The sequence below is a fragment of the Bos taurus genome, chromosome 12 (assembly GCF_002263795.3).
Source record: "Bos taurus isolate L1 Dominette 01449 registration number 42190680 breed Hereford chromosome 12, ARS-UCD2.0, whole genome shotgun sequence".
NCBI classification, from domain to species: Eukaryota; Metazoa; Chordata; class Mammalia; order Artiodactyla; family Bovidae; genus Bos; species Bos taurus.
The window spans coordinates 29758727-29902905 of record NC_037339.1 but is presented as its reverse complement, the minus strand read 5'-3'; the positions used below and the strand labels follow the sequence as shown (position 1 = coordinate 29902905).

General features: G+C 44.4%; 1 protein-coding gene and 2 long non-coding RNA genes across 4 annotated transcripts in view; 2 read left to right on the top strand and 1 right to left on the bottom strand.

Moving 5' to 3' along the window:
- LOC132346753 (uncharacterized) overlaps positions 1 to 8186 on the top strand; it is a 16476-nt gene extending 8290 nt beyond the window's left edge. The window contains exon 4 of the long non-coding RNA XR_009496698.1: positions 6286 to 8186. This is a non-coding gene — a long non-coding RNA (uncharacterized lncRNA). The remainder of the gene's footprint in view (positions 1 to 6285) is intronic.
- Positions 8187 to 83274: 75088 nt separating this feature from the next.
- Positions 83275 to 106747, bottom strand: HSPH1 (heat shock protein family H (Hsp110) member 1). 2 transcript variants are annotated; one of them, NM_001075302.1, is made up of 18 exons: positions 106319 to 106747; positions 103876 to 103933; positions 101534 to 101674; positions 100678 to 100800; positions 98109 to 98208; positions 96894 to 97027; positions 96222 to 96466; positions 95464 to 95692; positions 94981 to 95087; positions 94600 to 94733; positions 92568 to 92776; positions 90771 to 90902; positions 88270 to 88407; positions 86878 to 87003; positions 85770 to 85877; positions 85550 to 85669; positions 85163 to 85324; positions 83275 to 84182 (listed from the first exon to the last, which is right to left on the bottom strand). In NM_001075302.1, exons 1-18 carry the CDS (start codon positions 106423 to 106425, stop codon positions 83976 to 83978), a joined length of 2580 nt encoding a protein of 859 aa, NP_001068770.1. In that variant the 5' UTR covers positions 106426 to 106747; the 3' UTR covers positions 83275 to 83975. The 2 variants fall into 2 exon arrangements, with proteins under 2 accessions (NP_001068770.1, XP_005213633.1); XM_005213576.5 differs by lacking the exon at positions 90771 to 90902 and having other exon boundaries at positions 106319 to 106728.
- A 49-nt stretch (positions 106748 to 106796) lies between these two features.
- LOC132346752 (uncharacterized) lies at positions 106797 to 143884 on the top strand. The gene is made up of 4 exons (XR_009496697.1): positions 106797 to 120301; positions 123669 to 123918; positions 140620 to 140721; positions 142689 to 143884. It is a non-coding gene; the product is annotated as an uncharacterized lncRNA (long non-coding RNA).
- The last annotated feature ends 295 nt before the right edge of the window (positions 143885 to 144179 follow it).

Here is a 144179-nt window from a genome sequence, read left to right as displayed (position 1 = left end):
GTTTTTTTAAAGCAAGGACATAATCTCTTTATGTAACTGTTGCCATGGGGTAAGAGAATAAACCCAGAAAAATGCTCTTAAGATAGCTTAGGGTTTGGCTTTGCTTTTTCTTCTTTCTAATTTTCTCTTTCCCACCCCCTACTGTACTCATTTGTCTACTCTTCTCTGACGTTCCCCTCTCATGGATACCACTATGGACCTCTGAAGTGGGGACATTTATTCATTCATTAAGAAATGTTTCCTGAGGATACATCAGATCATTCTGCTGGGTTCAGAGGACAGAGCAGTGAAACCAAAAACTGGTCATGGAAAAAAGTCAGGATGGACATTTCAACGAAACAGAAAATCTTCAGAGAGGATGGCGCCTGCCACCTGGCAGGAGCTCAAGATCTGGCTTCAAGAGAGGAAAGTGGGGTGGTGAGACACACCATCCCAAGCTCTGTCCCCCTGGCTTGGCCATTGCCAGACCCCACGGCTGCCTCAGTGTCTTCCTCCATAAGCCAGATGGTACTGCCTGCACCGTCCTCTCAGAAGGGGTTCTGAGGTTTGAATGAGGTCATTCAGGTATATCCAGAAGGAGAGCAAGGAAAGTTAATCACCAGGCTGATCTGACTGAGGTCACACCTTAGGTTCCTCACAAGGGGGAGGTCACACCCCAGGTCCCTCTCAGTGGGGAGGCGACACCCCAGGTCCTTCTCAGTGGGGAGGCGACACCCCAGGTCCCTCTCACTGGGGAGGCCTCACCCCAGGTCCCTCTCAGCATGGAGGCCACACCACACCCTTAATCCCTCGAGGAAGACATCACTCTAGATCAACTGTGCTGTCACTGTTGGTGGCTGAGGACCTTGAGAAAGTACCTCCGTTCAGCCTGTCACTGTGACACTGGGGGCAGAGAAACTTGGAGGTGAGAATAGTCCTGGCGGAACGTTTAGAGGCCGTCACACTCTCAGGTGTGGTGAATCCAGAGGCAGAGCAGGCACGCAGAGGTCTGCAGACATCCCCAGTCACCAGCAGGCCCTCCACCAACACTGTCCCCCAGACAGACATTCTAGAGGACCCCTGACACATTCCCACAGCTCCCCCAACCCTTCAGAGACACCTTCACGTTCACCCCATAGGTGGTCTGTAGATATCAGTAGTCACACTCACATTTCGCCCCACGTTTCCCGCTGTCACCCCACAGAGACTTTGTAGACACCTGCACATATTCCACAAACACTTCAAAATATACCCCCAAACCCATGTCAACAGCCCTCCACAGGTCTCCCACAGATTTCCCACACAGTCTCTAATTTCATCCCACAATCTCCCAAGTAGACACTCAGGAGTTCCCTAGAAAGCCCCCTGCCCTCTACACTCGACAGGCCCGGCACAATCACCTCTAATACCGCTCACAGGCCAGACCACACCTGGCACCCTGCCCAGACCCCCTGCTCATGGACAGCCACACATCCAGAACCGAGGCACAGGCACACACAGCCTTGTCCACACACACACACACACACACACACACACACACAGGCACAGCTCAGACACACAAGCGTGTCCACCCCTCTCCCTGCACTACCATTCCATCTTCACAGACACACTCTCAGGCTCACCTCACAGAAACACTCCCCCAGACCCGTGAACACGGAAGCTCACAGGCCCAACAAGCACAAAGACACAGACACCCCAGCTATCTTCCAGTTGTCATCTTAAAAAATCAATAACAGTCCTTTAAAAGTTGTTTAACAACTGAGAATATGGTGTGACCCTCTCTGGTGCTGGGGAAGGGGACAGAAATCCCCTGAAATGAGGTCAAATGGTGCCCATGAGAAAGCCAGAGAGGAGACACTTCCCGCTGTGCCCTTCAAGAGTGGCCAGCACTGCCCCGGGGCCCAGGTGTGACTTCTGGGACCTTCTGGTCCCTTTGTCCCCCAGGGGCCTCGTTCAGGAGACAGTCTGTCCTGACCTCTTTCTCACGGGAGACTTCGTCCTGCTCCCAGAGACAGCTTTCCTCCCACACAGCCCTTTAGCTGGCCTCCTCACAATACAAAAGCAGAAGAAAAAAGAGGTGATGCTCTAAAAAAAATCCTCAAATTCTCTTAGAAAAATAGGCGCTTCCACAGAGGAGTAGATTGTGGTGGCTGCTAGCAGGAGGAGGGGAGAGACAAGGAGATCAAAAAGAAAACCAAGAGGACGGATAAAGGGATTAGGATGCAAGAAATAGCTCAGGCCAGCTGGTGGCCATCTGGGGGCTGCAGGGAAAGGGAAGAACAAAGTTGCTGAGTTTCCAGCAAGTGGGTGCAGCTTATCGTGAGAGGAGGTTACTGCTTTGGGGAACAGGAAAGAAGCCAGAGCCATTTAGAAACAGTCGAGTGGTTTCCCTAAGGACTGGATTGCAGGTCTAAAGTAAACTAGTTAAGGGCATCATCATTTAGAGAAAAGTCAGGAGACGTCTGAGGTATGGTGCTATAGAGACCTTGTCTCTGGTTGTCAATGTGAAAATGGACAGTGGAAAATGGGAAAGAAACTTAGATGCACCTCAGATTAGACTTTTTTTTAAACCTCAAATAAGATCCTAAGGATGGTCAACGACTATAGGATAAGTCATAAATTATTGTAATCAATTATTTTGCTTTTGGTAAAAATTTTAGGTAAATTGAATGTATTTTCATAGAGGCTGTATATAGATAGGGCTTCCCAGATGGTAAAAATTTCGCCTGCCAATGTAGGAGACACAGGTTCCATCCCCGGATCAGTAAGGTCCCCTAGAGAAGGAATTGGCAACCCACTCCAGTATTCTTGCCTGGGGAATCCCATGGTCGTCTATAGTCCATGGGGTTGCAAATACATCGGAAAGAAATAAGTTATAAAATCAATATGTACTGGGCAATATAGAAAGACTGGTTCCACAGAGAGCTGAAGGTAAACTCACTGTGTCTTTGTCATCCACCAAAAATTAGCATGTCTTCCCCTTCCTCCTGATCCAATGTTGGTACCACCGAGCTCCCACATCCAAATAATTGGTCACCAAGTCCTGACAACTCTGTTCCCTTAATAACTCTAACAGGGACCCTGCTTTCTTCTCTCCCCACGGTCACTGCCCCATTCAAATTGTCATTGTCATCACAGCAAACCCTTAACTGGCTTCCCGAGCCCTAATATCACACCCCTGTACATCAACCTCCATATTTTCATAGGGCGGTTTTGTAAAAAAAGAAAAAATCTAATTTCTATTCATTCTGTATTCGTTCAAGGTGCTAGGTATACAAAACAAAGACATCTGCCCATAGTTTAACAGGAGGAGAAAGACAATAAACATAACATTTTGTATGATACCTTGGAAAGTAATAAATGCTGTGGAGAAGAGGAAAAAAGAAGCAGCGTACAGAGGGTTGAGAGTACCGAGTGTGTGTGTGTGGTTTTAAGCAGTGTGGCCAGGATAGGCCTTATAGAGAGGTTGGTATTTACTAACAGGGGAGGGGAGGGGATGAGCCCCATGCATATCTGAAGGGAGAGCACTCCCTGCAGACGCAATAGCCAGAGAAGTGCCCCGTGGGGGAATGACCTGGAAACCTTAAGGAGGAGCATGGGCCAGGGTACTGGAAGCAGAGTGGGTGCAGGCTGAGCGGCAGGCATGAGCTCAAAGAGCGAGGGGAGGTTGGTCACATGGGGCTTGGAGCAGGTGGGTCTGCTGCAGGGTTTTGAGCAGTGGGTGACATGCTCTGACTTCCATACTGAACAGTCACTCTGGTGATGATGATGTCAGACCAGGGGCAGCAGCTTGTGAGAGGCCATGTTGTCTCTGTCTTTCTCAGAATCCTTCAGTGACTCCCCTCAATTTCAGATAAAATCAAAACTCTCATCTGTGAGCACTTCAGGATGGGGACCTCACTTCTTTTTCCAGATTTGTCTCTTCCTGGCACTTTCAGCCCCCAAGCCCTGCCATGTTCTGGTGGCAGATGGGCTTCTGGCAAGCAACTCATCTTTCGTGGAACCAGGCACCCGTGTAGGTAGTTTTCCCTGCTTGAAGACGGTGCCCTTCTGGGCCTTCACTGAGCATCTTCTCCTCAGGGGAGCTTTTCTCTCTTCTTGGAACCACACATCCCCAAAGCAGTCTATGTGTACTTCAATGATTGGGATTATAGCCCTGAGTCAGAATGTTCTGTCCCCACTCTGTCTCTCTCACCAGACTGGGAACTTCTACAGGACTGAGAATAGAACTCTTATTTTTGAGTCCCTAGTAGACGTGGAGGGATGGTTGAATGGATGTGTTGGGGGAGTGTGTAATTTCCTCGGTTCTGTCTCGTCACAACAAAAATTGGAAGCAACAGACGGACCAGCGTTACAGCCCTTGGACAGACCAGTGTTACAGCACCATGTTATAGCTCAGCTTTATTTAGGAAGTAAAGGAAAATCCATCCTCGAGGCGTGAGGGGATGCCCACTCAAAAGACGGAAAGAGAAGAGAGGCCCTGGCCCAATTTTGGTTCCTCTTTTCATGTTTCTTCCTCCTCCCCTGGGGCCTGCCCTGTGTAAATTGGACCAGCCAGGAGTGCTGTTTGTTTTACCTGAGGTCCTCGGACCTTCCTTTGTTCTATTTTCGCAGGCTTTTCCCTTCTTTGTCTTTTAACCACCGCCATTTTGGACTCTTTTTTCCTAACCTAACTATCTAACAGATGGATGGGTGGATGGATGCTGGCTCTTTCATCAGATCTTGAATTCTTGGGTTTTGTTTAGAATCAGTTAAGCAATAAAACTTGAAAACTGACTGTAAGACATTAACTCGCTAACTTCTCCGTGGAGGATGTGGCTGAACTTGACAGCGTGTTTGCACATCAGCTACACATGATGACTGATGATGAATGATGGCTGGAAAGTTGCATATAAGAACAGTTTTTATAAATTGCACCTAATTTGCCCATTGACCAATATAATTTCGGACATGCTTTACTTTCTTGTTATGCTATTCAATTAGCAGTAGCTCATGCTGTAACTTTTAAGTTCCTTATCTTTAACTCATCTTTCCCTGCCAGCCACTGTCAGATACATCATTCAGCTGAAAATGATTGACTTCTGTTAGCAAATACGGAGGAGAATCCTTTTAGAACATGAGGGTCTTTCCACATACCTAAGTACCTCTCAGCGCCTGTTGTTTTCTGGTGTTGGCCCTGTCTAGTTTGGGTTGGGCTTTAGGGTCTCCATTTTTATCTTGAGAAACGCTGGAAAATGCTGACTGTATGTGTCAGAGCAGAAGTGGATTTCTTCCCCACCACCTGCTGTTTTAGGGAGGCCCAGGAAGCAGTTGACAGTGACTAGACACTGACTTCTCATCACCTATAATCTTTTGATGACAGAACTAGAAGACAAACTTTCCCCCAGGTGTCACCTCTTCACCAAAACTCTCCCTCCACAAAATACACAGTGGGCTACACTGGAAAATGAAACAATAACGAAAGCACGTTTTCTCAGAGATATCTGGATATGAACATTACTAGATTAAGCACAATGTAATCAGAGTTTTAAATGAGTGGGAAGGTCCCAGGGAGGCACCTTATCTGACTTGTGACCACCCAGAGAAGCAGAAGCCTCTCTGCCACATCCCAGAGAGGCAGACTTCCAAACTGGCCTGGTGGCTCAGTGGTAAAGAACCTGCCTGCAATGCAGGAGACCTGGGTTCCATCCCTGGGTCAGGAAGATCCCCTAGAGAAGGGAATGGCTACCCACTCCAGTATTCTTGCCTGGAGAACCCCATGGACTCAGGAGCCTGGCGGGCTACAGTCCACGGGGTTGCAAAGAGTCATACACGACTGAACAACAAAACTTCCCACTTTTTGACAACAACTTCCAGGAAAGGGGAGCCCCTGCCTCACAAGACAGCCCCTAAAGCTGTGGATTATTTCCAGATATTAGAAAGCAGTCCCTTAGGTGACTCCAAATAGGCCTTCCACACTTCCAGGAAGCAGAGTAGGCTGAATTCATGCACCTACTTTAATTCCCTCCTAAATAACACTGGTCTCAACCATGGAAAAGGGATTTTTTTTTGTCCTGAAGGCACAGTCCCACAAGGATGGGGTGAATGAGAGGAAACGGCAGCAATAAAATTTGCAAGTTGGAAAGCAGATAAAACAAATGGTAAGTGACTTAGGAAGCCCCAAAACACTAAATACTTGAGATCAACTGTGGGAAAAACTGACAGCCAGTTCATTTCATAAGACAGAACCCACATCCTTACCCCCCAGGCCCAAGAATTAGCAGCACTGCCTCCTAGATCGCTGACAGCCGTTCTTTTCCCTTCTAGGTATGAAACAACAATAAAATGCCATTATTATCTTTGGAGAGACAAGATGGAATCCATTAAATAAGAAGATGCCAGTACAGAGGAAAATCCAGAGGGGAAAAAAGAATTCTTGGAAATTAAAATTGTGATTTTAAATACTTAATAAAATGGTTGGAAGATAATATTTTCCCAGGAAGCAGAACAACAACAACAACAACAATAAAAAAACAGAAAAAAGTGAAATAAAGAGAAAAGATTAACAAAAACCATACAACCAGTCTGGGAAGTACAATATTCAAATACTATGCACACAAACAGAGAAAAGAGAGGGAAGAAAATAATCCAATAGTTTAAGAACATTTTCCAAAACATTGAGAGCAAAGAGAAGATTTTAGAAGTGTCCAGAGGAGACAAGTCAGCTCACCAGGCAGAGGATCAGGACTCAGTAATGGATTTGAACTTCACCACAGCAGATCTGGAAGCTAGAAAGCAAAGCAGCAGTTCCTTCAAAAATGGAAGGAAAATTGTCTCCAGTGTGGTATTCTATATCCTGGTAAACTATTACTGAAATTTGAGGGTAGAATAAAGTCATCTGCAAAGATGTAAAGTTTCAAAAAGTACTTCCCATATAGGTATCCTTCTCAGGAAACCAATGAAGGATTTTCTCTGTAAAGTGAAGGGGAAAACTGAAAAGAAGACGTGGGATAGGAAAACAGGAGATGCAATGAAGCAGAATAGCAAATAGCATCCTCAGGATGATGCTGAAGGAAGGACCTGAAGGGCAGCAGAGTACATCACCCCAAATATGCCTTTTTGCCATAAGGATTATTTCAGGCTGATTATTTTTAAGAAACAGCAGGCACAGGAGGAGCTCTGAAAGCCAAGTAGAAGTTACCTTTTTGTAAGAGCATTTTACATTTATAAGGGGAATCTCCATGTGTACGGGTGTCTTCCTGGCATGCTGCAGTCCATGGGGTTGCAAGAGTCAGACATGACTTAGTGACCAGACAACAACAACCTCTCTGTACTGAAGGGGAGGATGACCAAATCTCTAGAAAGTCGTGTGAGTGGAGAAGATGATGACTTAAATCTAATGACCTTACCATTGCTTACTGTGTTTTGCCTGATAATCTCCCATAACGGGCTCCCTCACACACATCTTCTTTACCTTTAGCTGAAGATGGTGTTTAAGGCGATGGCTTAGGCCATTTTGGGGAGTTATTCAGTTTTCCTGACTATCTCCCATATATACATGTTCTTTTACTTGTTTGGTTTTCTCCTGCTATTCTGTCTTCTATTAGAGGGAAGGTCCCAGCCAAGAACCTTGAAGAATTTAAGAAAAATTACATTTCCTCCCCATCCAGACCTGAGATTGCAACTGTGTCCCAGGCATAAGGGTGGCCAGGGCCCCTCAGAAGATGAAACCAATGGAATGACTATCTGATGGAGCCAAGTATCTTGAGAAAAGATTAAGATGGTTGGTAAATACGAATGCTAAGTGCTCAGAAGTCTAAGCAAATGAAAGTCCAGAGTCATAAGATAATATCCCAAACTGAAAAACCAAGAAGAAGCACAGCAAGCATGCTATTTAGAGACAGGGAATAGATACCACATAGTCACCTAAAAGAAAGAAATGTGGAGGTTTTCAGGGATGGAAATGAAGAAAGTGGTCAGGCTTCTTAAACTTGCAGAACTATTTGATTCTTCAAACAACTGCATATAACTTTGTTGTTGAGTTGCTAAGTCACGTCCGACTCTTTTGCAACCCCATGGACTGTAGCCCCCCAGGCTCCTCTTGTCCATGGGATTTCCCAGGCAAAGATACTGGAGTAGGTTGCCGTTTCCTTCTCCAGGGGATCTTTCCAACCCAGAGATCAAACCCTTGGCCCTTACTGCATCTCCTGCATTGCAGGCGGATTCTTTATCACTGAGTATACAACTTAAATAAAAGTAATTTTTTTAAAAAAAAAAAAAAAAGGAAAAGAAAAATAAGCAAAACATAAAAACATAACTTCCCCCCAAAATCCACATTTTCAAATATTGAAAATGACTAGATTTTCCCTTCTCTCGGGTAAACTGTTCTATTTTTCTCAGCCATCCTTTATCTGACTTCACTTCAAGATATCAGGTCATCCTGGCCTCTCTTCTGGAGAAAGGCATCACACAGCCCACCAACACTCTACTCACTGGCATCTTATCTTCCACTTTCAAGCCATGTATTCCTCATCCTTTCTCTCTCTCTCTTTTTTTTTAACATTTATTATTTACTTGGCTGTACCTGGTCTTAGTTGTGGCATACAGACTCTTAGTTTCAGCCTGTGGGGTCTAGTTCCCTGACCAGGGATTAAACTGGGCTCCCTCCATTGGAAACGTGGTGTCTTAGCCACTGGAACATCAGGGAAGACACTCCTCATCCTTTCTTTACAAATTGAGGTTTAAATCTAAACCCAAGGCTTTCATTCTTGCTAAATTTCATTTTATTGATTTTTTTTTTGCCTCCTAATTCTATTTGGTTAAAATAATTTTAAATACTGATAATACCACCCAGTAGATTGGCATTCTCTCTCTCTCAGCTTTGTGTCATCAATAAATTTAACAGTATTTCTCTGAATTTATCCAAGTCTTAGAAAAGATCATTGAACCTGGTACAGTGAGAACAGGGTCCTGAGTCACTAAACCTTCCCCAGGGTGGCATTCACTTGACATTTACCTCGCACTTTGCTTTGAGTAGAGGTATTTATTCATTTGCTCAAAGATGTAATGCAAAGACACTTTTGGGAGAGGCATGGAAAAGAAAAAGTACTGGTAATGATTCCAGGAATTATGCCTTCTAAAAAGGCACAGCAGGACAGTTCATAGTATCCCTCAGTTGCATTTGGATGAAAGGGAATGAATTTGTTGGAGCTTTGCCGTATAATGGATAGAGAGCCCCCCGCCCCGCCGCCCCAGCCACACACACACACGAGTACTGCTAGGAATTAGGGTCCCACATGTCATAAGCCTTCCACAGCCATGGAGCCAGGATACTGTGCCCTTGTGGAGTGTGGAGAGGTGCCACACTTCATCACTTCTCAGGGGACCTGGATTGGGGGCAAGAGTATTGAGGCTCCAGTTGCAATGACAGCCTCCTCCAGGCTTCTTTGGCAATTCATGCTGGTGCTTGGATAAGTGTTAGATTATTTTTTGACAAGCTGAAAGATGAAGTTCAAGGTGAACAATTGACCGATGACACAAATGTACTCAAAACCATAAAGGCAGCACCACACAGAACTGTTACTCTGATCTAACTAAACCAATTTCAGAGTAGATGAAAAACTGATAAAGCAAAGACTATCTAAATCTCCCCCTGTAGATGCCTTCAAAAAGGAACAGCTTGTGTCGTAAGTATCCCAGGATATCTATCTGCTTTATGCTTGGTGGAGATTTTTTAAAAATACGTGATTTTTGTCTAAATTAAGAAAATATTAGTGGGTAATTCTGAAACTATTAACAAAATGAAAAATAAATCACAATCAAGTCCTTGTTTTAAAAACTTTGTCCTCATCAGTTAATTTACCCACAGGAGACTGAGTTCATGTTTCTAAGCAGTAATTCCTAAGCATTTAAAGATTTTTCCTAAAGTTTTATCTCTTGAGGTGTGAATGCATGTTTTAAGTCAGTTACCTTTGATTACTGAGTACCATCACCATCTCCTTAATCTAAGTCTGTGAATTTGGCCGATTTTTCTCTTCTGACCTATTTTCTGTCATGAAAATTCCTCCCCAGAAATAAATGTATCCAGAGAAAGGTAACATTGATGATGAATGGTATTATGGAGCGGTTAATGGAAGTGGGTCAGAAAAGTTCTTATCTGAGGGAAATTTAAGAGAAGATTAATTGACAGTAAAAGCTAGTTGCAGGATTCTCAAGGTACCACAAAGAAACATTCAGGCTGAGGAGACTTATTATTCACTTTACTGTTGGAGAGCAGGCACTTCTTCAAGTAACAATAGCAGACTTTGTTAACTGCTTCTCGAAAGCTGCTTTTTAAAGAGAGAAGTTCCATTAACCAGTGAGATCAGAGTTTGTTATAGAAGCCAAGTGAATCTGAACTGTAACAGAAATCTTAGAAAGACAGTACCATGGGCAAAATGGAGATTATCGAGTACTCAGGATTCGTTTCTGAAGTGCCTGTAATCTGAACGCAAACACAGATGGGCAATGGGTCTTGGGAGTTCTGAAGTGTGGGGACTGAAATCTACTCAGTCTATAGTTCTCTGACTCTTGGCTTAAGAGTGTAGGGGATCAGGGGGCTTGGATGGAAAGTTTGAGAAAACTCAGAAATAAAGAGCTTCATCAGGCCAAGACAGATGAAAAGGTGTGTCCAAGACATGAAGAAGTTCAGAATGAACCCTGACAGAAGTTCATTTGGAGAGGAAGTGAATGTTCATGTAGACTGCCCCTGAGCACTCTACAGCGTGAGGCAGTCCAGCAAGCATGATAACCAAACTGAGAGGGAGTGCTCAGCGATCACCAATTTAGAGGGTCTCCTGTTGCTTTGATAGGACTGCTAATTTGTAAAAAATTCCCAAAAAGTAGCTTTTTAAATTTTTATTTTTGGCTGCACTGGGTCTTCGTTGCTCCCCGTAGGTTTTCTCCAGCAGTGGAGAGGGGGGCTACTCTGTTGCAGTACACAGGCTTCCCATTGCAGTGGATTCTCTTGCTGCGGAGCACAGATTCTAGAGTGTGCAGGCTTCGACTCACAGGCTCTTCAGCACCAGCTCAGTAGTCATGGCACAGGTCTTAGTTGTCCCTTGGCACATGCAATCTTCCCAGACCAGGGATCTGACCGGTGTCCCCTGCACTGGTAGGTGGATTTCTTTACCACGGGACCACCAGGGAAGTCCAAGATATAGCTTTTGAGTATACTGAAATTTTCAAGTTTAATACTTGGAAAATATTCAAAAGTAATGAGCAATTTAAATGAAAAAATGCACTGTCATACTAGCAATTAAAAAGTGCAGAGAGAACTTTACTATGACATAACCTATAATAATAATAAAACACTAGATGAAAAAAACAGTTTTGGGACTGCTTTGGGAAAGCCAATGCACTTCTGTAATTGCTAGCAGTATGTATTAAAACATCTTGCCTACAGTTTTCAGTGATACATAGGTCACCATTCCAGGTTCCATCTACTTTAATATTTTCAAGGTCATCTGAATAACACCTCTGAGCTCTAAATAGTTCCACAATTCTGGGGCTTGTTAAACTGTGAGAACATCAATTGTAGACTGTTGTGTAGAGTTATCTACTAAATATGCTTCAAGCTGCAATCAGGCTGCCTAGGCTTGAATCCTGTTGCTGCCACTTACTAACTTTGGCAAATTATTTAATACCTTTCTGTGCCTCAGTTTCCTCCTTCTGAAAGAATAATAATAGAGCCTTAAAAAGGGAATAGTAATAGTGCCTATCTCATAAAGTTAAGGAGTAAATGAGTTGATATATATAAAGTGCTTAGAACACTGCTTAACACATACTAAGAAGCTGATAAATGCTTGCTATTACAGAAACATAAAAAACAACTAACATGATAAAGGAATTCTCTTTCTTTCATTAAAGAAATATCAGGATATAGATGATTGCTGTACTGGTTTAGCTTATCAATGGTGTCATCACTCACCTCCAATCTCCATCATGTCACTTCACCATCTTTAATACGCTGGCTTTTTGTCCTTCAGCCCATGGCCTCATGGTCTCAGAATGGCTGCCATAGCTCCAAATATCTCACATCTCAACTGTGTTTAAAATCAGGAAGAACAATACCATCCAGGGGAGAGGGAAAAGTGAGAAAGAAAAAGAGACTATTTCACATTATTTTCACATTTTATGAAGGAGCAAAATATCTTCCCAGAGTGCCTCAGTTGATTTCACCTGATCTCATTGGCCAGAACTGAGTCTCAGGACATCCCTGAAATCAAGAGCTCTGTCTTGGCTTTTTTTTTTTTCTTGGCTGTGCTGGGTCTTCATTGCTGTGCAGGCTTTCTCTCGTTGCATCTACTCTTTAGCTGCAGTGCATGAGCTTCTCACTGTGGTGGTTTCTCTTGTGGAGCATGATATCTAGGGTACTTGGGCTTCATTAGTTGCTGCACATGGGCTCAGGAGTTGTGGCTCATGGGCTTAGCTACTCCACGGCATATGGATCTTCCCAGACTAGGGATTGAACCATGTCTCCTGCTTTGGCAGGTGGATTCTTTACCACTGAGCCACCAAGGAAGCCCTCTGCCGTGGTTCTGTTGGCAGAAAAAAGGGGAGAGAGTGTCTGTTAGGGAGACAACCATGGGTCCTCCACAGTTAATCATTCCTGTTATACCAGCTGCTTTGTTCCTGCTTTGGCTGTGGGAAGGATGGTGTGTCCCTCAGAGCATTCGTGTGAATTAATCAATGATCACAGAGCTCTTGTAACATATGAGACCACTGCTACCACTGCTAAGTTCTTCCCATATATGATAGAAAGATGATCAAGGCCCACTTCTTTTGGAGATGGACCTTGACCTCAGTATCTTCTTCTTAAAGGCTCTTCAAATCCTGACTAGAACACACAGAGGTACCCAATTGAGTCCCTGCTCTCTACTGAGCCTCGTGGGGCTCCAAAGGAAGCATCCTGGCCTTTGGGTTGTACATACACGGATGAGAAAATAAGAGCAGCACACATCAAGCATCAGTTCCATGCTCAACTCTCCTGGAGTCCAGAAAATGGAGCAATCAAACGGTCTGGCATAGAGAGAGGTTCCCATGGAGGAGTTATTGAGGTCGCAGTGAATGAGAAGAATTTATGAGCAAGGGAGAGGAGGGTCATTCCTGATCACAAGGCTAGACTGTGAAAAAGCTCCTGGATGGAGTCAGCAGGACATGGGAGGGATATTCATTCTTTTTATATTTTTAAGGATCTAAAATTTATTTATACACACTTTGTTCAACAGTGTAAACTTTGTGTGGAGTATGCTCATGATTCCCATTCTGCATACGAAGAAGCTGAGGCTCTAGGGTGGTCCGTTTGCTTGAAATCATAATAGAAGAATGAGGGGGAACATTCATTCCTATTCTTTTGAGATTTTTTGTTTTCTCCTTAGAACTTGGAAGAAGCTGCCTGAAGTTGAGAACGTGCCAAACATTAACCTTAATAATGCTGTGAACTCTCCAAACGTAAGCTATATCCTCTGGCAAGCGCACGGGGACTCGGTTACTCAGGTAAAAAGAAGAAGCAAAAGTAACTTGCAATGTGCCACACTACGTCTTTCTGCAGGGGTGTCACACAAGCAATCAAATAATAGTGTGTGTATTCTTTAACAAGTCATCACTGGTCCTGAGGTAACTTTATTAACTTAGCTAAACACAAAAACAAATGTCACATGATATACCCAGAATGGCCCAAAGAATGGTTTCTAGAAGTAAGTGAAAATCATTAATCTGAACTTGCTTGCATGTTTGTTCTGGGAGTTTCCACCCGAGATACCCAATGGGTCTGAAGACAGTAGATTGTTCTCCTCCATCTTGTAGGAGTGAGACTCACTCAGATGACTCGTGTCTGAGGACCCACAATGTGACTACAGACTTGAGAGTTGTTCCCTGAGATTTCTACTGGCTCTGAGAACTTAGTATTTCCCTAGTGTGTAAAAAAGCAAGACTTTGTCCTGTATGTTAAGACAGCCCAGTCTAACCAAGAAAAATGAAGAATGTGTCCACATAAGAACTTGTTCCCGAATGAACGTTCATGGCAGCATTATTCACAGTAGTCAAAAAGTAGAAACAATCCAAATGTCCATCAACTGGTGAACAGATAAACAAAATCTGATATGTCTGTACAAGGAAATATTATTTGACAATAAGAGGAATGAAGTCGTGATACAAGCTGTAATGTGAATGACACTCAAACATTACATCAAGTCACAAAAGATCCCAAATTATGTGATTGCATTTATATGGAATGTCGAGAAAAGGAAAATCCATGGGGACAAAAAAGCAGATTAGTGGTTGCCTGCTGCTGCTAAGTTGCTCCAGTCTTGTCCAGCTCTTTGCGACCCCACAGACTATCGCCCACCAGACTCCTCTGTCCGTGGGATTCTCCAGAAGAACAGGGATGAGGAAATAGTGGGAAAATAGGGAGTGACTGTTAATGTTAAGGGTGTTTCTTTTTCTTTTTTTAAAAAATTTTTTTGCCTGGGTCTTCATTGCTGCCCACAGGCTTCCTCTAGTTGCTGCAGACGGGGCTACTCTCCATTGTGGTGCATGGGCTTCTCATTGCGGTGGCTTCTCATTGCAGAGCACGGGCTCGAGGGTGCGGGCTTCAGTAGTTGTGGTACACAGGCTTAGTTGCCCAGCAGGGGTCGAACCCAGGTACCCTGCATTGGCAGGCAGATTGTTAGCCACTTCCCATCAGGGAAGTCCTGGCATTTCTTTTTGAAGCGATGAAAATGTTTTAATATTGAAAATGGTGATGGTGCACAACTCTGAATATACTAACAAAATGTGAAATTATACACTTTAAATTGAAAAACAAAGAAAAAGCCCAGAAGCCAAACAGAGTGGACATGCAGAAGGGAAAGCAGTGGTCCTTCGGGATTGATGGGGATCCTCCCCTGGGGGAGAATAAAGATCCCTCGTCTCTTTATAAACACGTCAGGTTGAAACTAGGTAGTGAAGATGTTTAATAAAGAAGATTAATGTAAGAAAAGAAAGATCGGGAATGTTATTGGGTGAATGGAAAAGAATCAAACATGTGCTAAGTGAAAAGGAAAATTAAAGGGGAAGAAAAATCAGACCGGGAAAATCTTGTCTAAAAGATTAAACCAACAAAGTTTCAAACATAAAGAGAAGAAACTAGAACACCATCCTGCAGTAGAAAGGAAATGTGAATTAAGAAAGCTAGGTACAAAAAAGAAAACAGTAATCTGACTGAACAAGCACACGCAAAGTTGTAGTGTAATTCAATGTATTTCTCGAAAGCAGATGGAACCAGGTTCTTTTTTCCTTCAATTTGTTTGAGGTACAGTTTACCTGAGGGCTTCCCTGGGGGCTCAGTGGTGTAGAATGTTCCTACAATTCAGGGGGCCTGGGTTCGATCCCTGGGTCAGGAAGATCCCCTAAAGAAGGGAATGGCTACCCACTCTAGTATTCTTGCCTGGAGAATTCCATGGACAGAGGAGCCTGGAGGGCTACAGTCCATGGGATGGTAAAGAGTCGAACACAACTGAGTGACTAATACTTTGTCCCTACTAGGACTTCTGCAGGTGGAGAAGGTGGCCTGAGAGGAGAGGAACTCCTCAAATCCCTCCCAACCTGTTTCCTTGCCCCCCCAAGAGTGGCCCTGCCCTCCCCACCCCCAACCCCACCCACCGCCACCCCCATTCAGGGTCCTGCCTGAAAGCTCTGCCTCCCCATCCCCAGAGCACCTGCCACTGAGCCCAGCGCTTCATTTTCAAAGGCTGAGGAAAAGAGGTCATTACCCTTCCCAGTATGACGCAGCATAGCTTCCAACTCAAATCTGATTTACGGCGAAGGACACGCTGCTATCTTTATGAAACCCCTGCGGCTGTGCAGGGAACATTCTGATTTTCTTGGAAATACCTAAACGAGGTAGTAGAAACTTGGGCATAGTCTATCAGACAGGACACCCAGGAATTGCTTGCTCCTGTACTAGTCTTGAGCGAGTATAAAGCCAAGTGAGCCCCCTGTGAGCTTGTCACCCATCACGCCGCCCACACTCAAATGTGGTTCTGTAAAGTCGCACCTGTCCTGTGACCAAGAGGCTCCTTTCTCCCTCTTGAAATGTGTGTTGAAAGAACACCTTAGATATTGTTATAGACTCTTACTTGACCTGGTATGTGATCTTCAAATTAACATTTCTTTTTTTCATTTCTAGCTGAACTACTATGATTCTATCAAAGCTGTCATTTCAAGCTCCAACCACGAGCCCACTGCTCTAGTCATTGGTACTGCTTGCCCTTCTCTTAAGTTTCCCGTGTTCCCTTTTTGTGTGTCAGACCCTTGACTTTCTCCCACCTTTAGAATTTCTACATTGCAGCAGGCATCCCACACTTGGATAATAACTCCCAGTGAAGCTCAAAATGGGACATCCTCCCACTGCTGAGTTTTATAAGCCTCACTCTCAGCTGCCGGGGAGGCAGAGGGAGGGTGGGCAGGCCTATCCCAGCCTTCACTCATACCCAGAGCTCAATCCATATTTGTATTTGTTGGGTTGAAATAAAAGCAAAATCCACTTTAGGCAATCTCAGGCCATACCATTTGATCAGCCCTAAGGTGTTACATGATATTAAATATACGGTGGTATCAACATAAAACAGTGGTCTTGGGGGCATTTGTATCAAGTAGGATTTGGAATATTTTAAGAATTCAAAACGCACACTTGATATAACAACTGTCAGCAATGGCAAGAGGAAGACCCAGAACTTGAAGGCCTTTGGATTTTTCTGGAAGCTGGCCTTTGATTAAGTGAATTCAGAGAAAGGAGAACCCCAGTCCCTATCCACCTGTTCCTTTTCCAGGCCCAGATGCACAGCAGTCTGGGCGTGGACTTGACCAGACTGATCTGGGGTCTTTGGAGTAGGAATCTGACAAGCCTGTGCTCTTCGCATGGGAGTCATTTTGTCTGGGCCAACCAGAGGATGTATATCCTGGTGCTGGATGAACCCCAGGAGATTGGCTGATTTAGGTTTGACCCGGGAGCCAGTCTCTTCACGTGGACCATTCCCTGGAGACCAGCTCATGGTCTGACGTAGATGCAGCCTCTGACTGGTCCTGGGGCCTTCTAACTAGAACAATTACTGCCAGGCCCCGCACTAAGCTCCTTCCATGCTTGCTTTTATTTAATCCCCATCATGTGCTCGCTGCTTAGTGCTCAGATGCTCAGTCATGTCTGACTTTTTTCAACCCCATGGACTGCAGACTGCCAGGCTTCTCTGTCCAAGGGATTCTCCTGGCAAGAATACTGGAGTGGTATGCCATTTCCTCCTCCAGGGTATCTTCCCGAAGAGGGATCGAACCCAAGTTTCTTACATCTCCTGCATTGGCAGGCAGATTCTTTATCGTAACCTTGTGAGTAGATCCCACTACAAGCCTTGTCTCACAGGTGAGTAAGCTACAGCACAGAATAAGTAACTTGTCCTCAGATATTGTTCAGGGATTTTTCTTTTTTTTTGTCTGCCCTTGAAAAGAGCTGCAGGGCACCTGTGTACATGTCAAGTCCAAGAGGTATCCTTTAATCACAATAGTATATTTTTTTACTTAATTTTTTGTTTCTATTTTATTCTATTTGAAATAATTTTTCCTAATAACTTGGCACTTGAAAATCTTCTTAATTCTTCACACTTACTTTGTTAAACTGCATTCTTATTTTGTGAAGCTCTTGAAAGCATGTTGAAAAGCCTTATCCACTAATTCAGTGTCACTGTCATCGTATTTAATTTGTCAAGGTGATACTGGTGATGATTCCTTACACGTGCTTGGCACTTACTAATTTATAAAGAATTTTCACATTCATTTCTCGGTCTTGGCTGCCCTTAGGGGTCTTCTGGGGTACTTCATCAAATCTGATTACTACCTGGGTCTTGCCCTCAGAGATTCTGACTTAACTGGTCCCGGGGTGAAGCCTGGGCATTGGGGCTTTTGTGGCGGGGGTGGATTCTGCTGATCTCAGTTGCAACACGCAGCCTTCTCCAGTCGCAACATGCAGGCTTTAGTTGCCCTGAGGCACGTGGGAATCTTAGTTTTACAACCAGGGATCAAACCTACATCCCCTGCATTGGAAGTGAAGTGAAAGTCACTCAGTCGTGTCCGACTCTTTGTGACCCCATGGACTATACAGTCCATGGAATTCTCCAGGCCAGAATACTGGAGTGTGTAGCCATTCCCTTCTCCAGGGGATCTTCCCAACCCAGCAATCGAACCCTGGTCTCCCACATTGCAGGTGGATTCTTTACCAGCTGAGCCACAAGGGAAGCTCAAGAATACTGGAGTGAGTAGCCTATCCCTTCTCCAGAGGATCTGCCCAACCCAGGATTTGAACCGGGGTCCCCTGCATTGCAGGCGGATTCTTTACCAACTGAGCTATCAGGGAAGCATTGGAAGGTGGATTCTTAGCCACCTGACCACCAGGAAGTTTCTGGGCACTGGGACTTCTAAAAGTTCTCCCAGTGATTCTAATACGTGGCCAAGATTAAAAGCACTGTCCAAGGACTGTGGCTGAGGCACCAGTATTTTTTAGATACTTCCCAGTGACTTTAATTTGCAGCCAAGGTTGAGAACCACTCACATGTATTTATTATTTGATCTTCACAGTAGGAGGTAAGGTATACCTGTGTGCACTCCCATTTTACAATTTGAGGATACATAAGTTCAGAGAAGTTTGCCTATCAGGTCACTTAGCTGGAAGAGGTAGAATTGTGCCTCGACTTCAGTTTTTCTGACCCCAGTGCCAGTATTCCACCTTTCATTCCCTAGACTTGGACTGGTAAGGCCCTGCCCCTCAGGTCCTGGGACTTGTTTGGGGACAGCCTCATTTCAAAAGGACAGGGAAGCCTGGTATGCTGCAGTTCATGGGGTCGCAAAGAGTAGGACACGACTTAGTGACTGAACAAAAACAATGACATTTCCAAAGGAGACTGTGACCCTGGAGCAAAATAAATCTCTGAATCCTCATCATCCACCGTAGGGCGGTGAGAAAGTGTTAGCTGGCAAAGGCTGCCTTTGATCTCTGTGATCCCTGGGTGGGGTCCCTGTACACCTGGGCAGCAGCAGCAGCATTTCTACATGAGATCGTCTTTCATTTGCTGCAATGATCTTCACCTTTCCCTCTTGACCGTCCTAAATGCCCTCTCTCTCTTCCTCCTAGATCCGTCCCTGGCCCCACTCCTGGGTTTTCAGGGCCTGATTTCACCAAGCAATGAATTTGTAATGAATACAGTATTTAACACTGTCTTCAGCGACTCAGAAGTCAGCCACCCACGTCATGATGAGTCTTTCTTTTAAGAAGCCTTTCAGCTGAGCTGTGCCTGAGCATTTCTGAGCTTTGCGAAAACTGAGATCTTAGGGTTTTTTTTTTTTTCCTCCTTTCCTGTAGAATCTTGTTTCAGTGGCCACTGACCATCTTGGAGAATCAGTAATGAGTCATGTCCAAGGTCTCCACCGCCTGTGAAACACCTTCTTTCTTCTTTTTGACAGGAATCTGACAGGAACTCCATCCACCTCTGATTCACAGCCTTGGAACTCATATTATCTTTCAAGGAAAGCTCCCTTTATCAATTTCTGATTCACTGACATTTAAATCACCAAAGTGTTACCAAGAGATGTGCTATAAGAACTTTCTTGGGAATTTTCATTAGACTTTCTGGGAACTAGGAAATTATGATTTTCTAGAACAGTAATGGATATGAATCTTAAAAAACTGAAAGTCAGCCTTCAGAAACTGCTCAGAATTCAGTGTTTGTTATGGCAGAACAAAATTCAATGAAAGAAGGAGGGTCTCTGGGTTCCAGCCCCAGCTCTGCTACTCACAGAGCTGTGGCCTCAGGCCCTGGTTCCCTCTCCAGTTCAATAAGGAAGTTGGATGCGAGGGTCTGTCCCGCTCAGATCTGAAGATCCTCATTCTCCTGTGAGACCCCTGTCCATCCCCTCCTCCTCCTCACATCATGGAAAGCAGGGGCCACTGCAGTTGCTGACAGCTCTAAACCAGTGTGAAGTGTCTCTAGAGACCTAGATAACACTAGTGCAGAAAGAATTACTTCACCTCAATCCCCTGTCCACATTGTCAGAGTTTCTGTGTGTGTTAGGCATTTATGATGTGCCTGGGATGGGACTAGGATGATAATGTGGGCGAACCTTTGGAGTAAAATTCCTGGGAAGGGTTGTTTCTACTTGCCCTCTTTTCCCTGTCCTTCCAGTATTTCTAAAACCCACTCCAGCCTGGCTTTGTCCCTGCCATGCCACCAAAAGCACCTTTGTAAGGGCCACCAAATGCCCCTCTTGTTGCTGAGTCAGTGACCCGTCCTCATCCCACTTGTTCTCTCAACCCTTGAAGCTGCAGGTCACTCAGCTTCCTTCCTGTATGCCTTTAAAAAATATATTTATTTATTTGGCTGCACCAGCTCTTAGTTGCAAGCATGTGGGATTAGTTCCCTGACAGGGGATTGAACCCAGGCCCTCTGCATTGGGAGTGTGGAGTCATAGCCACTGTACCACCAGGGAAATCCCCTGGTGTTTTGGCTTGAGAGATCCAGCCTCTCTTGGTTTCCCTTCCACCCAGCTCTTTGCTGGATGACTTCTCTGACTCCCTTAGTTGCTCCCTCCATGATATAATGTCCAAGACCCAGAATTTGATCCTCAGTTCTCTTCTCTTTCACATCTGCATCACTCTCTTGATGATGTTATCAAATCCCAAATGCACATCCCCCTGAATTTCAGTCTGGTATTTCCCGCTGCCTTGGACCTATGTCTAAAGGATCTCTCCAACTAGGGTATCTCATAGACATCAAAGTTAAGCCCAAACCTGAATCTAGATCATCTCCCTCAGGCTGTCTAGCTCATCTCAGTTGGCTCTAAATTCATCCCTTCAGTTGCTTGGCCAGAATCTAGTAGTCACCCTTGACTCTTCTCTCTCTCTTTCTCTCTCTCTCACACACACACAACCCATCCTGACCTGTTGATCCCACCTTCATTATACACTCGGAATTTGGCTGCTTGTCCCAGCCCAACTACTACCATCTCGTGAAAGTCACTGCCTTCTCTTCCCTGGGCCACTGTTTCCATCCTGCCCCTGCAGACTCCACGCATCAGCCAGAGATATCCTGTAAAACGAGAGGTCTGATCTGTGCAAATCCTGCAGTGGGCGCTCGACTCCCTCAGTCAAAGCCAGGTCCTCCTGAGCCCCGTGTGTCAGCCCAACCCTTACATCTCTGGCTCGGTCTCCTACTTCCTTCCCTCAGTTTCTCTGTGCTAGTCATACAATCTCCTTGAATTTATTTAGGATCTTTTCACTGCTTCTTCTCTGCACCTAGAAAATTCCCCCTCAAATGCCTGCATTGCTCACTCCCTCAGCTCTTCGAGGTCTTTGCTCAAACTTCTCAGTGAGGCCATCTTGTCCACGTTATTTTATAATGGAACAGCCCAGGTGCTGCCCTCAGCATTCCCTATTTTTCTTACCTTGTTCTGCCCTTGATTAATTCCATGCATTTAATCACCTCCTAATATAGTATATGATTTATCTATTATGTTTGTTGCTTGTGGTCTGTCTTCATCAGAAGACAAGAGCCTTGAAGGCAGGAGTTTTGTCTGTGTTAGTCATTGTTTTGTTCACACTTAGAATAGCACATGGCACATAAGTATGTGCTCAATAAATATTTATTTAATGGATTTCTTTGTGAAGTCAGAGTACATAACAAATCCATCTCTCTCCCAAAGCAGTGCTCAAGGCCACACACAGCAGGAAAGCTAAGATTCTGTAGTGACAAGCTTGTCGAGTGTTTCCTCCTGTGCCCTCTCCACCCTCTCCCCACCCACCCACCCCCTACACACCCCCACAGTGTCCTACACCTGTGTCACTGCTCAGTTGGATATGTATGTGTCCCACACACTCACACACACACTCTTCCACTGTGCTATAGGACTCACCCCACCCCACCCCTAAATGGTCCCTAGAGACAGTAATCCCATCAGGAAGAAAGTAGATGGTTCACACCAGCCCACAGTCCCCTTCAAATCAATTCTAGCTTCTATTTCTGGTCTGTCCCCTTCCGCAGCCCCTAAGGGACCGCCCTTTACATACTCCTGAACTTCAAAACTCAGCTTCAGGTCAGCCATCTGTCCCCAGACAGGATCACCTCCAGCAAGAGGGAAAAACCTTAACAGGAGAGACCAACATGGCACAGAGGCTCTGCGTGAGGCAAAGGAAGTGCTTTCAAGTGCGTTTGGTCCCTTGCAGTGAAGGAAGGCAGGAATTGCTTGCTTGTTTTCATCATTCATGAACATGAAAGGGGACATGTCTTGGTCAAGGCCATAGACAGACCAGGCTGGGCCTCGAACCCAAACCTGAGCAGCATTAGGTTCCACCTAGTGACGGCCGATCTGTGGGCTCCTGCCACACTGAAGAAACAGATGGAGTGAAGGGAAGGAAGTACAGGGAGGGATAAGCAGGAGAGGCCACCTCAGAACAGGAAGAATAAGGATCTGAGCTCTGCAGAGGACACACTCACCTCAGTGCTGACCCCCTGGGATGCGCTAAGCCCGTGACCATGAAAGTGGCCTGTGGGTCAGCCCTGACACTAGCAGCTGCAGTGACAGACAGAATTCACCAGGACCCCAGCACCTCAAGACTTAGCTGCTACTTAGTGTGCTGAGATCTGAGCCCTCCTTGAATCTGCTCTCAGTTTCCATGGTGACTGCTTAAACTTTTCATCATCCTTCTTTCAGACCTTGGGGGAGAGCAATGCTCTCTGGTTTCCATGACAACCACTTAAACATGTATCTCTTTCTGGCTTGGTTGGAAAAGAACTGCTAGAGATCATGCAAATGAACTGGCTGCTCTCCCTTCGCTTAAAAAAATTAAAAATAAAGTGATACACCTGCTTAGATGTTTCAGATCTCTGCTTACAACAAGAGGGGTGAAAGTGTTGAACTGGTGTTTGTGGAGGGTTTGCTGCATTGCTTTGACATTTCAAGTGCTCAGATAACGCAGGCTCACGCTGTCATCTGAAGTAATTATGTACACTCAGCACTTGTCCTCCCCTCCCCTCTGCCTGGCAGATGAAAGAGCTGCAAGTTCAAGGCTGTGTACCTTCCCTGCTGCATGCTACAGCAGAAAGGAAGGATGGGGCCAGAGGGACCACCCGACCCAGCCATTGGCCACTGTGGGGAGGAGCCATGGAGGGCAGCGTCTTCACCTCAACTCACTGTCCACAAACCAGCCAGGGCTGACTCTGGACTCGGGTTATATAGCCTCAAATAATGGGGATGTCAGAGACCCCTGTTCAGAAATGACTCTGCTTCCCTGTTGGAATTCAGGGAAAGGAGAACAGCCACGGGACTCTGAAGCAGAGAAGCTCTGAAGTGGAAAGAGGGGGGCTCCCTTCCCCCAACTGTGACACCTGCCCGTCCTCCCTTGCACAACACGCCCTAACCCAGAGGCCCTGAGAAACAGCCACAGACCGAGCTAAAGCGTGTTTTAAAACTGGTCACCACAAGTAAAGTTCTGGCGATATCCAGTGAAAAATGGAGATTTCCCACTTCTGTGGGAAAATGGGCAGGGCTGCCTCACGGGGGTCCTCTGAGCTGCAGTAGCACCACGCCCAGGAGGTGGAAGCCTCCAGTCGCCTTGAGGGAACTTTCCTGAGTAGCATGTTCTCCCTGAATCCTGGAAGAAAGCTGAGTTGTAATTTGTGCTAGCAGGTACAAGACCCAGACCAAACCGATAATCCTTCAGCCAGTTGCTGAAGTCACAGATGATGAAAGAGGATTCTTACTTGGGGGTAGAGGGATCGGGAGGGGGTTGGGGAGATGGGTGAAGACAGTCTCCCACCTTCGTCCTCCAAGGTCCTTCAGGCTCCTTGGACAAGGCAGAGGTCAAGGGGGAAGTCAGGCAGGTGGACGGGAGAGGCACTGGTGAGTGTATTTCGGATTTCCTTCATGATCATCTTCTGGTGAGACTATTTACCCCCTCGGGTAAAAAGACTCTTTAATCAATAGGAATTGATGAGAAGAAGCCAGATGAGGAATACAGGCAAGGCTGTATTGGGATTTGTGCTACAGCAGGAGGAAGCAAAAAGAAGTCACAGGTGCCTTGCTTGCTCCCCAGGAGGGGGCAAGCTGGTTCCTTAAACATGGTGAGGGTGGGGGCAGATGGGCAGGTCGGGCAGGAAGGGTGCCCTAGGTGGCCTGCCCACCCCCCTGGTAGTGCTGTGTGCAAGGATCATGCACAGTACCCTACTTTTGCTCTCCCCACCTCAGAAACAGTGGTTGGTTTGTGGCCTTTTTGTATCTTATAATTCATAATTGCCCCGATTGGGCTTTCACGTAGTTATTTTGGGCTTTCCTGGTGGCTCAGTGGTAAAAAATCCGCCTGCAATGCAGAAGCCGCAGGAGACGTGGATTCAATCCCTGGGTTGGGAAGATCCCTTAGAGGGCATGGCAACCCACTCCAGTATTCTTGCATGGAGAACCCCATGGACATAGGAACCTGGTGGGCTACAGTCCATGGGATCGAAAAGAGTCAGATACAACTGAAGTGACTTAGCACACATGCACTGACTTAGCACACACACACGTAAGTTATTTTTAGCCCCTTATAGTTTCTTGTATTTTTGTTGCCCGAGGAGACTTTTATCTAGATGCAAGAACTCTAGTCAAGTGTCCTAGGTCCCAGCCTGTCTCAAAATCAATGTCTAAAGCCTGCAGGAAGGCCCTTGATCATTTCTGTGTGACACTTCTGTGTGATGCTACTATTTTATTCTATTCTGTGGATTCATAAGCCCAAAAGTCATTTGAGTAATTTGACTCAAATATCTGTCAGAATAGTTGTAAATGAAATTGGCTGATTAGTTAATGAAACCTGGAGGCCCTGATCTAGGAGTCAGATGGTGCTTCCTTGGCTCCAATGTGTTCTTAATGACAAGTGTTTAACCTCTCTATGTGTGAGTTTCCTCACCTGTAAGGCAGCAGTAAAGGTGCTTACCCCACTGAGTTTCTTTGAGGCTCAAACAAGATCATGTATGGGGAGGCTCTGGCCCAATGCCTGGCACTCAGTAGAGATTTGGGGAAACCTTGCGTTTCTTACAATATCATTTTCATTCTTCAGACTATCTATAGTTTAACACCTGGGGTAAAAATGAAGAAAACACTGTCATCACTGAAAATGAGCCTGAGATCTTTCAAAATTAGTAACTTGTCCAAAAATTGACTGATCATGTTGAGAAACTGTTTTGCTTTTCTGTGAATATTTTTAGGGTGCACTATGGGAACAACAAATGTCAAGCAAAAGATGAAAGAAATAAAGGATGTTGGGGGAAATGTCAAAGCAAGAAAAGACCAAGCATTCCTCGGTTTGCCCCAAAGGCGAGCAGAATGTGATCAAACGGTTTTCTGCATCCACAAAGGAGTCAAGGCATTTACATTCTGCAAGGGAAAGAACTTGCTGTTGACAGGTGGAATGGATCGGATAATTAGTCTGGAATCCTTATCTGCCTGGGTAAGTTTTCATTCTCTCTCCAACCAAGGGTGCCCTTGACCTCATAAGTACAGGAGAGCAGGATTGAGGATCACTAAAATTCCCCTTTAATTTAACAGCCCCTGTCCAAAACTGATCTCCCAGACACGCAACCCAGGAAATCTCTGCTTGTGGCTATTACAAAGTCATTTTGGGGGGTTAATAAGCAACTTATTTAAAATGAAAATATCTTGCAAAGACACAGAGATCGTGTAGAACCATCATTCACTCATAACTGGAAGGATTTTCTTTGATCAGATTGCTGTCTTCCCTACAATGAATGATGATCAGTTGTAGAGAACAATTAGGGATTTTGGTCTCCAATCAGTGTCCTTTCTGTGCACCTCACTCAGATGGCCCTAAGCTTACCCTCACTTCTCTGCGGGAGTTGTGTAGCCCCATCTAATTTAAGGACTCCACCACCCCTGAAATATAGCAGAATTGACCTTAAGAAAACAGGGATTCTTCTGGAAAGCCTGGCACTGGGGTAGCCAGGGTAGCAAACTGTTTAATCAGAAGAGCAGCCTGTTGCCATCGCCCCTTCAGTGTGTAATTATCATACTCCTGAGAGTGCCCCTCCAACCTTCATGTGGGTCCCTGCAGAACGAGTCTCAGAAATGCTTTCTTGAAAATAACAGAAACTGTCACTTTACTGAGCACCTACTTGGTACCAGGCACTGTGCCCCATATTCATTCTCTCTAATCCTCACGTCAACTCCATTTACCAAGGAAGAAACTGAAGCTCAGAGGAGCTGAGTAATTTTGGGGTACTAATGGCAGAATCAGGATTCAAATGCAACTTGGTTGCTAAAAGCTATGTCATTTCTGTTGACAAGTGTTGAAGAAGGAAGGAGAGGAGGAAAACGGGAGTTGATATGGGGTTTGGAGTAAGAACCAGTCACCTACAGAAAGCCCAGGTTGTTGCTGAGCCTCTGCACAGACACCAGTGAGGCCTGCCAGGTGACCCCCGCCCCCTCAGCTGCTGGGCAGTGCTCCAAGGCGGTGAGCTCACGGGTCCAGCCTCTGTCCCGCCTCAGTCCCTTTCTGGCTGAATGATCCTGAGCAAGGGCTGCAGCCTCCAGTCCCTATTTGGAAATAACAAGAATATCCACTCCTGGATTAGTAGTAGTAGTATTTGTTGTTCAGTCAGCTAAGTCGTATGGACTGCAATCCCATGGACTGTTGCCCACTAGGCTTCCCTGCCCTACACTGTCTCCCAGAATTTGCTCAAACCCATGTCCATTGAGTTGGTGATGCCATCTAACCATCTCCTCTTTTGTCGTCCCCTTCTGCTCCTGCCCTTTGTCTTTCCCAGCATCAAGGTCTATTTCCAATGAGTCGGCTCTTCACATCAAGTGGCCAAAGTATTGGAGCTTCAGCATCAGTCCTTCCAGTGAATATTCAGGGTTGATTTCCTTTAGGATTGACTGGTTTGATCTCCTTGCTGCCCATGGGACTCTTGGGAGTCTTCTGTAGATTAGCAGTACAGATCGCAAATGAGACCATCCGTATAGAGCACTCAGTGCCATGTCTGATGCCTAATAAGAAGGAAAGAAATGGAAGGAAGGAAGGGAGGAGGAAGGAAGGAAAAAAGAAACATGATTTTTCTACCCACTTCTATTACCTTAGCCTCCTGTTTGTCAGAAGACTGAGAAAAATTTGCTTACTTCCCAGTGACATGGTTATAAAAAGACACTGTTCTCTCCCGTCAACCTCAGCCCAGCATCCCTTCTCCTTACCCCTCACCCTCCCACAGCACACGCAGCCCTGCACCCTTCAGGGCCCTGCGATCCCTCAGAACTCCTTAAAATAAACTCTTATTAGAAAGACATTCACGCCAGATCTGAATACTGCATAAAGCAACAACCTGCGTGGAGTCTCTTCCAACCCCACCCTGCGCTCTTCCAAGCTTATTCCTTTTATAGCGGTATTGTCAGCCCTGGGAGAAACAAAGCCCAGGGCTTCATCTCACACCGAGTTGTGTTGCTGTAACTGCATATTATCTGCTTCACTCCTTTTATCACACAAGATATATACGCACGTCGTTTCAGAGGGAGACATAACCCTCCTCAGGCTGAATAGAGCTGCCAGATCCGGGCCAAGTTTAGTCTTGCATTTTTATTTAGAAGCCTCAGCTAGAACTGCCTGGTGTTCATCTGTTCTTTTTCCATTCTAGAAAACCAACAGGTATGCTGAGAAGCCACACAGCTCCAGTGATTTACATCCATGTGTCTGCTGAGGATAACAAGATATTTTCCATGTCTACTGACAACACTATTAAGGTCTTTGCCCTGTTATGTTTTGATGTGTTATCCAATGCGGTTTCAGACAGAGAAGGTGTTCCTTTCATGTTTTCATTCCTCTCTCTGGAGCCTTTGGGGCCTCTGATTAGAAGATGCTCAGATGGCATTTCCTTCCATGGATCTGCTTTTGAAAGGGAGAATAGGCAAGCAGGGGAAGGGCAGGCTCTCCGAGAACTTTCTATACCTGCTGTTTTGTTGGGATGAGTAAACGTTATAGCACTGAGCCCTCTGCTTACACTCCATTCAGAGATTCCTTGTGAGAATGCAGGTTGGGGATGGAGAGGGGGAGCTGGGGACAGATGGGGACAGAAGGAGTCAGCAGTCCTTTGCCTCTAGAGGTGATCTTCTTGTCTTGCAGGACACATAGAGCAAGTGGGCCCTTTCTGAAATGCTCTCTCTAAGGCTTAGAATTTAAACCTTTCTGGCCCCGGCAGAGGTAGCAACATCCCTACCTTCATTTTGTTTGCCTTCATACCTCTTTTTATACCCAGGGTCCTGTCTGCCTCTAAAGCCCAGTCACTCTGTTATCTCTGGAATACACAGTTTTATAAATTAAAAAAGAAGAAAAACCTCACTGATTTGTTTCATCCATCACCTCATATGCTTTTCCAGTGAATATGACAAGTTTCCATGGCTCATCCACCTTCTTTTCTGGACTGTCACAGGGCCAGAGGATGGGTGTTTGGAGCAATGTGAGTTGCTGGAACCTCAGGACAGAGATCATATTCACTGCAGATACATAAACCAGCTCACTGACCCCTCACATAATAAATGATTGATAGACGCTGAGCTGAATTGTGTCTCTTCAAAATTCATATGTCAAAGTGTTAACCCCCAGTACTTTAGAATATGGTTGTATTTACAGATAGGGCCTATAAAGAAATTGCTGGGTTTTTGCTTAGTCACTAAGTCATGTCCAACTCTTTTGCTAAGTAATGACCAACTCTTTGAAATCCCATGGACTGTAGCCCACCAGGCTCCTCTGTCTACGGGATTTATCAGGCAAGAATACTGGAGTGGGTCACCATTTCCTTCTCCAACCCAGGGATTGAACCCAAGTCTCTTGCATCCCCTGCGTTGGCAGGCAGATTCCTGACCACTGAGGCACCAGGGAAGCCCCTATAAAGAAATACTGAAGGTTAAATGAGGTCATATTGGTGGGCCCTGATCTAGTATGACTGATGTCCTTACAAAAAGAGGAAATCAGGACACTCAGACTGAGAGGCAACCTTACAAGGACACAGCAGGAAGATGGTCTTCTGCAAGCCCAGGAGAAAGATCACTGAAGAATCCATATCTTTCCATGCCTTGATTTTGGACTTAAATCTCTTACTTCACGCTGTACAAAAAGGTTAACTCAAAATGGATCATAGACCTAACTGTAAAAAGAGCTACACCTACCAAATTCTTAGAAGAAAACATGGGAGCAAATCTTCATGACCTCGGTCTAGGCAATGATTTCTTAGATATGGCATCAAAAGCATAAGAGACTAAAGGAAAAAGTGAGTTGATTTCCTCAAAAATAAAAACTCATGCTTTAAAGGACAATATTAAGAGAGTGATTAGACAACCTACAGGATGAGACAAAATACCTGCAAACCATATATCTGATGAGGGACTTGCACCTAGAATACAAAGAACTCAGTGCTCAGCAATAAAAGCACAGATAGCTTATTTTTAAATGGGCAAAGGACTTGGACAGAAAGTCCTTTAAAGAAAATATTCAAACGGCCAGTAAACACAGGACAAGATGCTCAACATCATTAACCACTTTGAAAATTCAAACCACGCCCATTAGGATGGCTAACATTAAAAGATAGATGATAACAAATGTTGGCAAAGAAGTAGAGAAATTGGAACCCTTGTGGGTTGCTGGTGGGAATTTAAATGGTACAGCCACTTTGGAAAACATTTTGGTAGTTCTTTCAATGTTAACCAGAAAGGTAATATATGACCTAGCATTTCCACTCCTGGATTTATACCCAAGAGAATTGAAAACATCTGTTCATAAAAATAATTACATATGGATATTCATAGCAGCATTCATGACAGCCAAAAAGTAGAAATAAACCAAATGTCCATGAACCGAGGAATGGATAAACAAAATCCGATCAGCCATACAATGGAATATTATTCAGCAACAAAAAATGGAAATGAAGCACTATTATAGGGGACAGCACAGAAAACATGAGAAGCCCAAGTGTTACGTGAAAGCCAGTCACAAAGGGCTGTGTACCGTATAATTCCATTTATATGAAATGTCCAGAGTAGGCAAATTCAGACACAGAAATGAGCTTAGTGCTTGTCAGGGGGTGGGGTGAGCTGGGAATAGGGGGTAGCAATTAATGGGCATGGGGTTTCCTTTTGGAGGAAGGAAAATTTTTTGAAAGTAGTGGCGATGGTTGCACAACTCTGTGAATATGCTAAAAACCATTGAACTGTATGCTTTAAAATGCAAATTTTGTAGTATGTGGATTAAATGTCAATAAAGCTGTGTTTTGTTTTGTTTTGTTTTTAAAGAAGAGAGCGAATGAGGAGTCAAGGATGACACCAAGATTTTAGGTCTGTGATAAGGAAGGTGGTGGGTGAGAGGAGTATAATGTCAGGAGCCCTGTTGCAGATGTGCTGGAGAGAGTCGTCCTGAGAGAGGGGAGATGCAAGAGCTGGAGATACAAATTTGGGAATCAGCATTTAGATGGAATTTTAAGCTGTGGAGTAGATGAGATCATAAAGGGAGCATGCTTTCCTGCTTAGTTGCGTCCAACTCTTGGTGACTGTTTGGACTACAGCCTGCCAGGCTCCTCTGTCCATGGGATTTTTCAGGCAAGAGTACTGGAGTGGGTTGCCATTTCCTTCCCCAGAGGATCTTCTGGCCCGGGGATCAAACCCGAATCTCCTGCATCTCCTACACTGCGGGCAAATTTTTTACCTGCTGAACCATCGGGGAAGTCTCATAAAGGGAGCCAAAGTGGGCAAAAGAGAGAAAAGCTCTAAAGACTGAGAACAGGGGCCCTGTGACACTCTGGGATTTTACTGTTTGTGGGGTCCAGCATTGCTCCTGTGTAGTGAGCTTAGAGTCCATCTCATGGCAATGAAGAACATATTTATATAAAATTAGGTGTTGAGATCACAGTCAGGGATACAACCAGGACCCAAACTCAATTCAGTCCTCCAAGAAAAACTGATTAAAATGGTGAGATTTATGGACTTTAGTTTTTTATTTTGAAAATCAAATTCATCCAAAGGCATTCTCCAGGGCCACAAAGTTGGAGATTTCATATTTTTAATTCACTTTTTTTTTTTTTCAAAACTTGCCACCATCAGATAATCATAATTCTGTATGTGAGGACACGTCTTCTATCCTATTTTTTTTCCTAGTGCCTCTCCATTTTCTTCCAATCTAAACTCATGATGACAAGATTAGCATCTTGCCTGTGATGATTCAGGCATATTGAATCACTTCCCAAAGTGTGTTTAAAATATGTTGAAATCCTATCTTGGAAATAGGGTGTGTAATTTATTTCAGAATATATTATTCCTATCAAATAAAAACTAATCAACTAGGAAGCAAACAGCTAAATTTCTAGCATGCCTGATCAGATAGTCTTCATTCTTTGGTTGATTTTTTTTTAGCCCAAATATTTCATGTCTGTAAATCATGGGGACCCACAAAATGTTTCAAGAGTCTGCTAGTTTCTGGCATTCTCTAAAGAAGAGCAAAGTGACTGATTCAGATTTCCATTTTCACTTGTTATTTTTTGTGCATTTAATATTGCACACCACAAACAAAGCTGTTTTATGTCAACAAGAATTAGGGTGGAAAGAAAGCTATTTCTTGGAAGGAAGATAGCATGGTGTGTCAGTTAAGGTAAGGCTTGCCACTGTAACAGATAAACCCCTTTTTTCCATAGGTTGAAACAATGTAAATTAATTTCTGTCTGTTGTAAAAATCCAGCACCAGCGCTTCTGGTGAGGAGCACTTTTTCTCCCTTCAAGAACAGAGCAGTCAGGACCTTGCTGGCAGTCCAGCCATTAAGACTCTGTGTTTCCATTGCAGGAGATGATAGTTCAATCCTTAGTCAGGGAAGCAAGATCCCATGAGTCACACAGTGCAGGCAAAAAAAAAAAATTAGTGATGAACAATAATAGCATTATTCTAGCCATATTATACCATCTTCTAGCACTCCATCTTTTATTAAATGTTTAGATTCCTTAACACAAATCTATAAGGCAAATGCTACTATTATTCTCCCCATTTTACAGATGAAGAAACTGAGGCAAAGAAAATGTAGTTATTTGCCCAACACCACACAGTGATTAGGCAGTACAGCTGGGATTCCAACCCAGGGACGGGGGGTTACGCTCTCCTCCAGTAGTCACCCTGAGGTTTCTTGCCTGTGTCCTCCAGGGATGGGTTTTAAGGATCAATAGGAAGAAATGGGGGCATATCTTGGGGGCAGCAGTAGCTCTGAGCCACAGATCAGACCCATACTGTGAGACCCCACCGAGAAAGCTGTGTCTATGGAAGAGAAGCATCTCCTGGTGGGAAAGTAGAGCAGAACTCTGGGGAGTTTAGCTGCAGTTGCCGGGCAGCTTCATCCTGGCAGAAGGGCTCAGGACTTTGGTCCCCACTTCATGCTTCCTTGTGTGTGTGTGTGTGTGTGTGTGTTAGTCACTCAGTCGTGTCCGACTCTTTGTGACCCCATGGACTGTAGCCCGCCAGGCTCCTCTGTCCATGGGATTCTCCAGGCAAGAATACTGGAGTGGGCTGCCATTTCCTTCTCCTTAGACAACTACTCTTCCTTTGAGGGAGTGAGAGGAGGGACAATGCGTGAACTTTGCATAAGCCTAAGAGATCCCCCCACAGTTGATGGCTTTGGAAACCCAGCAAAACAGGCTAGTCAAGAGCTCTGATCACTTTTTTCTCACTGCCTCCTCAGATCTGGGATCTGGAGACCAACAGCTGCTTGTTCACTGCCTCCTCCAAAGCCAGCAGCATTCGGGGTGAGCCCGGGGCCTGCCTCTGTCTCCCCGGTCCCAGAGCCCTGTATGTGGCCGCTGGTATCCTAGCACTTCTGCACCTGAGGCTGAGGTAGGAGGGTGTCCTCTGGGCCCTGGCAGTCAGCTCTCCAGAAGGTCCTGCAGAGCTCAGGGCAGCTGCCTAGGACCTTCTACCTAACAATTCAGAGCTAAGGACTCTGTGGGAGCCCCCGGCTATACGCCCCACACCCTAGAGCACAGTGTACATCTGGTGAGCTCTCCCTAACATGCCTGCTGGTAACTCTGACACCACCTCCCTATATCATCCTGAAGACTGAGATCCACCCCTTGAGCCTGTTCCACCCACCAGCCCACCCCCATAGGAAACTGTCCTACAAAGCCCGGGGCTGCTTACTCAGTCCTAAGGCATCGGCCTACTTGTAGTCCCACCGTCCAGCAGTGCCCATACCTGAAACCCCTGTCCCTCAAGCAGGGCAGCCTCTCTAGGACACAGCGGGCACTGCCAGGTCATCACTCCAGCCAGGCCTGGAAGGCAGGCTCTTCACTCAAGAGGCCAAAACAACCAGCTGAAAAATGGGAGCATCTCTGAGTCAAACTGCTGTTTGTTCTACATGGTATCACTGTGCAGAACAAACAGCCTGTCGGGTTGATTTTTTTAGAGCAAAGTGTCTGAAATTCCACCTCACGGCAAAAATAGCCTCTTCTCTAGCACCAACACTTGAATGCCAGATACTGTCTGCCAGTCCCCGCTCCATCTCTGGGGAGCTTGTGATGTTGACCAGGTCAGCCAAAAGCCTCCTGCGGTCTCATCTGTGACGTGTGGAGACCCTGCTCCCCAAAGTTCTAATTGTCCTTATGCCAAGCCCTGCTTTGCCCACACTGAGACTCTTCCAGCACTAAATCTGAGGTTGCGGGTCCCCCAAATCTCTGTGAGTGGCCCAGGCTTGGGGCTGACCATCGCAGGGCACTAAGGAGAGTGACGGCTGGTGACCAACGTTCGGTTCTTCAGTGTCCACTGCATGCCAGCCTTTTACCTCCTTCCCCGCTCTTTTTCCTCACAAAGTTTCTATAAAGGATTCCATTTTACAGATGAGGCGATGAGTGTAAAGGGATTGGGTGGCTTAAGAGGCGAAGTCCAAGGACACGGGTGAGCCCTATGCCCCTGGGTGCCAGTGGGAGGCACTCTGCAGGGCCTCCCAGGATCTGGCCTGGCCTTGTCCCTGCTGTGAGGGGAAAGCACTGCCATTCAGGTTTGGGGACTCAGAACGGGATGATACAGTTTGTTTGTTTGCGGGAAGATGTGCGTTAATAGGGAAGGAGGTCCACCTTGCAGTTTCATGAAGTCACACTCCTTGTTGCCCCATCAAGGAGACATGGCATCAGTTCTCACGGTTAGTGGCTGCTCCTCATTGCAGACCCATCAGGTTATGTGAGGTCCTGGGCTAAGGACGTCACGTCGGCCCTCTTTGTCCATGGGTGCTGCATCAGACATTCAACCAACTGGAGATGGAAGAAAAAAATTATTTCAATTCCAGAAGTTTCCAAAAAGCAAAAGGACCCCCAAAGTTGAATTTGCCACATATGGCAACTATATATGTAACATTTAAATTGCATTGGTTTTTATAAGTAATTTGGGGATGTTTTAAAGTATATAAAAGAATGTGCATGGGTTATATGCAAATATTATGCCATTTTACATAAGGGACTCGAGAACCTGTGGATTTTGGTCTTCTTGGGGGTCCTCAAACCAATCCCCCCCCTAAGATACTGAGGGATGACTGTATATATGGCTTCTCATTTAATCCTCAAAACAATGCTTTAAAGTAGATACCATTATTCCTATTTAATAGATCATAAAAGTAGAGTTCTGAGCAGCTAAGTGACTTGCCCAAGGTCACAGACCCATCATTTGAGCTCAGGACCATCCTCTTAATCAAAGTAATCGACGTTTCGTCCCGGGTATGCATGTTGTGCCCTCGGTTCAAGTTTTCATCCTCTTTCTCTCTGTTTTTCATGAACAAGTTCTCCCCATGAGCCTCACCCAGTGGTTTCCCACAAGGAGCCCGTGGTATGCTGCCGGTACAACCCCACATTCAGGCAGGTGGTCAGCTGTTCAGAAGCATCTGTAAGTATCAAGCGTTAGTCTCTTTAGCAATGATGTGCTTGCAAGCGCAGCCCCACTGTCCTCACCTTCACGGGGCAATCTGTCTCTAGAAGTGAAAAATGAGAGGTTCAGGTCTGCTCTGCTGACCACCTGTAGTGTTTGGACACTCTTCTGTGAATGCTCACAGGGATGGAAGAGCCTACAGATTCTGCAGGGCTTGCAGTGTGAGCTATTTGGAAGGACAGTCTGTCTGGTCCTATGGAATGGTTAAGACTTCATGGCAATGCTCTTGTGTGGATGATCAGTGTACCCGTAACCCCCTGCAACTCTAGTCTGGGAATGAGGGTTCACAACTTGCCGTCTACTTCCCTTCTCACCAGGGCTCATGAGGACCCCGCTGGCCCCATCCTGGAGGACCTGAACAGTGGCTGGCCCACAGGAGGGGCCATAATCAGCAATCATTGCTCCTTGAACAAGGAACTAGAGCACGGAAACACGGACATCCCACAACTTATGTTTTTCTGTCCTTGAGGCAATGAGAGGGCACATCCCAAGTACACTGGTGCTGCTGAAATGTTCTGAAATCTTCTAATATTAGTTCAATCACTTACTTTATTACTGACCTAGGCTCTAACATTGCAAGTGAGTGTCCCTGGCAGTGTGGCCGTGACCTCTTCCCTCATTCCTGCCAGAGCCTGGTGCACCCTGTCTTTAGGATTTACAGCATCAGGAGCATCACAGCCCGGACACGTCCTCTTCCTATTCACATTCACTTCAGCTGCACTCCCAGCATCTCTTCTTGATAAGCTTCTGCTCCAGAGATTAATGGTCACCATGGTCTTATTAAGTACCAAAAGAAGTAAATTACCTGATCTCTTGGTCAAAAAATTTTTATGATGACTCAGTCTCAGTTCATCTCAAAGAAATTGGGTTCCTGCATAGTTGGGTTCCTGCATAGTTTGGGTTCAAACTTACAGAGAAGCATTTATCCTTCAGATTTGACTCCAAGGAAGTCAGTCTTATCACCCTTCTCAGCGTTCTGCACATTCCTGCCCCTGGGTCTGTGAAAACTTTTCCCATCCCCACCCTGGAATTTCCTTCTTCCTGCTCTTTTCCTACGCGCACCTAAGCAACCCTTCAAGGTCCAACTCAAGTCCTGTCTCCACCAGGGAAAATTTGCCTTCTCCACCCTGACTTGTGTGGGCACCTCCCTCTTCCTGATCACCCCCTGAGCCTTCTGTACGGTGTTCTGCTCTGTTTCATGTGTGTGAGCCTCACCTCTAAACAATTTCTTCAGGTGTTTGAGGGCAGGAATCAGAGCACCTATGTTTCCCTCTTCTTTCCTTCTTAATCTGTCAAAAACCTTCTTATTCTTTAAGGCACAACTCAGACACCAGCCCCTGTAACAGTCCTAGATCCCCTCCCACATCCAGGCAGAATGAATGGCTCCATTAGTGTTTGGGCTCCTAATTCTACGCTAACGCAGTCTGCCTCCCTCAATGGCATTATATTGATATGCAAGTCTCCCCCAGTGGTGGGTGGTAAGTAGAGGTTAAGTTGAGATATAAATACTCTACAATTATAACTGTATGTATTAGGCATATGCTAATCAATCAATCATGAGAAACGCTGGACTGGAAGAAGCACAAGCTGGAATCAAGATTGCCAGGAGAAATATCAATAACCTCAGATATACAGATGACACCACCCTTATGGCAGAAAGTGAAGAGGAACTAAAAAGCCTCTTGATGAAGGTGAAGGAGGAGAGTGAAAAAGTTGGCTTAAAACTCAACATTCAGAAAACGAAGATCATGGCATCTGGTCCATCACTTAATGGGAAATAGATGGGGAAACAGTGGAAACAGTGTCAGACTTTATTTTTCTGGGCTCCAAAATCACTGCAGATGGTGACTGCAGCCATGAAATTAAAAGACGCTTACTCCTTGGAAGAGAAGTTATGACCAATCTAGATAGCATATTCAAAAGCAGAGACATTACTTTGCCAACAAAGGTCCGTCTAGTCAAGGCTATGGTTTTTCCTGTGGTCATGTATGGATGTGAGAGTTGGACTGTGAAGAAAGCTGAGCGCCGAAGAATTGATGCTTTTGAACTGTGGTGTTGGAGAAGACTCTTGAGAGTCCCTTGGACTGCAAGGAGATCCAACCAGTCCATTCTGAAGGAGATCAGCCCTGGGATTTCTTTGGAAGGAATGATGCTAAAGCCGAAACTCCAGTACCTCATGAGAAGAGTTGATTCATTGGAAAAGACTCTGACGCTGGGAGGGATTGGGGGCAGGAGGAGAAGGGGACGACAGGGGATGAGATGGCTGGATGGCATCACTGACTCGATGGACGTGAGTCTGAGTGAACTCCGGGAGTTGGTGATGGACAGGGAGGCCTGGCGTGCTGCGATTCATGGGGTCCCAAAGAGTCGGACATGACTGAGCTACTGAACTGAACTGAATCAATCAATTAATCAATTCAGTCACTGAGTCGTGTCCGACTCATTGCAACCCCATGAACCACAGCATGCCAGACCTCCCTGTCCATCACCAACTCCCAGAGTCCCAAACTCATGTCCATTGAGTCAGTGATGCCATCCAACCATCCCACCCTCTGTCGTCTCCTTCTCCTCCTGCCCTCAATCTTTCCCAGCATCAGGGTCTTTCCCAGTGAGTCAGCTCTTCGAATCAGGTGGCCAAAGTATTGGAGTTTCAGCTTCAACAAGGGTCCTTCCAATGAACACCCAGGACTGATCTCCTTTAGGACAGACTGGTTGGATCTCCTTGTAGTAATGCTGCTGCTGCTGCTGCTGCTGCTAAGTCACTTCAGTCGTGTCCGACTCTGTGCGACCCCATAGACGGCAGCCCACCAGACTCCTCTGTCCCTGGGATTCTCCAGGCAAGAACACTGGAGTGGGTTGCCATTTCCTTCTCCAATGCATGAAAGTGAAAAGTGAAAGTGAAGTCACTCAGTTGTGTCCGACTCTTAGCGACCCCATGGACTGTAGCCCACCAGGCTCCTCCATCCATGGGATTTTCCAGGCAAGAGTACTGGAGTGGGGTGCCATTGCCTTCTCCGCCTTGCAGTAATAAACACCCCTATACTTACTGAGTTAAATTATTGATTTAAGTATTTGCTCACCTTGCAAATCTGTTGCTGTGTGGTCTTTGTAGCATAGTCATGCCCATCATCACAATCCATGACATCTAGACTCCATTGCCCAAGATCTTGATAAGGCCTGAATTTATGAATACCACTATATCACATTGTATTCATTCATTTGTATAAACTGAGCACTAGGGACCACCAAATTTTGACGCCTTTGAAATGCTTATAAGCTGTACAATGAAGATTAATAGAGTTCAATTAAATGTTTACAATATATTACTTATGAACTGTAACTTAACACATGCATAGTTACATGTAATACCAAAGTTTATCAGAATAACAACTTTGGGGACTTCCTTGGCGGTCCATTGGTTAGGACCCTGTTTCCACTGCAGGGGGCACAGGTTTAATCTGTGGTCTGGGAAATAAGATCCCACTGTGCCATGGCAGTCAAAAAATATTTTTAAAAATTTTAAAGATTATTTTCATTCAAAGAGTGCTCAAGAGATGAGGCAAAAAGAAAGTAACTGCAAGACTGGAACAAGCTGGACTGAGCAAAGCTTTAAAGCTGAGGGTTTATATATCCTTCCCAGAAAATGTGTCATCTTTTCTCTTCAGCTTTGCTTTGGTGGTAAATAAATTTGGCTGCTCAAAATTCAATTCACACCTCTCTTCTCTGAGTTACATGGTCAGGAGATTTTTATCCAATGCTTCTAAATTTTCTGATCTTCTCAGTCAGTACTATGGACTGAATTGTGTTCCCCTCAAATGCATGTGTTGAAGTCCTAATGCTCGGTACCTCAGAATATGGTTGTATTCAGAGACAGTCTTTAGAGAGGTCATCGTGTTAAACTGAGGCTGTGAGGGTGGGCCCTCCCTAATCCAATCTGACTGGTGTTCTTATAACGAGAGGAAATTTGTACACATAAAGAGATACTGGGGTGCAGAGGCACAGAGGAAAGACCACGTGAGGACTCAGTGAGAAGGTGGCCATCCACAAGCCAAGGAGACAGGCCTCGAAAGAGACCAAACCCTGCTGGCAACTTGATCTTGGACTGTGAGAAAATGCGTCTGCTGTTTATAGCCCCAGTCTACAGTATTTTGTTATGGCAGCCCTAGCTAACGAACTGGAGAAGGAAATGGCAACCCACTCCAGTGTTCTTGCCTGGAGAATCCCAGGGATGGGGGAGCCTGGTGGCTGCCATCTATGGGGTCACACAGAGTTGGACACAACTGAAGTGACTTAGCAGCAGCAGCTAACGAACACACTCAGGTGAGCCAACTTGTATTAATAAAAGTACAGAAACCTTCAGAGTAAATGCATATCTTTCATATCTATGACACTAAACCTCTAAATGTAAATTCTCTCTAATTTGATAGCCTGTCTCCAGCTACTTTTTTAAACTTCCTGTTATAGGTGGTGAAAGTATGGGACTTTGAAACGGGAAGACTGTTGTCTGAATTTACTGGGGCTCATGGCAATGCTGGAATCACCTGTCTGACCTTCGACTCCAGTGGAAGAAGGTATGTGCTTTCGTCAGAATCCTCTACTGTTAGGCAGGATGACCCCTGACTTCCGTCCTGATGCAGGGTTCTGCTTTTTAGGCTGGTTACTGGGGGCAGAGACGGCTGTCTGAAAATACGGAACAACAACAGTGGACATTGTCTGCACACTGAAACACGCTGAGTCACCTCCTACCAAGGGTCCCCATGAAATAACGACACACGTTAGGCATTTGGGGCACATACAGGAGAAATCAAATGAGACAGAGTCTAGGATGCATGGAACAATGTTCTATCCTTTCTCTCTGGTATTTCGTTGCCACTGACTCTAAACTACTGGGCAGGAGGGACATACTTCACATATATGTTTGTGTTCCCATCTATAGCCTGTGCATTTGTTCCCTCACTGCCTGGTATAGACCTGAATTCTTTAAAAAGTTTAACCTGGGACTTCCCTGGTCGTCTAGTGGTTAAGAGTTTGCCTTCCATCACAGGGCATGTAGGTTTCAATCACTTGTCAGGGGGCTAAGATCCCACATGCCTCATAACCAAAAACCCAAAATATGAAACAGAAGCAATATTGTAACAAATTCAACAAATGCTTTAAAAACACCAGGCTCCCCTGTCTATGGGATTTCCCAGGGAAGCATACTGGAATGGGTTGTCATTCCCTTCTCCAGGGGATCTTCCCAACCCAGGAATTGAACCCAGGTCTCCTGCATTGCAGGCAGATTCTTTATCCATGAGCTACGAGAAAAGCAACGCCCCTTCCCGCCCCCCCAAAAATCTTTAAAATATTTAATTTTTCTAAACATTTTAAATATCACATAAGTCAAACATCACAAAGTCTAGATGAACTTAGATGAACTAAAAGCAAGTCTTTTTTATGTGTCATTGTGATCTTTTTTTCAAGTTTGCTTATTCCCTTTGTTCACGTGCTAGGTCTATTCCTGGTAAAATTTCCACAATTCTGGCCTGTGAAGCTATGAGAAAGATCAGAGGCAAATGTTCTTCAACATTCGGAGGATATAAACAAAGTCCAAGTAAACAAGATAGAAACTGCTCAGTGCCATGTGTGTGTGGTCCCTAGTTTTGCCTTTGACTTCGTGAATTTGTTGCTGGTTCACTGTCAATAAGTGTCAGGCACTCTGCAGGAGAAGGTGAGCCTCTTCCCACGGCTGAGCCAGGGCTGAATCAACCTTTTAGGGCAGTGAGAGCAGCATCAGCTGTGTTTTGATGGCTTGGAAAGACACCTGCCGAGGTCCAGCCCCGGCTGATCCAGGGAGTTCGAAGGGGAGATGGCGTTGGTGAATACACTGGCTTTAATTAGATATTAATTAGAGATATAAAGAGTAATAGAATAAGGATAGCTCAGTAGGAAAATTCAGTGGAGAAAAGAGGCTGAGTAGCTTGGTTTACGCGGGAAACCAATAAAACTTCAAGACAAGAAGCTTGTACCACTTACGTAGGCCGTAGGCGTCCTTCCATTCTCCCAAAGGAGAGGAGACACTGAGGCCTCCCCGGTCGGATCTTAGAAGCCCAGGCATAATTAGTAAGCATGGCGGGCTCTGCGCTCCAGATGGAAACTCAGCCACAGTTTGAGAGAGAGAACGACATGGGGAGACCAGTATTTCGAGGAACTCATCCCATTCTTTATTTTCCAGGATCTGTTTTTATACACTGAGATGGTATACACAAGTCACGCGGGGACAGCAGTCCTGACTTTTATTAAAGTCAGGTGCTTCATACAGATTTATACAGAGGTCTTAGGGGTGTTACATCATCTTCTGGCCAGAGGGGCCTGCTGACAGTTTATGACCCTCTCCTTGTGACAGCGGTCAGTCAACCAGAACACTTATTTCTCCAGGGGTGATTATTTTTGAAACAGACGCCACCTTCCGAAGGTACCAGATAAAGTTACATTCCTATAGGGTGAGGGTGTAGTGGGTTTTAGTTAAGGAAAGAATTTACTTAGCCTAAGGTCTAACATGATTTATATCAAAGGTTAATACTTATTTCTTCTATATATTCATTAATGTGTATAAGGGCAGGGGATGTGGAGACTTAGCAGTAAACATTGGCTCAACAAATGAAAAACCCTTCACCAATAAAATTTCTAATCAGCCCACTATACTTATACTAATAGTTTTCTAACTTCTCTAAAGAACCTGTTTTTAGAAGGTTTAAAGCATCTCGTGCCTCTCACAGTTGGGAGGCTGTGAGCAATCACATGTGGCTGGACAAGCCTGTCAGGCAGGCTAGAGAACCTTCAGAGGAGTTTATAGGTTGAAACACTCCTATCACGCCCAGGAATTATTATTAACTGGAGCTCTAAGTTAACTCCTTCTCCGAAAGAGGCGGTGGGGGACAGCCCCCCATAAAGTCAGAGGTGTAGGTGAGAGCACAAAGTAGTAAAGTAGGCAGGCTCTGGTTATGGGGGTAGATGCTCGAGAATTTCCAGGGGGACTCCTGAAGCTCGATCCCGCCTTTGCGTATGTCGAGCCTCCTTCCTCATGACCTTTGCCACGGGTGGCGGTCCTCCCGCCGGCTCCCCGCAGACACCTAACTGTGGTCTGAAAACCAGAAAGTAAGTGTTGAAGTTTCCCCAGTCATCAGTTGGATTGAGCCAACATGTGTAAATTGATTCAAGAGCTAATATAGAAAAAAATTTTTATCTTATTTACTTGGACTTCATTTATACTCTTATGTACTTGGATTCTTAGTTGATAATATTATCTTTCTAGATGGAGACCAAGGTAAAGTCTGTGATTGCACCTACTTGGAAGTGAACCAAAATAAGTGAGTTACATTCAGCTTGAATATAAGAGAGACAACTTTGAATATTTGGTTGGGTATCCTTTTTGACACAAACTTTGTCCTAGGGAAGGATACTAAAGATAGTAAAGGGAATTTTCCAGAAGGAAATGTGTCAAAGAATTCCCCAAACTGTGGTTGCTCCCTGATGGCAATTTAGGCAACTCGTCTCTTCCAGAATATTGGAAACAATTCTCTTCACATTTTGATAATAGTCTAGAGGTAGAGATAGGAAACAGTGCGTCTTCCACCAAATGCTTTATCAAGGAATAAATCACAAACTAGAGTAGCTAAATTCAGCAGCCATAAGTCAAAGAATAAAAATCCAATAAATTCCCTCCTGAACATGAAAGTGTTAAAAAGCAGTACTTGATCCATTTCTATTTGCGTCCTTGCCTCCATGGTGCAGCCAGGCTCTCGGGACCGAGTAATCCTCAGAAAGGCAGCTGCTCATGGAACAGAGCTTGGGAACAACAGAGTATCCTGTTTCTGTTCCTAATCCTTTAGGAGCCAGTTAAAAAACTGACCCTCATTTACCAAATCATGTTTTATCTTGCTCTTCATAAAAAAACAGAAGAGGTGACTTTCTTGCTCTCCTCATTTGTCACATGAACATGGCAAAATCAAGCCACAGTGCTGATTCCATGCAAAAATTAAGCAAATGATAAGCTTAAGTATCAAAATATAGCCATCTGTTATTGTTCTAGGTGTATCAGAGCAGTTGGATGGGAGAGAAGAATAGATGTGTACTTTGTAAGTGAAATGTACAGAATTATGATGTTTTCAAAACCCTGCTTCAAACCGATATGCATCTCCCCACCCCCACCCCCTGCTGAATCTTTTCTCTCTAAAAACAGATTTTGGAGAAATTCTTTATACCTCTATCTGGTATAAGCCAAGCAGTGATACAGAAAAAAAGTGTTTCCTCCTTCCTTCTCTCCCCTTTTTCTCCCCATTTTTCCTCCCTTCTTCCCTTTAAAAAACTTGAGTTTTTCTCCTTCGGTTTCTTTAGTTCTTTTTTATGGGAAGAAGTATGACACCACATCCAGTTCTACGTGTGGGGGTTTTCCCAGCAAGCCATTCTCCAACACCAGCTGGGACCCTACAGTTCTGACCCTGTCTGCCTGGGGAGAGCATCGGCTTCCATGGGGCAGAGTTCCCTCTTCCAAGACACAAGACTCCCGCCCCTCCACTTCAGACACCGTCTGCAAGTCCTGTCCAACTGCCTATAGACTAGAAGGTCCAACAACCCTCTCCTTGGATTATTTTCATTTTCTCGAGCATCACACAGAATTTAGAGAAATACTTTGTTTAATGGATTATCATTTTACTACAAACGGATATAACTCTGGGACAGTCAGATGAAAGAGATCAGACAGTGAGGTATGGGAAAGGGCAAGGAGCCTCCCTGGTCTCATCACTCAAGAAACTGCAAGGTTTTAGCAACTCTGTGCCAGAATGTGGACAAAGCCCAAACAGATAGTTCTTATTATAAATCACGATATCACAAAGTCCTGGGTATAAAAGCTCTTGGGAGCAGAGAGGGCATCTCCGGGGATCCAAACCAGGCTAGCCCCCACAGCTGCAGCTCCTCGCACCCTGCGGGTCTCCTCACCCTCTGTGCAGGTGGCTGTGCTCCCCTCTCCCTGCAGGGGCTTCCAGCTTCATCTCTGATACCCTCACCCCTAACTGAAGGTTAACCAGACTGTCAACTCTCTGGCTCTTTAAATTCTTCCTTCTCTCTCCCATCTTGTCTTTATTCCCTGTGAAAGTGTTAGTAAGTCAATCGTGTCTGACTCTTTGCAACCCCATGGACTGTATCCTGCCAGGCTCCTCTGCCCATGGAATTCTCCAGGCAAGAATGCTGGAGGGGGTTATCATTTCTTTCTTTGTGCCCCAGTCCATCTCTAAATGAGAAGAGGAAATAAATGCCATCTCCAAGCATCTCTGTGGGAAAAAAAATTCTTTTTTATGACTTACAGTTGGGAAAGGGAATTAAGAGACAGGGGAAGATGAAAATTCTGACTTAAAACTGCATTTTAAATCTACCTGTGGCATTTTATTTCCCTTGCTTGCTATGTTGATGGTCCTGAATTTCCAAAGTCTTTAAATATTATAAGTTCTTTATTCATTTGAAAGTAGGCTGTATTTCACAGCCTAAGCCCAGCATCCTCAGATGATCTGCAACATGACTACCTGAGAGGTCTTGGCATTGAATTCGCCCTTTGGTATTATAGATTCCTGGGCTGATGGCTTTTGTTTTAGCTCATGCAATAGCTATGGGTCTTATTATGGAGGTGAAGCTATGCAGACCATCCAAGGAGAGCTTGTCAGTTGGCATATGATTGGCTGAAATGCAATCACCCAAACGTCAGGAGTGGATTGCTCTTTATTCCCACTAGCACTAGGGGAATTTGCTTTGACATTTCAAAAATCTACATCACTGGTGGAGTGAGGGGTGGGGTTGTAAAATGTGCCAGCACCTCTCTCTGAAGCTGTGAGTGTGTTGGCAGCTCATTTTATTGCTGGTCGTCTCCTATTTGGCTTTGGATGCAGGACACACCGTGTGGCTTTCATCACTTCCGGAAGCCACAGCCACACTGGCAAGATGACTTGGAGAGCCCTGGTCCACTGTCCGACTCTAAACCCAAACAGTGGCACTTGATGGGGATGTCATTCCCTCCAGAGGCTCACCCTGAGTCCTCTGGGCCTGCCCAGGGTGGTCACAGCATCTCAAGAGCCTCCGGTGTGGTGGGACTCGTGATTGGGTCCAGGTAGAGCCAGGAGCCCTGAGCTCCAAGCAGCTGCTTCTGCTCCACAGGAGGGATGGCCTTTGCTGTTTGGGGCATGAGGCCCAGGAGCAAGTCTGCACAGCTCTACTTGAATTCAGCCTGGAGTCCTATTGTGCAAGAGTGGCAGGCCAGGACCTGCTGGGGATGACTTTCTTCAAGGAAGCATCCACTTCCTGCTTCTGCTCCAGTGCAAAACCACAAGCATTCACCATGCCATCCTTGGGTGGCCAGGGAACCTAAGCAATGACGTTCCTGCTGCCCCATGGCTTGTTAGGGGCCCAGAACCAGGGAACGTCTTATAATTCTTATTAGCACTTAAACTGCCCCCAACCTTCTGCAGCTTCCCAGAGCCAAATGATCTCCCTCAAAACTGTCTGGATTCACATTGTTGTAGTACAGCAAAGATGGATACAACATTGTAAAACAGTTATCCTCCAATCAAAAATAAATTTAACAAAATGTCTGGATGTCAAGCCACTAAGACAAGTATTAAGAAAGGAAGGTCACTGTGCACAAGCACTTCCCATCAGCCAACCCCACCTTATGCCCTGCAAATATTCCAAAAGCCACAAGTCACTAGAATACAAAGTCATGAAGACAGACCTCATCTGCTTTCTCCATTGTATTCCCAGGGTGTAGCTCAGTGCCTAGCTTATATTAATAGGCTTTCATTCAACCAACATGTGTCAAACATGCGCCCAGCCTGTGCTGGTCACTGAGATTGCAATGATGAGCAAAGTGGTCGTCACATGGTCCCTGCCTTTATGAAGTTTGCAGGTGAATGATTATTAAGTGAAAGAACAGAGTTTGCATAAAATGTCCCTAGGAAAGCCACAGCCACTGTAAGGGCAGAAATCATGCAGGAGTCAGGGAAGTATTAGTTCATCCAAATATTTATTCATTCAGTTATCAATTCTTTCAACCCCTACTTATCAAGCACGGATATAGTGCCGTCCTTTGTGGGTAGGCACACAGGATACAAACATGAATTAAGTGTGATTCCCAGCCCAGGGTCTCACAGACTGGAAAGGAGATAAACTAAGGAAGTAATCATTATACGATGTGACAGATGATGTAATAATGTATGAAATACTAGAGAAACCCAGAGATGGGAACTACCAATTTTGCTTTAACATCATGGAGGATATTAAAAGATTACTAGGATTTTTCTGGGAGGCCAAGTAGGAAAAGGCAGTCTGGATGGGGGAGATGAGGAGAGGCCTGTCTGGAAGCAGGAGAAGCATGTTGTCTGGAAGGACTATGAATAGTCTGACGGGCTGGAGATTCAGGTACAGGAGGGAAATGAAGCTGGAAGTTAAACCAGAGTCTGAAAGCCATCCAAGGCATGAAACTGCATTCCACAAGTAGTGGGGACCGTGGAGGGAGAATCTCCAGACACCAGTGCTCACAGACCTGAGAAGGAGGTGAGATTTGGAAGCAGACTGTCGGGAGGAGAAAGTCATTGACTTTCTCTCCATGTGTCCTTCCCATCACCTTCCCAGCTGCTTTCAGGCAGAAGGAACATCTTAGCTGATAACAGACAGGTCCTCAAGGGACACTCTACAGGAAGCACGTGAAGACAAGGGAGAAAGAATATCATTTACAGCCCCAGGAGAAGTTGTCTTCACAGGGGAACTGCACTCCAGGGAGAAAGTTTTAACTTTCAACCTTCAACTGGAGAATAGTCAGGCACTCTTGGAGCTCTGCAGCTCTGGTCTGAAAAACAAAAACATTTTTGTTGTGTTTCTTGTCTTTCTTAAGCACGCAGATACCCAAATCCTCCTTTCAAGGAGAATGGGTAATTCCAGTTCCTAAGGGCACTTGTAGGCCACACTGGGGGGCAGAGGGGAGCCCTGGAGGAACTGAGCTGAGGGACTCCACACCCTGGAATTTAGACCTGGGGCTCATGGGAGGCCAGACCCCCTTGGCCAGTGCTTGGGTTCCATTGTCACGTTTCCATCAACGTCAGCCCCAAAGAGGGCTCCTTGCAAAGAGCCTCCTTGCTAGCACTGGGGGTGGTAAGGAAGCTGATAGATGTAGCACTTCCCCGGGGAAGGTGATGAAACTGACACAGGAGGATGCAGCTCCTCTCTGGCTGATGTGGGCTGGACCACCAGGTTCCAGGGGTAACCGCAGGAGGAGCGCCTCTTCCTCCTCTGTCCAGGCGTCAAATGCAGGCAAGTGAGCTGTGGGTGACTGGGGATTGGGTTTCTCACTTTGTCCCCTTCTCTCTTTCCTAGAACCATGGGCACAAGGAAGGCATCCTCTGTGTGGCTCATTGTCCACCTTCTCTCCTCGCCACCTCCAGTTATGATGGGGGGATTATCATCTGGAATGTCATCTCAGGCCATGTGTTCTGCAAGCTGAATTCCCCCAGCTCCTCTGATGGCACAGAAGATAGGGAAGGTAGGGGTGGCCTCCATGGCCACTCTGCATGGGCCCGGCAGGCTCAGGCTCCTGGCAAGCTGTCTAAAGGGAGCTCATCTTTGGAATGCTTCCCAGTTATAAGGGAGTGGCCTGGTTTCAGGTCTTAACTTGTGAGATGGAGATTTTCAGAGCTGGGGAAGGCAGGAGCGGTGGGGAGGAGCTTGAGAGTTCAGCTAGCTCAGTACACATCCCCGGGCACCTGTCCCTCAGAGCCCATCTCACACACACCTGAAACTAACATAGCACTGTAAGTCAATTACGTGTTTGTGTGCTTCAGTCATGTCCGACTCTTTGTGACCCCGTGGACGGTAGCCCACCAATCACCTCTGTCCATGGGATTCTCCAGGCAAGAATACTGGAGTGGGTTGCCATGCCCTCCTCCAGATCTTCCCAACCCAGGGATCGAATGGGCGTCTCTTATGTCTCCTGCATTGGCAGGTAGGTTCTTTCCCACTAGCGCCATCTGAGAAGCCCCATTACTTTATACTACAAAACTCCCCACTGTCCCACTGCACTCTTCCCAATTCCTCTGCACTGGTCCTAGTTCTTCAAGGCTCTCTCTTTGTTGTCTGCTAATGTGATCACGGGTCCATTCACTCACTTATTCATTCAAAGAATACAGACAAGTTCCTGCTATGTGCCAGGCCTAGTGCTAGGTCTTGGGCTGATAATCGCAACCCTCTCTCCCCAAGAGTCCTGAGCCATGTGGAAAACACACGTGGGGAAATCCACTTATCTATCAGTTCCACTGCTGGTGCTGCTGGACTGTAAAAGTGGCAGGAACCCAGAGCCACACAGGCAGCTTCTTACCACTGCTGTATCCCCATGTCCAGAGTCCAGCTTCGTCCTTCCGAAGTGGCCATCTGCAGATGCTCATCAGCCAACAGCCAGAGGTCCCACTCCTCACACCCATGGGCCCCAGCAGGGGACACACAGACAGAAGTGCTGGGAATTTTTGCATAAAACTGGGGAGTTCCTGCATCTCCAGAAGCCAAACCAGCCCACCCTTAGAGAGCCATGACCTTCAGACTACGATCCCTGCTTTAGACATGTGATGACTTAGTAGCCAAGGAAAATCTCCAGTGACTCCTTGGATCAGAAAATATGTGTGAGCCGCTCCCACGGCTCACAAGGGAGCCCATGGGAGTTGTGTGCCAGAGGCTAGAGAGAGATGTGAGACCTGGTGCTGTACACACCAAGGGACTCACAGTCTAAATTCAGGCACAAGATGTGATGCTCAACAGGTTAAATGAGGATAAAGCGATGCAGTCAGCCTGCTGTGCTTGAGAGGCGCTCCGGAGGGCAGTGGTTAGAAACCGAAACCTTTGGACGCCGTGAGATTAAAAAGAAATTCTTACCTGTAGATTTATGATCCTGTCTATTTCTAGCCCCTTTGCTGCACATAAAAAAAAAAGACCCTTCTGTGAAGCTGTTTCTGAGAGTGCCTAAGAGTTTAAAAAATCTTTGGGGAAAAAGTGGTGGCATTTCCTCCTAAAGGTTTATTTTCATTGCATTAAATTGAGAATTAAGTCACTGGCCAAGAATGCAATGTTGACCTTTCAGCCAGCAGTTCTAATTTAAAACCCTCTTTGCAGCAACATTTATTGCTTCAAGTTATGTGGCCATTGGTTTTTGAAAAACTCCTCTTCTCTCCAAAAATGCAAAAGCCAGCCCTAGTTCCTAATTATTCACATTTCAACAGTGCAAAAAAATGCACAAATTAGGTGGAAGGATGTGAAAGTTCCTGTGGCCTTCCAGAAAAGAGCAGCACTGGCTCGGCCTGAAGGTCAAAACAAAGCACGGTGGTCCTTTTCACATGGGGTTGGTTAAGAGACTGCCGTCTTATTTGGAAAACCATCTGGACAAGTCTTCTGAAGTCATTCTCAGTGGAAAGGGGAGCTAAGAGAGAAAGGCAATTGTGTGAGCAAAGCTGATGAGCTGAAAATACATTCTTTCTGCCAACTTTTCTACATTTTAGCTTCATTCTCCCTTATGCATATTGAGAACTGTTATGTCTTCTCCCACATCAAAGAGAAAGAATTTGAGAGTGAAAGAGAGAGAGCAAGAGATTTCAACCAGGCTAAAATCCAGGAAGTTTGTGAGCTCTCTGGAAGGCTTTTTCTTCTCTTTTTCTTATTGTAGTAGAATACACGTGGGCTTCCTAAGTGGTGTTAGTGGTAAGGAACCTGCCTGCCAATGCAGGAGATTTAAGAGACATGGGTAAGATCCCCTGAAAGAGGGCCTGGCAACCCACTCCAGTATTTTTGCCTGGAGAATCCCTGCCCGACGAGCCTGGCAGGCTATAGTCCATGGGGTCACAAAGAGTTGGACACAACTGAAGTGACTGAGCACACACGAAGAATATACATAATACAATATATACCATCTTAACTATTTTTAAGTGTACAGTTCAATGGTTTTAAATACATGCATATTGTCATGCAATCATACTCTCCATCCTTCCCCGTAAATTTTCTTGAAACTAAAGGTCTTTATCTATCAAATAATGCCTCTCCCTTCTCCCTTCTTTTCAACCCCTGGCAGCTACTGTTATACTTTCTGTCTTTATGATTTTGATTACTCATGGAAATAGAATCATACAGTATTTGTCTTTTTGTTACTGGCTTATTTTCCTTAGCATAATGACCTCAAAGTTCATCCATGTTGTAGCACATTGCTGTTTCCTTGCTTTTTAAGACTAAATAATATTCCACCATTTATATATGCCACAGTTTGCTTGTCCATTCATCCATTGATGGATAGTTGGGTCGCTTCTACATTTTAGCTATTGTGAATAACATTGCTGTGAATATAGTTGTACAAATATCTCTTCAAGATTCTGCTTTCAGTTTTCTGGGGTATATATCCTGAAGTAGAATTGCTGGGGAAAAAGTGAAGTGAAAGTGAAAGATGCTCAGTCATGTCCGACTCTTTGCGACCCCATGAACTATACAATCCATGGAATTCTCCAGACCAGAATACTGTAGCGGGTAGCTAGCTGTTCCCTTTTCCAGGGGATCTTCCCACCCAGGGATCAAACCCAGGTCTCCGGCATTGCAGGCGGAAAACTTGAAACTGAACTGCTGGATCACATGGTAATTCTATTTTGATATTCTGAGGAACCACCACACTGTTTCCCCACACTGGCCCTGCCATTCCACATTCCCACCCACAGTGTACAGGGCTCCAATTTCTCCACATCCTGACCAACACTTGTTTTCTGTTTCTTCGATAATAGTCATCCTAATGGATGTGGGGTGGCATCTCATTGTGGTCTCGTCCTTTCACCTGTTTATGGCTATTTTATATCTTTTTTTGGAAAGATGTCTGTTCAAGTTTTTTTGCCCTTTTTAAAAAATATATATTTAATTTATTTGGCCGCTTTGGGTCTTAGTTTCATCATGCATGATCTTTCATTGCAGCACACAGACTCTCTAGTTGTGGCAGACGGGCTCCAGAGTGCACAGACTTCAGTATTTACAGCGTGTGCTGGCTTAGTTGCTCCAAGGCACGTGGGATCTTAGTTCTCCAACCAGGGCTTGAACCCACGTCCCCTGCATTGCAAGGCAAATTCTTGATCAGCAGACCACCAGGGAAACCACCCCCTGCCCATTTTTGAATCTGATTTTCTTGTCGTTGCTTCTTAGAAGTCTTCTTCTAAGAATATTAGTTCATCACCAGACAAATGATCTGCAGATATTCTCTCCCATTCTGCAGGCTGTCTTTTTACTCTACAGATGGTGTCTTTTGATGCAGAAAAAGATCAGTTTTCATGAAGTCCACTCTGTCTATATTTTTCTTTTGTTACCTATGGTTTTTGGTGTCATATCCAAAAAATTATTGCCATGTTCAATGTCATGAGGCTTTTCTCCTTTGTTTTCTTCTAAGAATTATCTTGTTGTAGGTCTTCCCTTTATGTCCTTCATCCATTTTGAGCTAATTTTCACACAGGGCATTAGATAAGGGTCCAGACTTATTATTTTGCAGGTGGATATCCAGTTTTCTTGGCACCATTAGTGAAAAGACTGTCCTTCCTCCACTGAAAAGGATCTTGACACCCTTGTCAAAAATCATTTGACCAAAAACATGGGGGTTATTTTGGGGCTGTCTGTTCTATTCCATTTTTCTACCATCTGTCTGTATACCAGTACCACCCTGTTTTGATGACTGTACATTTTGTACAGTCAGTTTTGAAATCAGGAAGTATGAGAGCCCCCAGTTTTATTCTTCTTTTTCAAGATCGTTTTGGCTATTTGGAGGTCCCTTGAAATTCCATGTAAATTTTAAAATGAGTTTTTCTATTTCTGCCAAAAACGTCTTTGGGATTTGATAGAAATTGCACTGAATCTGTAGATCATTTGGTGTCGTACTCTCATTTTAACAATATTTTCTTCCAATTTATGAATGTGGGATGTGTCTCCATTTATTTATGTCTTAATTTCTTTCAACAGTGTCTTGTAGTTTTCATTATACAAGTATTTCACCTCCTAGGTAAATTCCTAAGTGTGTTATTCTTAATGCTGTTGAAAATGGAATTTTTTTCCTTATTTACTTTTCAGATTATTCCTTGGTCATGTATACAAATGCAACTGATTTTTTGTGTGTTGACTTTGTATCCTGCTTCTCTGAGGAATTCATTTATTTGTTCTAAGAGACTAAGGTTTCTTACTTAGGGAAACTAATAATATTTACTTCATTTGTAAGTAATAATATTTATTATAATGAAACTACATTTAATGTAATTTTAATAAAATAATATTTAAATAGTGTTTAATAATAGAATTATAATGAACATAATAACAATATGTTAATAATTACATAAATGACATGTTTGATTTTATATGTCATTTTCCTGAGTGCTTTTAATGTTTTATCTCACTTAGTGCTCACATTGATCCAGAGAGATAGGTGTTCTTGGACCCATTTTCACAGATGAGGAAACTGAGGCTAGAGACTTAACTAACAGCCATTATAACCGTTACCATTTGCTGAATGTCCCTGTGTTCTGAGTACCTTAGGTTCAGTATCTCCATTCAGCCTCCACGGCAAAGCCATGGAGCACAATTCCCATAGAGTCTCTAATTTAATCTTCACTGAAACTCTGTGAAACAGGAAGTATTGTCTCCCTATCACAGGTGAAGAAAACAGGTTTAGGGAAGTGAAACGCTCCCCGAGCCCACACATGGTTAAGTGGGGAGGCTGTACATATGCCCATTTCCCAGGACTCTGCAGCCCCCCACCCAAGACGAAGTGGGCAAGTTAGGGGGGTTATCCTTGCTGCCCCTCCCCCTACTCATCATGTTCCCTCCCGCCACCCCGGAAGTCAATTCCCCAAGAGCTGGATAACCTGAGTGTAAGGTGATCCTTAGCCCAATCACTGACTGTGTCCCAGGCAGGGAGGACACCATGTAGGTGGCCCTCCATCTGCCTCTGAGAACCTTTAGCTTCCACAGGGACAACCTTCAGTCCCTCAAGGACATCCCTCAGCCCCCTAAGGACAAACACAGAGCCCAATATCAAGGGCATGGGCTTTGGATACAAACACATCTGGGTTTGAATGTCAGCCCCTCTGCTGTATGACCTCAGGCAATGCGGTTCTTTCTAAACCACACTCACTGCTTGGTAAAATCAAGAGACTACGTCTAACTAGGATTGTTGTGATCGCTGAATACGGTGGTGCTGAGACGTGCTTAGTTCCAGGCCTGGCACAGGATGTGTTCTAGGTGGGTAATCCGACTTGTGACCGTGGTCCACCCGAGGCGGGCCTGAGTCTGCCACGTCCACTGTGGCTTCCCAAATGCACAATGCAGCGCTGAGCTCAGAGTCAGGCCCAAACAAACTCTGTTGAACAATGACTAGCCTGGGTCGTGGGTGTCCTATGGCGCTAGACAAGGGAGCTGCTGCTGCTAAGTCACTTCAGTCGTGTCCAACTCTGTGCGACCCCATAGACGGCAACCCACCAGGCTCCCCCGTCCCTGGGATTCTCCAGGCAAGAACACTGGAGTGGGCTGCCATTTCCTTCTCCAATGCATGAAAGTGAAAAGTGAAAGTGAAAAGTGAAAGTGAAGTCGCTCAGTTGTGTCCGACTCTTAGCGACCCCATGGACTGCAGCCTACCAGGCTCCTCCATCCATGGGATTTTCCAGGCAAGAGTACTGGAGTGGGATGCCATTGCCTTCTCCGAGACAAGGGAGCAGCAGCTCTTTATTTCACTCCAGCACCTACTCCATTGTTTACATGAGAACTTTCCTTTCACCTCCAGTCAAGGCAAGTCACCCCAGAGCCCACAGACGCAAGGAGGGTGAGATGAAGAAGCTCCCTACCCATCTCCTAACACCCAAACAGCTGTGTCTCTTGTGGTTCTTGGAGGTTTGCATCTAAGTAGGTCTGCAGGACTTTTATGCAAGAGCAAATTTTGAGTTCTATGTGCTAAGCTCTTGGAGACATTGGAGATAAGTGGGGAAAAAGACAAATGTGAGCCCTGTGTTGATGGTGCTTCAAGTCCAGCAGGAGGAGTGGATGGTAAGGAAGCAGGGAGGTGGGTTTAGAAGTTATTCCAACACCCTGAGAGACAGTGGAGGACAGAGGAGCCTGGTGTGCTGCAGTCCATGGGGGCCACAAAGAGTCGGACATGATTAAGCGACTGAACAGCAACTAATTCCCATCCAGGAATTCTAGAGAGTGGGAACCTCCTAGGAAATACCCATAGAGCTCCAGGCAAAGCCCCCGACTGCCCTACCATCTCTCTCAGCCCCTCCCTCAAGCCCTAACCAAGTTCCCCATCCTTGACTCTCTAAAAGCCCTAGGGCCCTGGGGCAATGCAGGGTGCCCTGGATTGCCTTCACATCTGACTTTACCCCCCAGCCAGGCTGGGCTGCTTCTCAACCAGCGAGGCCAACTGTGCTCTTGTGTATGCCTCGACCGCTTCAACCCAGGTCCAGGGGCAGATCTGAGACTCTGGGGTCCCGGGGCAATCACCAGAGAGGACGAGAGGAGAGCTGGGAGCTGCGTGAGGAGCACAACCAAAGCCCTCTCCTTGTCTCCAGGCCCAGACAGAAGTGTCTCCTGCCTCGCCTTCCTCAAGACTCGGGCAGCCAACTTGGAATCAGCCTCTGCTTCGCTGATGGCCAACGGTCCCCGAGGTGAGAATGGAGCCCACACTGGCCGTCGACTCGTCTCTAAGAAGCGGCCACTGCAGGCCCGGGTTCCAAGAGGAAGGACCTCCCAGGCATTCAGGACTCGCCAGGCACTCCCTGGCCGACTCAGCCTAGCCTTCCAGCTGGGGGAGGGCAGCTTCCTCCCAGTCGAGTCTCCCTGCCTGCTGCCTCCCCAAAGGCCCCTGGTGATTCCTGCAGGGACATAGGGTTCACAGGATGTCATTTAGTGAGGTTAAATAAACATCAAATGTTTATTTAGCCAGGGAGGGGCAGACTGCCACAGCACCCACCGGAGGCCTGAGAAAAGAGCTGAGAGTCATGTGATGGGGGTCAGCCTGCAGGGATGCAGTCATACCCAGCCTGTTTTGGCGCCAGGGACCAGTTTTGTGGAAGACAGTTTTTCCATAGACTGGGAGGTAGGAGATGGTTTCGGGATGATTTATTGTGCAGTTTACTTCTATTATTGTTACATCAGCTCCATCAGGCATTAGATCCCGGAGGCTGGGGACTCCTGGGGTAGAGGACGTTTCCTGAGGCCACTTCCACCACTAACTAGCTTGGTGATGTCACATAGATGACAGGACCTCTGGCTTCAGTGAACTGTAAGGAGTGAGCCAGTGTCCTGCTCCAAAGCACAGGAATTTTATTTTAAACAGTGAGTTAGAAGCAGCCACCTGTGTTATTCTGATTGCAAGAGCCCAGGTCCCAGGGCATTCGGTTGTTTGTAGTCTCCTCACTAGAGAAGGAGACTGCCTTCCCACTCGGCTGCCACTCTCAAGGGGACCGCCTCCTCCCGATGCCCGACCTTGGCCCAGCCCTGAAGCTTCTGGCCTGTTGGCACCAGGCGCCCTCCACCCTGGGCATCCCTTGCTTCTGCTTTACCTGTCAGCAGCACAGGACCCCCTCCCCTAAGAGAAGAGGAGGATCCCACAGTCTGTGATTTAGGGAGCTCCTGAGACAAAGAGGTATGCACAGGGTTCCCACTTCACAGGCTTGCTGTGAACACCCACCGGCAAAGCACTCAAGAATTGTGACTGTTAGGCCAAAAGAGGTCCCAGAGAATTCCTTCGATTAGGCAAGTCCCACAGTGTGTTTAAAAGATATGCCTACACACACAAGTGCCTGTGTGCACACATATGCACACACATTAATTGTTGCCATAGCACAAATGTCCATATCTCACCTCCACAGCCCAAGGAAGCCTCCTCTGTCAGGAAGGCTGCCTGGAAGAGTGGAGAAGAGAGAGGCTATTGAGACATTTAATCCAAAGCCTCCAAGGGGAGCTCCTTCCCCAGATACACACAGATTGATCATTTAGCTGGTCAGATTAAGCCAAGCAACCCAGGCACCACCCTAGAGTCCTGAGACTGCGGTGCCTCTCAACAGAGACTCCCAGACTCTGACCAGAAGCTCCAGAACTGCAAAGCACCAACACCCAAAGGCCCTCCCTTCTGCTTCCCTACTCCCAGGTTCTGTCACCTTCTGGAGGCTGTTCGGTGGGGCCCGTCCCATTGCAAACTTCACTCCTGTAAGTTGGGTAGTGCGTTGGAAATAAGTTCCATACCTTATGTTTGGGTTGACTTGTTTTTAGACACTTAAGTCGCTTGCTCAGTCATGTCCAACTCTTTGCGACCCCATGGACTGTAGCTCACCAGGCTTCTCCATCCATGGGATTCTCCAGGCAAGAATACTGGCGTGGGTTGCCATTTTTGACATTAGCCTGTGTCAAAAAACTAGTATCTCTCTCATTAAGGAGAATGTATTTCACTTGCCATTGTCTGACAGGTAAGCTTTACCATTGATGGACATGTGTGTCTGTCTGTCTGTGATGGACCCTGTGTGTGTCTGTGTGCATATGTGATGGACTCCGTGCGTGTGCGTGTGTGTGTATGTAATGGGCCCTCTATGTGTGTGTGTGCATGTATCTGTGTGTCTGTCTCTGATGGACCCTGTGTGCGTGTGTGTAATGATCCCTGTGTGTACGTGTCTTCAGTCCAGAGACAAAGCCCGGGTCAGCAGCATGGTGGTGACAGCGGGAGATGCCTGTGCTTACGTGGCTGACCAGCGTGGCTTTGTGCACGTCTATGACATCGAAGAGTACAGCCTGCAGGGACAGGAGCTGCAGCCTTCCACGAGTAGGCATGAGCTCTCCACGTGAGATGTTATGATGAGCATTGCTTCAGTTTTAGTTAAATATTAGATTAAATAAAATTTAATGTTTTTCTAGAGAAAAACATTTTCATGAAAGTATTCAATATTGGCAAGGTGAGAGGAAAATGGCACTCACGCTCTTGGATGGAGGGTGAGTTGGTATATACTGTCCGAAGGGCGCGAAGGGCAAGTTGACAATGTTCATTAAAGCTTTGAACCAGCAATTCTACTTCTAAGGATTTGGCCAAAAAAAAAGAGTAAGAAGCATAAACAAAGACTTAGTTATAAGGTTGTGAATCAGCATATTGTTTATAAGAGAGGCAGAAGAAAATAGAGGAACCAAACTGTCCAGTGTAAGGGGAGTAATTAAATATGTGATGGTACAGAATATAACACATTGAAATATCATTGAGTTATTGTGTAAGGATGCCATATATGAAAATGTATTTATAGGGAGACTATTCGTGACAAAATTGTTCAGTGAAAAATTAGGTCACAAAACAATAATGCAACCCTTGTTAAAACGAAGACATATACGGAAGATTGAAAGTCTGGAAAAATATACATCAAGGATGTAACAAATCCTTACCTCTTTGTACATGAGGTTTTGAAAAGTGAAAGTCACTCAGTCATGTTCAACTCTTTGTGACTCCATGGACTATACAGTCCACAGAATTCTCCAGGCAGGAATACTGGAGTGGGTAGCTTTTCCCTTCTCCAGGGAATATTCCCAACCCAGGGATTGTACCCAGGTCTCCCACAGGCAGATTATTTACCAGCTGAGCCACAAGGGAAGCCCATATTGAGGTTTTAGTTATGCTTTTCTTTTCTATTTTTTTAATATAAATTTATTTATTTTAATTGGAGGCTAATTACTTTACAATATTGTATTGGTTTTGCCATACATTGACATGAATCCACCATGGGTGTACATGTGTTCCCCATCCTGAACCCCCCTCCCACCTCCTTCCCCGTATCATCCCTCTGGGTCATCCCAGTGCACCAGCCCGGAGCACCCTGTATCATGCATTGAACTTGGACTGGTGATTCGTTTCACATATGATAATATACATGTTTCCATGCCATTCTCCCAAATCATCCCCCCCTCCCTCTCCCACAGAGTCCAAAAGACTGTTCTATACATCTGCGTCTCTTTTGCTGTCTTGCATACAGGGTTATCTTCTTTTTAAAAATATGTCTTTTCTAATTTTTCTGGAGATATAATGCTTTGGTAATAACAGAATATGTTTAAAGTGTTAAAAGCCTTTCATACAGTTGTAGAAATGCTCATGTTTAGAAAAAAAATTCAAGAAGCATGATAGAATATAAAATGAAAAGCAGTAGTTGTTTCTCTGACCTCCTCCATCACCCAGCCTGACTTTTCTGCATCCTAGCAACACTATTAATGAATTTCAATTTCCTTCCAGAAAGTTTCTATGCATGTGTATATATATAAAATATATACAGGAGCACATACACACACACCCACGATACATACTTTCAGGACTCATCTTTTCCTTTGTATCTTAGCCAGCTTTACATATAAGCATATTTAGGGGTTTTTCTTAGCATATTTGAATGGCTATATAATATTTCATTAAATATATTCCTGTAAAGCCAATTTAGAGGCAAATATTCACCTACCTCCCCTTATTCACTTTTTCCTGTTCCACCACAGGAGAAGTTTAAATGCTTAAGTGTGAGAAATTGGAATTTAGAAGTAAGAGTGATTGGCCTTGCATTGGTCTTTACTCTGAGTACTGGGAACATAGCTTTCACCAGGCTGTATTAAAAATTATTTTTTATTACTTTCCCACTCCTGCAGGCTTACCAAACCCTAAGTGCTAAAGGAAACTATAGGGTGAGGACCTTGAACAGGCCCCATTTTATATATCTTTGGAGCTGGCATAGGGTCTTGCACATAGTAGATGCTTGATAAACTTGTATCAAATTAATGTAGCAAGACCAGCGACTTGTCACACCAGTACCTCTCTCCTTGCTGGACACTCATCCAGATCCGACCCCAGCCTGCAGTGGCTGTTGCCCAGCATCTAGCATCAGGGTGGGCTTCTCCCTGCTGGACGCTCACCCAGCTCCCACCCCAGCCTGCAGCGACTGTTGCGCAGCATTTAGCATCAGGGTGGGCCTCTCTCCATGCTGGACGTTCACCCAGCTCCGACCCCAGCCTGCAGTGACTGTTGCCCAGCATCTACCATCAGGGTGGACCTCTCCCACCGCACTCAGCTGTGTTCTTTCCTCTGCTTTAGATGTGACATTCTGGCGGGCCCATGTCAGCATGGTGACATCGTGAGTACCATCTATTTTAGAGTTTAAGAATGTATAACAGAGTCAAAATACTTTTCCCAGCTTTGAGTAAATGGATTCTCTCAGAAGCCTTCTGAATTAACCAGAAGACAAGGGCAGTGCTATAATTCTGCTGCTGTGAGAACTGGATGTTTATGTTCCCTACACAGAGTAAAGGAAGAGATCTGAAGTCATTTTTCTTATAAATGATGATTGTTTTCCTTGAATTGATCCACTATTTTAGTGTAAGTGTAGATGCTTAGTATGTTTAAGATTTTTTTCACTGGAGTTAAAAGAAGTCAGTGCTGCCATGGGGCCTGGACCCTGGTCAGAAGTTTCTTCCAACCCGTTAGTGTTCCCACAGACCCATCAGTTCCCACAGTCCATGAAATGCTTCCAGTATATCTTGTCTGCTATCTTGGGACTGGAGTTGGGGCATCTGAAGGGGGTGTGGCATGGTAGGAGGCAGGGAGAGTATGGTACCGAGAATAATCCAGGAGATGAACCTGGCTTCTACATTCCAGCTGTAAATAATGGGGTATTGACGCGTTGAGCGTTTCTTGCTGGGGCAGCCTCAGCGCATCTCCCTTGCCCTTTCATCTCATTACTTTGGAGCTGATAGAAGAAGAAGAGCTTCTGCTCTCATCCTCTCTGGACCACACCGTGCGCCTGTGGAGCAGGGACGGGGCGTTCATCGGTAAGGACCGTCCACCTGGCCACCAGTTCAGTCCCAGTCTGGGGCCTCAGTTGAAGTCTCCATCGGGTCGTGAATTCTCTGAGGTCTAGGGTGTTGGTCAGATTAGGCTAACATGATGAAATAACCGCCATAGACCGGGCCACTTAAGCCACAGAATTTTGTTTATCACATGTGTGCTACCCTGGAGACTGGAAGTCTGAGATCAGGGTCCCAGCATCGTCAGGTGCTGCTTAGGGGGCTTTTCCTGGTTTGCAGATGAGCTCCTTTTATGGACACCTTTTGCTGAGTCTTTTTATGGCCCGGGGGCTTCCCTGATAGCTCAATTGGTAAATAATCCACCTGCAATGCACGAGACCTCACTTCGATTTCTGAGTCAGGAAGATCCGCTGGAGAAGGGATAGGCTACCCACTCCAGTATTCTTGGGCTTCCCTGGTGGCTCAGCTGGTAAAGAAAGAATCCACCTGCAATGCAGGAGACCTGGGTTCGATCCCTGGGTTGGGAAGATCCCCTGGGGAAGGGAAGAGAGTTACACAAGAGTTAAGAGAAGACAGGGTACCTCCCATCTTATGCTTACTGTTTGCCAATTTACTTTTCCAGGGACCTTTGGGCAGAGTAGCCCCTGGGATATTTTCACTCCTGCCTCCTGGAGCCACCCTAGAGTGCCCCATGAAGTCCTGACAGATCCCCAGAGCATGCCTGCTCACCCAGTGCTAGAAGGAGCTGTTCCTGCCACGTGCAGAGGAGAAGAGCAAGACAAGGTGGTGGAGGGCAAGGCCAGTGCTGAGGTTGGTCCTGGCACATACAGTTCACCTGGGCTTGCTCATAGCTCCAGGCAGATTGGCACCGGTTATAAACTGCACCCTGAAAGGGTCAAGGCATGACCCAGAGAACCAAGTCAACTCAGGAATAAAAGCATATCCCAAGATCCTTCTACTGACCAGGGCCAGGGGGCTTACTGGTTCATCTGGGGGCAGTTGGAGCTGATCTCCCAGCATCACTTGACTGTCCCTCTTTCTCACCAGCAAAAAGGTTGTTGTCTGTGGCCTTGGAACACAGACAGACTCAGCACCATGCTCAATCCCCTGTCACATCAGAGAGACAGACGCTGAAACTGCAGCCCGCAGCACACAGTCCCTGTTAGGAAATACATTTTAACACAGGGCTTCCTGAGTGAAAGGAAGGAATAATGGGTTCAGTGCCTGGGTCCATGAAAGTCGATGTCAGAGCAAGAGATGGTGAAAAGACCCTGGTAGATGCAGTCTTGATTTAGAGCTCAGTGAAATACACGAATTTCCAGGAAATGCTTGCCCTTTAATAAACTGAAAAAAAGGTCATTTCATGAACTATTGCTCACTGGTTATGTTACAACTCAAGGCAGAACATCTGCTTTGCCCACAAAATAATGTGTCTAGGATTTTGTATCTGCAGCCTCTTGGAATACTAATCACACAATGGATCCTCGTCACTGACTTCTTCGTAGAGACACACTCAACGTGGGGAATAGAGGGACCAGGCATGCATTGATCAAGAAAGCCTTCTGCCTTGACAAGGGCTCCCTCATTTCCCCATGTTGTTCTCATGAGCTTAACATGGTGCTTTCATAGCTCCAGGGAAGCTCAGAGTGCGTCTACATGGTACTATTGGCCTGTTTAGAAATACAGTCATTTTGCTGTGCATTTGATATAGAGGGAAAAAAATGAGTTCATTAATTTAGATAGGCCCACAATTTGAAAACTAGAAGCGCAGAAAGGGGTGGGAAGAGAGGAAGGAAGAAGCAAATGAGGGAAATATGCTGATCAGCACAAAATCCAGGGTCCATGCTATACAGCACAGCAAACCTGGAGAAAATCAGACTGTGATGCAGGAAGCATCAGGCAGAAGGAGAGAGCGGGGATGGAGGAGGAGGAGGAAGCAGGAGAAGGGGAGGCGGAGGAGAGGAAGGATACTCAGTTCAGCACAATCCAAACGCCCAACTCCTATGATGGGAAAGAGGGTCAAGCAACAGACTTCACGAGTGACCTTGATCTTGTGTAGGGAAAGCTGCTTCGACGTTTGTAGTTCTGTCTAGCTTGACTCCAAATGCCTCAGGAAACACTCTGTAAATTCTCTACAAGAAAAATGAATACACACACACACACACACACACAAAGAACCTGAGGAGCTCTTACATAGTATATCTGGAGGGGACGTCCCGGGCAGTCCAGAGGTTAAGACTCCACACTTCCACTGCAGTGGGCATTGGTTTGATCCCTGGTCTGATCAGGAAACTAAGATCCCCCATGCCTCGAGGCACGGTCAAACAAAAAACAAAGCCCCCCCCCCCAAAAAAAAACCCCAAGAAGCAAAGTGTTTGAAGCGCTGTTTATGAGTTAGGGTTAACTAAGGTCTGCTCTGAAGTTCACCTTCATTAGCTGTGTGAGCTCCAGGAATCACTTCCACTGATTTGTAAAATGAGGAGTGGGGTTGGCTGATTTTCCAGTTTCATTTCAGCCCTAAACACGTGTTTCTCTGCACATCTATTTTTATTGGATTCTGGATGTCTGGAGTGATTTTTCCCAGCATACCAGCCTATTAAACACAACCACAAACTAAAATAAGTTGACTGAATGCAGAAAACAATTTACCTGGAAAACATCACAAATGATTTTGAGAGTCGAGTGAAAGCTCAGGGGAAAATGTTCTTGTTATCTCATGGATTCAGCCAGCCAGGGTCTTGTTCTAACACAGAAACTCCATGTAACTGGAGTTAAACTTGCTCCCCGTCACAGTGTGATCCTGGGTTCCTCTTCCCAAATCTGCTCCGTCTCCTTCTAGCCTGAAAAGACCTCTGATCCTCGCTTTCCAGGAGACTGCGTCCTTGAAGTGAAGGAAGACTCCTGCGGCGGGGATGGATTCGGCAGTGACAGGTGAGCCAGGCTGAAGGTGAAATAAAAGGCAGCCTTTCCTGGCTGAGGGATCCAGGCCACTCTGTCATCATCATGAGTCATCTGTCCCTAAGCCCCACAGCCTGTGAGTACAGCAAGGTCACAACTCAAATCTCACCAGTTTGATGTCCTGCCTGCTCAGCTCAGGACACTCTCAGAAGTCCCTGTGTTGTCTGGCCATCACGTGCAGTCAAGGGCTACCTCACAGGGTTTTGTCTTGAGCTTTGTGGCTATCGTTAACTGCCTACCAGGCTGTGTGAGGCTGGACCATCTCACTGTTCCTTTCTTGGGAGCTCCGTGCAACCCCTGAGAGGGTGGGGGGTCTGGGCCTGGGCTTCCAAAGCTGGGAGAACCTGGGGCACCACCTTCTCCCCAAACTGGAACCTGGTTTCTAAAGAGAAGTAAGGGGAGTGAATAACAACTCACTCCAGTTCCCCAGGCCCCACACCCGGCTTCTTGAGGGCCCATCACCAAGGCAACTATAGAAATGATCCCTTCAGTGTTCCCTGCCACTCCTCTCATCACGGGACTAAGATTAAGGTCGTGCACCTGCATGAGGGATGACCCCTGCCCCCCACCCCAACGTTCCCACTTTCTCGGTGCAGCGGCTCCGTGGTCATGAGCCCAGGCCCCTTCTATATGCTTCTGCCCACTCTCAGCTCTGGCTTCCAGGTTCACAGTGCTGTATGGTCCAGACAGCTGTTGGGGCCTCCTGCTTCCACCCACACTCCAGGCAGCGGGAAGAAATGGCATGCAAATCAGGGGTCCACGACAGAGAGGGTGCATGTTCCAGTCGGATCAACCCCCTTTACTGACTTTTCCGGGATGTCCTGAACACTTCTGCTCATGTCTTGGTGGCCAGAACTTAGTCACGTGGCCACATCTCCCTGCAGGAGAGGCTGGGAGTTCTGTAACTAAGGAGGAAGGCAGGAGAGGATTAGGGTAGACAACTAGAAATCTCTGTTCTGGGAGGTCAAATAGTTAAATGCTCTGGATGCCATCAGAGTCAGAGGGTATCATACATAGAAACATGATTCATCATGCATTTCACAACAGAGTCGTGAATTTAAAGTTTTATTTGGGAAACCACTTGGCTTATCAGAATGTGTCATGGGCTTTGGTTACAGTCACAGGTGTGTCTTTGAAAACAGTGTGACCTCAGGTGAGACTCCCTGATTGTACAATCAACTACCCTGAATGTACATCTGCAGATCTCCCAGTGGGTCTGTGGTCTCATGAGATGGTGAGTGTTGCCGGTGTGGTGGAGTCTGAGACTGGGACGGAAGGGGGACCCTCGGGGGTTTGAGGGTGTGGCATCACCGACAGCATCTTCCTTGATGGTGGCAGCAGGATCATAGACATCCTCTACATACCTCCCCAGGACCTGCTGTGGTCTTAGGGGGCTCAGAGTGTTAGCCTGCCCTGGCTGCTGTGACAAGATACCAGAGACTAGGCGGCTCAAGAAACAGACATTTACTTCTCACAGTCCTGGAAGCTGGAAGGCCAAGTTCATGGTCACCACCAATTCCGTTCAAGGCGCAGGAGGGCCTTCCTCCTAGCTGGCAGGCTGGCACTTTCTCTGTGTCCTCACAAGGTGGAGACAGAGCAACCTCTATCCCCTCCTCCTCCTGTGAAGCCACTAATTCTATCAGAAGGGCCCCAGCCTCATGACCCCATCAACTCTAATTACCTCCCAAAGGCCCCGCACCTCCAAATACCATCTCATTGGGGGATAGGGCTTCAACATGTGAATTCGGGCTGGGACCCAATTCTATCCAAAGCACTGAAAGTGCGGTGGGCTGTCAGGTGGGGAAAGACTCCACAACACCATAGACAAGCAGCTCCCACGCAGCAGGAGGGGCCAGGCACACTCTTACACTCTCCTGCTTCCACCCTCTCCAGGTAGAGACAGCAAGAGAAGTCGGCTCTGAACTCAGAGCTGGTTCTGATTCTCAGTCAATCTTCAGTGAGGGGCTAAATGAGTGGAAGGGAAAGTGGGAGATGTATGCAGTGAGTGAGGCCAGAATGGGGCTGCTTGGAGGGCCCCAAACAGGAGGCTGAACGGCAGAAACCCTCTCACCCAGCTGGATCAATACCAGTGCTTGTCGGGTTAATTTAAAAATACAGATTTTAAAGCAAGGGGCCATTAAAACATGATATGTACATCCTGTAAACATTTTACTTCAATTTGCAAGAGTAGAACGTACAGTCATCCCCAATCTTTTGATGTAGGGCCAAGGCTTTTTCTTCGCATAAGAGGCAAGTTCAGCACAGTCTGCCATAAATGCATTATTTATCGTTTTCAGTTTCTGCTTTTTTTAAAGTAGAGCTAGAACTTAAAGATATTTGCAAAGCAATGAGAGAGCACTAGACTTCTAGTTTTTTATCTTTATAATTTCCCTCAAGCTTTAACAGTTGTCTCATCTATCCTCAATTCAACATGACCCTTCATCTAGTCTTTTCCAAGTATTCATCTTAGTTTTCACAAAGTTCTTTCACACTAATCTCATCAATTTTCATTTTGTTTAAATACGTTTATGATCACAATAAAATGTACAACTGGCATTCACAAGTTTGGGAGCAAACACAGCTGATTCTTGTTAAGTACATGACTCAACCCCCAGCCTTTGGGAGCAGAAGTACCATCTAGCAGACGTGAGTGTCTAGAGCATTCTGTGGGCATTTCGCAGGGTGTTTACAGAGTCAGTCAGGCCATCAGTTCAGTCAGCAGAGTGTCCACCACACGTGATCCCCTGAGCAGCAAGGAGTCCCTAGAAATCAGATGGATGCTTTCCGTGGAGAGCTTGGCCACAGCACGGAGGCCAGGGAGGGAAAACGTGGGAGGAGGCAGGTGGTGTCTTCATGCTTAGTCTCCCAGGTTAGCGTTACCTCACCTGCACCAGCTCCACCTCCATGCAGCCCGACCTCCTCCAACAGCACCGGCCTCCTCCAGGGTCAACCCCTGTCCAGAGTCTTCCACCAGGCCCATACCTGACAGCAAGGTGGGGAACTGCTCCATGACTTGGCTTCATCCTCACAGGCTTCTGGGGACGTACTCCTTTTTATCTTTAATTTTATTTTGTATTGGAGTTTAGCCAATTAACAAACAGTGTTGTGATAGTTTCAAGCAAACAGCAAAGGGACTGGGTCATACAGGTATCCATTCTCCCCTAAACTCCCCTCCCATCCGGAATGCCACATAACATTGAGCAGAGTTCCTTGTGTATACAGTCGATCCTTATTGATTACCCATTTTATTTCACTTCATTTTAGTTTTTAATTTTTATTTATTTTTGGCTGTGCTGGGTCTTTGTTGTTACGCGTGGGCTTTTTTCTAGTTGTGGCGAGTCAGGGCTACTCCCTAATGGTGCGTGGGCTTCTCACTGTGGTGGCTTCTTTTATTGCAGAGCACGGGCTCTAGGGTGTACAGGCTTCAGTAACTGTGACATGTGGGCTCAGGAGTTGCGGCTCCCAGGCTCTAGAGCACCGGCTCAATAGTTGTGGCTCATAGAATTAACTGCTCCATGACATGTGACATCTTCCTAGATCAGGGATTGAACCCATGTCTCCTGCATTGGCAGACAGATGCTTTACACTGAACCACCAAGGAAGCCCCTGGTTATCCATTTTAAACACAGCAGTGTGTACATGTCCATCCCAAACTACCTAACTATCCCTTCCTCCCATCCTTCCCCTCAGTAATCGTAAGATCATTCTCGAAGTCTGTGTGGTACATACTCCTTGTTATCTTCACCTACGATGAGGAAACCAAGCCTTAGGGATGAATTGTGATTTGCCTAAAGTTAAACCACTGGTCAATGGGAAGGCAGGAACATGGCCCCACCGTCTGTCCACTCCCCCACAGTGAAAGGATCAGGCCTTGGAGAAGGGCTTCTGTATGAGCATAGGAAAGAAGGAAGTAGAAGCTGTTGGCAGTGGGCAGATTACTGTGGAATGAGGACTCCTCCCCAGAGGGCAGGCCTGCGTGATGGCGTCAGTGTTACTCGCTGAGACACACCAGGGCCAGGGTTCCTGGAGTGAACAGGGGTAGAGAGGTGGCCAGGAGTAGGCACTTTCCAGGCTGTGCAGGGTGAAGTGAGGCCAGGAGAGACAGACGGGGAGACCACCTCCAAAACACACACCAGGAGGCGAGTGGGTGACGAGGACTGCGCCTGGAACTCAGGGCTGGAGACACCGCTGGGCTCCCCAAGAAGCTGTGGGTGCTAACAGAGCAGGGTGGAGGGAAAGGCCAGAGAATCAGTGATCGGATGGAGAGTTGTGCCTTAGAGACAAACCCTGTGCTGGTTAAGATTCCCCGGGCCCCGATGGGCCAAGTATGTGCTAATTTGGTCTCAAGGTTTGTGAGAAATTGTCACTAGAAACTGTCAGTGAATATTTTAGGAAAAGTGTGTTCAGCATTCACTCTGCACTGTTTGCTGTGCTCCACTCTGCTCTGCCGGGCATGGGCCTGTGATGGGACCCTGGGATATAGCCAGGAAAGCAGAGGAGCCTGTGCTCTGAGGATCTGTGCTCGGGAAGGCAGAGGGGTCTCTGGGCTCTGCCCCTACTCTGCCTGGATCTCCCTGAAGGCGTGTGCAGAGCATTGTGGGAGCACCAGTGGCAGGGGTCGAGGAGGCCTCCTGGAAGAAAGGAGTTCACACTCAGACCCTGAAGACGGGTAGGATGCAGCCATTCCAAAGGAAACCCTAAGAGAAGGAAGAGCTGCTACAACACAGGTGGGCCATGAGGACATTGTGTTCAGGGAGATAAGCCAGTTATAGAAGGACAAATGCTGTGTGATTCCACTTACACAAGGTTTCTAGAGTGGTCAAACTCACAGAAAGTTAAAAAGTGGAATGGTGATTGCCAGGGGCTAGTGGGGAGGAGAAGGGCAAATTCTTTTTTACTGAGTACAGAGTTTCAGTTTTGCAAGATGACAAGTGTTTCAGAGATGGACAGTGGTGATGGTTGCACGACCATGTGAAAGCACTTAACGGCACAGAGCTGTGCACTTAAGGCGGCCAAGATGGTAAATTTTATGTTCTGCGTTGTGTTAGTCGCTCAGTCATGTCCAACTCTGCAACCCCATGGACTGTGGCCCACCAGGCTTCTCTGTCCATGGATTCTCCAGGCAAGAATACTGGAGTGGGTTGCCATTCCCTTCTTCAGGGTATCTTCCCACCCCAGGGATCGGATCCAGGTCTCCTGCATTGGAGGTAGAATTTTTTACTATCTGAACCACCAGGGAAGCATATTTTACCCCAATTAAAAATTAAAGAGAGAGAGAGAAATAAAGGCAGAGCATGGCCCCAGGCAAGGCAGAAAGGGGAGCTTCTGGGAGCTCTGAGCTGGGTTGGCACAGAACTGGGCAAAGGTGACGGTGGTAGAGACCTGGACATGAAAGGAAGGTGTTTGAGAAGTGGAAGTAGATGGCTTTTCAATGTGTTCAGAGATCAACAGGAGGAAAGACCTGGTGATGGGCGGTCAAGTAGAAAGAATCAGTGTTTACATGTCTTTGCAAGTGGACAACATGCTTTGATGATGGGGCCCACAGTGCTCGACCCAGGGCTTACGTGGAAGCAGGGGGCAGCAGTGAGCCCCCAGGTGCCTGAGGAATCTGCACTCACCTGCTTCCTTTCCTCCAGGCCACCCTTGGAGCAGAGCAAGCCTCCCCGGGGCACACCTGCGCCGGGGACCCCCAGCATCTACCAGAGCCTCCGGTGCCACCAGGTCCCCTGCCTATCAGTGCTCCCAGAGAAGCTGGATTTGTCCATCCTTGGCGCAGATACGTTTAACTTAGATTTTCTTACACAAGAAAAAGAAGGAAGTGAAGCTGCCCAGAAAGCGTACTGATCACATAGCAGTTTCCTCATTTGAGTTCTGAAGAAACCAGCCTGCTGTTTTCTTTCCTTGGCAAATTCTTCTTCCCCGGTTAATCAAGAAGTCTGACTGAGATTAAGCTTTGCCCGACAGGGGCCTAAAAAGAACAAAACAAGAAATGATTTCAGCCAACACGGGCCTTTTCCCAAAGCAATTAGAGCTTGGACTTGAGCAAACAAATCAGATTCAAGGTCTTCCTTCCTCAGAAGCCATTATTCCATGGAGTGAAGATTGTCCAGGACAAATGGGTCCTGAAACAGCTCCCCTAGAACCCTGAATATCACAACAGCAGCTGCCCACGGCTGGGCCGAGGACAGCAGGAGAGAGAAGGGAGGTGTTGAAAAGTAAATAACAGCTTTGAAAGCCTGCTTTGTGCCAGGCAAACCTTGGTTAAGATCTTAGATGGATCATCTCGCTCACTCCTAATAGCACCGTCAGGAACGGATGCTGTTATTGTCCCATTATTCCAACAGGGACACTGAGGCTCCAGGAAGCAAAGTGATTTGCCAGTGGTTCACAGTCAAGTAAATGATACAAGGAAATCAGAGCCCAGGCCCCTGACTATCAACAGCAGTGACTCTCGGAGAAGAGGGAATAACATCGGAGGGCCAGTGGGTCTCTCCTTTCCAAGCATGGCCTTAGAGCAGTCACTTCAGAGCTGTGAGCCATCTCAACAATAGTAGGAAAAGAATAACAACACAGCTGCTGTCGGTTACAGAGCGCTGATCTCTTCATGGACATCATTTAATCCTCAAAGCCGCCTGGAGAGGGTATGTCTGCACTTTACAGATGAGAAAATCAGTCCTCAGAGAAATTAAATACTTTGCCCAAAATCACACAGCAAAGGGATAAAAGCCCTCAAAATTCAAACCTAAGTTTGGCCCCAAGCAGTGGATTATTAATCTCTACTCTGACTCAGAGCCATCATTTTACAAAGACCTTGTAGCAAAGAGAGCCCACAACAGCACAGCTGGGTAGCCTCCTGCCCGCCTCCCCCAGTCCAGCATGTTCTAGGACCAACTCACCTGCCTTGGGTCAGCCCATGACCTTACCCTTCTCAGAGGGGCAGGACGGTGCTGTCCTAGCCAGGCCCATTTCACTAGACATGGGCTCTACAGGACCAAGGAGAAGCGTCCCCCCAGAGCTTATACCTACTTTTAGACCATGCTGCAGATCTCGGGAATTTGAGATCTCATGCCCAGGTGACCCCAAGTCCACGTTCGGAGCCTGAGCAGCTTCCCCAGGACCTGTCCATCCACAGAGTACTACTCGGTCCCAGGCTCTCAAGGTGGCTGAGGGACGGTGTTTGCTGGGTGCAGACAGATATTGGACATTCTGGCTGGGGAGTGCCTGCATATTCATGCTGAGGTCCTCACAGTGCAGGGATAAGGAGGGCCAGCCAAGGGCTGGGACCCAGGGGCCGACTGTCCGTGCGTTGCCATATCCGCCATGGAACTATGAGGACCCCAAAAATTCTACGTTCAAACTGGCCTTCTGGGGCATCACAGAATGGCCAAGGTAGAAAGACCGAACACTCACCATGTGTTAAATATTTTATTTAACAGTTTGTTAACTTGACATTTAATGTTTAAAAACTAGGTCTCCATCTGTACTCTTGTCCTGGATCCCCCAAATACTAGGGGCGAGATTGCCCTGACTTCCTGTTCATTTATCGGACTCCTCTAACCCCACACCTCAAAAACTTAGGGACTTCAATCCCCCTTGACAGACCATCCTTGCCAAGACTACTGGATCCTCACTGGGCACTTTTTAGGAATCCCAGCCCTGCCTCCACCCCCACCATGACTGACAGTTCACATGTGTCTGAATTGCCAGCTGCTCTGCTACCAAGTTAAATTGTCTGATTTCCCCCAGGATCTTTCTGACCCAATCAGCCAGGAATCCAGACCTGGGCCCCTGCAGCTCATGCTTATGGAGAACCTTCACATCAGTGAGGACTTACCCACAAGGAAATCCAAGCTAAACAAACTTAGGCCAAAATATATATATATATAGACTCCTAGAACTTCGGGAAAAACTATGACTAGGAATTTAAAAACCCCATCAGGACTGTCCTTTCAGCTCTCGCCCCTGCCGTGCTGCCTGTCTTCTCTCTGCACACCAGTTCCCTCCACGTTGCAGGAAACAGGGCCGCAACAATCTCCAGGTTTAATCTGCAGCCTTAGCTTCATAGAGAGACGGACTTCGAGTTCTCTCAGGTTCCAAGTCCCAGGTTCCTAGCAAAGGCACTCGCTGGCAGATCCCCAGGTCTGCACTTACTTCAGCCTAGCCAACTGAAGTCTGGGGCTGGTTCCTTTAGAATGGCTCTTCTGGGGCTGCCCCGATGGTTCAGCAATTAAGACTTTGAGCTTCCAATGCAGGAGACAAGGGTTTGATCCCTGATCAGGGAATTAAGATCCCACATGCCACTGGGCCAAAAAATTAAAATTAAAAAAAAAAAAAAAATAGAGCCATGGGGATGAAAAGGCCCTGCGGTCACTGTTACCCAGAAAGAAAAGAAGAGGACATTGGGTGCACAGACAGTCCTCTGCATGTCCCTTAAAGTCTATGATCAAGTTGCATTGTCTCGGACTATGAGACTGTTTCTGTCTGCCTACCCCTTCCCTCCCCATCCCCCTCGGTCTGCTTTTCCTTCCTTCCTTCCTAACCTGGGTTTGAATTCTGAGTTTTCTCCTTCACACTGAATCCAGGCTCCAGAGGCACAGAGGGGACCCAGTCCCAGCTCTGGCATCAACTTGCTAATGGGCCAGAGCAAATTATGACTTCATCCTTCTGCCTTAATTTCTTCAGCTGTTAAAAAGGCAGTGGGGGAGCAGACAGGTTTCCCTACTCTGTTTCTAGATCTTTGAGCAATCAGACTAACTTGTCCAGACCTCTTTTTCCACCCTACTTTTCATAAACCTTTAAACTGGATTTCTATTTTAATGAAATATTCATTTTTAATCCTTGATTTTTGAACCAGAGCATTTAGAGTTTAATCCTCAGGGTCCTAGCCTGCCTGCCTGGTACTGTTTTCAACTGAGAGCTCAGCGTTGTTTCGCTGAGGGCTGTGTTGCCTCTGTTAACTAATCCCATGAGGAAATAACACCATTATACAAAGTCAGCGGTGTTCAGAGCGAAACCTATCTTATAAATCAAGCCGAACAGGATTCCAGATGCCGCTTCCAATTGGTCTGGCCTTGTTGGAAGAAAACAGGGCAAAGTCATGAAACAAAGGAGTGAACATCTGACCTTTGTCTGTCCTGGTTCCTGAGTGGGGAATTGCCTCCTCCTCCCCAGATCTGACCCCAAGTTTGTGAGCCTGACAGTCCTGGTGTGAGTGACCTGCCATCAGTGATGAAGGCTAGGCAGGATCCTGGTCGCTAATCAGTGGTACCATAGGATTAGACTGTCTTCTCTCCTCCTGTCTGGACAACCCAAAGGAGCACTTCTTGGCTAAGCCTCAGGACACAAGCTGTTTGTTTTTTCCACCCCTACTTGGTAGAAAATAGGGCCCCATCAGGACTTGCGGGAGGTCAAGTGATTAGCACTTGGAGCTTCCACTGCAGGGGGCGCGGGTTTGATCCCTGGTTGGGAGACTAAAATCCTGCACCGCTGCATGGTGCGGCCAAAAAGAATGAAAACAGGGGCCCATCAAGGAGGGACTGTGGTCTTTTTTCCACTCCAGATGCTCAGGGGGAGCCTGGCTACAGTTCCTGAAAGCGTGGTCTGGTCCCTCTGAGATTCAGGATGGGGCCAGGATCATTCTTCTAGATCCTGGAGGCCACTCTGTGTTTCCTGAAACCTGACTGCTTGGGGGCCCCTTCCAGGGACCATCATCATCTTCCCTCCATCCCTCACACATTACCCCCACCCCCGCCCTTGCTGAGCTCAGGTGAAACCTGGGCCCACCCTCCCCTCGGTTTCAAGAACCCCAAGAGAATATTTTGTAGCTTATCACACCTTCCTGGACCTCCCATCCTAAAACTCACCCATCAGCCTCCCTTCTTCCTTCTACCTCCTATTTGTGGACTCTCACGAAGAATGATGCCATCTGTGTGCATCTTTATGACAATCAGAGATGTTACTAGCTTAATTTTCCTAGACAAAACCAAAGCAAGCACACTGCATCTGGGAGATGTCTCTCTGGTGAAGCACAGGCAGGAAAACATTGCAAGAAAGATACAGGCAATATTTTTTTCTTTCACGGTGGGGCACTGTATGAACTGAATCATGGCCAGCCACAGATAACAAGTTCCAATTCCTGGAAGCTGTGAATGTGACCCTATTGGGAAATAAGTCTGTGCACGTGTGTTTAATTCAGGCTCATGGGATGATTTTACTAAGGATTTTCCAGGTGGGTCCCCAAGGCCATTGCCAGGGTCCTTATGAGAGGCAAAGGGAGATGGCAGGGACACAAAAGGGAAAAGGTGAGGGAGAAACAGAGGAAGAGAGGGAACACAAGCCAGGGAATGCCTGGAGCCACCAGAGGCTGGAGGAGGAAAGGGAAATTCTGCCCTTGGAGGGAACCGGGGCCTACCAACAACTTGATTTGAGACTTCAGGCTTCCAGATCTGTAGGAGAATAAATCTCTATTGTTCTAAGCCACACAGTTTGTGTTTACTGGTTACGCCAGCCTCAGAAATGAATACAGACTCCAAGGTTTCTAGAATGGAACATGGTTTTCCTTCTCAAGAATGTGAGAAGCCCTGGCGGTCCAGTGGCTAAAACTCCATGCTCCCGATGCAGGGAGCTGGGGTTCAATCCTGGTTGGGGAACTAGATCCCACATGCCGTAACTAAAAAACAAACAAACAAAAAATCCTGTGTGCTGCAACTAAGACCTGGCACAGCCAAATAAATATATATTTTTTAATAAAAAAGAAGGCAAAGAATGTGGTATCTGGCCAGCACCTGTTATTTCATTTATTCCTTTAGTTAACATTTCACCTATGCATCAGGCTGTACCCTAAGCTCTGGAGGACATGGATAGTATAAGAAACTCTCTTCCTATCTTAGGAGTCCGTAGTGCACTGGGAGAGAGAAATGTAAAGGGATCACTGTTGTTGCTATTGTTTAGTTGCTCAGTCATGCCTGACTCTTTGTAGCCCCATGGACTGAGCACACCAGCTAGGCTCCTTTGTCCTTCACTATCTCCTGGAGTTTGCTCAGATTCATGCCCATTGAGTCAGGAGCAGACACAAAGGGAGCTCCCCAGGGAGAGTTAAGGGATGTTGGCAGGAGGTTTGGCCAGGATTCCTGGGGAGAGAGAGGTCTAGGGAGGGAGTAAAGGGGTCTGGCTGTGGGAGGTGGGGCCAGTGGGGTGTGTGTGTGTTTCCTCTTCTGGGAGCCGCAGCCCCCTGTTCTGAGAAGTGACCTCCCCTCCACCCCACCCACCACTTGCAGGGCAGTGGCCGAGCTCTTATAGAGCCCACCCCTGAGCATATTTGGTCCCCAGGAGGGTCCCCATCACAAACGTTCTCTGGACTCTTTGAGACAGGGAGGTGTGTCTGTTGGGGGCTTCCCGTCCCACCAAGGAAGCAAGACTTCAGCAAGCACAGTGGGGAAGGGCAGGGGTTTTGTGTTCTGTGTTTTGCAAGCTCTTTAATGATGCACCATAAACCTGGAGGCCTGCTTAGTGTCGTGAAGGCAACGGCCCCTCCAGAGGGCCCAGGGCTGCCGGGCAGAGAGAAATTCCAGGAAGACAAGCACTCCTGGTGAGCGTGACCAGAACACATTAGCTGTTCGTGGGAAGTGTGCAGACCAGTTATGTGCAGGACACACACCTATGTTCCATTAAAACAGTAGCAATTGTCAAGCAGAGATCTTCTATTCTAGTTTTTAAATAATTAAAATTGTTATGTTATATGGAGTATAGTTGGTTAGCAATGTTGTGTCCGTTTCAGGCGTACAGCAGAGGGATTCAGTTATGCATATACAAGTATCTATCCTTTTTCAAATTCTTTTCCCATATAGGTTATTATAGAACACTGAGCAGAGTTCCCTGTGCTATACGATAAGTCCTTGTTGGCCTAGATCTTATTTTTGTGGCTGTTAAGCATTGGGACTGTTTATGCCTGGTCATATATTGCGTCCTAGTGGAAGAAAGTTTATGACCTTATCACTGGATCAACCCAGTGGCTTTTATAAAGATGTAATTTAACAAGTACATTCTACAAATTTTATATGAACCTTTTGGTTGATGAGCCACATGTAATGCTGCTTTTGTCTATTTAAGTGGATACAAGTACTAACAAAAATTATTTGATAAAGACCATCTGCTAGTTCTTCTAATAAAGCTATCCTTTAGGCAAAACGTTTACATCTAGTACTGCTATTTTTGCTGTTGTTTAGTTGCTAAGTCGTGTCCAACTCTTTGCAACCCCTTGGCCTGTACCCTGCAAGGCTCCTCTGTCCACTGGATTTCCCAGGCATGAATACTAGTGCGGGTTGCCATTTCCTCCAAACCTGCATCTTCTGCTCAGCAGGCAGATTCTTTACCACTGAGTCACCTATAGTATTGCTATAAAATGCCCCAAATTCTGAAACAAGACTGGTTTCATTTTTAAAAAGTGTTGAGCAGATTATGACAACCAAATGAAGCATATAATCCTTGATTGTATCTGGAATCCAAAAAAATAGTTGTAGAGGACATTTGGGGGACATTGAACCTGATAATACTATCATGCCCACAAGAGGGTCCTCAGACTTGAAACCAGACTTGCTGGGAAGACGAGGTCCCTATGCTAAGAAGCTTTGTGGTGAAGATGTTGGGTGAGTCTTGCAGTGACTGGTCCTGGGTTCAGTGCACTAAGCTTTCAACTTCTCTAAATTAAAAGGTGGAGCATTAAAAAAAAAAAAGAATGCTACTCTGGGACTGTTATCATTTGAAAGGAAAAGAAGATTATCAAAGCGACTCTTGCAGAGAAGGTTTTTATGTTAATAGACAATCCACCAATTCTGACAATCACCACATCTTTGGAACTGGGAAGATATTGTCCCCTGTTTATGGACTGTCAAGTCGGCGAGATTCCCCAGAGACATCTGTGACCCCCATCTGGCTTTCCGAACATTCCCTGGCCTGGAAGTGGTTAGCAGAGAGGTAGCCCTGGGCAGTGAAAGCAGATGCTGCATTTCCACTAAATCCATAGTGAGTGGCTGGTTGGTTCACCGAGCAGGAAGAAAGGCATGAGCTGACTGCCTGTGTCATTTAAAAAGCCACACTTTCCACAGAAAACATTAAAGGGAAGAATTTTTTTAAAAACTGGTGTGTTTGTGTGTGTGTGCAGTGGTGGGAGGTGAGGAGTAAACAGGATATACACTGACAGTGGAAAAGAAAACTAGCAAGGGCCAGACAGAAGACAGAGCCCTCCGGTCATGGCTATGGTAACCTTCACCGGGTGTCTGCCCTGCGTCAACATCACCAATTAAAAGACGCTGGCTCCTTGGAAGAAAAGTTATGACCAACCTAGACAGCATATTAAAAAGCAGAGACATTACTTGACCTACAACGGTCCGTCTAGTCAAAGCTATGGTTTCTCCAGTAGTCATGTATGGATGTGAGAGTTGGACCATAAAGAAAGCTGAGAGCAGAAGAATTGATGCTTTTGAACTGTGGTGTTGGAGAAGACTCTTGAGAGTCCCTTGGAGAGGAAGGAGATCAAACCAGTCAATCCTAAAGGAAATCAGTCCTGAATATTCATTGGAAGGACTGATGCTGAAGCTGAAACTCCAAGACTTTCGCCACCTGATGCAAAGAGCTGACTCATTGGACAAGACCCTGATGCTGGGAAAGATTGAAGGCAGGAGGAGAAGGGGACAACAGAGGATGAGATGGTTGGATGGCATCATTGACTCAATGGGCATGAGTTTGAGCAAGCTCCAGGAGTTAGTGATGGACAGGGAAGCCTGGCATGCTGCAGTCCATGGGGTCACAAACAGTCAGACACAACTGAGCAATTGAACTGAACTGAACATCACCAAACACTTTTCTCCTTTAATCCTCACAACCACTTCACAGAGAGACAAACCCATCTCACAGAGGAAACTGCCCTGGGAAAACCAACGCCAAGGCCATGCTGAGTGTAAAAAGTGGAGCCAGAACGTAAAGCAATGAGTGCTTGATGAAAAAGCCACACAAACACTTACTTTACCATCCAGTGTGTGTGTACGTTAGTCACTGAGTCGTGTCCAACTCTTTGCGACCCCATGGACTGTAGTCAGTTAGGCTCCTCTGTGCATGGAATGCTCCAGGCAAGAACACTGGAGTGGGTCACCATTTCCTTTTCCAGATCTCCCAGCCTAGGGATCAAACTTGGGTCTCCCGCATCACGGACAGATTTTTTACCATTTGAGCCACTGTTCAGTTCAGTTCAGTAGTGTCCAACTCTTTGCTACCCCATGGACTGCCAGGCTTCCCTGTCCATCACCAACTCCCAGAGCTTGCTCAAACTCATGTTCATCGTGTCAGTGATTCCATCCAACCATCTCATCCTCCATTGTCCCCTTATCCTCCCACCTTCAATCTTTCCCAGCATCAGTATCTTTTCCAATGAGTGGGTTCTTCTCATCAGGTGGCCAAAGTCTTGGAGTTTCAGCTTCAGCATCAGTCCTTCCAATGAATATTCAGGACGGATTTCCTTTAGGACGGACTGGTTTGATCTCCTTGCAGTCCAAGGGACTCTCAAGATTTTTCTCCAACACTACAGTTCAAAGCATCAGTTCTTCGGCGCTCAGCTTCTTTAGGCCAACTCTCACATCCATACATGACCACTGGAAAAACCATAGCTTTGACTAGACAGACCTTTGTCAGTCAAGTAATGTCTCTGCTTTTTAATATGCTGTCTAGGTTGGTCATAGCTTTTCTTCCAAGGAGCAAGAGTCTTTTAATTTCATGGCTGCAGTCACCATCTGCAGTGATTTTTGGAGCCCCAAAAAGTAAAGTTTCCCCATCTATTTGCCATGAAGTGATGGCTGGAGGAAGCACAAGCTGGAATCAAGATTGCTGGGAGAAATATCAATAACCTCAGAGACAGATGACACCACCCTTGTGGCAGAAAGTGAAGAAGAACTGAAGAGCCTCTTGAAAGTGAAAGAGGAGAGTGAAAAAGTTGGCTTAAAGCTCAGCATTCAGAAAACTAAGATCATGGCATCTGGTCCCATCACTTTATGGCAAATAGATGGGGAAACTGTGGAAACAGTGGCTGACTTTATTTTTCTGGGCTCCAAAATCACTGCAGATGGTGATTGCAGCCATGAAATTAAAAGAGGCTTACTCCTTGGAAGGAAAGTTATGACCAACATAGACAGCCTATTAAAAAGCAGAGACATCACTTTGTCAACAAAGGTCTGTCTAGTCAAGGCTATGGTTTTTCCAATGGTCATGTATGGATGTGGGAGTTGGACTATAAAGAACGCTGAGCACCAAAGAATTGGTGCTTTTGAACTATAGTGTTGGAGAAGACTCTAGAGTCCCTTGGACTGCAAAGAGATCCAACCAGTCCATCCTAAAGGAGATCAGTCCTGGGTGTTCATTGGTGGGACTGATGTTGAAGCTGAAACTCCAATCCTTTGGCCACCTGATGCGAAGAGCTGACTCATTTGAAAAGACCCTGATTCTGGGAAAGATTGAGGGCAGGAGGAGAAGGGGACAACAGAGGATGAGATGGTTGGATGGCATCAGCGACTCAATTGACATGGGTTTGGGTGGAGTCCGGCAGTTGGTGATGGAGAGGGAGGCCTGGCGTGCTGTGATTCATGGGGTCACAAAGAGTCGGACATGACTGAGCAACTGAACTGAACTGATGGGACCAGATGCCATGATCTTAGTTTTCTGAATGTTGTTGAGTTTCAAGCCAACTTTTTCACTCACCTCTTTCACCTTCATCAAGAGGCTCCTTAGTTCTTCTTCCCTTTCTGCCATAAGGGTGGTGTCATCTACATATCTGAGGTTATTGATATTTGTCCCAGAAATCTTGATTCCAGCTTGTGCTTCATCCAGCCTGGTATTTCACATGATGTACTCTGCACTAGGGAAGCCCAACTGCCTTCTAACTCAACTGGAGTCAAGACTCAGTACAGAGGGGGTTGTTTCCTGATTCTCTGCACTTTACTGATTTTTAATAACAAAAGACAAAAGCATATTTGTAGGAAATGTCTGGGATGGAGGATATGTTTGTACAGAAGTTGTTGGGGTGAGGGGTGGTAAACATCTATAGCCAGTGAGAAAAGGCTAAGTACAGAAACACATAAATGGATAAGCACATCAGTTTATCCTTCAAATACAGCATCAATGATCATAAATGAAACTTCTCGTTCTTAGGGCTGAGATGTCAGTTATCACATAGGACGGCTCACAGTCCAGTGGTCCTTCAGTTCATACATTACAGTCATCTGGATGCTTCATTCCCATCCAGACCAATTCAGTCAGAATCTCTGAGGGTAGGTTTATATTTTTATAAGCCGCTGAGAAATTCTGAAACACAGCCAGTGTTGTGAATCACTATTTCTAATATAACGCGTCAAAGAAAAGGCAAGCTTGTTTCTTGTTCTTCAAAGGAACAATTGCAATTGTCAAACAAAAGTATTCAATAAATAATTCCTCGCCTCCTTCTGATGCACTGATGTTTTACTTTTTTTTTCCTCTAGGAAAGATTCTGATTTTGATCAGGTTTGAAAACACCAGATTAAGAATATTTATTTAGTAAAGAAAAGCTGTAGTGTTTCATGTAAGTACAGGGTTGGAAAACTGGGTACAGCCTGGTGAAAACACAGCAAATGCTGAACATGATTGACCTTTACGGGTAATTTCAGATAAAAGATTTGGAGAACTTAACATTTAGAGTCTTCAGTGAGGATGAAAGTGTGTGTTGACGGTGCTGATCAACTTCTCAGCCTGGGTAAGTGCATGCTATGGTCACTCTACTACCACATACAGAAGAACGTGGGCTTTGGAGTCTGTCAGAAGTTCTGATTAACCTTTTAACTTGGTCAGATGGCCTTTCACCTCGCTTTCTCACCAATAAAAGAGTTGAGAGAATTATCATGACCCCTGAGGAAGAGCACAGAGCCGGCTCACTAGAATGCATTCAGTAAGTGCCAGTATACTTCCTTCTCTTTCTGTAGGATTTTGATGTCCAAAGCCACTTTCCCTAGAGCTGAAGTCCTCAAGGGACAGGGTCATTTGTGGTTGTCTCAACAAGGGCTTCCAGTGGGTGGAGGGCAGGGATGCTGTTAAACGTGCCTCAGCGTTCAGGGTGGCCCCCACAACAAAGAACTACCCGGCTCATACAATCCACTGTTCATAATAAACAAGCAGAACACATCGTGCAGCACAGGGAATCTAGCCAAAATGTTGCAACCTTAAATGGAGTGTAAGGCGCATGTGTGCTCAGTCATGTCTGACTCTTTGCAACCCCATGGACTGTAGCCTGCCAGGCTCCTCTGTCCATAGGGTTTTTCAGGCACAAATACTGGAGTGAGTTGCCATTTCCTACTCTAGGGCATCTTCCCAACCCAGGGATCAAATCCACGTCTCCTGCATTGGCAGGCGGATTCTTCACCCCTGCATCACCTGGGAAGCCCCAGGGTAAATGGAGCATAATCTATAAACATTTTGAATCACTATGTTGAACACCTGAAACTAATATTGTAAATCAACTATACTTTAAAAATTCAAGTTAAAAAGTCCACGATGAACAAAATATCCCATTTTTACATAAAAACGAGTGTTAAATTTTTTAATAATTACCCAGATTAAAATATCAATAGAGCTGAGGCTGAAAGACCCTGCCTTAGAGGAATCCACATCAGAAACAGACTCAATTTATGTTCTCTAGATTTGGATGAGGAAATGGAGATTCAGAAAAGTTACGTGATCTGCCTAAAAACCACAGTGCTGGAGCCAGTCGGGGTGGGAGCAGAAGTTTAGATTCTCGGACGAAAAAGCAAATCTTTTCCTACCCCCAAAATGTGCTCTTTCCACTATACTACCACTAGTCCTTCAGCAGAAAAATTAAGGGGCCCATGTTATACTACAATTCTAAGAAAGTAAAACCACCAGTGACCAGCAAAGCTAAATTTATCCTAAAGTTTTCAGTTACACTACACATGCTTATATTGTTCAAAGACCACATGCAGACTCAAAAACAATTGCGCTCAGTTGCTTCAGTCGTGTCCGACTCTTTGCGACCCCCCAGAGTGTAGCCCTCCAGGCTCCTCTGTCCATGGGATTCTCCAGGGAAGAATACTGAAGTGGGTTGCCATTTCCTCCTCCAGGGGATCTTCCCGACCCAGGGATCAAACCTGAGTCTCTTATGTCACCTGCATTGGCAGGCAGATTCTTTACCACTAGTTGTCTTTCAGCAAGCACCCAGGGCTAGTAAAAATTAGACCACAACAAAGTCACTGCACATAGCAACAGCATAGGGGAGCTTTCTCATCATCCTGCCCACTAGGAGAAAACGAATCTCTCCAAACATTAAGACTCAGTGTTCCCCATAAAACTATGACATGACTGTCTTGTGCTGATTACATAAAGTAAGATATTCCTCCACAGCAAACACAAGCAAGACAGAAGTCTGCATGTAAATTGGCAAGTGGTTAATATCAAAAAAATTTTCTCAAAAGCTGCTCATAAAAAGTGAGTGGTCATTGATCACGTTAACTGTGAAATTTATTTTTACTTTCAGAAAGTCTAACTGTCCACAGGCTACTTCATAGAGGGGTATATTACATTTCTTTTTGATAAGGAATCAAGGACAATGGAAATCAAATCAGTTTTGGGGACATTACCCAAGAAAGCAAGTTAATTGTGGCTTTACCAGTGTTTAAGATGAACCAGATTCAATGTTCAAAGTTCAACTACTAGAATGACTAGGACTGTTCCAGAAACAGTCCTCAAGTGACAATCTAAAGGAAAATTATAAAATCTACTCCTTTGTTAAACAGAACATTTATCCAAACTGATCTAGGTCCTGGGGATTCTAGGTGATTACTAAGTATGATATTAACAAGTACTCAAAATAGTCAACGTGACAATGTGTTCACCCCACAGCCAAAAATGCGGTTCTGAGGCCTGCAAACTATAGCAAGTTGAGCCATTTTTTTTTTTTGAGATTCTGCTTCGTATTTATAGAAAAGTGACGCTACAGAAAATTTCTGACCATTTACAACTGGGTAGGTACTTTCTCCATTATCACAAGGCGCTATTTGGGTATAGAGAGAAGAAAAAAAGTTTTTCCATTCATACTTTTAAAAATCTTTATGAGCTTCCTTATTGTACAGAGAATTGTATTCACCTCTCAACGGGTAAATGTATACCCACTGAAAGTATGTTAACATGCATTAAGACAACATAAGAAAAACCATGAAAACCCATAGATTAACATATAAATGTAAGGTTCCAGACGGCAAGACTTAAGATATTACAAAGTGGTAAAATGTTTAACTACCTGGAGAATGGTTAAGATCCTTATGAAAGAAAGTGAAAGTGTTAGCTGCTCAGCCGTGTTCAACTCTTTGGGACCCCATGGACTGTAGCCCACCAGGCTCCACTACCCATGGGATTCTGCAGACAAGAGTACTGGAGTGGGTTGCCATACCCCACTTCTCCAGGGGATCTTCCTGACCTAGGGATTGAACCCATGTCTCCTGCATTGCAGGCAGATTCTTTACCATCTGAGCCACAAGGAAGATTAAGAACACTTCATGAAAAAACTGATGTTTAAACATTACAAATGAGAATGAATATTCCATTCATGGAACACTAATGAGCAAATTTAGAGTGTGAAAGTTATCACTGCACAAATGAAGACATGTCACTTAGGGTAGAATGGCTGTCCTGAGTGTAGGCTTTACACTCTGATCAACTTCCTATGTGATCTTGTAAATTTACTTTACCTCATGGGTGGCAGCAGGTAGATGAACTCCACTGCCGGTGAGGGAGGGGACTGCTGCACATTGGTGTGCAGTGTGGTTGTCAGTTATCCACCCTACGTATGCAGGCCTTCTCCCTACCCAACCCTCAACACAGCCTCAGTTTTGTCCTAAGTTTCACTGCAGCAGTGTTTAGCCTACGATAAAGCCCACCCATACTGGAACCAGTTAAAATATTTTTATGTATGTATCTTTTTATAATGGGACTCAGTATTACCAACAGTGAAGTGGTTTACACCTGACCAAAAATTCCCTGGTGGTCCAGAGGTTAATAAAACTCCGTGTTTCCAATGTAGGGGGTGTAGGTTTGATCCCTGGTCAGGGAACTAGCTCCCACATGGCACATGGCCAGTCCAAAAGAGTATATGGAACACCTGACCATTTTTTCCAAATCCTCTGATACACAGAGCTTTAAAAGACACACACCACTTTCAGGAGAGAAAGGCTGGAAGAACCACCATATGAGTTTGTTTTTCTGGGTGGCAGATGAGTTATATTTAACTCTATAGTTTTTGTAATCAATATATGCTACTTTTTGATCAGGGTGGGGATCATTCTTATTTACAAAAGAAATAGCGTATGTAGGAAACAGCAAAGAAGTTGGGTTTTCAGTTTGTATCATGCTGCCCCCATCCCATTTTTAAATTAGTGACAAAACTGTTTAGAAATGACACCGTAAGATGAACTTTATTTTAAAGCTCATAAGAGGCTTCACAATATCAGTTACAAACAGAATCAATGTTTCTTCCACGGCGCACCTCCACATGACAACGCACTGTACAACGAGAGAGACTGTAAAGGTTTTGTTCTGCATGCTGCGAACACATTTCACTAGCTTTTGCTTTTAGTCAATGGATTTTTAATATAATTAATACCAAAGCAAAAGTCATATTCTATTGGACAGAATTAAATTTTAGAAAGCCCTTATGAAATCAGACTTAGTCTTGTTTATAAACATCCACACCCACACACATGCTGCAATGGAGAGCAAAATGCAAGAAAACTACCTTGGCAGGAACAAATGCTTAAAGAGTTTAATCACAGCCCTCTTGAACAAGCAGTACACTTTATTTTCTCCAAAGACAAAAGTCAATTTCATCCTCAGTGATGCAAATGGTAATACTGCACAGAAGCTTAGTATGAATTCACAATTCCACAGGAATCTGAAAGTTACCAAGGCAATTTTCCCTTTTAGGATCATAAAGACTACAGACTTAAGCTTCTTCTTTTTCCATATAATACACAAAATTTCCAAACATCCTTAAAAAAGAAAATATAAATAGTCTCAGTATGTCATGTAGAATCACATACTATGGCAAAAATATTTTATTAATTGAAGGACGAAATTAGTTTCATGTCATCTAGTCCAAGTCCATATTAATGGAACTCTTCTCGTTAGGGTAACATTCTCCATTCTGATGTGGAGGTTCAGCACTGAAATTGTTTTTGCCGTCTAAGTCCTCCTCCTTTTTATCAGTACTCGGGCCATTTGGAGTTCTTTCCAGTTTGGGCGATTCGATTTTTGGTTTGGGTTGTGTTACGACAGGTTCACAATTATTATTCAACTCCTAAGAAAGGAAAACAAAACTAATAATCAGGCTAACTCCAATGTTTTCAATTACTTTCCTACATACTTAAACCAGTATTTTTCAACCAACTCCAATCATACATATCTCAAAGACTTCTACCTGCTCAGTACATTTGCCTAAAACTATAGCTTGAAGCCTGATCTAGATATGTAAATATTCATCTACAATGTGTCAGGGACTTGCTAACTATTCAGTTTATTATTAACCCATTTACTCCTCATAGCAATTATTAAAAGGTATCAATGTTCTTGCCTGGAGAATCCCAGGGACGGGGGAGCCTGCTGGGCTGCCGTCTATGGGGTTGCACAGACTCGGACACGACTGAAGTGACTTAGCATCATCTCCTACAGAGGAGACGTTAAGTAACTTAACCTTAGGAACAGAAAAAGTAGTGAGCAAAGAGCTGGAATTCAAGCTTATAGCCCATGACCTCAAAGGCTCATGTTAACCATCTTTGTGTTTGAGTATTCTTCCAGACAGAGCGCCTTCCTTGGTTTTCTTACCAACTTCCTTCAAGCCTCATGAACTCAGCAAGACGGTCCCTGATAAAATACCAACCTGGGACTCCCCCCATCACCAAGTTTCCTAGTCCCTTTTGACTATTTTTTCCCCTTGGCATTTAACACAGTCTGATACCCTTCCATACTTATTTATCAGCAGGTGACCTCCACAGGAGTAGGGACTTTCCTTGTACACTGACAGTTTAACTCCTAGAACAACAGCTGGGCACATGGTAGAAGCTCAACAAATGTATTTGTTGAACTAAATGAAGAAATAGAAATTGGAAGAAACTTACAAGGCCTTCCCACATTTTGTAATATCAATAACGAACCATTAAGAAATCTGATCTTGGGATGAGGTAAAAAGATTTAGAAAAAATGGCTATTTTTAAGGTTCAAATCACTGCAACCAGAATCCCTAAGAAACCACAGCAGTAAACACTAGACAGTGACACTCACCTTTATTTTTGCTCTAATTTCCTGAGCACATACAACAGGATCTTGATCAAGACTCTTTTTAGCCTGAGCACTCATGACATTATTCATCCACTCCATCATTTCATTAACAGACTTCTCAACCTTTTTCATTTCAGACTCATCAATATGGTTGTATTTCTCATCCTAAATAGAAAAACATGGCCATTCTGTAGAATCAAGTATTTAACAGTAACTAACATCTAACTGGACCCAATTTTCCATGAAGTTCAAATCTATCAATAACTCCTCGTCTCACACACCAAAACCTAATTTCTGACTTAAGACCATTTGTTCACAATGAAGACTCCTCCACTTAAGCAGCAGCTTGTAAATCCAGGGTTCATGTCCTCACTGGGTACAGAGACTTACATTATTTCTAAAGTCAGCTGCTATCTTGGCATAGTGCTGCAGCCTCTGTCCTAGTTCTTCAAATATTTTCGGCCTTTCTTCAGCTTCTTGAAACCGAACTTTAATTGGAGTGCCGATTTTCTAAAACCAAATGTGATAAATTAATATTCGCAGTAATTATATTTTAGAAGTCTACAGTCTGAAACACAAGTACCACTTTCCAGAGGAGAGAAGCGCCTACCATTAATTCTTCCAGCTTGTCAACATACGCCTGCTTAGCCTGGTCCTCCCCTTCTTCATAGAGCCAGTTCTCAGTCTCTGTGAGCAACCTCAGAAACTTCTGATGATCCTACATACGGAACATGAAAATCAGTATTAGTGCCTACATTACTTTAAAAGCTTTCGTGACAGAACAGTCATCCTCAGAAGTATTCAGTATCAAGCTCATCTGATTTCCAGATGGCAAACCTGATTACCTGGATTCTCTTCACTGAAAAACATCAAGGTGCAAAAACATGCCACAGCTTGCTCTAGACAGTGTTTTACACAGAGGAGGGGGCTAGGCTTAGGCTAGTCTCTCTGCACCTAAGGATGTTTGAAAATCTGTGGTAAACTGCTCTTATGGACTTAAAATAAATTTTAGAAGTTCAACTTTGCACAATTTGACTAAAATGTCATCGTAGAAGAGCAATTTTCTTCCTATTCTCCGAAACAATTAGGTTTTGATTAGTAACTTCCTACTCACTTCCACAATCACCAAATACTGAAAGGGAACCAAGCCAAGTTGCTAGTTCAACCACTGCACACAACTGCCATTCCTAATGAACTCAGAAAGTATGTGGTTATACTCTAGCTGTAGGTTGAGTAAAGTTATACAAATCCACTCTGGATTTCTATAACTAGCCCAATTTTTCTCCAAGGCCCATCTTCCACAGACATGCTTCTGCTCTGGGATTTATGGTCCCTGACAAACTCTGGAATGACTGGATGAACAAGTCTTATGGATAAAGCAATGACAGAGCAACCAAGGCTCTGAGGTCTTTGAAAATAAGGATTTTCTCCTATTTATGCTTCTACCTCCCCAATAACTGTGATGTTGCAGACTATGAATAAAAGTGCTGACAAGTTCTTTCTTCAATGGTAGAGAGTAAAGTCACTAGGATAATCCAGTATAAAACTGCACACTGCTAGTTAGCCTCTCTCTCTTTCCATGACTCTGTTTATATGATTTCAAGTTATCTGTTTTCAAAAAGCTCAAGTTACACAATCTAGTAGAGATTTTAAATGTCAAATTTGGTATTAAGCACTTCAAAGTGAGATTATCTGAATAAACACAGCCCTAAACACACCTGTTCGCATATGAACTTTTCGTATGGTCCACACAGCTTGTCCCTGAACTCGTACACATACTCCTCCACCGCATTCTTAGCGTCGTTTCTCTCCTTTTCCAATTTATCCTGCATTATCATCTTACCCTGTCCAGAAACAGAAAAGGTTAATTCCCATCTTCTGCTAAATGCAACTGAATTTTAACTATTTAGATTCTGGAATTAATAAAGTCAACAATTATACACCCCCTCAACCAAAAATCAGTTTTAATAGTTCTAATTTATATCTCATAAGATTCTTCCAACAATTCCTATGAAGTTCTTCATCTTCTAAACACACAGAATGAGGGTTTTTTTGTTTTTAACATTATATAATAAATTTTAGAGGGCTTCCCAGGTGGCACTAGTGGTAAAGAATCCACCTGCCAATGCAGGAGATGCAAGCGATGCAGGTTCGATCCCTGGGTTGGGATGATCCCCTGGACCAGGAAGTGGCAACCCACTCCAGTATTCTTGGGAAATCTCATGGACAGAGAAACCTGGCAGGCTACAGCCCATGGGGCCACAAAGAGTTGGACACAACTGAACGCAATACATTATGTAACTTTCACAATTCAGATTAACATTAAGGGAACAAAAATTATCTACTGTTTTTATACAATTTTGTTTGTTTTATGTAGTTACATGGTTGTTTCCTACTGGGATTAATACTGACCAATGTGTAACGGCCACACAATTTTGCCACCACATTACTGGTGCTAATGGTAAAGAGCCCGCCTGCCAATGTAGGAGACACAAGGAACGCAGGTTCAATCCCTTGGTCGGGAAGATCCCCTGGAGGAGGAAACGGCAACCCACTCCAGTATTCTCTCCTGGAGAACTCCACGGACAGAGGAGCCGGGCGGGCTACAGTCCATGGGGTCGCAAAGACTCAAGACAGGACTGAAGGTACTTAGCATGCACAAACATATTATTTATCAAACGGAAACAGGGGTTTATTATTAAATTTCTAAACACAATAGTCCCATCTCAGTAAAGGAAAACAGAGTTTCAATCATTTCACCTATCCAAACTACAGAGAAGTACAATGTATTTTAACAGAAATATTTAGTGTGGCCTGACATACCAATGGTATTGTGCTCTGTGCTAGAAGATACCAGCACTCAATTGCTTCACAAGAACCTGGGCAATCAATTTTACACCAAGCAGAATGATCTATGATACAGATTTCTTTAATAAAGTTGCAAAAATATTAGGGGGAAAAAAACTTGCTAAAAATATTTAACTAAAAACCATTAGTTTTTGGTTTCATTCTGCCCCTAAAAGTTGTATAAAAGAATTATAGCCATTTACCTAACAGGGCCAAACAAATAAATATATTCCAAAATAAAAATATTTAAGTGAGGTAATTACCTCTGTTTCAATATACATGTTCAGAAGGTCTTTCCCTAACTGCCAGACCAAGTTGGCTTCAATAGGCAACTCAACATTCACCACCTTTATTTTGGGTTTTTTAGCTTCTGGAGGTTGGTCAACTTTCTTCTCATTAGCCTTGGGAAGAGGGGTTAAAAAAAAGAAAAGAAAAGAAAAGAAAAATTCTTAAATAGTTCTTGAATAACAGAAATATCCCTATCATACTTACTGAGGACTCAGGCAAAAGTGAAATCCCTAAAATCATAAAGCTGCAAGAATGTGTAAAATCATCTACCTCCTACCCACCCATCCATTTTAAATCAGGGCTGCAATCACACTTATACCTGCCATACTTCCCCCTTCAGGAATTCACCAGAACATTTTTCATCTCAAATTTAATCTCTCTGGCTAAAGCTTTTCTTCACAGGTCCTTAACTTTCTAATCCCTTTAAGCGATGTTTGCAACTTGGCAAAGTCAAAAATACTATTAAATTACCACTTCTTTAAATTATAGTCTATAATCTAATAGTAACCACAGATAAGACTCTGACCAGCTGCTAAGCATGTCAGGATCAACTCTATTCCTGTAATATATATTTGAATCCCTATATTCCAGCTACAATTATCAGTACACTGATGAGTGCCTTTTAAAATTCCCTGAATTTGGATATTATATACACACACATATATGTGTGTGTATACATCCATCTCCTTATTTCTACTATCTGCCTTTGAGTTGTACCACTTCTCATAAGCAACTCTGCAAGGTCAAAGAAAAGTTTTTACAGTCTTAGAACAGTAAATGGAATGATGTAGCAAACACTATGTTTACTGTTAAGTTTTTCCAAAATACGTAAATACAGGGCTAAAGAAGTAAGTATCTCCTATGGCCTTTAATTTTCCAAGATGTTCTTAGCATTTTCATTTCTGCAGGTTCTTCTAGACACAAATGACAAACAGCACAACTTTAGTGAACTCAGCTGTAGACCAGATGAGGAGAAACCAAGGGGCATGTAACATGCACCCTGACTGGCTGCGATGGTAAAACAGCAACGGACGAGCCCACGAGGCACGACAGGAACTGACACTAGGTAGCGTGGGGGAGTCATGAAGGATGCTAAAATTTCAGACCCTCTATAAAAGAAACTGGGACTTGAAAGAGGCTCAATGGCTTGACAATCACAAGGACAGAGACTGTTTTTCAGACGTGTTTTCCAGGCTTCTGTTTCTGAGTTCCTGAGAGATCACTTGTCTGTGAAGTGCTCAGAGCTGGGTCACGAGGAGGATCCTGTCAGCCAGCCTGCCGCATCCCTGTCTTCTCCCCTCCAGTGAGCACGAGAACTCCCCCACCACCCCCACAGTATACTGTGCATGCTCTGGGGTCACGAAACCCAAGAAAGAGAAGTGACACCTACACCTGGCAGAAACACAGGCGTGCAACAGATACCGAGAGTCAAATGGATGACAGCCACAGGTATGGAGGTTAAGTTGGGATAAGACTCGCAGTACAACATTAAACCAACTGCTGACAAAACCAACGTATCACAAAACGGATCCGACATGGCATGGACAAGGGACACTCCAAGGGGGTGTGTGGTAACGCCCCAACGGGCTTGGCACTAGTGGTCCCACGTACAGCTAGGAACAGGAGACGCCACCCAGGGTCGTGTTCTAACAGGTATGGAGCCCACTGGCAGGAGCCAGTCAGTGCTCAGCACTAGGTGAAGGGGATGAACACTGAAGTTAAGGAGCCATCGCTGCCGGACCATCCACACCCAGCTCTTCAAGAGCAGGCGGCAGCTTCTCTGAGAAATCAGAATCAGGACCCCCGAGGGGATCAGTCAGGGCATGGGAGCTTAAAACCAGATACTTTTACTAAGAGTAACATGTATTTGGACTGCAATGGACCATTCGGTAATTCATTTGAAGGTAAAGAATTCTATCCTCAGAATGAGAGAAAACCAAACTTCTAATGAAAGACTAATTTACATGCAACCTGCACAAAGAACGAAGTTCTGCAAAGCACAGATCTGGAGTAACAATGGAAACTTATTACCAGATCGTTGTAATTAGTTTATATAAATTTGACAGGCAATTTAAGAGGAGAAAAAAGTTGTACTAGACTCCTATAGCCCATGTATTTATCATCGGATGACTTCGAGTGAAAACCCATCAGCAGCACTGACACGTGTCTCTTTCGGACGCTGGCACTGCAGGCACCTGCAGCACTAGACAAGACAGCAAAAGCTGCGCATCCGCCCCTGGGTGCCTGGAGTGGCAGTTACTCAAGAGAAGCTTTCAGGTCCAAAAAGTAGAAGAGTTCAGCTGGAGTACCTCTCACTGGTTTCAGTTGAAAAACACAGAAAATTAACAGGAGAGAAAAAATCCTACATAGAATAAGGTAACTTGGTGCTTGCTCTTGAAACTGCAGATTGAATGATATCATTAACGATCACAGGTTGCAACATTGTCTAATGGAATGAACTAGAAGAGTCACTCACTTTGTCAGCATCTGGGATTTTGTTTTCTTCTGAGGTAAGTTCAGGTGAAGGGGGAGACTGTGAGGTTTGATGACCATCAGTTTGTACCTGGGGCTGTGTTCCAGCTTCATTGTTGTCTTGCTGGATATTTTTCTGAAATGAAAGCCCAGGCACAAAGGATGTAGAAAGCAGGTGTACTTGTATAAACTGAAAGGTTACAGGGCACCAAAGACAGTACACGCAATTTCCGAAGTCTTAACAGGTGGGGGGAAAAGATACTGAATAAAGCATAACGAACAAGTATTTGAAAACTTCTTAGATATTGTAAACCTGTAAGAAATTCTTTGAATGATAACAGTTAGTAGTTAAATAACACAAGTAGTAGGCATTCTGACTGATGTGATGACAACATCTCTCCTTCAAGAAGCTCCCCTCTAGCACTGCAGAGACATTAATTCTCAAAAGCAAATAGGTTTACTCCAGGCCTCTCCCAAAAATAAGCTCCCAAAACCTAACTTCACCAGCGGCCATCACACATCTCAACATATCCGCCTGTCAGTGGACTGAGGAGTTATATAAAATAGCCAACAATCCATCACCTGGGAGCTCATCACTCCAGTTTAGAGACGGAAGACCCTCTCTGTCTCCACTCTCTTTCCGTGACCCAACAGTCTACACCTCAAAAAAATCCCAGGAAAAGAACAAATGCTACATGTTAGTGGATGCCTCAATCCCCCAGTAAATCAGAGCTTGTTATGATCTTATCCCATCTTAGGGAGAAGCCTAAAGCATTCTAACTTTAATGACTGAAGTCTCTCATTAATTTTCTTCCAGATCTCATTAATTTTCTTCCAGAGTCTCAAGATCCTAAGGCAGACACTGAAGTACCAGAAGCAAGGCATTGCTGGTGTATATACATCTAAAAGGTACTAAGAGATTGGATACAACAGGCATTAGAATAATGGTGTCTGTAGCCAGATGAGAAAGCACTGGTGTGTGGCACTGGTCATTTAATTCATTACACTGAAGTTTCTCCTGATGAGAACAAAGCTAAGGCTCAGATGCTCCTGTTCCTTAAATGTTCTAGGAATGGTCACAGTGGTTAACAGTTCTCTGACCACAGGGATGTCACACTTGCTCATAGGAACTAAAACACTGTAACCGCCTACCTTACCTCTTCATTTAAGCTATTTCTGGTTACTGTCTAGAAGTAAACTGTAAGAGCTCATCTATTTTAAAGTTTCTTAAAATTCTTTGGTTGACCATGCAAAACTAGCACTTAGGCTAATAGAAGTCCAGTTAACATCATGAAGAATTAACAACTTTCTAAACTCTAGTCGGATACTGCACTTCCTTCCTCTCACAACCCAGAAAACCATGTAACTACAAACAAGTTAGAAAATACCAAAACTGATTTTTGCCATATGACTAAAAAACAAACCAAACAAAAAAAGTTTTAATATCTGCTATATATTTCAATGAACAGTTCTTTAGTCTTTTATTTCTTAATCATCATCAATCAGCATTTGACTTCTCAATGTGTGGCCTAGGTCTTAAAAAATATAATTCCAAGAAACTTTGCCCACTCTGAATCGAATTGTCACATGCTGGTTCAAATAAAGCTACACAGAATTTAATCACAGTCCACCAAACGCCAGGCTGTACATTACCATCATCTAGTAATCGCTACTGTCATCATTAATGAAAATTTTAATTATCATGAAGAAAAATACACTTTAATCTTTTCCTACCCATCTCTTCAGGCTTAGAATTAAGTCAACTATATATTCAATCTCAAAGGCTTACCTACAAACTTACCTCGGCATCTGGGTTTTCTGGTGGCCTCTGATTCTGACAGTCCATGTCGGCTTCAAGAGAAGACACTTCGTTCTCCTCGGCTGGGATCTTCTCCACCATAGACGCTGTAGAGATGGTGAAAATGCCATGGGTATTGACTCGTACTTTGACTTTCACTCGAGATTTTTCTCCATCCTTCTGTGCTGAAACATTCTGAACAATGAAGCGGCCTACAGCAAAAAGAAATCGACAATTTCAGAACCAAATCTAAATCTATCACGCAGACAAATGCTAAGAAAGACTGCGATTCCAAAATTCCATTTTCTCTACCAAGTGAGTTAGGCTTAAGTCCTTTAGTGTATACCAGAAATATAACCTTTTAAAATAGACTCATAAGTACAGTTTACTTATAATACTTGGGATTAGTCTTAAAATGCCATGAAACCTTCCAAGGCAAGGGCACTCTCACGACTTTCTATTTAACACTTCTGACACAGACACTGTGTGAGACACAGACCAGCCATCCTCGCCTCCCCCTACCCCACTTTACAGGGGAGCACAACCTCAACATGAAAATCCCAAGTATACGGCAAATGGTATCAAGCGCTTGCCTCATTCTGATTCTGTAGGAACTTCAGGGTAGGGTATACTGTTTTCTGACTGATCTAAACATTTTCTTCTGTTTCAAATAGGAGAGGTGAGATAAAACCTGTTACCAAAGCCTAAAATTATGATGCACTACAGAGCAGTTCCAGAGCATGACCGAGTAGAAATCAAGAGTGGTGACTCTGACCCAGACTTCCTGGGCTTGAATCTTGGCCCTGTGATGGCTGTAAGTTACTTCATCTATGCTTCTTTGAGTTCATAAGGGTTTATGGTGAGCACTTACTACGGAACCAAGTGCTACGTGTTAGTTATCACCTCTACCAACAGTATTGTTACTACAAATACCACTGAAAAAAACGAAGTGTTTTGAACCTATTATGTGCAAAGCGCTACATGGGATTTAATAGTCTTGTATTTAAAGTCCTGTTTACACAAACACACAGAAAGTTAGATTTATTTACTAGGTCAGTGAAATAGGTTGGAATAGACCTTCATTAATTATCAAATCACTAGGTTCAGGAAGTAACTGTCGTAAGATCCAGTTAAAGAAACAGCATTAACCAGAGGGTACTCAAGATGACTCACAGGAGAGATATGTAAGATGGCTCTGTAAGTCTGTGCAGGCTTTTCAGTTTTGGTGACAAAACGGCTAAAGAGCTTAGATTTTATCCTCCGTTGAATGAGGACTATAATTCAGCCTGTCAAAATTTTAGTCTAGTCTATATTCAATGATTAAACTCTCTATCAACAAATACAAGAAAAAATTATTTTAAAATATAAAACCCTCCTGTGTCAGAACATTTTCAGTTTTAAGGATTAAGAAAGAAAACATAACTGGCCAGGTCAGACTCCTTCCAACAATTTCACTATGAAACGGTGCTGGGCAAAGGCGAGTCCCAACAGGCCCTAGCAATACTAGCATTTTACTTGGGAAAAGAGATACAAGAAGATGCCTGTAGGTCTCTCACAGATTTTCAGTGTCACTTTGGGCCAAAATAGATGGACAGTGTCAAACTTCTCAAAGAAAAATGTACCCAAAAAATGTATTAAAAAAAAAGATTACAATACAAAGGTAGCTTTCGGAGATAGTTTCAACGGTTTCCAAGCCAGGTTTTAAACTGAAGTAATGTTCTGCAAGTAACATTTCACTCAGAGGAAAGGTTAATACTAAAAGTAGGTGATAATCTTCAAGTACAGATTGTATCAGAAAAGGAAAAATACTCAAGTGTCCACACACACACAAGTCATTTCATCTCTTTAGGCCAGTTTAGTCATGAATAAAAGAAGAGACTTCCCCATCTTCATTATTCCAAATTGAAACCGTCCTCACATTTTCAGTTATGTTCCACTTCACGTTTTCACTGCATTCCACTCAACACTGCTGAGAGCAGAGTGTTTAAGTTGGTACACTAAATCTTCAAAAGCATAAATACAATTAATTGCTTACCTATTTTTGCTTCTGGATATGGAACTCCTTGAGGATCAGAATAGAAAGCTTCCAGCTCAAAAGGCCCACTTCTTAAGAACGTGAGAACTTTGGAGAAAGGAGCAGCGTGGTTTCTACTGAACACTTCATGGACACTAGGAGCAAAGCAAAGGTACTCAGGACTTCCAGGGTTCCAGCTCACCGTGCTACACCAACAGAACACAACCTAAAAGCTGTATCAACCCCATCTCACCAGGCATAACCCAAAGTGAGAGAAGTAGTTTGGTAAGTTTGATTGCTAAAAGACCTCAGTTAATCAAACACTCTACCGTCAATGTCATACGTTCATTTTTTTAATATATATTAAAACCAAGTATCTGAATATTATTTTCTCCTACTTACCCTTCAGCATCTTCTGAATCGTGGCTCCAGACCAGAGATATTGGGAAAGGAACTGCATCAGTGACAGAAAATTCTCTAACTTTAAATGCTGGGGAAAGGATTGCACACTTAAAAAAGAAAAAGAAAAAGAGATTATCATGAGCACATGAAAAATTTCACTCAGCTTCTAACATAAAGATCAATTCAAACAGGATGGGTAGGTTCAAATTCAAAACTGCTCACAGTGTATATATATATGTCTTATTCATAAAGTATCATCCAAACACTAGATCTAAAGATAAATAACAGGGGCATTCACTAGATAAAAGAGAAATAACACAACAAATCATCCAACACTGGAAGATCCTTGTGTCCCCACAGCCTTATTGATTTATTGAAAAGTAACTCCCTGGTGGTGTCTAACTGGGCACAGGACTCTGCCAGGATGAGATCAAGCAGAAGTGGTTTGAGGAATGACTCCCAGAGAAGATGCGAAGATGGTACCTGCAGCGCACACCCTCTGGCCACTGCTTCATCTGCATTGAGCGTTGTGCTGACATCTTTTCCAAAGAATTTGGCGATTTTTTCTTTCACGGCTGGAATTCGTGTAGTGCCTCCAACTATCTCGACAGCACTCACATCCTCTACTTTGAGCTGAGTTTGTTCCATCAACAAATAAAGGGGAACTTCTATCTTCTGCAGTAAGTCAGCACAGAGCTCTTCAAATTGTGCCCTTAGCAGTTAAGAGGAAAACGTTAAGAAAACTGATCTTAAGGCCAATATCCTGTCCTACTTTTTAAATAATTCTTATCAACCCAACAAACTTTTTTCTTCTCAGACACCCTGAATTCCACATGGGCCAGGTTTAGCCATACCATAATTAATAACTTTTTTCCCTAAAAATACACAAAATCCAGATGCAGGAGGGAGAATGAAAAGAAAATGAGTAACTACAGAAGAAATCACTTTTAAGATTTCCATTTTTAGTCCTTAATGTTTTATGTGATCCCATTTTCATTACAAGACATTTTTGGCCCAGAAATAATACTAAAAAGACTTCACTATGAGAACACTTAGCACAGATCTTCTTAAAAACCCTCTTTGCAGAAGCAATTCTAGTTCTAATGATGCTGACAGTCTTTCCGGTAGTACAATCTTGAAATGTGGGCCAAGGCTCAGAAGACCTCAGTTAGAACTGACACCCGGACTAGAGTTTCAGCAAGAAGTTCCTTCTATTTAATTTGTCAGAATTTGAGACACACCTGTTCATCTTTCCAGAAACGTCTTTGTCATTCATGAAGCACTCGATGTTCAGTGGTAGGTCTGTGCTGTTAGAGCTCATCAGCTTTTTCAATTTTTCACACTCCTGATACAGACGAAGGAGTGCTCGAATTTTGGATTTTGCATCCAACTTGTACTTAGTTTTAAATTCTGCACAAAAATATTCCACTAACTTTGCATCGAAGTTTTTTCCTCCTAAGAAAGGATCAAAAGCTGTTCCCAGTACCTAATTTAGTTAAAACAACAAATAATCTGGTTATTTTCAATCATATTTGTAACCAAAAATTTAAATGTTGCTAACTCAATCAAAGACTAATAGGCTCAAAATTTCTATTTAAACTACAACATGAAACCCAAGTCAATTAGGATGTATGTCATTATAAAATCCAAATGAAATGCTACATCTCTATGATATTTTTAATTCTAATGATTACATAGAAGATAATCTTAGAAAGTTTTTCTTTCCTAAGCAAGAAAAATTAAGAGCGTGCTAAGACAACTGCATTGTCTTTATGGAGATCAACCTTAGGAACAATTCTCTGTTAATAGCTTTATCCCAAACTCTTCATTACCCAAGAAGCTCAGTAGCTTAAAGTAACAACAATTGTCACACATTACTATCTGGGTCACTTAGTTCCAATTTATGACCTTACCTTCAATTTTCCCTTGTTAAAGGCACAGGCAGAGACTTGAAAAGCTGAATGCCCCATATCAACAAAAACCACTATTCGAGGTTTCTCATCCAGGCTTGGGAGATCCTGCTTATAAATTCCATAATTCAAAGCAACTAAAAGGAAATTAGTATGTTTCAATACTTTGGTTCACATTCTTTCAGTAATTTCATAGTTACTGATATAATTACACATGCAGGGAACCTGACTATATTTCGACCAGTTCAAGGTGAACACATTTCTTTTATATCTGACTTCATACTTCATCCCTTTTAAATACATGAAGAGATGTGACAGAGAAGACATGTGTAATACAAAAACAATGGCATGTAAACCACAAGAAACCACACACAGACAGTATCAGACTCGTTACACAATACTTACATTTGAACCACAACCTGCTAGGAGACGGCTTATCCAAAAAAATTTAAGAATTTAATGTATAACTATACCAACTACAGTTCCTACCAACTGGATTCAAGGCAAATAACTGATCTACCTTAAACAGTCTATGGTTTGCTTTTTATGAATTTTGAAACCACTGTGGATATTCAAGAACACATCTTTATCAATACTTTAAGAATCCTTAAAATATCTATTAAAAATATGCTAAACAAAGTCTTATTTGCTTTGCTTGAATACACTAGGGTGTAACTGACTTTGAGTCCATCCTTAATCACAATTAACTGACACCGGCGCTAATGAACACTTTGCTCCCCATCGACTCATTCCTAGCAAAGTGCCCAGCAAACGGCACGGCTTAAATCAACATCTGACATAAGAGAAACGACCGACTCCCAACTACCAACAATTGGGAAACATATGAGGGGAAAAAAAGTTTTCCACTAAATCAATAGTTGAGGTAGTTCTAAAACCCCATAATAAGGTTGTGGGAAAACTTGTTTCTCAACTATAAAACCAATGTAAGGAAATAAAAACACTAAACCCAACACAACTAATTCAAAAGATTAAAAACATATATACACAAGTGTTTCCTAATGAAAACAGATTCATCCATTTGACAAAGTTCCAACTTCTGATTAAAACAAGCATCTGAAAGACTAGAACTTTTGCTTTCAAATCTGTTTTTTAATAGGTGGTATTTCTACATGAAGTGTTTGATAACAGGACCACGTGTGTCTTAACTTTAGTTTCAACAGTATGTTAACTTTTATACAAAAACAGTTTTTTTCTTACCAGCTGTCATGTCATTCATGAGTCTTAAGCAGTTTAAGCCAACAATCTGCGCAGCATCTAAGACAGATCGCCTCTCAGCATCTGTGAAGAAAGAAGGGACCTGCAAACAAGAAGGGAAAAAACTTTAACTTACCTAGAAAACCAAAATACATACAAATCCCTCACAACCACCAGCAATCAATTCACAATAGTCCAGCTAAACAGGTGCCTAGCCATGTCATGAAAGAGAAGAAGGACTTTAGATTAAGTTTCTGGCGAGTTCTTTAACTTTAAGAAACAGTAACTACTTTTGAGAAGATTGCCCTAAAATTTTAAGTATCAGGTTTATTATAACCAAATTTTAACCTGAAATAAAAACTAATCAAGATATTCATAAGATATATTACCAATTCTTTAAATCTAACAAAGTTTTACATTTAAGTGGAAGAAATACTACTTCTAAAGTGGTCGTATTTCTACTGACATTTGGAAATTATTCTGCTAAGTCATCATCAAATGTAATTACACTATAAAGACTACAGAAATTTAAAGATAATACAAAGTTAATTCTAGCCACTGCCCTTTGATTTGCTATTCGTTGGATTTAAGCATTAGTAGATGGGGTACCTGTTAATTCAGCAGACCTGAATTAAGGTTACAAAAATGCAACTTTTTTTGTCAAAGCCTATTGATTTTTTTAAGAGGAAGAACAAAAAGCAGCTCAAGGGATAGTTTCTAACGGTGCTGTCTTCTACCTAGATGAACCCTTTTGATCACTTTCTAGGACACCATTTTAACTAGCACATTCTTCCAGAAGAGCATCTAATAATACATTCACATTATCACTTAACTGGAAAGTACCTAAGAAAAAACTTGGTACAGGAGCTTCCACATTTTATCCCTAAGTATCTATAAATGCTTCGGAAAGAGTGCCAAGAGCAAAGGTCTCTGCTCACCTTTCCAATCAGAACCCTACTTTCTGCAGTTTTCCATATGAGGTTATTTAAAGGGAAGTGGGGGAGGAGGAAGGACCACTGACTCAAAACTATAACTTTGTGCTAAGTCACTTCAGTCATGTCTGACTCTGTGGACTGTAGCCCGCCAGGCTCCTCTGTCCATGGGGTTCTCCAGGCAAGAATACTGGAGTGGGTTGCCATGCCCTCCTCCAAGGGATCTTCCTGATCCAGGGATTGAACCCACGTATACTGCAGTAGCTGGTGGGTTCTTTACCACTAGCGCCACCTGGGAAGCCCCTCTCTAACAGCATTTCTCCAAGATATTCCTTTAGTAGAACACTTTCTGTCCTACAAGAGAAACTTCAGCCTTTCTGCCTCTCTTATCTCAGGATTCTCTCATATCCCAAGGTGCATGACCATAAAGGCTCCTGATGGGTCTGGGCAGGTCACCCTGCCAATAAAAGAGGGTTCCTGTCCACTGTAAATCCTCCTGAAAAACTTAATTATCAACTGTCCATTGAAGTAGTGAGTTTACCAATGCTAAAAACCTGGGTTCTGTCACTACTGGTTGGTTACATTTTATTTTTAAAGATATTTTTTATGTGGATCATTTTTATTTTTTATTTTAATAAAATATTCTATTTAACCCAACGTATCCAAAATATTTCATATTCTTTATTTTATATTAACTCTTCAAAAGCTGGTGTGTATTTTATGCATACAGCACATCTCAGTTTTGACTAGCTCCTTCTCAAGTGCTCAGAAGCCATGTGTGGCCACTGGCTACCATACTAGAGAATACAGATTTAGAATCCTAGTAATTTAAGGATATAAGAACCTTAAAGTCATTTAATCTTTACCATAATAAACTTCTGATTTTCACCACATGAAAATTCTAACCCAGAAGAATAAGTAAGTTACTGACTCAGGTCAAATGTTAAGTTCTCTTTTCAGAGTACATTACCCCATAATTTTTCCATTTATTGGACATCTTTAGGGACCATCAGGCATATCACCATTTGTGAAGTATATACTGGAAGACTTGATAAAATTCTGCTAGCAGTTCAAAAACATTTAAGGCATGAAATCTTAATTTTGAGTGATGTAGACCATTTTTAAAGTCTTCACTGAATCTGTTACAATACTGCTTCTGTTTTAGGTTTCGGCTTTCTGGCCTTTAGGCATGTAGGATCTTAGCTCACAGAACCTGCACCCTCTGTGCTGGAAGGTGAAATCCCAACCGCTGACCGCCAGGGGAGTCCCTAGGTAAAAGTACTGCTCACCAAGAACTCACTGGTTCCCATGTGTGGGTGAAATCTCTCATGGATGTATACAATTGTCTCTCAATACGGTGACTAACTTTTCAGAACATCCTCCAACTTGATCGGCCAGTCTATATTTTCAAAAAGCCCAACAGGAGATTTTGATATGCACCACCACACAAAAAACTTTGCAACTTCTGGCTAAAGATAGCATTCAAACCTACTCTGCAATGCTGCTCAACACTGCAGTGATACAGTGCAGCAGAATTCTGATCTCTGGTAGTAGAACAGCTTTCACACGTTTAATACTAAAAAGTAACACGAAGAAGGCAAATTAAAATACAACACATTGCCTTGCTGAATTCTACTTACTGAAATAACACAATCTGTTACTGGCTTCTTGAGGTTGTTTTCAGCAGTTTCTTTTAACTTAGTCAACAGCATGGCTGTGATCTGCTCCACACTGAACAGATGTTCTTCATCCATGTACATCACCTGTGTTGAGGAAAGAAAATGCTCTCATTACTGCAGTCCTCAAAGCTACACGCTACTAATATTAATGTCCAAACATCATTACATATTCTCTTCCAGAAAACCTTTATCGTTTTGGCTGTTTAAAAGGAGGAAAGGGAAAAAGAAAGAGAAAGTGGATAGCAAAGCAAAGCAGAAGGAAAAAAGAAATATTCTTGCCCAGAGATGAAGAGGAGAAACGAAGCTGGGCACGTTTTCCCTACCCAAAGTACTAGACCAAGCACTCTAGACAGCAGTGGAGTCCCAATCTCACCGAAGAGATGAATCACGGAGACAAACATGATTTTGTGTAGATCATAAGACAGGAATGCCTCTGTAGTTTAAAAAAAGGTTTCTGCTTGTATTACACTAGAGCTCTCCAAACAACTGCGAACGAGCTACAGTGAACAGACTGCTTTTGATACGACAACACAATTTAGATTTCTTTAGACACCAGAAATTCTACATTTTTCTAATTGCCAAGATGTTATAAGAAACACAAACTAAGTTTTATAGCAGTATATACCATCCGAGTTAATTCTTCAAGGATGATTTAAACATAGACCCATAGTTTAAGAAAAACCAGATAAAAAATAAAAGACCACCTTGTCCAATTAGAGAAACCGAGTTAAATACTTACTAAGAATTAAGTACTTTTCTCTGTAGATGAACTGAACAGTTTCTTAGTAAGGAATCTAATGTTGTTCAATTAAATTACCTTTATTCCAACTCCACCATTTTTCATTGGAACCAGATCGTAACTTAAGTTTTCCTTCTCCTTTTGAATGAAGGGGTCATTGAATGCTCGGCCATGAAACCTCTTAAAATTAGACACTGTATTGTTTGCATGAGTGATTTGCTGGAAAAGAAAAAAAAAATTAAATTCTAATTTCAACATCTATCACTAGCTATAGCAATTAAAAAGCAAGTCACTTGTTCAACTCAAATCACCAGGATATAAGTAACTTGCCCAAGAGCCCTGAATTTCTCCACCAATGAATACACTTTATTTTCTCTCCTTTTCCTACAGAAATGCCAGGAGGGAAGCAGTGAGAGGAATACACACACAGGCTTCCAAATCTGCAAGATGAACTCAAAGGTAATGAAACTATCAACTAAAACTCTGAACAAGCCCCAAGAACTTTATGTATCACTTTATTTCATTCCTTTTCTCCCACTGAACTTGTTTTATACCTAACGAATAACTGAAAAAGGGTAATTAGAAAGCCCTAGAGTCCAATCACGTTTTTCTAAAAAGGAGTTAAGTGTTATAGTCTATTAAGTCGCTAAGTGGCCAGGATAAGTTATTCTGAGCCACAAAATGTATGGATTGCTACTTTTCCTATCAATAGCATGGAATATTAATAATCTATACCAAAAAGCAGAAAAGGTAATGATAGACAGTGGTTCCATGGTGTAAGGCTGAGCACTCTGGACTCTGAAAAGGTAAGGATAATTCAGTTTCCATATGAGGAAATGCTTTCAACTAACTGTAGGTATTTTTTATGGTTAGGCTCTGGATATACAAAAGTCACACTTGATAGCATACTTCACTCAAAGATGTCAGCAGTGGGAATCTTATTTAAAGCACAAAAATAATTACAATAAAAGATGGAAAACTAAGACTTCTAAAGTGACTAGTTTGCGAACAGCAAAACAGTTCACTGTTTACTTCTGTCTCTGATCTACTTCTTATAAAGGGGAAAAATACAGCTTGGCAACACAAGCTTTCAAATAATATGGAATATTTCAAACAATGGAGATTCTGGAACTGAGATGACAGATGTCTAGTACCCTACAGGCTAGATCGAAGCCTCAGTGGATTCTCCTTGTGTAACAATGCAGTGGCTCTCAGGTCTGGGATGTGAGTCTTCTCTACAGCCAGCCAGGGAGGCTGCTACCTCACCAGTCTCTCCCTTCTGAGTAGGTCACTCTGAGTGGCATGCCCATTTCTCTTCCCTGCTCTTTTCTTTCATTCCTCTCTTCCAACCAGCCGTGACACAGAATTCCAGCGTTTATTAGAGTTTTGTTTCCTTTGTAGCAATACTATTTTTTGTATTTAAAAGAATTTTTCAACCTTTTTTTAATTATGTAAATCTGATGTATAACCTTGTGTAGGTTTAAGGTATACAAAGCATGTTTACTCTGGTATGCTTACATATATAGGACTGCTTTCAGTCCCCTTCTTAGATTTTCATATTTATTTTTTCTCCCTAACCCCCAAAATTCGTTATAATGTGAGCCCTAAATGGGAGTCACATAGGTAAATTGTCAAGTCCTCTTAATAAGTAAAATTAATTCCAATAACTTATTTAGCCTAATATATCTAAAATACTGTCATTTCAACATGTACTCATTGTAGAAAACTGATGAAATGCTTTTTTTATTTCATTTTAAGCCTTCAAAATTGCATATATTTCATACTCTGCATTTTAACCCAGATTTTAGGCACATCTCAAGTGCTCAAGAACCGTATTTAATGGCTACTCTATAGGATACCACAGGCCTAGACAACAAGTTCTCCTTAATTACTAAGTAACTTGAAAATGCTCTTAAACAACAGAACTTCTTAGAAGTTCCTTCTATAAAAGGAATCTTTAACTCTTAAATGAGTATCATGAGAAACTTCACATGAAAGAATTTCATGTACCTCATTTTAAAAAATCAAATGTCTTAGAAAATAGGATACACATTAAAAACTAAGGTTGGAGAATTACAGAGTTAAAGTATATCTTATTCAATAAAACAAAAGGAAGAGAAAAGGAAAATAAGGATGTAAGGGTTCATAAGTGGAGTAGGAAATGGCAACCCACTCCAGTATTCTTGCTTGGAAAATTCCATAGACACAGAAGCCTGACCGGCTACAGTTGATGGGGTTGCAAAGAGTAGGACATGACTGAGCGACTGAACATACATGCAAGGGCTCATGAGAATTACTTGCATTATAGTCCACAAACTCAAAAACAGATAGGCTCAGGTATTTCATATTCTTTTATGTTTCTGAGATTTTATTTTTAAAACGTCTTCTTTTAAAAATGATCAGAATCCTCTTGAACATACCTGACTTTTGGCTGCAACTCCAATTGTTCTGTTTTTTGATCCAAATGATATGACTGATCTAGAAAAGATGAAAAAAGCCCATGTTTCACAAATGTTTCTTAACTGACACGAGGAAAATTCTATATATTTCCATTTTTAGGCAAGGGGGACACAATTTAGCACAAGTTTGGAGTCTAAAGCTTTGGTCAGCTCCTCTATGAGGGCCCAACTTAACTGCTCCTCTGAGAATCCTATTAGTGGCCGCCATACTCCCACTACTCCAACCCCAGCTCCCACTCCAGACTGCTCAAGGCTCAGAGGACATTTTCCAAGAGCACAAGTACCAGCATAATTCTCCAGGCCCCAATGGTTAGGAAGTGGACATTTACTCTGAAAATGATTTGAACAGTTACAGTGTATTATTATTAACTTGGTCCTAGACACCACTGACAAAAATATGGCAGTTACCAACTTCATAGAAATCTAAACATCACTATCCTACCTACTGCTGTTCTAATAAGCCATTTGACTCTTCAGAAAATTTTTATATAACGAGAAACAAGTGGGCCTCAATTATGCTTCCGGAATTTAAAAGCACAAAAGAGGGTCCTATACAGAAGACTCTACTTGAGCAAGTCAAGTAAAAATGATGCAGAGCAAGTACCACAACAGAACCAAGTACAAATGCTGAGCAAAATGACTGAATAATCAGTGACATTTTAAGTCAGCTTTTAAGAGATGAAGTGACTTGTAACTGAAATAGCCTTCAGAGCAGTGGGAACAGAATGGCAGCACAGAGCAGAGACAAGCACAAGAGTCTTGTCAGAAGGATGGAAGTGAATTAGGTTTCAGATTAGAAGGCGGAAAAAGAGTAACTGCCATAGGAGCAAAGTGGGAATACATTGAGGGCATTAAATACCAAGCCGAATCAAATTCAAATTTGCTATAATAGAGACATCTCAGACCTAAATCATCTGAGCAGGTGCTAAATAGCCTCCGAAAAGCCAGAGAACTGTTGGGGCAAAGGCTGGACCTTTAAGATACCTTCTGAAAACAGTCACTCCCAATTCAAAGCAAATATACAGTTGGCCGACTAATTTACTCATTTTCCAAGGGGAGAATAAAATTAATTTCACCAAACAAATTAATAGTAGCCAATGCAGTTGAGTCAAACATCTATTACATAAAATATTAAACTCCAATACTGCCCTCCGCTTGTATTTTTTGAGAGACACATCTGTCATCTTTAGTTTCACAGTGATCTCTATAACCACAAATACAAATTTTTTCCTGCAATAGCTTTGCTTCCTTTTATTGGACGAAAGAGAACAAAGATATAAACTGCCCCTAGGCATGAAAACCTGAGATTCTTTTTCCTTACTATATACTCCAATCAGAGACGTTGGCACAGCTAAAGAAGACTGTAGATTTATAAAAAGGTTGATGCATGAGATGCTTAAGGAATAAGTCTTCCTATTGGTACTGACACTGTCTCTGGGTATTTTCTCATTTCCATTCACTTTTATAAATGTTCATCTGCACTCAAATATTGATAGAAGCCCAGTCATTTCACCTCTAGGCTCAATGCTTCATTCCTTATACATTATATTCAAAAATTAAGACCCTCTCCAAAAAAAGTTGCTTTTTAAAACGTTACCCTTTGCCCACCCCATGCCGCTGTAGAATATACCGTTTAATTCAGTGACAACATCCAGTTCTAGTGCACAAGTGTGCAATTTTTATTTTCTCTTATTTAAGCTGTGCAAAATTAAAAAAAAAAAAAAAAACTAGAACACGATTCCTCTATAATGGCTTTCATAAAACGAGCAAAAAGATCATTTACATCTTTCACTAATGATCCGAGCGTAAGAAGATACACTCATCTATCAGAGCAGTGAGTCTGTGGTCGCTAACAACAATCCACTGGCTCACAGCACAAGCAGCAGCACACAGGCTCTGGAAGCTTCCAGCTCATTTCGAGATTCACAATGCGGAAGAAAAGGCTCGGCAGCCCCAGCTCTGCGGTGCGCAAAGACAGGCTAGGAAAGAGGGGGACGAGCTGGGGGCGGCTCAGCCAGCTCCGAGAAGCCGGGTGGGGAAACGGGGGCGGCCGCGGAAAGAGCTGGCAGAGACTTCTCGCCAAGAAAAGGGAGCCAAGTCTCCGGCTTGGCCCCCGACCGGCTCCCAGGAGGAAGCCCGCCCGAAGTGACCACCCCGGGGAGACTCGATCCTCGGGCTTCCCTTGGCCCCCGCAAATCCCAGACACCCCGTCTCCGATATGCGGCTGCAGGCGCCCTCCCCTACCCGGCGACCAGGCAGCCCGCATCCCGATCCCCACTGAGGGGAGCACCGCTCCCAACACCGCGCTCCGTTTGCCGCCGGCGTTCCGCGGCCAACCACAAGCCTGGGTTCCCCGGGACCCCCAGCACCCGCCGGCTGCCCCCCCTATCAGGCTCCCACTTACGGGGTGCATCGATCGCTGAACTCGTTGGCGATGGTCTCGATGCCCCCTGCCCGGGCCACCGCGATATAGCAGCTCTGCGAGCCCACGTCCAGCCCCACCACCGACATGGCCGGCTCTCGGTCCGCCTCCTCCTCGGCTCTGTATGAGTCTGGGTCTGCGTCCTCCTGGCCGCCGCTTCCTGCCCCGGCCGCGCTCGGCTCCCGTGGGGTCCGCTCCTGTCACGCGAACGGACGGACACACGGACAGTCTGCCGGTCTGGCGCCTCCGGCTTCCCGGGGACAGTGGTGGTTCGCAGAGCAGTAACCACAGGAGAAGGCGGCGCTCGGTGTCCGCGAGTCGCTCCGCAGCTCGGGCTGCCGGCCCGGATATTCCGCCGCTCGCTCACCGGCGCGCCGCTGAACTACCGACCCAGAAGGGGAGGTCCCAGAGCCTCAGCCTTATGTATCTCACTGATCGGAACTTTCCAGAATCTGCGGCATTTACTCACCGGCGCCTCCACCGGCCCCTCCACGTGCTACTTCCGCTTCCTTCTTCTCGAGCCTTCTCGAAAGATTCTACCCAATGAGTGGCTGGTCCCTCTGGGGACGGCCGCCGTTGCCATGGCAGCCAGAAAGCCACTCCTGCGCTATTGGCTCAAGCTGGCCAGGCTGACCCGCCTACGCCCCCGCCCGCCCTAGCTAGAGGCTCTTTGCCGTCCTAATAAAATGGGCAACGAAGAATGACTCGAAAAAAATCGTAATCTTCGTAATGTACAAGTGGGCGATGGTGTCTGACCCTTAGATTGGGAGAGGAGGCTCAGGTGGCGGAGACACACCCCCCAACTTCTGCGGAGACCCGAGACCCCCGTCCACTGGGGAGGCTGGCCAGCTGTCACAGAGCATTTCGGGAACCGTAGTCCAGCTGGGAGTCAGTGTCGCCTTGCATGCTGGGATGTGTAGTCCTGGTCGCGGTGCGTGCTGGGAGCTGGCTTTGTCTTGGGAGGCTCTCGGGAGAGGCCGTTGTTTCTCTGCTGCTCTTGCGCGCTTTCTCCAGCTACAGCGTTGTTTTGTTTGCGTGCTTGTTCGGTATCCGCTTCTATTATTGTCTTGATTACGCCACAGCTGGTGAATTATGAATTAGAAGAAGAAATTTTTCAACTTCTAGTAACAATCCTAGAATTTGTGTTAAATGCTCTTGTATTCACCAGCGGCAGGACATTGTTTTGTGGAATAAAATATCAGCGTTTTCGTTTTACTTTTTATAAGCGAATTTTAGGTGTGGCGTAATTTGCAAAGCTATCTGTGGTACCACTTTCTGCTTAATTTTGCTCCATCTGACTTGAACAGACATTATTCTGCCCTGCCACTCCCAAGCCAAAATGATAAGTTTTGCTTTTCGCTTGGTCTGAAACAGCTTTTGTTTCTTTCCCTGAAAAGCTATATCCCTGTTACTTATTTTTTATTAGAAGGTGAGCATTAAAAATGGGGGGAGGGGGGAGTGGCAGTTTGCTGCTATTATCGAATCTTTTATACCTTTCGGTGTCTTTTTAAGTTTGCTTTTTGCCGACTCTCAGATACATAAAGATATATGAAATAGGTAGAAATTTAGACCTGAAGTTAGAAAAATTAAGAGTAAGGCAGTCTAGGGGAGCGGGGAGGATATATGTAATCTTACACCCATTCACCTTCTTGTTTGGCAGAAACCAATGCAACGTTGTAAAGCAATTATCCTCCAATTAAAAAAAAAAAGGCAACAACAGTGTGGCGGTCCTCTAGAGACAAGACTGGAAGGCCAAGTTTACCTTACAAATAAAGTCAATTGTACCCGTTGGCTCAGACAAGCTAGATAATGTTACATGCTTCAGTTAACTCACCTTCAAGGTGGGAAGAATTTAATAAAAGTGATTGTATTCATAAATTTGAAAGTACAGTTAGCTATATTTATTTTTTGTTATTTTTTGTTTTGCCTCCCCTACCCCCTGCTTTTTTTTTTTCTGCATATCAAAACCTTATATTGAAATCCGTGGGGACTTTCTTGGCTGTCCAATAGTTAAAGACCCCTCTTCCACTGCAGGGGGCACGGGTTCTATCCCTGATCAGGGAACTAAGATCCCTCTTGCCACATGTCATGGCCCCCCAAAAATTTTTTTTCCCTGGAATCATAGCACTTTTGAACAGAAATAGAACTTTGAGATTTTTTTTTCTTGGTCTGCTTCCCACATTTATATGAGGAAACTGTTGTGCAGAAAGGAGAAAGGAACAGTTCTCGGTCTTTGGAGCCAGAAGAATTTGGATCAGGTTCAAATCCTGGGCAATACTGATATGCTTTATAATATAGCTTACAATACCACCAGGCCTCCTGAAGGTAGACTTTATAGGCATGAATCCTGGCCATATATATTTCTCAGTAATTGCCAGCTCTGTGACCTTGAGATAATTACTAAGCCTTCCTGTGCCCGGCCCTACAGGATATGTGTAATGATTAAAAGGACATGTTAAGCACTAAACATACGTCATTATTGCTTGGTTTTCATTTAATATTCTTCATATTCTCCCTTGGGCTTCAGTTCAATATGGGTAAAATGGACATATACCTATCTTTTTGGGAGTTTGGAAGGGTTAGATATAAATAAAGCATCTAGTTTGGTAGTAGATATTCAGTTGTTGTTGCTTAGCAGCTACGTCTTATCTAACAATTTTGTAGCCTCCCAGGCTCCTTTATCATGGGGTTTCCCAGGTAAGAATATTGGGGTGGGCTGTCTTTTCCTTCTCCAGAGGATCTTCCCAACCCTTTTCTTCTGCACTGACAGATGGATTCTTTACCATTGAGCCGCCAGGGAAGCTCAGATATTCAGAAAGTTGTTGTAGTAGTAATGCGGCTGCTGCTAAGTCGCTTCAGTCATGTCTGACTCTGTGTGACCCCATAGACGGCAGCCCACCAGGCGCCCCCTTCCCTGGGATTCTCCAGGCAAGAACACTGGGGTGGATTGCCATTTCCTTCTCCAATGCCTAAAGTGAAAAGTGAAGGTGAAGTCGTTCAGTCGTGTCTGACTGGTAGCAACCCTATGGACTGCAGCCTTACCAGACTCATCCGTCTATGGGCTTTCCTAGTCAAGAGTACTGTAGTGGCTTGCCATTGCTTTCTCTCTGTATTAGTAATACTATTCAAGAAAAGCAAGTGCCAGAACTTTGAGCTCAACTCATACTGTTGATGCTGAGTTGTACATTTGTATAGCCCTCTTGTATTTAATCAGCCCACTTATTTATTTATTGAAACAGGTGAATGAGTGGGGGCCATATGAACCATCATATGTATTATCTAATGATGCATTTATGACATGCTTGAAATCCTTATCATTTTTATTACCTTACTGTATTTTATTTATTTTGATTTATTATGTTTTTTATATACATACAATTTCTCACACTTTTTATTATAGTGTGAGAAATTTTAGAATGAAACCAAATAAAAGTAATCCCAACAGATTGCTGTCATTGTGGATCCAGAGGTAAACAAGGAATGAAGGTGACTTTATCCTAAGTCTGCTGGTGGCTGCCACTGCAGTTACTGGGTTTTTTCCCCCATATGTGTCTTAAAGAACAAAGAGGGTTTTCAAACCTGGAAACAGAAACAGCTCCCAAAGAGGAACAATGATGAGGACTTCCTTGGCAGTCCAATGGATAAGACTCAGCACTTCCAATGCAGGGGGCATGGATTCTATGGCTGGTCAGGGGACTAGGATATCACATGTTATGCCACATGGCAAAAAAAAAAAAAAAAAGATAAAACAAAAATTCAAACATTAAGAAAAGAAAAGCCCAAATCAAAATGTCAAAAGATAATGTGCAGTAGATGTAAAGGGCTGTGACAGACTTCCTTGAAAGGAAGGAAGAGATGAGCAAAGAGTGGATATATAGACAGAATAATATACATGAAAGTGCTCATGACTTTCAGCTTTTGATGTGAGCCAGTACATTGTGGTCTCCTCTGTATTCAGCAAGCTGCCGAGTGCTAGAGGTTACAGAAGAAGTATCAAAGTTGTTCTAAATCAGGGTGCCTTTGGTAAAGCTTCTCTGTAATGTCAGTACCTGAAATCTTGTCCATTTCAGTCTCTTTCAGTATCTGCTTTCTAAAGGGTATATTTTTTTTTCCTTCTCATACATTAACTTGAACTTTGTTCTTTAAAAATTAATTGGTACTCATAGATTCTATTTTGTCTTGTTTTTAAGTCCATCCTAAAGGAGATCAGTCCTGGGTGTTCATTAGAAGGACTGATGTTGAAGCTGAAACTCCAATACTTTGGCCACCTGATGCGAAGAGCTGACTCATTTGAAAAGACCCTGATGCTGGGAAAGATTGAAGGCAAGAGGAGAAGGGGAAGACAGAGGATGAGATGGTTGGTTGGTATCACCGACTCAATGGACATGAGTTTGGGTAAACTCCGGAAGTTGGTGATGGACAGGGAGGTCTGGCGTGCTGCAGTCCATGGGGTCTCAAAGAGTCGGACACGACTGAGCGACTGAACTGAACTGAACTAAGTCATGTTAGATCACCTAAAAATAGAAATACATGGAAAAATTCTGAAGAAAACCAAGACTATATGGGTTTTTTTTCTTCTAACCTACAAAGGATCATCATATTTTATAACAAATGTGGTGAAGCTAAAACTTAAATCATGGGATAATGCTCATATCTGTCCCTCTAAGCTCTCTGAGACCCGGTTTCCCTGGAGCACACGAGGCCTTTCACATGACCTGGAAGCTTCTGTGCTTGTCTAGTCTATAGAAATCTCTTCCTCAGGTTCCTGGCTAGGCCAGCTTCTTTTCACTCTTCAAGGCTCAGTATAAATCTCATCTCCCACAGAAGTTTCTGAATGCCAACCTATAAGCACATCACCCTTCCCCAAGGAATACCCAGTGTTTGTTTAGTTATTAAGGTGAACTTGGCACCAGAGGGTAGTCACTATTTGGCTTGAGCCAATCAGCACATTCATTCCTCTCAACCATAGTCATTGGTTCAAGGGTAAGCATGTGACCTACTCAGCCCAACCAGGTGACTCTCAGTACCATCACTTAGAAAGTAGAGATGGGGGAACTTCCCTGGTGGTCCAGTGGCTAAGACTTCATACTCCCAGTGCAGGGGGCTGGGGTTTGATACCTGTTTGGGGACCTGGATTCTGCATGCCAAAAATAAGAGTGTGCATGCCACAACCAAAGATTCTACATGCTGCAACCAAGACCCAGCACAGCCAAATAATTTTTAAAGGAGAAAGATAGTAGGGATGGGAGCCTTACCTCTCTGCCCTATCCATCTTTGTGCCCTCCACCTCCTCCTGTTTCCTCCAGGCATGATCTTGTGAGGTTATGATGTCACAGTGATGTTACCATCCTCAAAAGGAAGCTGCAGTGTGGAGTTGGATAGACATTGGAACCAGGGGTCTAAGCCCACCTCAAAACCCACCCCACCTCTGCTTTGAGTTCCATGAACCATACATTTCCTTACAGTTTAAGTCAGTTTGAATTGGGAGTTTGTTACCTGCTGACAGGCTTCTCTGGTGGCTCAGATGGTAAAGAATCCACCTGCAATGTAGGAGACCCAGGTTCAATCCCTGGATCAGGAAGATCCCCTGGAGAAGAGAATGGCAACCCACTCCAGTATTCTTGCATGAAGAATCCCATGGACAGAGGAGCCTGGTGGGCTACAGTCCATGGGGTTGCAAAGAATCGGACATGAATGAGCAACTAACACTTTATCTGCTGACAAAAATATCCTAATCTCTGTAAGGGAGGGCTTCCTTGGCTCTATTATCTGAAGTGTCTCCTGCTTACCCAGTTATCCTCTATTGTTAATCCATTTATTTCCTTTCCAGTGTGTACCACAAGCTGCAATTATCTTGCTTATTTATTTATTCATTAACTAATTTTTTTCTTTTTCAATTGTATGGCTCAGAAAGTCATGACCTTGTTTCTCTTATAAACTTATTAGGGAAAAGGGATATGTATCAGTTTTCCTGTAACACAGGCTTTTTTCACCTGTTGACGTATTAGACCAGATAATTCTTGGGTGTGTGTGTTGGGGGGGGGGGTGTCCTGTGCATTATAGGATGTTTAGGAGCATCCTAGGCCTCTACCCACTAGATACTAGTAGTAGCAACTCTCCACCCCACCCCACCCCAGACTGTCCGTGATTAAGACCCACAGCTGTAAGATTTTATTTAAGCTTCATTGGTTCAAAAAGGACATAGTCATTTTTTAAAAATATTTATTTGTTTTATTTGGCTGACCTGGTCTTAGTTGCAGCATGCAGGAGCTGGTCTAGTTGTGGCATGCAAACTGTTAGCTGCAGTGTGTGGAACTGAGTTGCCTGATCTAGTTCCCTGACCCCAGGGATCAAACCTGGGCCCCTGGGAAGCACAGAGGCGTAGCCCCTTGGACCACCAGGGAAATCCCCAAAAGGCATAGCCTCAGGACATGTTTTTGAGAGAAAACAAAGCAATGTTTGATTTCTGAACCACAGAGACTAAGAGATGGGAAGAATGATGACCTCATTATGAATGAAACAGGCAACGTCAGCTTGTATTTGGTTCAGTAGATGAGGAGGGGTAGGCTGCCCCCCATTTAGCTACAGGACATGCTGGTTGTTGTGAAAACGTGACCTGTCCACTCCAAGGTGTTCATTTTGACTGCAACTGAGAAGTATTTTCGTGATTATAATTATTTCCCTCAGGCAAGTATGTATAACTCACCACCTTTCCTTTCCTTAGTTTTTCCTTGCTCTTGAAGTAATAATTTGAATGCTTGCACACTTGCTGAAAATTATTAAATAATCATTTCTGATTACCTTAACCATTCTGCTTTACTAGAAAAAAAGAAAGAAATTTAGCGTTTGAATAACCAGGATCATTGCGGCCTTACATTCTCATTTTTCACCCTGAAAACTAAATTCACATGCCATAAATAGATCCCTTTTTCTCTTTTCTTTGTTTCTTCAACACGTGGGAGGAAAAGCAAAGGAAGAAAGAGGCGCCTGTGTCTGCTGTGTTCTGAACTGTAATGGGGTCAAGTCTTAAATATGAGTCATTTTAGTACAGACTGTTTGGATTTGCCTTGTTGAAAGGAAGCACCTTCCTTTCAACAAGGAAATAACCACCAAAATGTTGGTGGTGTTTTTTTTTTCTTTGAATCAGATAAATTCTGAAACCAGGATATTTCTGTGCTCCAGAGATGTTAGCATTTATGATGGATGCCATCGGTGGATGGCACGTTAAGTTCTTGAACCCAAGGGTGTATTCAGTTCCTCCCAATGAATTAACAATCCACTCAGGAGGGTGGGAGTGGTAAAGTGAATAGCATTTTTCAGGATTTGTTTTTATCAGTCATGTCGGGCTATTCTTACCTCGTTTGTACCACATGAAATGAAATCCCACCTTCAAGACACTTTGGAAGAGCTGGCCACCTGATGGCAAAGTGAAATCTTGGCAAGAATGGATAAAATCACTAACAGTCAGTTGTCTCATGGTGGACAACTAGAAAAGTGTGGAAGAGAGAACTAAGGGTCATGCAAATTAAAATTACTTTGTGTGCTGTGCTTTGTCACTCAGTCCAGGGGATCTTCCCAACCCAGGGATTGAACCCAGGTCTCCCAAATTGTAGGCAGATTCTTTACCAGATGAGCTACCAGGGAAGTCCTTTAATTCCCTTTTAATTACAAAGCATAAAAAGCAAAAAGGGTATTTCTTACAATGCCAGTGTTTGTTTAGTTATTAACAACAAAACCCTGGCACCAGAGGGTGGTTACTGTTTGGCTTGAGTCAATCAGCACATTCATTCTCCTTGACCATAGTCATTGGTCAAGAACACCAGGCTTCCCTGTCCTTCACTATCTCCTGGAGTTTGCTCAAACTCATGTCCATTGAGTTGGTGATGCTATCTAACCATTTCATCGTCTGTCATCCCCTTTTCCTCCTGCCCTCGATCTTTCCCAGCATCAGAGTCTTTTCCAGTGAGTCGGCTCTTCGCATCAGGTGACCAAAGTATTGGAGTTTCAGCTTCAGCATCAGTCCTTCCAATGAATATTCAGGGTTGATTTCCTTTAGGATTGGCTGGTTTGATCTCCTTGCTGTCCAAGTGACTCTCGAGAGTCTTCTCCAACACCGCAGTTTGAAAGCGTCAATTCTTCGACACTCAGGCTTCTTTATAGTCCAGCTCTCACATCCATACATGACAACTGGAAAAACCATAGCTTTGACTGGATGGACCTTTGTCAGCAAAGTAATGTCTCTATTTTTTAATATGCTGTCTAGGTTGATCATAGCTTTTCTTCCAAGGAGCAAGCATCTTTTAATTTCATGGCTGCAGTCACTGTCTGCATTGATTTTGGAGCCCAAGAAAACAAAGTCTGTCATGGTTTCCATTTTTTCCCCATCCATTTACCATGAAGTGATGGGAGCGGATGCCATGGTCTTAGTTTTTTTGAATGTTGAGTTTTAAGCCAGCTTTTTCACCCTCCTCTTCCATCCTCATCAAGAGGCTCTTTAGAATGATGAGGCACTCCAAAATTATTGCACCTTCCTTCTGGCTGCCTTCTCCATCAGCAAGCGCAAGGTTTAAGGTATGTTCAGGGGAGCAAATGCTTCCAAAAAAAAACCAGTATTGCTCTTAGGAATCTGGTATTGCTGACTAAGGACCCTGAAACCAGCTATTTAAATTGTGAAATGTTAAGTGTGTTATTCCTGAGGCAGTTTGTAAATTGCTATTTTTTTTTCTTTTCTTTTTCTTCTTCTTTTCTGGGGGGAGCCTCACCACAAGGCTTGCAGAATCTTGACTCCCCGACCAAGCACTGACCCTGGCAGTGGAAGCACTACCTCCTAACCTAGATTGCTGGGGAATTCCCTGTAAACTGTTGTTTTTCATTAAACAAAAAATAAGGACACTCCACATATACATTATCGCACTTTATTTTATGCTACCAAAATGTCTCCTCTGAGTAGTTCACCATTTATCAACTCTTTTCATTTTTTGACGGTATAAATTCTTCGCCTTTGTCAATTAAAGACACTCGTCATCCAGCTCTACAAGGATTCAGTCATTAACCACTGCAGTTTCTGACCTTCAGTACATCTTGAAAGTTCAGGATAGAGATCAGGATGAAGCCCTCTGTGCTCTGGGAGAACTGGCAGAACAGACCTTAAGCACAGATATTTTTCAGGAGAAAATTTCATGAACCAATTTCTTGCATCTTCTCATACTTAGAAAAGCACTAAAATCATTAAGGTATCTGTGCCTAGTGACTAGCAGTAACCTTTTATCTACCAAGATATGTGCTTAGTTGCACGTCCCCCTTGTTGAAAATCACATGAAACAGAGCAGGACCCTACGGTTCTCCCCACCCTTCCCATGTCTTCAGCCTGCCTTTTGTGTGTAGATAAACTTTAGCCAAAGAATAACTTTAATCAGAGAAGTGAGAAAATGCAAAAAAAAAAAAGGAAAACATTCCAACAAGATTAAATAATAAGAGTTTAGTCATTAAGCATAGTCAAGCACTTTCGTCCCTCCTAAGGGCTACAGATAATATTCTGAGCCATGTCCTGTGAACTTTCTTATGGATACTGAAACCCCCATCAGGCAGAGAAATTAACTACATGATGACAAGACTGGACACGACATAGCTGCCACTATTCTGAGAGCCGGCCTCAAAGAAATGGGAGCAAACAGACCCCGGAACTAAAGGCTAACTGTACTTAAAACAGGATGCTGCTGCTCAGGCCACCGATGACTAATTTCAAAATGACTGTCAGAGCTGACTGTGCTGTTTCTGCATGCAGCCACCTCCCTCCAACTATAAAAGTTCTTGCCCGGATTGTCTATGGGAAGGATCAGCCTTTGTGCAGGAGTCCATGGACTCCACTGATGACAGGCCTCTAAACTAAAGCAAACTTTCCTTTCCACCAGCCAGGCCTCTTTATTGGCTTTTGAGCTGTGAGTAGCCGGCTCCCCACTTTTGGTAACATGCTAAACTCCCCGCCTTTTACCTACTGGGAGCCGTTCCTCAGAGCCCTCTGAGTGGGTGGCTCCTGGGCCTATATCGTCCTCAGGAAGCCCCCAAATAAAACTGAAACTCATAGCTCTCAGGTTGTGCGTTTTTATTTCCGTGGACACCTTTGTCTCTGAAGGGAGGGAACAGAGTCAGCCCAAGGCAAAAAGGAAAGTCTGTCTGTAGCTCCTGACTCCTGCCTTTCTAAACCTCTCTCCAGCCTCCTCACCTACTATGGGTTGTATCTCCTAACTGTCCCAGAATGTAGGTCCCTGACCACCTGTGCCAAGGTTCTCAAGCCCCGTATACATGTCCTGTTCCCGTCTGATTTTTTCTTGGCCTTACAAGGGCTTGAGGGGCCGAACCGGCAAAAGGCAACCCCCGTCCCATCTTACAGCATCAGCTATTAAAAAAAGTGCCCCCTTTCTCCTAGAACAAACCACAGCAGACCGTTTCCCCCGCCTCCAGCCCTACACCGGCTTTGTTTCGTCTTCAAATGGTGAGGTCACCTCCTGAGGAGAAGTAAGACCAATCTCGGCTTATTACCACTGGGGCAGAGATGAAAGAAAGGACGTTTTTGTTTCTCGAGAGTAAAGAAGCCCCAGCCTTACTGTTGTGACCTATGACATGTCCTTGAGGATGGTGTTTGTCCTTGAACAGAATCAGAACTCTTCCTTGGGCAGAGTAAAGTGTGTCTATGAGTAAGGAAATGAGGGGATGCTTGGCTGCGAAGTGGGGAGAGGGGACTCCAATACTGAGGAGTCCTGGGCTATTTCCAAGAAGCGTTCCATGTACCTTGTTGACTTTTTTTTCTTCTTTTTTTAAATTTTATTTTTAATTGGAGGACAATTACTTTACCCTTGTTGACTTTTTTCAATAAGATTGGGGCTCCGGGACATTCATCACGATGCAATAAAACTGATCTGGTCAGACCTTTGTGCTTTAAATATGTCTTTACAAGTTACATAATGAAAATGCCTGCTAGTATGTAATCTGACGTGTTTTCTCCTAACTAGTTGACTCTGCACTGTTAGCTTCACCTACAGTGGACAAATACCTTCCTCCTGCAAGGCCTTCACTTCCACTTTGGACTAGAGATGTGGGGATTAAAGACCTGAGGCCTTCCTGCTCTCAGGAAGCTAAAGCAGAAGAAGCTCTTAGAACAAGGTCCAGAGTCTGGCCAGCTGGGCTATGGATTCAGTGTTACGGTGAGGCATTTCAAGAAAATACCCTAGGCCCTGTGTCTAAGGTCTTTCTTTGAGATTGGAATGAAAACTGAGCTTTTCCAGTCCTGTGGCCACTGCTGAGTTTTCCAAATTTGCTGGCATATTGAGTGCAGCATTTTCACAGCATCATCTTTTAGGATTTGAATAGCTCAGCTGGAATTCCATCACCTCCACTAGCTTTGTTCGCAGTGATGCTTCTTAAGGCCCACTTGACTTCACATTCCAGGATGTCTGGCTCTAGGTGAGTGATCACACCATCGTGATTATCTGGGTCATGAAGATCTTTTTTGTATAGCTCTTCTGTGTATTCTTGCCACCTCTTCTTAATATCTTCTGCTTCTGTTAGGTCCTTACCATTTCTGTCCTTTATTGTGCCCATCTTTGCATGAAATGTCCCCTAGGTATCTCTAATTTTCTTGAAGAGATCTCTAGTCTTTCCCATTCTATTGTTTTCCTGTATTTCTTTGCATTGATCACTGAGGTAGGCTTTCTTATCTCTCCTTGCTATTCTTTGGAATTCTGCATTCAGATGGGTATATCTTTCCTTTTCTCCTTTGCCTTTCACTTCTCTTCTTTTCTCAGCTATTTGTAAGGCCTCCTCAGACAACCATTTTGCCTTTTTGCATTTCTAAGGTCAGATGAATCTGGGGTAAGAGCTGGCATTTACAGCCTCTCGTGGGCAAATTACTTAATCTCTGTGAAATCGTACCTGAAATGTGGCTAGGAAACCTACCACACTGTGGTTGTGTGGAGACCAATTAAGTAACACAACACAAGCAAAGTGCCTGCCAGCAAAGGGAGCCCGCTGAACGGCAGCTGTGGTTGTTACTGCCTTAATGACCTAATCTCCTGTCACCTAAGACACATCCTCGCTTCCTGCCTCTCAGAATCCTGCCCCAGCACAGCATGCAACAACATGTAGTTTCCCTACCCTCATCTTTCACACGGAGAAGGCAATGGCACCCCACTCCAGCACTCTTGCCTGGAAAATCCCATGGACGGAGGAGCCTGGTGGGCCGCAGTCCATGGGGTAGCTTAAGAGTTGGACAAGACTCAGCGACTTCACTTTCACTTTTCACTTTCATGCATTGGAGAAGGAAATGGCAACCCACTCCAGTGTTCTTGCCTGGAGAATCCCAGGGACAGGGGAGCCTGGTGGGCTGCCGTCTATGGGGTCGCACAGAGTCGGACATGACTGAAGCGACTTAGCAACAGCAGCAGCAGCAGCAGCATCTTTCACAGGGTGCCACCTCTGTGGCATTGCTGCCTAGACAATCAACTGTCAGGGATTTGTGTGCAAGGTACTGCCTCTGGGGATGAGGAGAGAGACCACACACCCCAAGGCCAAGCAACCCAGTCCTCCTGCACATCATGGGAGAGGATCCAAGACTGGCAAAAAGCCCCCCACATCACAATAGGGTTCTTACAATTTTAACAAATAAGCAAACGTTCAAATTTCAAATTTTATTTTGCCTTGTGGTATACAAACCTGCTCATTTCTTCCTGACAACAGTTATAACAAACAGCAGTAAAATGAGCCTGAAATGGATATGAACTCATTTTGCTGGAAATAGGCGATGACCTAGTCCCATGTTTGATTTGCCAGCCTTGGGACCTCTCCAAACACGTGGTGTGAAGACGAGGTATTAGTCCAGTTGCCTTGAAGGTCAGGTCAGCGAGCACAGAGGAAGAGGGTGCAGTTGAAGGGATCAGATGCTCCGCAGGTTACAGGGTGCTAAATGATGGGCTGAGATGCTCAGCACAGATCCATCTCTTCCACGAACCAGGATTCCAACTGTCATACACTTTAGTCCCTTTGTTACTTACACCCTAGAAAATATTCCTACAATGTAATACATGCTTATGTATGTATATATATATATATATATATTCATATATATATGTATCTATTTTCAGAGTGAGAGAAAACAGAAAAAATAAGAGGAGACTTTTGACTAAGGAAAAAAAAGTCACAGATTTCAAAAAGTTCGATAGATCTGTGTTAATATCGTCACAGATAATTCAAAATCAGAGAACTAGATTTTATTAGGGAGTTTTAAATGCCTCCTTTCTGCTGTTGAGAGATTCCTAAGAATATTCTGAATGTCATAGATTTTAACTTTGTCAGTGTCCTGGAAAGATTTTTTTTTTTTTTTTAACATTTAATTGTATTACATTTCTCTTAAAGCCCTTTCCCCACTGTTATTTTCTAAGACATTTCATTTCTGCTTCACAGGTCACTACGGTGATACTGATACATTTTCTAAAGGACTATTACAACACCATGAACTGCATGGACTAGTCAGCCACCCTGCTCAGCACTGGAAATGCAGACATTCATCCATTCATCCAACAAATATCTGTGGAATTCCTTCCAAGTAAAGCCATTGTGGAAGACTGCTAACAGTTGATTCAAAGATCATTATCAACAAAAAAGTTTTTGTCTGCCTGCTGGGGCAAGGGATGCAGGGAGGAATAAGTGAAAGGCTACAGGGAAGTACGGGTGGAACCAAGGACTTAGGGACCAGAAAGAGAGCTATGCTCAAACCTCAGTCTTCCTGTGCGACCCCAGGAAGCAGGGTAAGCTCTCTGATCCTCAGTGTCTTTATCTTCAGAATGTGGATCCACCATCATTCATACAACGAACCTGCCCACTATGTCCTAAGTACCGGTCCTTGTCAAATTCATTTACTTACGCTCTCTCGTTAACTGCTGACCCCAGTGCTCCGAGACAACTGGCCATGAGGTACTCAACAAATGCTAATTTATGTTCTCCTGTCCGTCTCACCTATATATTCATTTAATAAACTTTGAACCAAGCCCTGTGCTAGGAAGCCCTTGGTTTAAAGAAAAAAGAGATAAAGTCCACACCTCAAGCTTCCCAATCTAGTTGGAGACACAATCCATAAACCCATAAATTATCCAGTAATCATTGTAATGAGAGCACTGTGCATGGAACCTTATTGGGAATGGAAGTGAGGCACCTAGCCTGGCCTGGGGCTAGGGTGTTGGGTCGGGGAGGAAGCAGGTGGCCCTGAGCTGAGGTGAGGAGACTGGAGGAGGGATCCTCCCTCTTTCTGCCAGATGTGGAAGAACCAGTACTTGTGAGAACCAGCAGGTTCAGTTCAGTTCACTTCAGTTCACTTCAGTCGCTCAGTCGTGTTTGACTCTTTGCGACCCCATGAATCACAGCACACCAGGCCTCCCTGTCCATCACCAACTCCCGGAGTTCACTCAAACTCACGTCCATTGAGTTGGTGATGCCATCCAGCCATCTCAGCCTCTGTCATCCCCTTCTCCTCCTGCCCCCAATCTCTCCCAGCATCAGAGTCTTTTCCAATGAGTCAACTCTTCGCATGAGGTGTCCGAAGTACTGGAGTTTCAGCTTTAGCATCATTCCTTCCAAAGAATCCCAGGGCTGATCTCCTTCAGAATGGACCGGTTGGATCTCCTTGCAGTCCAAGGGACTCTCAAGAGTCTTCTCCAACACCACAGTTCAAAAGCATCAATTCTTTGGCGCTCAGCTTTCTCCACAGTCCAACTCTGCCTTGACTAGACGGACCTTTGTTGGCAAAGTAATGTCTCTGCTTTTCAATATGCTATCTAGGTGGGTCATAACTTTCCTTCCAAGGAGTAAGCATCTTTTAATTTCATGGCTGCAGTCACCATCTGCAGTGATTTTGGAGCCCCCAAAAATAAAGTCTGACACTATTTCCACTGTTTCCCCATCTATTTCCCATGAAGTGATGGGACCAGATGCCATGATCTTCGTTTTCTGAATGTTGAGCTCTAAGCCAACTTTTTCACTCTCCACTTTCACTTTCATCAAGAGGCTTTTTAGTAACTCTTCACTTTCTGCCATAAGGATGGTGTCATCTGCATATTTGAGGTTATTGATATTTCTCCCAGCAATCTTGATTCCAGCTTGTGCTTCTTCCAGCCCAGCGTTTCTCATGATGTACTCTGCATATAAGTTAAATAAGTGGGGTGACAATATACAGCCTTGACGTACTCCTTTTCCTATTTGGAACTAGTCTGTTGTTCCATGTCCAGTTCTAACTGTTGCTTCCTGACCTGCATACAGATTTCTCAAGAGGCAGGTCAGGTGGTCTGGTATGCCCATCTCTTTCAGAATTTTCCACAGTTTATTGTGATCCACACAGTCAAAGGCTTTGGCATAGTCAATAAAGCAGAAATAGATGTTTTTCTGGAACTCTCTTGCTTTTTCGATGATCCAGCGGATGTTGGCAATTTGATCTCTGGTTCCTCTGCCTTTTCTAAAACCAGCTTGAACATCTGGAAGTTCACGGTTCACATATTGCTGAAGCCTGGCTTGGAGAATTTTGAGTATTACTTTACTAGTGTGTGAGATGAGTGCAATTGTGTGGTAGTTTGAGCATTCTTTGGCATTGCCTTTCTTTGGGATTGGAATGAAAACTGCCCTTTTCCAGTCCTGTGGCCACTGCTGAGTTTTCCAAATTTGCTGGCATATTGAGTGCAGCACTTTCACAGCATCATCTTTCAGGATTTGGAATAGCTCAACTGGAATTCCATCACCTCCACTAGCTTTGTCCATAGTGATGCTTTCTAAGGCCCACTTGACTTCACATTCCAGGATATCTGGCTCTAGGTGAGTGATCACACCATCATGATTATCTGGGTTGTGAAGATCTTTTTTGTACAGTTCTTCTGTGTATTCTTGCTACCTCTTCTTAATATCTTCTGCTTCTGTTAGGTCCATACCATTTCTGTCCTTTATTGAGCCCATCTTTGCATGAAATGTTCCCTTGGTATCTCTAATTTACTTGAAGAGATCTCTAGTCTTTCCCATTCTGTTGTTTTCCTCTATTTCTTTGCATTGATCACTGAAGAAGGCTTTCTTATCTCTTCTTGCTATTCTTTGGAAGTCTGCATTCAGATGCTTATACCTTTCCTTTTCTTCTTTGCTTTTTGCTTCTCTTCTTTTCAAGCTATTTGTAAGGCCTCCCCAGACAGCCATTTTGCTTTTTTGCATTTCTTTTCCATGGGGATCGTCTTGATCCCTGTCTCCTGTAAAATGTCATGAACCTCAGTCCATAGTTCATCAGGCAGTCTATCTATCAGATCTAGTCCCTTAAATCTATTTCTCACTTCCACTGTATAATCATAAGCAGGTTACTGCTTCTGAACTTCGGAGAAGGCAATGGCACCCCACTCCAGTACTCTTGTTTGGAAAATCCCATGGATGGAGGAGCCTGGAAGGCTGCAGTCCACAGGGTCACTGAGGGTCGGACACGACTGAGCGACTTCACTTTCACTTTTCACTTTCATGCATTGGAGAAGGAAATGGCAACCCACTCCAGTGTTCTTGCCTGGAGAATGCCAGGGACGGGAGAGCCTGGTGGGCTGCTATCTATGGGGTTGCACAGAGTCGGACACGACTGAAGTGACTTAGCAGCAGCAGCAGCTGTTTTTCTGGAGAAGGCAATGGCAACCCACCCCAGTACTCTTGTCTGGAAAATCCCATGGACGGAGGAGCCTGGTGGGCTGCAGTCCACGGGGTCGCTAAGAGTCGGACACGACTGAGCGACTTCCCTTTCACTTTTCACTTTCATGCATTGGAAAAGGAAATGGCAACCCACTCCAGTGTTCTTGCCTGGAGAATCCCAGGGACGGGGGAGCCTGGTGGGCTGCCGTCTATGGGGTCGCACAGAGTCGGACACGACTGAAGTGACTTAGCAGTAGCAGCAGAAGCTTCTGAACTAAGGAAGGAATAACAATGATGTAAAACTACAAGCACATCGCAGCGAAACATACTCTCTCTGATGACGAAAATGCAGGAGTTCCAAGGAATAGCAATGGCTCTTCAGGAAATGGATCTGACCAAATAAAACCCATATGGTCAGACCTTTGTGTTTTTAATTAATTAATTTCTGGCCGCTCAGCATGTAGGGTCTTAGTTCCCTGACCAGGGAGCAAACCGGTGTTGTTTGCAGTGGAAGCACAGAGTCTTAACCATTGAGTGGCCAGGGAAGTTCTTTTGTGTTTTTAAACATATCCTCACAAGTTACATAATGAAAATACCTATCAGCTTGACCTTTTTTTTTTTTTTAATCCTTCACGTTCTTATTCAGAGTCATCTGGATGAGCTCCATTCACCTGGCTTTTAGAAGCGTGATAGAGTCACATGGCTGGCAAAAGCTTCTAAAGTTACCAATACGGCGCTTGTGTCCTGACTGCTTCTGGAGGAGGTAGCCTGCCACTCTCCTGACCTGGCCAGTTACAATACCCCAAGCCAAACCCAGTGCCCACCCCAAACGGGACCAGTGAATGGAATTCAATGGGCTCACGGCAGACACAGCATGGCCGCATCTGGGAGAGGAGGTGAGACATGAAAAAAAACCCTCTGTCGAAGCATGTGTGCATTAAGAGCAAACCCAAGTATATCTGAGACTAGAGGAGTGGGAGTCAAAGTGTAAATAAACTGTAGAAATGAGGATGCTTGTGCAGAGAGTAGAAATCCTAGAAATGTGAATTTATTCTCTTTGCCACCCAGGGGAGCCAGAGATTCATGAAAATCTTACACAGAGCTGCCTAAGTTAAGAGCCAGGGACTAAAAATGCACTATTTCAGTTTGGGCTTTTGCAATTGTAGGCAATGAAAAAACAACTAACCAACAAAAAAAGGAGAATTTATTGATTCACATGACTTAGAAGTTTTGACGTGTGTCTGGTTTGGGCTCAGCCAGCCCCAAGGGCTCTGGTGGGCTTGTCACGGCCTGCCCCATCCTTCTCTGTCTCCCAACTGAGCTTTGCCCCATGATGCTTTCCTGCCATCCTGGGCCTTCCTCACTTGGGAGCAAAGCCAGGCCCAGCTCCAGGGGGAGCCAGTATGTACTCCTAGGAGAAGGAGAGAGGTGGGTGTTCTCATGTTTTCCAGATAACCTCCAAGGTCCCCCTGAGATAGTTATTTTGTATTTCATCTTCGTTTTACAAACAAACCTCAGGTGGATTAAGTAATTCTCCGAACTGTTAAGTGATTAAGTGGTGGCATGCATGCTCAGTCATTCAGTCATGTCTTTGCAACCCCGTGGACAATATCCCGCCAGGCTCCTCTGTCCATGGAATTTTCCAGACAAGAATACTAGAGTGGCTTGCCATTTCCTCCTCCAGGGGTGGAGGGAGGGGAGAGGGGTGGGGGTGGGCGTGGACACAGGAGGGTGTGAGGTGCTTTTAAGTAATTCCTCCCTTTCTTCAAGCACAGCCTAAGTCATAAAATCTTCTGTAGAGGTAAGTCCCAAAGAATGGAACAGAATTTTCATTCCGTGGGAGGCACAAGTTATTATTTGGTGTAGAGCAGTTTGTGGGGATGGAGTGGGCGAGGTGAGGCTTCAGAAGTGTGGACGGGACAGCTCGCCTGTCAAAGCCCACACGGAGCAGAGTCCAGCTCTCCGCTGGGGAAGTGGGGCAGAGGTGGCGGCGGCGGCCCGGAGGCTGCTGTCAGATGCCAAGGCTGACTGACCTAGGAGGCTCTCTTACCTTCTGGGGACTCACAGCCTGCAGATGCTCATCTCCCTGTTAGTTGGGACCAGGTTGCTATATCTTGCGGAGGTTGGGGGAGCGCTGCCTTGAGTCCAGTAGAGGTGGGAACAGCCAACCAAGATGACTTTCAAGCCAGTGAGGGCAGGGACTTACCCGTGATCCCCGTGGGTGCGGGTGGGACACACTTCCCATCCTGGTCAGGGAACTAAGCTCCCCCAGGCTCTGTGGCAAAAAAAAAAAAAAAAAAGCCAGTGGGCAGAGGAGAGGACTGACTGGAAGAACTGGAATTAACTGTGTGTAGAGTGACTGAACAGGGATCTAGAGGTCTCTAGAAAGCAAGGATTTTTTTTTCATAAGAAAAGCTGACATTCTAACTTCTCCTTGAAAGGGGGAGAATGTTCAGGAGGACACATGTCATTCTTCAGTCACTCAGTTGTGTTCAACTCTTTGTGACGCTATGGGCTGCCAGGCTTCCCTGTTCTTCACTATGTCCCGGAGTTCGCTCAAACTTCTACCCATTGAGTTGGTGACACCATCCAACCCTCTCACGCTCTGTCGCCCTCTTTGCCTCCCGCCCTCCGTCAGCCTCTTCCAATGAGTCGGCTCTTCGTATCAGGTGGCCGAAGTAGTGGAGCTTCAGCATCAGTCCTTCCAGTGACTAGTCAGGATTGATTTCCTTTAGGACTGACTGGTTTGACACTAGGTAATGGCAAATGAGGGAACGTTCAGAGCGCAGGTGACTTGGAGACAGATGAAAACTGAAGCCAGGCCTGGCTCTTGAAAATTTAATCCATCTGTGACTTGACTCTAGTTATTGTAAGAGCACAGCCCAAGCCTTACAGTAATTGGTTTTATGCTACTGGGGCGTCTTTGGTTTCTTTTGATTTTACCTGAGAATTATAAACTATTGTAACTTATTTTAGTTATGAAAAAGAAGGAAAGAAAAAAAGATTGGGACTTCCCTGGTGGTCCAGTGGTTATACTCTGTGCTTCCACAATGGGAAGCGCAGGTTCAATCCCTGGTTGGTGAACCACGATCCTGCCTGCCGTGTGATGTTGCCAAAAATTGAAAAAAGGAACAGAAAAATGATGCACACAAGACTTTTGTGAGTTGTGTTTGCGTTGGTAATATTTTGAATATCCAGCATTTCCAGGTCTCATCCTGACTTAGTCACTTCCTTCAGTTTCTGCAGATAAAAGTTCATTGCGAAGGGGACCCCATTACTATGAGGCTCTTGCTTTAAACTCCAGTGTAGAAATCTATCGGTGGTGGAGGAGACCCGTTTACTTTGGCCAGCAGCAGACCTGAGGGGCAGCCTGGGCTTTCCCCCCAGCCTTGATCCGCACAGATTTACTGCTTTACTAGTCATTCAACACTCTTTGGGTGTCTACTACATGCCTGGCACTCTTCTAGGCACTTGGTCCTCATCAGTAAAGGATACACAAAAATTCTTACCCTTATGGAACTTATAGCCTAAGATAAGAAGGCTGACCCAGAAAAATGACAGCCTGTGGTAAGCACCATGAAGAAGACTGAAGCAGAGTAAGGGGGGAACGGGTGGTACAAGGACGTGTGTATGTGTGTGTGATGCACGCATGTGTATGCACTCCTACTTTAAATAGGGTGGTAACACGTGAGCAGAGGCCTGAAGGAAGGAGGGAGTGACATACAAATATGTAAAGGAAGGGATTCTGAGCGGAGGGAACAGTACACGCAGAGGTCCCGGGCTGGAAGCCTCGTTGGCATGTGGAAAGTGGAGCAAGAAGGCTAGTGTCCCTGAATGGAGTGGCCAGGGCAAGAGTGACAAGTGAGGGGGTCTGAGAGGCATTAGGTGGGATTACGTATGATTGTCAGAGTCCTCATGGGCCACAGGATGATCTTTTATTTGCCCCTGAGGGATGTGTAAAGCCACTGGAGAGTTTGAGTAGAGAAGTGACAGGAGACTCAGGACTCTCAAAGGACCGCTCTAGGTGCTCTGTGGAGTCCAGACCAGCGCTGTGCAGTAGAAATATAACATGAGCCACAAAATGCGAGATATTTGGCATTTAAAATTTTTTTCTAGTAGCCATGGTAACAAGTAAAAGAAACAGGTGGAAATATTTTAATGTATGTAACTTAACCTAATATATCTGAATTATTAAGAGTACAAGCTGTGATCACTATAAAATTACTGTTGAGGCTGTTAACATTTTTTACATACTCAATCATCAAAATCTGGTGTGTGTTTCACTCTTACAGCATCTCTTTGGAATAGTCACACTTCAAATGCTTAATAGTCCTTTCTGGCTTGTGGTTACATAGCCAAAATTTGGTCTCTGTACTCTCTCACCCCCGTTCCAAATTGAATTTTGAAACAGAGTTTTGCAGGGAAGAAGTAGAAAAGAGTAGCTTTATTGCTTTGCCAGGCAAAAGGGGCCACAACAGGATGATACCCTCAAAACTGTGCCCCAAACCTGGAGTTTTATAGTAATGGTTCAAGGAGGGCGTGATCAGCTCGTGGGCATTCTTCTGATTGATTGGTAGTGAGGTAATGCGACTGTGTGTGAGCTCAGTCGTGTCTGACCCTTTGCAACACCATGAACTGTAGCCCACCAGGCTCCTCTGTCCATTGAATGCTCCAGGAAAGAATACTGGAGGGGGTTGTCGTTCCCTTCTCCAGGGGTAATGGGAGTCAGCATCATCAGCCTTCTGGTTCCAACCCGTTTGGCGTCTGCATGCTGGTGGGCAAAATACAGTTAATGTGTCCCACCTAGCGGGGTGTTTCTGTGTCTGCAAAACAGTTCAAAGATACTGATCCATGTGTCCCTTGAGGGGAACCAGGACCCTTCCCCAAGGCTCCATCATTGTTTTTTGACTCCATTGTCTCCACATCCCCTCCCTTGCCTGATTAGCACCTGTTTGAACCCACCTGTTGGAACTCAGGGATGGTCCTGGAGGCTGAATGAAGACAGTTCTTGCAGTGGTGCAAATAAGAGAGAAGGGTGAATAAAGATGAGGCTGGGGGCATAAACACTCCAGGGAGGAGCAATCTAGAGAAATCATAGCCGCTCCCTAGCGCAGAGGGTAGAAGTTGATCTATCTCCCAACCCTGCTCCCTGTAGGGAGGAGGAACTTTACTGGGAATAACTCCGGGTCTGACACAAAACACTACATTAGAACAGTCCAAAAGTAGATGTTCGGCTTGGGCTGAGCATTGTAATCCCTTCCTCATCACACTCCAGCACCAGGAAAGCCCCACCATTTCTTGATCCCCTAATTATTTTGGAGACATTATTAACATAGTTGGTGTGCCTGACACACTGCCAAACAAACTGAAACATTGGAGTCTGGAGGAGAGAAAGGTTTATTACAGGGCCACGCAAGATGAGGTGGCTCATGCCCTCAAAAGCCCTGGGTTTCCCAAGATCAGATCAGATCAGTTGTTCAGTCGTGTCCGACTCTTTGCGACCCCATGAATCGCAGCACGCCAGGCCTCCCTGTCCATCACCAACTCCCAGAGTTCACCCAGACTCACATCCATCGAGTCAGTGATGCCATCCAGCCATCTCATCCCCTGTCGTCCCCTTCTCCTCCTGCCCCCAATCCCTCCCAGCATCAGAGTCTTTTCCAATGAGTCAACTCTTCACATGAGGTGGCCAAAGTACTGGAGTTTCAGCTTTAGCATCGTTCCTTCCAAAGAATCCCAGGGCTGATCTCCTTCAGAATGGACTGGTTGGATCTCCTTGCAGTCCAAGGGACTCTCAAGAGTCTTCTCCAACACCACAGTTCAAAAGCATCAATTCTTCAGCACTCAGCCTTCTTCACAGTCCAATTCTCACATCCATACATGACCACAGGAAAAACCATAGCCTTGACTAGACGAACCTTTGTTGGCAAGGTAATGTCTCTGCTTTTGAGTATGCTATCTAGGTTGGTCATACTTTCCTTCCAAGGAGGAAGCGTCTTTTAATTTCATGGTTGCAATCACCATCTGTAGTGATTTTGGAGCCCAGAAAAATAAAGTCTGACACTGTTTCCACTGTTTCCCCATCTATTTCCCATGAAGTGGTGGGACCAGATGCCATGATCTTCGTTTTCTGAATGTTGAGCTTTAAGCCAACTTTTTCACTCTCCACTTTCACTTTTATCAAGAGGCTTTTGAGTTCCTCTTCACTTTCTGCCATAAGGGTGGTGTCATCTGCATATCTGAGGTTATTGAGATTTCTCCCGGCAATCTTGATTCCAGTTTGTGTTTCTTCCAGTCCAGCGTTTCTCATGATATACTCTGCATATAAGTTAAATAAACAGGGTGACAATACACAGCCTTGACGTACTCCTTTTCCTATTTGGAACCAGTCTGTTGTTCCATGTCCAGTTCTAACTGTTGCTTCCTGACCTGCATATAGGTTTCTCAAGAGGCAGATCAGGTGGTCTGGTATTCCCATCTCTTTCAGAATTTTCCACAGTTGATTGTGATCCACACAGTCAAAGGCTTTGGCATAGTCAATAAAGCAGAAATAGATGTTTTTCTGGAACTCTCTTGCTTTTTCGATGATCCAGCGGATGTTGGCAATTTGATCTCTGGTTCCTCTGCCTTTTCTAAAACCAGCTTGAACATCTGGAAGTTCACAGTTCACATATTACTGAAGCCTGGCTTGGAGAATTTTGAGCATTACTTTACTAGTGTGAGATGAATGCAATTGTGCGGTAGTTTGAGTATTCTTTGGCATTGCCTTTCTTTGGGATTGGAATGAAAACTGCCCTTTTCTAGTCCTGTGGCCACTGCTGAGTTTTCCAAATTTGCTGGCATATTGAGTGCAGCACTTTCACAGCATCATCTTTCAGGATTTGGAACAGCTCAACTGGAATTCTATCACCTCCACTAGCTTTGTTCATGGTGATGCTTTCTAAGGCCCACTTGACTTCACATTCCAGGATGTCTGGCTCTAGGTCAGTGATCACACCATTGTGATTATCTGGGTCATGAAAAGGGCTTCTGCAAAGTATTTTTAAAAGCCAAGTGGGGGGATGGGGGCTTCCCAGGTGGAGCAGTGGGAAAGAGCCCACCTGCCAATGCAGGAGACCAGCGTTCAATCCCTGGGTCAGGAAGATCCCCTGAGAAGGAAATGGCAACGTACTTCAGTGTTCTTGCCTGGGAAATCCCATGGACAGAGGAGCCTGGCCGGCTCTAGTCCATGTGGTTGCAAAGAATCAGACAGAGCAACTGAGCCAGAGAGCAAGGAGGGGTTGTGGGGTTGCAGGGTACGTGATCACTTGGTGCACGGTCCTCTGACTGGCTGATGGTGAGGTAACAGGGTGGTGTCACAGAGGTGAGCGTTATCAGTCCTTAGACTCCAGGAGGCCTGGGTCCCCACTGTCAAGTAGGTAACATCTTCCATTTGGTGGCTGGCGGGAGGGGTGTTCATGTCTGCAAAACAACTGAGGAAATTTGCATCAAAATACTATTATCTAGATACTTCAGAGAGGAGCTAAAGTGGAGGATAAAGGGGAAGTCCTGTCCTGGGAAGGCCCCATAGGTCCTGCTTGGCCATCTTTATCAGCACTCCTCCATGGGTGTGCCCTGGGGTTGGGGGACAGGCGGAAGCTCTGTTTTCTCTTTGAGGCCTGAATTTCCTGATTTGTGTTCTTGGTTAATCCCAAATGCATTTGATAGTCAGGCTGGGTCAACTGTATTTCTGTTCTTTAGAGGGGAGGCTGGGAGAGAATCCAGGGTTCTTCTCCCCACACCACATTTTGACACATTTGTCGTCATGAACCCTTTTTCTCACAAGAGATAAAAACTATATTTTACTATGACCTTGGTAAAAAGATGAATCTATTAATATTATATATGAAAACATTTCCTTTGACTTAAAAGTTATTTTTTTCTTCTGATTTTAAGACAACATAAAACATTGTCCTGGGCCCCTAAAAGAATTGTGGGCCCCAGATACCATGCCTGCTGTGCCCAATGGGGACGTTGACCCTTCACCCATCCTCTCCCCTCACCCCCACCCCCAAGAATCATTAAGGGCATTTGAGTCCCTCAAGACCTTTATAATGTGGCCTCTGAGCTAGATCGACCCCTGGGCAGGGGGCTAAGATCGCACTGCCGCACAGTGTGGCCGAAGACAAAACTTTCACTTTTTTCCCCCATGCTGCTGCTAAGTCGCTTCAGTCGTGTCCAACTCTGTGCGACCCCATAGACAGCAGCCCACCAGGCTCCCCCGTCCCTGGGATTCTCCAAAAATATATATGTTTATGTATTTATATTTATTTATTTAGGCTGCATGTGGGTTTTTTTTTTTTTTTAGTTGTAGCATGTAGGATCTAGTTCCCTGACTAAGGAATGAACCCAGGCCCCCTGTATTAGAAGCACAGAGTCTTAGCCATTGGACCGCCAGGGAAGTCCTCAAAAGATGTATTATTTTTTCTTTTCCCCTATTCTTCAAAATCTGGCCTAAGCAGTCACAGGCATTTGGTGAATTCTGCATTCTTTATTCAGCTGCTCAGCCCAGGCCAAGTTCGACAGATGTAACCCCTGCAATACCTTCCATGAGCATTCCTGGGGGGAGGGGTCACCTGCAGTTTGGTTCTCCTCCTTCCAGGTACCTTGTGGGATAGTTCAGTTCAGTTCTGTCGCTCAGTGACTGAACTGTTAAAAGTTCAGTCTTTTTGCGACTCTGCAATCCCATGGACTACAGCATGCCAGGCTTCCCTGTGGGATAGTACTTTGCCTTTAAATTTGGGCATGGCCACGTGACCTGTTTTGGTCAACAGAATGGGAGCAGGAGTGTCATGTGTCACCTCTTAGTGAAACACTTTAGGATAGCGTGACCATGCTCTCCTTCTCTGTCCTGGGTCCACCCTGTGGCAGGGGATGAGGTGGACATGCATGTCTCTGAGTGAGGACACCAGAGAGCAGAACCCCTGGTGTGATTTTGGACTCACAAAAGTATTCACAACCTGGAAGTTGACAGTTATGCCTTGTGAAATGAAAATATCTCCTGCCATATCAATAAACAAGAAATGTCACAGCTATCGGGGGTTTCTGGCCTCCAAATGTGAATATACTGTGCTGTGCTTAGTCACTCAGTCGTGTCCGACTCTTCTCGACCCTGTGGACTGTCACCCGTCAGGCTCCTCTCTCCATGGGGTTCTCCAGGCAAGAAACTGGAGTGGGTTGCCATGCCCTCCTCCAGGGGATCTTCCCAACCCAGGGATTGAACCCAGGTATCCTGCATTGCAGGTGGATTCTTTACCATCTGAACCACCAGAGAAGCCTAAATGTGATCCAAACTGTGATCCAGCAGAGGCTGCCACCACCACAGTGATTGCTGAGGAGCTGGGGAAACGCAAGAAGCAAAGTGAATAAGGAAACAAGATTGGCCCCAGATATATGAGGTGCATGTGAAAGGAATGAATTCAGTGAGCCCAGAGGCTTGCATCTTCCAGTACATAAAACATTAAATTCTACATAAAACATTAAATTCCTTAACTTGATACCTGATCTTTGATGTTCAGACTGCCTACGCCCTTTGTTGCAAACTTATATATATCCTGACGTCCCCGCCTACCTCCTTGGAGCAGTTTTCTCAGAGCTATTGAGATGCTGTCTCCTGGGCTTGGAGTCCTAAACATTCCCACCAAATAAAATAACTCTCTACTTTCAGATTGTGACTATATTTTTCAGTCGACAGTTTTATTCGCAGGAATGTTCAGGACTTCAAGCCCCGGAGACAGCGTCTCAAGTGACCCTGAGAGAATAGTTCCGAGGAGGCAAGAGGAGGAGCCAGGTTGTTTGGCCATAAAGGGCATAAAAAAAATGATTCTTCATGAAAGAAAACCAGATATCCCAAGTTAAGGAATTTAGTGCTTTTCTATATATGGGAAGATGCAAGAGTCTGGGCTCACTGAAATCCTTCTTTTGATGGGTACCAGGTATCTGGGGCCAGTGTCCAGCTTCCTCTGGGCTGCAGACTGATGACTCTAGATGGCAGGAATTCTTCCCTTCCTGAGTTCCCTCAGAGCTCATCAGCTCACCACTCCCCACGACTGCAATTGCTAGTGACTATGGACCTAACAGAAGCAGAAGATATTAAGAAGAGGTGGCAAGAATACACAGAAGAACTGTACAAAAAAGAGCTTCACAACCCAGATAATCATGATGGTGTGATCACTCACCTAGAGCCAGACATCCTGGAATGTGAAGTCAAGTGGGCCTTAGAAAGCATCAGTGTGGAGATTCCTTAAAAAACTGGAAATAGAACTGCCTTATGATCCAGCAATCCCACTGCTGGGCATACACACTGAGGAAACCAGAAGGGAAAGAGACACGTGTACCCCAATGTTCATCGCAGCACTGTTTATAATAGCCAGGACATGGAAGCAACCTAGATGTCCATCAGCAGATGAATGGATAAGAAAGCTGTGGTACATATACACAATGGAGTATTACTCAGCCATTAAAAAGAATACATTTGAATCAGTTCTAATGAGGTGGATGAAACTGGAGCCTATTATACAGAGTGAAGTAAGCCAGAAGGAAAAACATAAATACAGTATACTAATGCATATATATAGAATTTAGAAAGATGGTAACAATAACCCGGTGTACGAGACAGCAAAAGAGACACTGATGTATAGAACAGTCTTATGGACTCTGTGGGAGAGGGAGAGGGTGGGAAGATTTGGGAGAATGGCATTGAAACATGTAAAATATCATGTAAGAAACGAGTTGCCAGTCCAGGTTCGATGCACGATACTGGATGCTTGCGGCTGGTGCACTGGGACGACCCAGAGGGATGGTATGGGGAGGGAGGAGGGAGGAGGGTTCAGGATGGGGAACACGTGTATACCTGTGGTGGATTCATTTTGATATTTGGCAAAACTAATACAATTATGTAAAGTTTAAAAATAAAATAAAATTAGAAAAAAAAAAAAAAAGAAAGCATCACTACGAACAAAGCTAGTGGAGGTGATGGAATTCCAGTTGAGCTATTTCAAATCCTGAAAGATGATGCTGTGAAAGTGCTGCACTCAATATGCCAGCAAGTTTGGAAAACTCAGCAGTGGCCACAGGACTGGAAAAGGGCAGTTTTCATTCCAATCCCAAAGAAAGGCAATGCCAAAGAATGCTCAAACTACCACACAATTGCACTCATCTCACACACTAGTAAAGTAATGCTCAAAATTCTCCAAGCCAGGGTTCAGCAATACGTGAACCGTGAACTTCCAGATGTTCAAGCTGGTTTTAGAAAAGGCAGAGGAACCAGAGATCAAATTGCCAACATCCGCTGGATCATCGAAAAAGCAAGAGAGTTCCAGAAAAACATCTATATCTGCTTTATTGACTATGCCAAAGCCTTTGACTGTGTGGATCACAATCAACTGTGGAAAATTCTGAAAGAGATGGGAATACCAGACCACCTGACCTCACCTTGAGAAACCTATATGCAGGTCAGGAAGCCACAGTTAGAACTGGACATGAAACAACAGACTGGTTCCAAATAGGAAAAGGAGTATGTCAAGGCTGTATACTATCACCCTGCTTATTTAACTTCTATGCAGAGTACATCATGAGAAACTCTGGGCTGGAAGAAGCACAAGCTGGAATCAAGATGGCTGGGAGAAATCTCAGTAACCTCAGATATGCAGATGACACCACCCTTATGGCAGAAAGTGAAGAGGAACTCAAAAGCCTCTTGATGAAAGTGAAAGTGGAGAGTGAAAAAGTTGGCTTAAAGCTCAACATTCAGAAAACGAAGATCATGGCATCTGGTCCCACCACTTCATGGGAAATAGATGGGGAAACAGTGGAAACAGTGTCAGACTTTATTTTGGGGGGCTCCAAAATCACTACAGATGGTGATTGCAACCATGAAATTAAAAGATGCTTATGCCCAACCTAGATAGAATATTGAAAAGCAGAGACATTACTTTGCCAACAAAGGTCTGTCTAGTCAAGGCTATGGTTTTGCCAGTGGTCATGTATGGATGTGAGAGTTGGACTGTGAAGAAGGCTGAGTGCTGAAGAATTGATGCTTTTGAACTGTGGTGTTGGAGGAGACTCTTGAGAGTCCCTTGGACTGCAAGGAGATCCAACCAGTCCATTCTGAAGGAGATCAGTCCTGAGTGTTCATTGGAAGGAATGATGCTGAAGCTGAAGCTCCAGTACTTTGGCCACCTCATGTGAAGAGTTGACTCATTGGAAAAGACCCTGATGCTGGGAGGGATTGGGGGCAGGAGGAGAAGGGGACAATGGAGGATGAGATGGCTAAATGGCATCACTGACTCGATGGACATGGGTTTGAGTGAACTCTGGGAGTTGGCGATGGACAGGGAGGCCTGGTGTGTTGTGCTTCATGGGGTCGCAAAGAGTCGGACACGACTGAGCGACTGAACTGACTGACTGATGACATCCTTGCTTATTGATTTAGTAGGAAATTTTCCATGTCTTGTTACCATTATTGGAAAGGAGGAATTTTCAGACCTTCTTGTCATTTTCAGCCTCCCTCCCCATAGTGGGCAGAATACGTTAAGCCACATTTGTTCTCAGGCTCAAGCCCTTTAGCGCTTCTGCAGAAGGAGAACTTGCTTATCTGATTGGTTAGAATTCAAGATATCCCCTGGCCTGGGCTTTGCTAGTGAGCTGTGCTGTTGGTCTAAAAGGTAGACAAGACCTACTCTCTCTCTTTTTCTTTTTTTTCATGCGCCGTGCCCGCCCAGGGCGCTGCCCCCTCCCTCCCCTCTACTCTCTTTTTTGTAATCTGCCTCCTCAGGACCTTGCTTGTCATTTCTGCCCATTTGATTGCCTGGGCAGGTGGACTTACTCTGTCCTACCAACCTAGTCATCACAGACTTGGAAGAGAAGCATTGGCAGCAAAAGGATTTACTTAAGACTCCTGGCCTCAAACATATTCAATCTGATTTGTCATTTAGACTCTAAGTCGTGTCCGACTCTTTTGTGACCCCATGGGTGGAAGCCCACCAGGCTCCTCTGTCAATGGGATTTCCCAGGCAAGAATACTGGAGTGGGTTGCCATTTCCTACGCCAGGGGATCCTCCTGACACAGGGATGGAACCTCTGTCTCCTGCATTTGCAGTTGGATTCTTTACCACTGAGCCATCTGGGAATCCCATTCATCCTTACGCATCCAGCCTAACTCCAGCTCAGCAGTGGGGGTTGTTGTTCTACCAGTTCTTTGGCTAGTGTTCCTTGGGTTTAGGACACTTAGGAATAAATCCTGAGAGGGAAGGAGGAATGAACGGTCTGTTACCCTAAACACCAACTGAAACCCTAAACAGCTCCTTTAATAGCATACAATCTACTATTAATTTCCTTATCTGTCGAATTTCCCAAATGAAAGCAGCATTCCTAATAGCTCACCCATATTATTGTTTCCGAATAGCCCTTATCAGAAATGTAATGTCCTGAGGGAGAAGTAAACAGAGAACAAAATAAAGAATAAGTGCTCAGTCAAGACCCTTTATGCACCTATTTCAAATTCACTTTTTAGAAAAATCATTAAATGGTATGCTTTGGAGGCTTATTGGCAGGGAAATGAAGCCATAGAACAGGGTCTCCAATCTCCGGGATCTAATTCCTGATGATCTGAGGTGGAGCTGATGTAATAATAATAGAAATAAAGTGCACGATAAAAGTAGTGTGCTTGAATCATCCTGAAATCATCCCCCAACCCAGTCTATGAAAAAATCATCTTCCAGGAAACGGGTCCCTGGTGCCAAAAATGGTGGGGCCTGCTGCTCTAGGACATCCTACAGAGTCAACACTCACCATCACCTCCCCATCAGGCAGGTGCACTCACCTCATCAGAGAACTCACACGCTCAAGTGTTAGCATTAACAATGTACGTATTAATACAACAACAATAACATGTCTGATGAGCTGGGCCATCAGTTGTATAATTTAAACGACTAAAATAGACATCATGAAGGACCACAACATAACAGTATTTTTTTTAAACAAGTATTCACAGTCAGATAATTCTCGTAAGAAAAAACAATGAACCTTGAATGCCCAAACCGAATACAATGTTCAGAAATGGGAATTTGACTATTTAAAGTATATTCCTGTCGTTCTGTTCTTTCCTCCAACGCAAGACTTGTGTGAATAACAGGGCTTTTGGCTTGGTTTGGGGAGAGTTTTACATTTGCAAATCAATGACCCAGTCCTCGCTGAAATGGTAATGTCCGAATACTTCATTTCTAAAGCAAACCCAGATCTGGAATTTTTAATAGCCTGGGCCTGAGATTGGTGTTCATTTGTGCCCTGCGGCATACTTCCAAGACTGACAGGAAAAAACCCAACTGAGCACAATTGTTGGGACCATTTGAATGAAGGAGAGCAATTCATTTGAGGTTTACACTGTATTTTTTCAGTAAGTTGTTTAATGCAGCAAGGTCTACAATCAGCCACTAGTGAGAAATTATGGGAATTTTGAAGTATTTATAAAAAATGATTTATAGTGTTATATGACTTAATTCAACAAATATTTATAAGCACCTCTTTTGTGTCAGGCACTTTGTGGATACAAAGACAAACTAGACAGGGTATTTTAACTTTTTATTTTTGTATTGGAGTATAGCTGATTAACAGGCTTCCCTGGTAGCTCAGCTGGTAAAGAAACTGCCTGCAATGCAGTAGACCGCAGTTAGATTCCTGGGTCAGGAAGATCCCCTGGAGAAGGGATAATCTACCCACTCCAGTATTCTTGGGCTTCCCTGGTGGCTTAGACGGTAAAGAATCTGCCTGCAATGTGGGAAACTTGGGTTTGATCCCTGGGTTGGGAAGATCCCCTGGAGGAGGGCATGGCAACCCACTCCAGTATTCTTGCCTAGAGAACCCCCATGGACAGAGGAGCCTGGAGGGCTACAATCCATGGGGTTGCAAAGAGTCGGACACGACTGAGAGTCTAAGCGCAGCACATAGCTGATTAACAATGTTGTGACAGTTTCAGGTGGACAGCAAAGGGACTCAGCCATACATAAACCTGTATCCTCCTCAAAGTCTCCTCCTATCCAGGCTGTCGCCACCTAACGTTAAGCAGAGTTCTTTGTGCTATACAGTAGGTCCTTGTTGGTTACCCGTTTTAAACATAGCAATGTGTACATGTCCATCCCAAACTCCCTAACTACCCCTCTTCCCATCTCCCCCTCTCCCGCCCCAGCCTTGCAACCAAAAGTTCATTCTCTAAGTCTGTGAGTCTGTTTCTGTGCAAAGTAAACAGGATTTTGAAAAAGAATTCTAATAGAAGGTGATAGATGCTATGAATGTGATCGAATTATGCCTAGAGGGTGTGGTCCCAGCGTTGGGGTGGAGGATGGACAGGAAAAAAAGTATTAGAACTTGTCTTTATCTCATACTTTAAGTTTTTCTATTTTTGTATGTTTTTAGATAGACATAATTGGTCCAATGACACACATAAAATTTATAAATAGACATAGGTAGCTATGGTATATAATTGGTCATTTTGAGAACACTGCTAAACAAGACCAGAAATAGGAATCATTTGATCTGATGTGTGGAGGACTCAAAATAACGTTCCCAAATGAGCATATTTGATCTGAACGCCCCAGGAAGCCTGGGCAGAAAAGTAAGGGGACCACGTTAGTCAGAAGAAAAGTATTGCAGTGGTTTTCACATGTGTGTGAGCGTGTGTGCTCAGCTATGTCTGACTCTTTGCAATCCCATGGCTCCTGGAAGAGCCCTTCAGGCTCCTCTGTTCATGGGATTCTCCAGGCAAGAATACTGGAGTGGGTTGCCATTTCCTCTTCCAAGGGAACTTCCCAACCCAGGGATCAAACCCGAGTCTCCTGTGTCTCCTGCAGTGGCAGGAGGATTCTTTGCCACTGAGTCACCTGGGGAAGCCCAATAACACTTTTACAAAATGTGGAAAGGCTAGAGAGAGCCCTGCATCCGTGGTGGGCTCATCCAGTAAGGGGAGGGAGGGGTGGACTAGGTAGAAAGATGGAGAAGGACTTTGCCAAGTTCTCAGACCTGTGTTTTACCGAGTGCAACAGACAGGAGGGGAGGAGAGGGCAGGATGGCTAACCCTTGCCCCTGTGGATCAGTCCATGGGGTCCTGTTCCTAGTGATGATGCTGAGTGGGTCTCTCTCTGTGGGAGGAAAGAAGGAATGAGAACACATGGCTCTCCTGCCTCACTGATCCTCTAAAAGGTAGTCCTGAGTAGGAGAGGGTCTGGATTTTTAATTCTTGGACCATAATGGTCCTCCAGCAATCTTTGGCCATATCCCTAACATTGATGACCACAGTGTTGATCTCAGACTTGGGGTTAGATAAGAATTATACTTGAACTCAGTCTTTTTTTCTTTTGGCTGTGCTGTACAGCACGTGGAATCTTAGATCAGGGATTGGACCCGTGCCCCCTCATTAATTAATTAATTTTAATTGGAGGACAATTACTTTACAATATTGTGATGGTCTTTGCCATACATCAACGTGAATTGGCCACAGGTATATATGTGTCCTTCCCCATCCTGAACCCCCCCTCTCACCTCCCTCCCCACCCTATCCCTCTGGGTAGTCCCAGAGCACTGGCTTTGGGTGCCCTGAGAAGCAGGAATTCTTAACCACTGAACTTACAAGGGAGGCCCCCCAGCTATTGAGAGGTCCTTTAAATTCTGTGCCTGCCACGTTCCTTCCTGCAACCTCTTGTCTTCCAGCACCACTCCCTCACTTTTTCCCTGTTCTCAACCAACCCCTGGGTGCTTCAGTGAGTCGCTTTTGCAGCTTCTCTGAGCAGAGGTAAAAATGCGTTCTCAAGATCTGTGGTCTCCTTCCTTTTCCTTCTCTTCTGTCCCTCTCAAACTAGGTGTTAGTGCACAGAGCAGGGAAACACAAAACCAGGACTTGCCTCCTCTCAAATGCCAAAGAACCTGACTGATTTAAGCAAAGAGACTCCAGCATCCACTTGACTTAAAGCTAGTAAAATGCTATTTCTGAAAATTGTGTTTCAATTGCGTGAGACATTATCACGCCGCGGCTATTGTTATTGAAGTCAGAGAACTGTAAAGGAAATATATTTTTAGAAGAAAAGAGACATAAATCATGTTTTGGTTCTAGCTTTTTTGATTAAATGGTGTCTATCGCGAAGCCTAGCATTTCTCTTGTCGATTAACGAGATGTCCTCAGGGTTCCGTGGCCGCCTTTCCGGTGTCTGATCAGCTGCACCCGCCCCACCCAGGGACTTGCATCCTTACCAGCTCAGGGCCCACTCCAGGGCTTGCTACTGCCCTCTGCAGACAGCTCTCCTGTCTTCTCACCCCCGATGTCATCTTAGTGCCAGAAGGCGTTTCCTGACATGATGAACTGCAGCCCCAGTCTTTTCACCTTTCTGCAAGTGTTTCTCTTACTTCACCGATTGTGTGTGTGTGTGTGTGTGTGTGTGTGTGTGTTTATCCCTCCCCTTTTCCATTTCTATCACTTTGGGTCCTTTCTTCATTTTCCGACTTGTATTCAAACCCCACCTTCTCCCTGAAACCATCCTTGATTACTCAAGCCAGAGTTTTCTTTCTCCCAGGAATACTCACGACTGTTGGAGTCATCTGGATTTCTCCTCTAACTGCCTGGTGCCCTGGTTATTTGTGTGGTTACCTGGTACCTAGTGAGGAGACATACACAGGTGAGACAACTTATAGCTTTTTATAGTTATTGATACAAAACTGTAGGTATTTATAGTTTGCTATTTTCTTCCTAGATATTTTATGAGTTTCTGAAGGGCAGAGGCTAAGTTCTAAAAACTGAATCTTTAGATTCCACATGTAATTGATATCATATTGTATTTGTCTTCGTCTGACTTCACGTAGTATGATAACATCTAAGTCCATCTATTTGCCACAGATGACTTCATTTCATTCTTTTTGATGACTGAGTAATATTCCATTATATATATGTATACGTGTAAACATTATTTATCCATATATATGTCTATATGGCTAAATAAAAGCATATGTAGAGTTCCTTGGTGCCTAGTGGCTAAGATGCTGGGCTTTCACTACCATGGCCCAGGTTCAATCCCTGGTTGGGGAACTGAGACCCCACAAGTTGAGCAGTGTGGCCAAAAAAAAGAGATACAAATGAACTTATTTCTGAAACAGAAATAGACCCACCAATACAGAAAATAGTCTATATATAAAATAGATAACCAACAGGGAACTATACTCAATATTCTATAAACCCTATAAGGGAAAAGAATCTGAAAAAGAATGTATATATGAATCATCGTGCTGTACACCTGAAACTAATAAGATATTGTAAGTCAACTATATTTGAGCAAAATAAAAAACTGAACCTTGTTGGTACCCCTCACACCTGGCACAGCATCCTCGGAGCAGGTATTGGGGTGTTCCAGGATGGAGGTGCAGAGGAAGGGTGAGTGGGGTGTCGTTCTGGGCTCAGCAGCACCCAGCTCTCCTCCCTTCCGGCTGCAGGCACTGTGCCTTCCCCACTCTGTGATGAAACCCGAGCAGGAAGCATTTGTCTGCTGGTGCTCTAGCAATGATGGCCATGAAAAGGAACTTGAGCTGAGATGGCAGTCAGCCCAGAGGTCACCCACGATGTAGAACAGGGGGCCTGGAGGGGCATCCGGGCCAGCAGCAGAAATGGCAGGACCGAGAGAGCCTTGGTAGCTGTAAGCCATTGACATTTGCAGGCTGTTACCTAAGCATAGCATTGCCCATCTAATGGATACTTATTATTTAAATCCTTGGTGGTTAGGAAGTTAAATAGGTAATTGAGAGCCAAAGTGGGATGCTTGGAAATTTGGCACCTTAAATGCAACAAATCTAAACTAAAACAGGGAGCAATTCAGGGCAAGAAGGAGGGTTTTGGGGTCAGATTGACCAAGGTTTGAATCCTGGCTCCTGCAAGTTATATGTTCTGAGCTGGTAGTTGTCAAGCTTTTTGGTCTTAGGATCCCTTTGTACTCTTAAAACTTATTGAGGACCCCAAAGAACTTTTGTTTTTATGGGTCACATCTATGAATATTTGCTGTTTTAGATACAAGACCAAAGATTTTTAACAGTGATTTATTAATTCATGTAAAAATAATTATAGTGGCACTTTTCTGGCTGTAGAGTGGTTAAGACTGGATTTCTACCGCAGGGGGTGCAGGTTTGATCCCTGATCTGGGAACTAAGATCCCCCAGGCCTCAAGGTGTGGCCAAACCAGCCCCGCCCCCGCCAAACCCTCCCCAAACCTGTACTATACCTAGGGCTTCCCAGGTGGCACTAGTGGTAAGGAATCTGTCTGTCAATGTGGGAGACACAGGAGATTTAGTTCAATCCCTGTGTTTGGAAGATCCCCTAGAGTAGGAAATAGCAACCCATTCCAGCATCCTCACCTGGAGAATCCCATGGATAGAGGAGCCTGGCGAGCTACAGTCCATGGGGTCGCAGAATCAGACCTGACTGAGCAACTGAGCACGCAACCATGGTACCTATCACTCTATCGCATGTTAATATATTTTTGTGAGCAGCAACTATATTTCCCCCCAAATTCTTTAATATCTAGTTCATTTATTTATTTATTTATTTTAATATCTAGTTTAATAGAAGGTGGGTTCTCATATTTGTTTCTTTATCTGTCAGGATATGCTGTTTTGGATGAAGTAAATGAAGATCCAACTTTACAGGTACACAATTGGAGAATGGGTTTTTAATAATTTTTCAATGAAATTGTGGGCATTATTTGATATTACACCAAGATTCAAGACAATCAGAAGTTTCTTAAAGATTAGTTGCAACTTGAAACTGAAGGCTTATCAGAGAACTTCTGTATGGGGTTTCATTAAAACCCATTGGTCTTTTACTTTGAATGAAACTTTTTAAAAAACCCATTCATGATTTTGTAACATCTTACATAGGTCCCTTGGAAAATAGTTTCCAGAAGTTGCAGGACTTACAAATGTTGACTCATGTTGTTATACAATTCAAAACTTCACATTTATTAACGCTATCATTGATGTCACTGAAAAATCTTCATGGATGGGGAGGCTTTGAAGCTCATGGTAGCAGAAACAAATTGTCTAAAATTCAAGTTTCATGTCGAAGCTTATATCTTAATAGTTGTCACAAATAACATCAGCTGTTTTCTTTGAAGTGGAAGGCTCAATTTATTTTTGAGAAAATGTTTGCCTGGTCCCTAAGGGTGAATTACCAATTTACGTGTCAGTCTGTCAACTAAAAACCATGTTTTGTGAAAAAAGCAGCTAGTTCAACTTGCGACTCAAGCATCATGCAGGAGCTTTTCCCTGAGACAACATCGTAGTTTGATATACAGAAGAAGGACTTTTATGTTATGCCTCAGTTTCCCCCACAAAATGTTAAAAAGATGTCTACTCAAGGGTGTAATTTAATAAAATTATTAATTTGTCCTGCCGCAGCAAGGGTCCTTTTAAGTGATCTGGCTTTTTTGTTGTTGCCACTGCCTTGATTAGTGCTAAGGCAATAATATTTTTTCCCATAAGTAGTTTTGCAAGATTGGTGGAGATTCAACCCAGAAGAAAAAGGTAACATTGTACTTAGTACTGTTATAAAAAGTTTTGAGCTTGTGAACCTGGGCATTCGAAAGAGTCCTGGGAACATCAAGAGGATCATAGACCATACGTGAGAAATGCTGTCTTAATGTAAGCTGCCTGACCTCTCTAAAATAGGAATAAAGCTGTTTTATGAAGTAACTAAAATATTATTTATTAAGGAATAATGCATGGAGAGCACCTAGTATTGTGCTGGTATATAACAAGTGTTTGTTAAATGTTCGCTATTACTATTAATGTAATCTGTTGATATCTGAGGGTGTAGCTATCATTTATAATAGTAGTAATGATGATATGCTTTCATTTTTTCCATAAACTCATTCCTTTGGCAGATCTCCCTTGTAGTTAGTGGCTCCATCTGTCTCTTGTGGTCCTTCTCTCCAGTCAGCCAGTGTTTACTCACTCACAGACACTGCTGATGTGACCTCTTTCAGGTCCCCAGGATGGTCCCTTCTCTGCTATTTTCCTGCTGCCACCAGCTGGCTTACAGAGCATGGTTTGGTGGAAAGAGACTGCCGCCAAAGACAGTTCTGGCTGTTGGTAT

What these genes read in the sequence shown, in the direction of transcription:
- HSPH1 (NM_001075302.1), bottom strand. Translation starts at nt 106,425, where the DNA reads ATGTCGGTGGTGGGGCTGGACGTGGGCTCGCAGAGCTGCTATATCGCG. An exon ending in CAGAAAACCCAGATGCCGAG is followed by an intron (nt 90,903 to 92,567) that starts GTAAGTTTGTAG and finishes CTTTCATTTCAG; the next exon opens with AAAAATATCCAGCAAGACAA. An exon ending in ACATGTATATTGAAACAGAG is followed by an intron (nt 87,004 to 88,269) that starts GTAATTACCTCA and finishes GTTTCTGGACAG; the next exon opens with GGTAAGATGATAATGCAGGA.